This window comes from Tursiops truncatus, chromosome 3 (assembly GCF_011762595.2).
Source record: "Tursiops truncatus isolate mTurTru1 chromosome 3, mTurTru1.mat.Y, whole genome shotgun sequence".
Taxonomy (NCBI): Eukaryota; Metazoa; Chordata; class Mammalia; order Artiodactyla; family Delphinidae; genus Tursiops; species Tursiops truncatus.
This window is the reverse complement of record NC_047036.1, coordinates 1610102-1754280: the sequence shown is the minus strand read 5'-3', so window position 1 is coordinate 1754280 and position 144179 is coordinate 1610102.

Below are 144179 nucleotides of genomic sequence, written 5' to 3'. Positions count from 1 at the left end.
CTGCCCGAGTGGACATGTTCGCACTAAAACAGACTCTCGTGTTTTTAACCCCTATGGAGCTCAACACGTTTAGGCCTGCATTCACGGAACAAGGAAATGCACGAGGCAAAGCCTTCGGTCTATTCAGAGAACCACCTGCCTCCGCGTGAAGAGTCGACCGTACTCCATGTGCACGGCGAGCTCCACGTGCCACATCTCCACGTTTTCCCGTCTTCTGTGGTCCTTTCCCCCTCCCTCCCCCTCAGGGGACCACAGTCCCCACCAGGGCAGCCTCCATTAGGAGCAAAAAGCAAACGTTGTCTTCCTTCTCTTGTGTGAGTTTTCAGTTCTGCTTTCGGGCTCTCGTTCTCATCTTAACACAGAGGAACCTTTAACAGTGAGCCCGTGCCACACTCACATCTCCCCACCTTGACTCTTCCTCATGCCTTCAGGAGTCTTGGCGCTCTGTATCCCGAAGTGCTCAGGCTGCTCTGAAGCGTAAGGCTGTTCTAGATGACCCTCGTCTCTGCGTGGCCAGGAGCTGCCAAGGAGGTGGAGGTGCTGGCCATTGTCCAAGGCGTTGGAGCTGAGCTGACTGTGGGTCCGAGAGCCTCAGGCATCGCTGCCTTTATGCGAGCTGAGACTTCGATCTTCACTTGGTTAAAGTTCCTGGACGCAGCACAGGAGCAGAAGCATGCCTGACCTTTGCTTTCGCAGACAACTGCAAAGCAAAAGCAACGTTTTAATTGACTTAGCCTTCCAAGGCAGCATTAAAGCTGGTCAACCTTTCTTAATCAGAGAGCTCTCATCTTGCCCGAGCACGGGGCCCTATGTGACTTCCTTCTTCTGCTGAAATGTCGTTCCATTCTCAGATATGTATAACAGTTTGCTGCTTACACTCTGTGCTGCTACAAGCGAGGGGATTGGGACAGATGCCCTTCTAAAGGACACAGAGTCGAACGACGTGGACTGGTGGTGTGGGCAGGGGGCCAGGGATGCATCAGTCAGGGCTCCAGAGAAGCAGAACCAACAGGAGATAGATAGACACAGATAGATGATGGATAGATAGATATATGATGGAGGATAGATGGATGAATAGACAGATAGATGATAGATAGATAATAGATAGATAAATGATAGATAATGGATAGAAACATAGACAGACAGATTTATTACCAGGAATTGGCTTCTGTGATTATGAAGGCTGAGAAGTCCCAAGATCTTCCATCTTCAAACTGGAGCCCCAGGAGAGCTAGTGGGGTAAGTTCCAGTCCAGTCTGAAGGCCTGAGAACCAGGGGAACTGATCGAGTAAGTCCCAGCCTGAAGGTAGGAGAAATCTGATGCCCCAGCCGAGCAGCCAGGCAGAGAGCAAGGCTCTGCCCTTTCTCTGCCTTAGTTCTGTTCAGACCCTCCAAGCACTGGATGAGGTCCACCCATACTGGGGAGAACTATCTCCTTTATTCAGCCCACTGATTCAAATGCTAATCACACCCAGAAACCCCTCACAGACACACCCAGAGTCATGTTTGACCCAATATCCGGGACACCCGTGGCCTCTCAAATTGACAGGTATCATTGGTCATCACGAGTGGACGGGTGCTGGTGGGTGTGCTTGGCCCTCCTTCTCCCTGGTTGGGAGAAGAGTGATGTGATCCTTGCAGAGCTCTGGAAAATGGGGCATGATCCCTCTGGTGTGAGGCCATGAACATGGTCTTCTCTGATGGAGGAATAAGGGCAAGAAGAGACTGCATCTTCTTGGTCCTTGGTGAGAATAGAAGTGGCCCTATCCTAGGAGGACAGGGTGATGGAGGGGAAAGTGACATCACCATCCTGAAAACATCCTGAGCTGGTTTGTACATTCTCAGATAGAGAACATCATTCTACTGAACACAGCCCACTACGGCCTCACTTAATAAAATGCAAACTGGCTTTTGAATAAATAGTAACTGACCCTACAGTTTCATGAGGAATTTTGCTAGCCCGAGTTGACTTACTGTCTGCATTGAATTCAATTCTAAGTTGATCCATTTCAGCACATTTTCATGGAATGTCTACCCTTTGGCAGGGTTTGCCGGAGAATTTAAAGTTGAAAGAACCTGCTTCCCAACTTCTGGGAGGCTTCCTGAAAAGAAGAGAGAGCTACGAATTAGGCACAATGCTCAACACCAACCATAACCTGTATTTCATGATCTTCTAAAGAACTTTTTATAGTCAAACCTTTCCCCTGCTTCAGTTAACTTGACATTTTGTTGATTCTATCTTGGGTTTTAGCTGAGATGTCTCCCAGGGGACAGGGGACAGCACGGCCCATTAGAGACTCTAATGAGTTTGGTGTGGAATGACAGTCTTTGAGATGCTCTAACATTTCAGATTCCAGCCCTAAGTAAGGTTTGCTCCCTTCCTGGAGAGGTGACATGAATAAACGTTTTAAACTAGGAAGGCATCTCAGTCCAGTGTCTGGGGGCCTACGTCACCACGGGTGACACACACGGGGTGGCTCAGGGAGCCTGCAATAGCTGCTCATCACCAGGTACGGCCTGAGTCCAGCCAAACCCTGGACCCTTTTTTTCCTGTGAGACTCGCCGGACCATGTGTCGGCCTCTGGACACAATGACCGCATCTCCTGTTTGCCCTGAGATGGTGTTTCACACGTTTTAGATTTCGGAGCTTAAATTAGCATGTCTGATAAGAGAGACGCATCTGCTCTTGTCAGAGGGGCAGCGGGTGCTGCCCGCTGCAGCCAGGACCGTGACCTCTGCGAGGTAAGGCGAGTCGTCGCTGGAAATTATTTATCACCCGAGTGAGTCATTCCGTTTCAGCAGCCGAACCTCGCGCATCTCATTGACACAGCAATAATGTCCTGTGAACTTCTGATCCAATTAATCATTAATGAGAGGTTTGATGAGCAGAGAAAGGGCCTATTAGGTTAGCTGACTGTCTTTCTATCACGGTAGCAGGGGGTCAACATTCTGCGAAGGGAAAAAATAAAAGTACCGGTGTTGATCCACTCTTTTAAATGAGCCACATCAGTTTTGATGTTAAGTAAAGTTAAATAAAATGTTTGGCCACCCCTGAAAACTTGCATGTAAACACACAGACATGCTGTATTTTCTAAAATGTGTGCTTATGGATGCTTTTTTAAAAATCATAATAATTCTGGTGATTTTTATGGGGTTTGCCCTCTGTGAATGGAGTTTAGAATTTTACTGGCCCAGGATAAACTGCCGAAGAAATCATAGTTTTATCTCATGTGATTGGTTCCCTTATTTTTTTTCAAAATGAAACTGAATTTATATTTTTCTGATTATAAAAGTAATGTGTGCTCATTGCAACAGATCAAGAAAATCAAGGAGCGTATTTTTAAAAAGTGGGTACCACCCATAATTCTGACCCTCAGAGGTAATAATTGTTCAGTGTTGGAGTCAAATGCAGTTTGTGCCCTGGGCACCTCTGGGGGCGCTCTTCCTGCCTTGATCTACATGCGTGGCTCTAGAGTTAGGCTGTGCACAGCCCACACTGGACGTTTTGGTATACATGCTTATGTGAATATGTGTTTCTGTGTAATTCTGAAAATGTGTTTATGTTGTTTGAATCCTTTGTTTTCAGTATAGTAAATATTTAATTTGCCTTCCCCAAAGAGACACTTTGGTCATGCTCTGAATCCTTGACAAAGAATATAAAGTCTTGAAGCTCCTAAGCTACTGCCTTTAATTGGTACCTAGAAACGGCTTCTGTAACAGTTGAATATGTTTGTGGTGTTGTAGAGGACTAGACCCACACAACACAGGGCTGTCTTTCTGCTCTGCCTGAAACAGATGAGCAGGCAAAAGGCAGGGGTACTGGATCCTCACAAGGATCACTCTTGACTCAGGATGTCACTTGTTATGTGGCATGATTGCAGCACACCCGGAGAAGCTTCTGCTGATGTTTCACCCTTGGAGCTTTGCATATGCGATGCTAATATATTTTTGAGAGTTAAGGCATCAAGCTGTCAATCAATCCAGCTCTACATCTTGCTGCATTCCGGCTGCATGACTTATTAAGTGTGCGACCTTCTCCAGGGAGCTCAGCTCCTTGGAGACTTATGACTGTTCTCCAAGGGAAAGATGGGTGATCAGAAGTAAGCCTCACGACCAACCAGTTCCGTGGGACTGGAACCCAGAAAACACTTCAGCAAACAATAGTCATCAGTGCTGTTCTTATTTATAATGCTATTCCAGTCACAGAAATCAGTATCCACAAGCGTGTGTGGTTTAGTTTAATCAAGTGGTAGACAGGATAGATGCACGCCTGATATAGACAGTAGTACGGAGGGTGAAGAGTTAGTGCAGGGAAGCTGCTAGGTGTGGGCCACCTGACTGGATATTGGTCTATAGAGAGCCACCAGCCATTGGCAGCCCACAGGTGACGGTGGTTAATCATGCTCTTATACTAGGTCAGGCTTGTCCTCAGCATCGTGGTGATATATTTTGCATATTTAAACCATGTGATTTTATCCTGGATTAACCCTGACAAAGCCAGGCCAGGATGGCCCAGCTCAGAGCCTTCTTCCACCATGGAGAGAAGAGGTCCCGTATGTTTCCAGAGCTCAACCCAGGAAGAGAGGACATTGAAGTAGTGGAAATATCTCCAGAGAAGAAGTGGAATGGGGTTATCTGGAAGAATATGTGAAGGAGAGTGTTGAGGGGAGAGATGCAAAGACATTCAGATCAGGACAGGTAGCCCAGGTACAGTTCAGTGGGTAACTCGCTCCTTGGAGAAGCCCAGAACAGGCCCATGATAACATTGGGGCAGAGAGAAGCAGTGGCTGATGGTGAGTCTGTGGCAGGGTTCTTGGCTGCCTGTGATGCTCTTGCATGATCTGATGACCCTGTGCATGGGTGTGGAGGTATGGAGAGCTTATGAATGGGCACCTGTACAAAAGGCCACAGAGTTTGGGGCAGTAATGTGAATGGTCAGGAGGTTGACTCTGGAGAAGAATGCCAACATCTTGCTCCAAATGCTTTTGTGTCTTAGTGGTCATCAGTCTGTTCTCTGGATCAGACACTTCACCACAAGGACCCAACATGGAACCAGGTTCCTGCACATTCCCACCACCAGGAAATCATTTGACCACTCCTACACCACTCCTACACCCAAGTGCCATGTTGGACCAGAGGCAGAGGAAGGGAGGGAAGCCTGAAAGAATGACCGGTTACTCCAGAGAGACTATGTTTAATTTTGTAAGAAGCTACTATCTGTCTTTCCAAGTGGCTACACCATTTTGCATTTCCATCAGTATAAGAGTTCCTATCGCTCCACATCCCAAGAGAATCTAGTGTTGTCAGTGTTCTGGGTGTTGGCCATTCTAATAGGTATTTGTAGTACCTCACTATTGTTTTAGTTTGCATTTCCTGATGACATGGAGTGTCTTTTCATATGCTTATTTACCATCTGCATATCTTCTTTGGTGAGGTGTCTGTTAAAATCATTGGCCATTTTTTTAAAAAAAATGAGTCATTTTCTTATCGTTGAGTTTTAAGAGTTCTTTGTGTATTTTGGGTAACAGTCCTTTATCAGATGTGTCTTTGGCAAATATTTTCTCCCACTCTGGGGCTTATCTTCTCCTTCTCTTGACATTGTCTTTTGAGGAGCAGAATTGTTTAATTTTAGTCAAGTCCAGCCAATCAGTTCTTTCTTTCAGGAATTGTGCCTGTGGTGTTGTATCTAAAGACTCATCTTCATACCCAAGGTCATCTAGGTTTTCTCCTATGTTATATTCTAGGAGTTTATAGTTTCAGGTTTTACATTTAGGTCCATGAACCACTTTGAATTAATTTTTGTGAAGGGTTTAGAGTCTGTGTCTGGATTCATCTTTTTGTATGTGGATGTCCACGTGTTCCAGTGCCAGTTGTTGAAAAGACTGTCTTTGCTCCATTATATTGCCTTTTCTCCTTTGTCGAAGATCAGTTGATTATATTTATGTGGGTCTTTTGGGGGTTGTCTGTGATGTCCCATTGATCTATATGTCTATTGTTTCACCAATACCACTTTGTTTTGATTACTATAGCTTTATAGGTCTTGAAATCAAGTAGGATAAGCCCTACAACTTTATTCTTCTCCTTCAATATTGTGTTGGCTATTCTGTTTTTTGTTGTTGTTGTTGTTACTTTGCAGGGTTTTTTTCCTCTCTGAGTAATCTATAGAATCAAGATAACTTGCTGGGATTTTGATTGGAATTGAATTGAATCTTTTGATCAAATTGGGAAGAATTGACATCTTGACAATACTGTGTCTTCCTGTCTATGAGTAGAAATATCTCTGCATTTATGTGGTTCTTTGGTATCATTCATCAGGGTTTTGCAATTTTTCTCATATAGATCTCATACATATTTTGTTTGGTTTATACAAAGCTATTTCATTTTTTGGGGGGGTGCTAATGTAATGTTTTGTATTTTTAATTTCAAATTCCACTTCTTTATTGGTGGCAAAATGAAATACCATTAAATTTTGCATATTAACCTTGTATCCTGAACCTTGCTGTAATGGATTATTGGTTCCAGGATGTTTGGGTGGATTCTTCCATATTATCTATGTAGACAATCATATCATCTGTGATCAAGGTCAATCTTATTTTTCTTCTTACCAGGCTGTATGCTTTTTCTTTTTTCCTTTTCTTATCTTATTGCATTAGCAGGTACTTCCATAATGTTGAAAGAAGTGGTGAGAGAGGACATCCTTGCCTTGTTCCTGATCTTATTGGAAATGCCTCAAGTTTCTCACACTTAAGTATAATGCTAATTGTAAGGTTTTTTGTAAATACTCTTTATCAAGTTGAGGAAGCCCCTCTTCTATTTCTAGTTTACTGAAAGTGTTTATCATGAATTGATGTTGGATTTTGTCAAATGTTTTTTGTCCTTCTATTGATATAATCATGATCTTTTTTTGGCCTGTTGATGTGATGAATTACAGTAACTGATTTTTGAGTGTTGAAGCAGCCTTGCATAACTGAGATAAATTTTACTTAATTGTGTTGTTAATTTTTTTATACATTGTTGGATTTACTTTGGTACTATTTTGTTGAGAATTTTTGCATCTATGCTCATGAGAGATATTGGTCTGTCATTTTCTTTTCTTATAATGTGTTTGTCTGCTTTGATATTAGTGTAATGGTGTCCTCATAGAATTAGTTAGGAAGTATTTCCTCTGCTCTATCATCTGAAAGAGATTATAGAGAATTGGTAAATTTTTTTCCTTAAATGTTTGATAGAATTCATCGATGAATCCATCTGGGTCTGGCACTTTCTGTTTTGGAAGGTTGTTAATTATTTATTCATTTTTAAGAAATTACAGGCCTATTCATATTTCTTCTTGTGTGAGTTTTGGCAGATGATGTCTTTGAAGAAATTGGTTCATTTCATCTGGGTTATCAACTTTGTGGGCATAGAGTTGTTCATAGTATTTATTTATCATCTTTTTAATATCCATTCATCTGTAACTATGTTTTCTCTTTTCTTTCTGATATTAGCAATTTTTGTCCTCCCTCTTTTTTTCTTTGTAAGCCTGGCTAGAAATTTATTGCTTTTATTTACCTTTTCAAAGAACTAGTTTTTGGTTTTATTGATTGGTTTCATAGAATTGGTTTCATGATTTTATCTATTGACTTCTTATTTTCATTGGCTTCTGCTCTAATTCTTATTATTAATTTTCTTTGGCTTACTTTGGGTTTAATTTGCTCTCCTTTTTCTTTCCTAAGATGGAAATTTGGATTATTGATTTTGGATCCTTTTTCTCTCTAATATGAATTCAACGTTATAAATTACCCTCTAAGCACGTTCCACAAATTTTGATAAGTTGTATTTTCATTTTTATTTAATGAAAAATGCTTTTTTTACTCTTCAGATTGTTTCTTCAACTCATATGTTATTTAGAAGTGTGTTTTTAAATATTCGTGTATTTGGGAATTTTCCAGTTATGTTTCTGTAATTTATTTCTAGTTCAATTCTGATGTGATCTTTCAAATTTTAAAGGCATGTTTTATGGCCCAATGTGGTCTATCTGGTGAATGTTCCATGTGAGCTTGAGAAGAATGTGCTGTTATTGGATGAAGTAGTCTATAGATGCCAATTATATCCACTTGATTGATGGTGTTGTTGAGTTCAGCTATGTCCTTACAGATTTTCTGCCTGCTAAATCTGTCCATTTGTGATAGAAGACTGCTGAAGTTTCCAACTATGGTAGTGGATTCATCTTTTTCTCCTTGCAATTCTGTTAGCTTTTGTCTCGTGTAGTTTGATGCTCTGTTTTAGGTACATATATGTTAAGGATTTTTATGTCTTCTTGAAGAATTGGCCTCTTTACCATTATGTAATGCTCTTCTTTATCCCTGATAAGCTTTTTGCTTTGAAATCTCTTCTGTTTTAAATTAATATAGCCACTCCTACTTTCTTTTGATTAGTGTTAAAATGGTATATTTTTCTCCCTCTATTTACAGGCATACCTCAGAGATATTTCCGGTTTGGTTTCAGACCACTGAAGTAAAGCAAATATCACAATAAAGCAAGTCACACAAATGTTTTGGTTTCCCAGTGCATATAAAAGTTGTGTTTATACTACACTGTAGTCTATTAAGTGTACCATAGCATTATGTCTAAAAAACAATGTACATACCTTAACTAAAAATACTTTATCACCAAAAACTTCTAACCATCTTCTGAGCCTTCAGCAAGTCGTAATTTTTTGCTGGTGGACAGTTTTGTCTCAATGTTGATGGCTGCTTGCTGATCAAGGTGGTGGTTGCTAAAGACTGGGATGGCTGTGGCAATTTCTTAAAATAAGAGAAGAATAAAGTTTGCCCTAGCAATTGGCTCTTCCTTTCACAGATGATTTCTCTGTAGCTTGCAATGTTGTTCAATAGCATTTTACCCACAGTAGATCTTCTTGCAAAATTGAAGTCAGTCCTCTCATACACTGCTGCTGCTTTATCAACCAAGTTTATGTAATATTCTGAATCCTTTGTTATCACTTCAACAATTTTTATAGCATCTTCACCGGTAGATGTTGTCTCAAGGAACCACTTTCTTTGTTCATCCATAAGAAGCAACTCCACATGTGTTAACATTTTCTCATGAGATTGCAGCAATTCAGTCACATCTTCAGGCTCCACTTCTAATTCTATTTCTGTTGCTATTTCCAGCACATCTGTACTTACTTCCTCCACTGAAGTCTTGACCCCTTCAAAGTCATCCATAGGAGTTGGAATCAACTTCTTCCAAACTCCTATTAATGCTGATATTTTGACCTCTTCCCATGAATCACAAATTTTCTTAACGGCATCTAGAATGGTGAATCTTTTCCAGAATGTTTTCAATGTACTTTTACTCACATCCATCAGAGGAATCACTATGTATGGAAGCTATGGCCTTATGAAATGCATTTCTTAAATAATAAGACTTGAAGATGGAAATTATTCCTTGATCTATGGACTGCAGATGGATGCTGTGTTAGCAGGCATGAAAAAACATTAATCTCATTGTACATCTCTATCAGAGCTCTTGGGTGACAAGGTGCATTGTCAGTGAGCAGTAATATTTTGAAAGAAACCTTTTTTTTTAATTTTCTGAGCAGTAGGTCTCAACAGTGGGCTTAAAATATTTAGTAAACAATGCTGTCGGGCTTTGTTGTTCCATTCATAGAGTGTAGGCAGAGTAGATTTAGCATAATTCTTAAGAGCCCTAGGATTTTCAGAATTGTAAGTGAGTACTGGCTTCAACTTAAAGTCACCAGCTGCATTAGCCCCTAACAAGAGAGTCTGCCTGATCTTTGAGGCTTTGATGACAGGTACTGACCTCCTCTCTAGCTATGAAAGTCTTAGATGTCATCTTCTAATGGAGGGATGTTTTGTCTGCATTGAAAATCTGTTGTTTAGTACAGCCACCTTCATGAGTTATCTCAACTAGATCTTCTGGAGAACTTGCTGCAGCTCCTACACCAGCACTTGCAGCTTCATCTTGTGCTACTGTGTTATAGAGACGGCTTCTTTCCTTCAACCTCATGAACCAGACTCTGCCAGCTTCAAACTTTCCTTCTGCAGCTTCCTCACTGCCCTCAGCCTTCACAGGATTAAAGAGTTAGGGCTTTGCTCTGATTAGTCTTTGGCTTAAGGGAATGTTGTGGTTGGCTTGATCTTCTCTCCAGACCACTCAGACTTTCCATATCAGCAGTAAGGCTATATTGCTTTCCTACCATTCATGTGTTCACTGAAGTATCACTTTTAATTTCCTTCCAGAACTTTCCTTTGCCTTCAGAGCTTGGCTAACTGTTTGGCACAAGAGGCCCAGCTTTCAGCTTATCTCAGCTTTCAACAGGCCTTCCTCACTCAGCTTAATCATTTCTAGCTTTTGATTTAAAGTGAGAGATGTGCGACTCTTCCTTTCACTTGACCACTTAGAAGCCATTGTAGGGTTATTAATTGGCCTAATTTCAGTATTCTTGTGTCTCGGAATAGGGAGGCCTGAGGAGAGGGAGAGAGCATGGGGAGCAGTGAAGACACACACCACATTTATCAACTATGTTTGCCATCTTATATAAGCACGATTCTTGGTGCCCCAAAACAATTACAACAGTAACATCAAAGATCACTGATCATGGATCACCATAACACTTATAATCATAGTGAAGAGTTTGAAATATTGAAAGAATAACCAAAATGTGACAGAGGCATGAATGAACAAATGCTGTTGAAAAAATGATACCCATAGACTTATTCCATGCAGGCTTGTAACAAAGCCTTCTATTTGTGAAAAACACAAGATCTGTGAAGCACAATAAAATAAGCACAATAAAACAAGGTATGCCTTTGTGTCTTTATAATCAAAGTGGGTTTCATGTAGACAAAACATACTTGAGTCTTGTTTTTTTATCCACTCTGATAATCTCTGTCATTTAATTGGGTGCCTTTAGTCATTGATGCACAAAGTGATTATTGATATAATTGGATTATTAATATATTCTTTACTGTTTTGTTGCTCTTGTTTTTATTCCTATTTTTGTCTTCCATACTTTTTCTACTTTTTGTGGTTTTGAGTACTTTATATGATTCCATTTTCTCTCCTTTCTTAACATGTCAGTTATACTTCTTTATTTTTTAGTGATTGTGACTAAAAAAATGACTAAAAAAGTGACTTTAATTTTTTTAATGATTTTAGAGTTTGTAGTGTATATTTACAACTAATCCAATTCCACTTTCTCATTTCAAATATATTATACCAGTTCATAAGCAATACAAGTACCTTAAAACAAAAAAAAAGATCTTAATTGCTCCCTCTAATATCTTGTATCAATGTCATCATTCATTTTACTTATATATAAGTATATATAAGTTACATTTTACTTACTTATACTTTATATATGAGCATATGTAAGCATATGTATATACTTATAAGTGTACATATATATGTATAAATATATATACATAAGATATATATATAAACATAAACAATCAGGTACATTGTTACTATTATTTTAAACAAACAGTTATCTGTTAGATCAACTAAGAGTAAAAAATAAAAGTTTTTATTTTATCTTCACTTATTCCTTCTTCAGTGCTCCCTTTCTTTATGTAGATATGAGTTTCTCACCTATGCCACCCTCTCTTTCTCTAAAAACTTCCCTCAACATTTCTTGCAACACAGGTCTACTGGCAACAAGTTTCCTTAATTTTTGTTTGTTTGAGAAAGTCTTATTTTTTCTTCACTTTTGAAGGATAATTTTGCAGGTACAGATTTCTGGGTTGTTGTTGTTTTTCTCTGATCATTTAAAACGTTTCACTGCCCTCTCTTCTTGTTTATAAGCAGAGAAGAATTTGGATGAAATTCTTATCATTGTTCTTCTATAAGCAATAAACTTTTTCTTCTGGTAGCTTTCAGCATTTTTTTTTTAAACTTCAATTTTCTGTAGTTTGGAGATGATATGCAGAGGTGTACATTTTTTTTTTATCATTTATCATTAGTGTTCTCTAAGTTGCCTGTATATGTGGTTTGGTGAATGACATTAATTTGAGGACATTCTCAGTCATTATTGTTTCTTCTTTTTTTTGGGGGGGGGGTGGTTCTTTCTTTTTTCTCTTTCTGGTATTTCCATTACAGGCATGTTATATCTTTTGTAGATGTCTTGCTGTTCTTGGATATTCTGCTCTATTTTGTTTCTTCTCTTTGTTTTTCAGTTTTTGTTTTCATATTTTTTTGGCTGTGCTGGAAGCTTGCAGGATCTCAGTTCTATGACCAGAGATTGAACCCAGGCCACAGCAGTGAAAGCCCAGAATCCTAACCACCAGGTTATCAGGGAACTCCCTGTTTTCCAGTTTTTGATGTTTCTACTGAGTTATCTTCAAGTACAGAGAGCCTTTCTTCCACCATGTCCAGTCTACTAAGAGGTCCCTCAAAGGTGTTCTTCATTTCTGTTATGGAGTTTTTGATCTCTAGTATTTCTTGTTGATTCTTTCTTTGTACTTCCATCTTTCTGCTTCTGTTGCCCATCTATTCTTTCCTGCTGTCTACTTTATCCAGTGGAGCCCTCAAAATATTAGTCGTAGTTGTTTTAAATCCTCAGGCTGATCATTCCAACATCCTTGTCATGTTGAGCATCCCTGGTTCTGATGCTCCATCTCTTCAAATTGTGTTTTTTTTTTGCCCTTTAGTGTGTCTTGTAATATTTTCTCTTGATAGACTTCATGTACTGGATGAAAGGAACTGCTGTGTTTCTAATGTGGTGGAAAGAGTGGGTGGAGGGGAAAGTTCTCTGATCCTCTGATTAGGTCCTAGTGCTGTAGTGAGCTTGCACCTCTGGTCTGTGAGTTCCACACACATTGCTCAGTGTTTCTCCCTCCTTAGGTCAGACAGGATGGCTGGAGTGGGTTGTATTTGGATGTTTCCCTTCTTTCACTTGGAAAGTTAAAGGTTGCTGGAGGGGAGCATTTCTCTTCACAGACATCATGAGGCTCTGGTCCTCCTCCAGCAGGTGAGGCTCAGCTTGACTGGTTTCTCTTCTTCAGGTCTTGCTAAGGGAAATGGAGGGCTCTGGCTCCTTTTCTACTTCCCCTGCTGGAAGCATGAGGGCACTTTCCTCCAACACTTGCTGTGGGGGCTCCTGGTAATTCCCACAATATTGTGAAGATCCCCCTGTGATTGGGTCCCTTTGGACATTTTAGCTCTCAGAATTGTCCATACCAAACCCCCAGCAATTCTTCAATTACAGTCCAGGTTTTCCTGCCTCGTCATTTGTTCCTGGGACGGTCTTGTGAGTCTCCTCCAGTAAAGCCATGACTCTGTTTCATGTGTCTGTCTTGCCAACCTTTCAGGTAGCATTTTCTCCTGTGTCCTCATCTCTCATAACATGGATCTATAAAGATCCAAGAAGAATTTGTGATTGTTCAGTCTGTTCAGCGTTTTAATTGTTGTTATGTTGGATTGGCAACCTCCAAGCTCCTTACCAAGAGGTTCTTAAATCAACAAAAATAATTTGCCTAACAACACATATAAATGTGGGACTGATAATATATTAATGAAATAAGAGGAGAAAATAATGTTGAAACTGTAATTATTTTCTCATACAGAGATTATATCTCAAACTGTGTCTACTTGACAGTAAGTAAAGTGGAGATTCAGTAAACATCTTGTTATTCAGTCAAGAAGAGTCAACTCGATTTTATCAAGCCAAGCAATTTAACTCTAAGAACATAATGACCTGAATCAGTTATCTACCAGGAATAAATTAACCAGCTAATCATTAAATTTTTACTTAATTTCCTCTTGTTGCAGCCTTAGATTAGATAATACAAACCTGTTACTTCCTGAAACTCACATAACATTTATGTTTATTCCAAAGGTTCATTTGTCACAAGAAAATTATTAGATTAGATTTTAACATTGAGCCACAATTGAGTAATTGATATTAGAGCAATCTCTCCACCATGACCAGCCATAAAACTTGACAAAATACAGGAGACAGTGGTTTTCAGTCCATGTACAAAAAGCCAGGCAAGAGGAGCAGGTAAGCCCCATGATCCAGGTCTCACCTGGGGACAATCCACTTCCCACCTCAAAAATGTAACAAGTTTGATGCATGTAGTGGAAAACATTAGGCACAAAGTGAGAAGTCAGGAGTGTGAAGATGTACAATATTGAATCTAAATAGCCTTTGAGTAAACACTAAAAAACAATAATAAAGAGTTGTAAGTAAGAAGGTAATAGATGAAATAAAAAGAAAACTAAAACTTTTAACCCAAACAAAATAGCAATAGAATAACAAAAGAACAAAAAGCAGGATGGATACATGAGAAATGAAATGATAGTAAAATGATAGACTTTACGCAAATGTAATATAAGTACATTAAATCTAAGTGAACTAAACATGTACATTATAAGGCAGAGATTTTAGGCTGGCCAGACCCAAGTAAATTTTATCTGTAAGAAGTGTGTTTTACATATAGAGATAAATACTGAAAGTAAAAGGATAGCTTTTACTGAAAGTAAAAACAAACATAAGAAAGCTCATGTGCTTGTACCAACATCAGACAGAATGATAAACTGGACTCCATCACCTTAAAATGTTATTTATGCTCCTCAAAACACAATGCCAAAAGCATGAAGAAGCAAGCCAAAGCCTGGGAGAAAAGAGTTACAACACATACATATGACAAAAGACTTGTACCCAGAATTTTTAAACATGGATAAAATCTGGGTACATATATGAATACATATATCTATATATGCATATATTTCACAAGTATATGTGTACCTATATATATGTATACATACACATACATATGTATGTATATATTTGTGAAATATATAGACATACATACTGACATATATGTATACAAACAAAAACAATGATGAAAAATAATTTCTCAAAGACAAATACCATATTATCTTATATGTGGAATCTAAAGAAACAAACAAAAAAACAAACTTGTAGACACAGAGAATAGATTGGTGACTGCCAGAGGCAGGAGGGGGGTGGGCAAAAATGGGTAAGGGAGTCAAAAGGTACAAAATTCTAGTTATAAAACAAATGAGTCCTGGGGACTATAGTTAATAATACTGTATTGTGTAAAAATCTCCTTTTAACAGTACCAATGTTCTCATTAAAGAATGGGCAAACTATTTGCATAGATATTTCTCAAAAGAAGATAATAAATGCTGATCAGTGTATAAAAGATGCTCCCCATCATTACTTGTCAGGTATAAGCATATTAAATTTGTAATGATCCCACATCTCACTAAAATTTAAAAGATTAAATGTGTGAAATGTTGAAGAGGGCAGAGCAAATGGAACTCTTATACTCTACTTGTGGGCATGTAAAATAGTACATTCATTTTGTAAAGCAAAGTTTTTTAAAGTTAACTTTATAAAGTTAAACATACATTCAGTACATGACCCACTCCTAACTATTTACTTCAGATAAATGAAAAGTTTTGTCCATAAATCTAGCGTGTACAAGAATGTTCACAGCAGCTTTATTCAGAATAGCCCCAGCCTAGAAACAGCCCACTTGTCTATCAGTAGATGGATGGATAAACACCTGGCAGTATTCATACAATGGAAGAATATTCAGCTATAAAACAAATGAGTTACTGATCACACACAGGTGTACACCTCACGGCCATGATGTTGAGCAAACCAGCCCAGACACAAGGGAGTAAATACTGTATAATTCCATTCATGAGAAATTTTATGGCAGGAAAAATGATTCTGAATGGAGAGAAATCAGACCAACATTGGCCTGAGGAGGGGTCTATTGGTGGGAGGAGTCACAAGACAACTTCCTGGAGATATTAAAATGTTCTACATTTTGATGGAAGTAATTTCTCAGGAGTCTATCAAAACCCATCAAATCGTATACTTCAAATGTGTGAATTTTATTGTAGGTAAATCACACTTCAAGAAAGTTGATTTAAAAATCAGTAGGCCAAGTGAGAGTTCCCCAAACCACCTAGCTTCTCTCTGCCATGATTTCTGCAAATGTGGGCGCTGTCCTGCGTAAAATACAACCAGGTAGAGCAACAAAACTGAGGGCAGGTGATCACCTGCCTTGACTGTGTTTGGTCAGATCTGAAGACCTGTGGTCGTACGTCTCAGAAAGGTGGCAACCAAGGGCTAATCAGATTCTAACAGATTCAAAACTTCCACCAGGCTCTCCCTACCACCAAGCTGGGAAGTACATTGAGAGTAGAACTATTGTTTGGAAGATCCAAAAAGTAAAATTCTTTCATCCAAGACTGACTTATCTACAGGATGTGACTGTACTAATATATTCTAACATTCTGTGAATCTTCGCTTATGGTCACACATGACCGGGCACCGTGGACTCCCTATTTGGAAATTTCTAAATTTTCCTTAGGGATGTAATTGTCTTGTAGTTACCTGAAACATCAGTTATTAAGGCTCAATGACATTTTGCCCAATTATGCTTTTGATTTACTGCTTAAAGCAGCCTGCATTATCTAGAATATATTTGTTAACGTCACTGACAATTTATGTGGTCTATAGTTTACTGGCTTCATAAATTCAGAGGTGTTACTAATTTTACTTCTTTATTTTTTTCCAAAGCCCACAGAGCTTAATGTTTCTACCTGGCTTAGATTATTGTTTTGTCATTAAAATTTGTTCTGGCTCCTTCCCAGCTCCTCCATCAGTATGTTATAATCTCACAATTAAAATGTCTAATTTATTTCCTCATGTTCCGGATGTTATTGAAATTAGCCAGCGCTCTCTAGAAAGGATGCCAAAGTCTTATAGGCACTAAGGTAACAAAACATTTTGTCTCCTTTTATTTTTCTGTTTTCATCATACTAACAAAATAAAATATTTAACCTAGAGTCAGATGGAAATCCATTTACCTTTATTTATTTTAGAGAGAAATTACATTGAGACTTTAAATAAAATTGCTTTTATGATTTTCCATTGAGGAAGGAAGTGTTGCTCTAAAATGCAATGCTAAGATGTTAATTTTAATAAAGCAGTAACTTTAAAAGATAGTTCATGGCTATCGATGATGCTTGAAAGGAAGGGAGCAGTTTATCTTCATTGTATCTTTTGGTTGATATGTCTATCAATCATTAACCTGTTTAGCAGAATAACAGTTTTGAAATTTTAAAAATGGAACCTGAAATTGAATTGTGTTGCTTTGCCACTTAAGGGTGACTTAGTGAAGTTTTATTCATTCCTGATGTAAACTTTTAAAATTAATTGAAATAATGGTTAAATTCCTCCCAAGAAAAGCTGGGTCTAAACACGCGGGACAGAGCAGAGCCACTGGTGGATGTGGAGGCTCTGTGTCTTGCGTGGCTGGTGAGGATGGCAGCTGGTGAGGTTCCCAGAATCAGTCCTCAAGCTTCCTACATACCACGGCTCACAGATACCATCCTGCGGGTCAGGAGGGGAGGTGGTGTCATAGAAAACTAGAACCAAGCATTTTTACATTCATTTATTCTGCAAACATTTACTGAGATCCTGCCAGGCTCTGGGCTACATCCAGTGCTGAGAGCAAAGCAACTGGCCCTGCCTTTGGGGAGACTCTAGTCTAGAGGGGACATAACTGGGCAGTGCTGGAGGAGACAGTGGGGACGGGAGAAGGCCATCTCATCAACCACTAAGTTTGGGTTGACTTGTTACACAGAAGTCACGGGCATCTGTTCTGGCTGCCATGTAACAAGTCAACCCAAAATTAGTGTCTTCAGACTTCAGTGCCATTGAAGCACTCGGGTTCTGTGGGCTCCTGGGGCTCAGCCAGGCGGTCAGGGCTTGCTGAGGTCAGAAGTTGCTGGGGCTGGAGCCGCCTGAAGACTCCCGGCCAGGTGTCCAAGACGGCGGCCTCACACGTCTGCGTTGATTCTGGCCGTGGATTGGGTGCTCAGCTGTCAATGAGAGCCTGCAGGATGGCCACTCCCTATGCTGGGTCTTCTCATACCATAGACATTGCCAGAGGGAACATCCCAAGAGTAAACATTCCAAGAGGAAGCTGCCAGGCTAGCAAAGGCGATATCCAGGCTGTTAGTGTTACCTAGGCTGAGCTGGGTTGGTCAAGCGGTCATGGGACACTCCCCATGCAATGGGGTTAAAAAAAAAACAAAAACCCTCATCTCATGTTGGGAGAGGGGTAAGGTCCCATTGCAGAAGGAGATAGTGGGGCTGTCCACTCTGGAAAATAAAATTATCACTGGATCTAAGAAAGCTCCTGTGAATGAGTGAGGTTTATTCTGAGACCATCAAGTTAATGAGGTAAATTAAACACTACCATGTTAGTCTGCAAAAGATGCACACATCTTTACATATATTAGCTCATCTATAGTCCTTATAATCTCCCTGAGGGATGGCTAACGCTATTATTTTCATGTTACAGAAAAGGAAACTGACACAAGACATGAAGCAACTGCTAAGTTCACGTGAGTATTAAGAGTCCAGAACTTCCTACGTGGTGATGGGTTACACTGCTAGGTTTATCTTCACTGTGTGGCTAAGTGGTCACCGCTGAGCAGGGGTGAACCAGAGGAGCAGGAGGATGAGGGCTCCAGGACTGTAAACAGTCAACGAGGATCTCAGCACAGAACTGGTTAGATGAGGAGGAAGCAGGGAAAGAAGCCTTGAGTAACTGAAGGATGGTGGGGAGCACAGAGGAATCATAGGGGCGGGCATGTCCTGGGAGGCTCTGGAAGCATCTCTGGGAGTTTAGATGTTCTTCTTGATGAGAAGGAAACGGAAATATTTTATGCAGGGAAATTCTGTGACCAGACGCGTGGTTTCCAAAGATCAGCCTGGCTGCCGTGTGGAGGGTGGATTGAAGGGGGAATGGGTATCAAGAAAGAGGAAGACCAAGGGTGAGACTAGGGTGGCATCAGGAAAGATAAGGGCAAGTGGATGTGTTTAGTGTCTGTATCTGCAGGACATGTGGATGGATGCTGGAGGGGGATGTCCTGTGTTCTGTGGTCTCAGGCTTCTATAATGAAACTCGGGTTGATGGTTGTTTCTAAGATGGGGAACACTGTATAAGAGGCAGATTTGGAGAGAAAACCAAGAGGCTTTTGGTCTACTTTCTCACTTTACTCCACAGAAAGTCTGTGCTAAAGGCAGGAGGACATTATTAGCTTTTCCATGGTACATTAGACTACATGCTTTGAGCTCCCGTGCTCAGGCGCACCTCCCTCTCTAGGGGCTGAAGTCTCCAGTCTTGGACAACATGGCCAAAACTCAATCACACTTTGGCTTGGGCAGGAGTCGGGTTTGCAGGTAACATGGGGCTGAAGACGCGGTCATCACACAATTCTTGACACTGGCCTTGAAGACCTGGAGCACCCTTTTGCAGGTGTCACATGATCCAGCCAGCTGGAAGCTGGGTCTCAGCAGAGAAGGTCGGGTGGGGTGGAGGAAGGGAGGGAAACTTGTGTGGTTAGAACGCTGTGAGAGAGTGCGGGGTCGGGGGTGGGGTACGGGAAAGGAGCAGGGGTAGGGTTCATTACTGTCCTTCCTATGTTGAGATTCTCTTCAACAGTGTGTCTTTCTGACGATTAAAAAAAAAGGCTAAAGAAAACACTGACCCTGTCATTAAGTTGTGGTTGAAGCCAACTCCGCGTAAATACAAGCGGTGCTCTTCAGCTGTCCCGAGAGAGGTGCCAGGGCTGTCAGTGAGGTGGGTTGCAGAGGGATTTTGCTGGGTTGCTAGTTAAAGAAAAGATGTCTCATCCTTATGAATTCACCAGTTTCCTGGAGGTAACAACTCTATAACTGTGGGCAGAACAATACTTTGTGTTCCAAGATCTTGGAAAAAAAAAATCTAGCATCCTTTAAATTGGGTTTGTAGATTGTCATTTCCTCTTTGAGGCTGACATTCTAGACGGCTTCAAAGTAGCTCTTTCAGTTTTGAAACAGGCCAGATAGGTGCATTTTGTTGACTTTCTTTCAGATCTCGATGCTGGGAGAATAATTTCGTATTGGTGTTTATTTTGCTCTAAATTAGCTATTTGCTTATTGACCCAAAATAGTTATCATCTCAGCTGGAGATATATTGGAACTCTGGTTGCCAAACAAATATTCAGCAAAAGATGAATAAAAGCATATGGGGAGGAAAACCCTACCAAGTCTGGCCTGCCGGTGCTCTCAAGGCGTTCTGGCCGACAGCCATGAGCCCCGCTGAACACAGGCATCAGGATGACAGTGATCGATTCGACAGCAGGGAGGTGTTAATGACGCTCAGCGCTGATGGCTGAGCCACTTCACGGTCATTTGCATTTCCATTTATCATCTCTGCATTTATCATTGTGAAGAGGACGCCAGAGCTAATTAAAGTCTGGGCTAACAGGGTGACCTGGGAATCTGGTGGCCACCAACACCCAGGAAGGCCTGGGAAAGTTTCTGGCAGGAAGGACACCAACCTTACACCAAATCCAATTAACTTAATTTTTCAGGAAGACATCCGAGGCTCTTCCACTGGAGTAAACTGGAGGATTTAAAGCACATCTCAGAGTTTACGCTTAAGACGAGGGCTTGGTGACACACAGGACAGCTGTGCTCCTGGGGCTCACCTGCACCCAACACCACTTTTGAAAATCCTTACGTTTAAAAAAACCCCGAAGCATAGAAGCCTCATGGTTTTGGTTGTGTGGCATCGCACACTTCTCTATTGCAGTTACAGAATTTTTTTTTTAATTTGCTACAAGTTTAATTCAAAAGATAAATTCTGGACCATTTATTCCCTGTTTCCAAGCAAAATCGCTGGTGCCCATATTCAGAATAAAATGGGACTCTTCTAAGTCAGTTGTGGTGTAAATACTGCACAAGTTGTGACTTCCGAAGTCTATTTTCACCGTGTGTGTAAAGTTTCCTCCATACATTTTCATTAGTATGTCTATTCCCCCTTAGTATCCATGACAACAAATGGCATCATTAAAGGATGGGATTTAATTTTTCCTTGATGAGTTTTAATTAGAGACTGACATTCCGATTCCTTTCCCCACTGCATACCAGATCTGCAATAGGTCATTCTGCAGGGTTCATCTCAAGTCTTCATCCCGAGATTGATCTGGGAAATTTGAAGATGGCCTTGGAGAAAGCTCTCTGTGGAGGAAATAGAGGGGCTTGATGGGAGAAGGCTGCTCTTGACCTTTGGTAGAACTGGGGGGACTCTCTGAGGGCCCCCCTCACCTTCTGAGTGGAACAGGGTGGCCCCACCCTGCCCTGACTTGATAATGTGTGTAACACAAAGAGGGAGATCATTAGTGCCACATTTAATGATATTGATCCCAAAGGATGATTTTGTCCCAATTTAAGGCAAAGCTTAAAAGAGGCTTTTCTCCCTGTGGAATGAGGAAGGGGTGTATTTCTTGGAGGAAGGGGTGTATTTCTTGGAGGAAAGTGGGAAATGACATTTGTGCCCATCCTGTACCAGTCATGGCACTAGACCCTTGATGGGGAGCACATAGTTCTCTCTACACCATACACTTGGGAGTGACACCTCGTTGGTCATGGGGATGAGGAAACCATGGGTCAGAGAAGGACCGTCAGCTCTCCAGGCAGCTTAGTGGTGTTCAAGACCAGGTCTTCTGTCCCGGACACCAGGGCTATGCCTTCATCCCCACTGTGCCCCTCAAGCCGAGGGCTTCCATCCCAGGTTATCTCACCAATGTCCCCATGGGGTGGATGGGTACAGGGGGAAGGTCCCATTCCTGCTTGTAGTCAGAGAAGTGGTCATGCAGTGGCCAGGGCACATGGACCATGGTTCCACGTCACCACAGTGAGGTTGAGTACAGAATCCTCCAATTCAGTTGTGATGGAGCTGGGGGCTGCACAGGAGAGCTGCACCAAGCAGGGAGCTGTAGGTACTAGCATCCATTATTTTTCCATTCTCAGTGGTGTGAAGCCATCCAAAGGACTGGATCCAAGAAAGGGAAAGAGTGAGAAATAATGAAGGCATAAATAATAATTTTCAGAAATGACAGTCTGCTTCTTCCTCCCATATTTTAAGCTGGCAGTGTAATCAAGGGGCTAGACATGGTCTGCTTTGCTTGGTTCTTCCCCCTCTGAACACTGGACACCCGAAATTCATAGCAAGTAGAGCCCAGAGCTTTCCCAGCTCCTTCACTCTGGGGCTGGGTCTTTCCCTCTGATGTGAGTCCCAGGAGCCAAGGGGCCACAGAGCTGTGGCTGGCTGTGTCTGGCTGTGTCTCCAAGTCCTGCACAGGGTTAGGCTGTGGCTGGCTGTGTCTCCAAGCCCTGCACAGGGTTAGGTACATAGTAAATGTGCAGCCAGTATTTGTGGAATGAATGGTGGGTGGATGGATGGATGGATGGACAAACTTGGGGCCCTCAACCCAACTTTTACCTGATATACTCAGAACGTGCAGTGGGATTGCTACCCTAAGCCAGCCTGTACCTAACTCCTGCTCTGAGTCCTCTCCTGGTTAAACAGTGCCCTGGCTCCCATGTGGTTCAAGTACCTGCTTGAGGGTGAGGGTGGTCACCTGCTGTTAGCACCCCCTAGAATTAGTATAACCTTCAGACAGGGCATCTGGAATTCAGATGTGGTCCCCACCTCTGCCTCTCTCCCTATTTCGCAGCCAGGGCCCAACTGGTGCCAACTGATCACGAGCCTCTAGTACTTGTGCTCTGTCACAAAGGCAGATTCCCCAATGCAGACAAGGAAAGGCTGTGTGATACAATAATCAGAAACAGATATTTCACGAAGAAGGATAAAGGTCAACAGTGGTGAAATTAGCTTCCTTTATTAGCAACTGAATCAATGTTAATCTAAGTCTGCTATTTTGAACATTGTGTTTTCTTACTAATTTATCTTACAAAGGAGCTATTATTTGGGATTTACAATTAGGGGCACATAGAACTGAAGTGGTCTGGGCAGAACTAAACCCTTCTGAACTAGATGTGAACACTTAGCAGGAGGAACACAGAACTTCACCAGGCTCACCATTAATTATCTTCCTCTTCATTAAACCACTAGCCTTGCAGTTCACCAAAGATATAAAGAGACTGATTTTCCATTTCATAATTTGATTCCAGAAAGCCCAGTCCTCAAAGTACATGAACTTCTCCCGGGAGGAAGTTAAGCACCATTGTTATTGACGTGGCCATCAGCATCATCAAGATACATTTATTAAGGATGTAATTGTGCAGAACGCTGAGTTAGATGGTGAACAGAGAATTAGGTAAACTGAATTCTTTGTCTTCTATGACCATATTGGCTGTGCAAGAGGGTGAATAAAATGGGAAACCAAGAGGAGAAATAAGAGAATGAAACAAACCACTGCGGACGTCATTTTACATAGGATGAGCCATAAGAAAGGGGAAAATCCCAACCTGGTGGGCAGAGGGGAGTTGGAAGGGTAACTAAGCACGGTTACCTCTCACCTGAGTGGGAGCAGGGCTACCAGGCAACCTCCAAAGTTTCTGGCAGGTGCTGTACTGGGAAAGAGATCTCAGGTGCCACCAAAGTGCTGAGGAGAAGAAATCGCCCTGTAGGGGTGTGGAGGAAGAGCAGGGAGGGCGGGGGACCTGCATCACTCTAGAAAGCTCCAACAGCTTTGGGAACAGGTGGCCTGTGTGGACCTTCGGAGGTACAAGTGCTACTGGGGAAGTCGCAGCATGCCTGCATTCAGATGGGCCAGTGGTGCAAAGTAATGAAGACTTTACATAAAAACGACCTTTCAAATGACTTTTAGAGGTCAGGATTTTGCACTTATTTTCCACTCTAATGTAACAAGTGTTAGAGGGGCTTTATAAACAAAATGAATATCAGAGAGGCATCAGCACCTGGAGGGAACGTGGGCCCAGGGTCAGACAATGGGCGCTCCTCTTTGACCCGAACGGTCGCCATCAGGGAGGCTCTTTGCCTGGATGGAAACGGGCTGCTATCCACCCATCTCTTCTCACCTCCAGAGCCCCACCTGGGCAATGGATCAGCCAGGGGATGGTGCAGCTCCCCAAGACGTTCACTAGTTGCAGAAGCATCAGGTTTGAGGGCTTTGGATTCCCAGGGGTTCTTGCTGTGGGTGCTTCTCTCCACGTGAGGTGTTCTGATCTTAGTTCCAGACATGTGCAGACGCCCTGTCTGATGGCTGGATCCCCTCTGTACATTCCTGCAAGAAAACTGGAGAGGGCTAGTTCTCCTCAGGATGGCCACTCCTCCTGCTGTCCCGCCTCTGTACCCAGGGGCAGTCAATTGCGGTGTCCTGGGGGCCTCTCCCAGAGGATTTGCCACAGACATTGTCAGGATCCTAGGGGTTTGGAAACCATGAACTCAGAGGAGGTTCTAATCAAATTAACCGCCGTAGAAGCAGCATTTCAATCAGGTGACAACACAGACTGTTTTGCCTCCGAGACTTCTTTTTCAGTTTTACTTACTTTTTTTTTTACTTATTTTAGTCATGCTGAATTATACTGTGTCATCATTATTTGGCTATTAATTAAATACAGTTGCATGAGTGTTCGTAATTGCATTTAGTTTGCACACAGAACGTTTCCATCACCGCCAAACGCTTCCTCCTGCCCTTTGTGGTTGACCCCCCCAACCTGGCCTGAAGGAACATTGATCTGCTTTCTGTACTATACTTTGCATTTCTAGATTTTTATATCCATGGAATTATTCTGTGGGTCTTTTGGTCTCTTTTCATTTAGCAAAATGCTTTTGAGACCCTGCGAGGTTCCACGTGCACCAGTGCTCATCCCTTCCCACTACCCAGGTATGCTGCCCAGCAAGGCTGGACCACAGTGGGCTTATCCACTCTTGGCAGGTGACATTTGCATCCTTTCTCCTTTGGGGCTCTCGTGGACAGCGCTGTTATGAGCATCCACATAGCAGCATGCTTGTTGTGTGGGCTTTCACTTCTCCTAGGCAGATCCTAAGCTGGAATTGCTGGGTGGGAGTGGTACTAATTTTATAACACGCTGCCAGTGTCTCTGCTGTTCTGTGTTCCCACCAGCAATGTGTGTGTTTTGATGGCCCCACCTCATCACCACACGTGGCGTTTTCCATTGCTTTCACTTGACCTTTCCAGTCAGTGATGCTGACGAGACATTTGATTAACACTCTTGGGTTTTCATGATGCTCTGTTTTTAATTTTGTGCCAACACCTTCAATTGGGCTCACTGTTTGTGCAGTTTGGTGCTTGGTGTGTAGCAACCATGAAACAAGCACTCCATTTGCTATGTCATCAGTGCCATGGTTAGTGGCCTGACCAGTGTCCACAGCAGAGGAGCAGTGAGAGTCATTTAGAAGCATGTGGCACTGCCCCATGGACCTTAAAACATGTTACACAGTGTTTAGAACCATGCTCACCACGTGTGTCCATTTGATAAAGGTAGACGCCCTGCCCTTTGTTCTCTCTGCTTTTGTCATCACTCCTCCAATGTTCTCGTTACTCGGCATCATGGCTGTCACTTAAACTATTAGGTTTCATTTCTCTTGTTAGGTCCAACTGAGATCACAACATGATTACACTCTCCCAGCTGAGTCAGAGCAGTCCTAGAAATTTATATTTATTAAATGAACAGTCTGTGGCTTGGGCAGAGAAACTGCATGATCCTCAACTCCATTTCATTGTAGCTATTTGTATCTGTCTGTTATGGACTGAATGTGTCCCTCAAAATCCATATGTTGAAGCCCTAAACCTCAATGTATTTGGTATTTGAAAATGGGGTATTTGGGAGATAACTGGATTAGATGAAGTCATGAGGGTGGGCAGCCCATGATGAGATTAGTGCCCTTTGTAGTAGAGAGAGCAGAGGGCTCTTTCTTTTTCTGTCCTCCATGTGAAGACATGGTAAGAGGGTGGGCATCTGCAAGTCCCAAAGAGAGCTCTCATGCGGGCACCCTGACCTTGGACTTCCAGACTCTAGAACTGTGAGCAAGTACATGTCTGTGGCTTAAGGCTCCCAGGCCATGGTATTTTGTTATGACAGCACAGGAAGACTAAGACACTCTCTAAGTTACACCTGGTACTTGAACCATGTTTGTCTGCTGCCTCTGTACTCTATTCTCAAAGACTAATCTCACACATGAGTCTGCTCTTTCTGCTGTCTTTTAAAACTAAGCAACATTAAGGATTAGAAAGATTAGTGGCTACTATGGAAAAGAGTATGGAGGTTCCTTACAAAACTAAAAACAGAACTACCATATGACACAGCAATCCCACTACTGGGCATATATCCTGAGAAAACCATAATTCAAAAAGACATATGCACCCTAATGTTCATTGCAGCTCTATTATTTACAATAGCCAGGACATGGAAGCAAAGTAAATGTCCATCAACAGAGGAATGGATAAAGAAGATGTGACACATATATACAATGGAATATTACTCAGCCATAAAAAGGAACGAAATTGGGTCATTTGTAGAGATATGGATGGACCTAGAGACTCTCATACAGAGTGAAGTAAGTCAGAAAGAGAAAAATAAATATCGTATATAAACACATATATGTGGAATCTAGAAAAATGGTATAGATGGTCTTATTTGCAAAGCAGAAATAGAGACACAGACATAAAGAACAAAAGTATTGATACCAATGGAGGAAGAGGGGAATGGGAGGAATTGGGAGACGGGGATTGACACATATACATTATTGATTCTATGTATAAAATAGACAACTGATGGGAATCTACTGTATAGCACAAGGAACTTAATGCACTGTGGTGACCTAAATGGGAAGGAAATCCAAAAAAGAGGGGATATATGTATGTATAGCTGATTCATTTTACTGTACAGTAGAAACTAACACAACATTGTAAACCAATTATATTCCCATAAAAATTAATAAAAAAAATAAAGAAGATTAGTGGTGGTCAGGGACAGAAGGAAAAAAGAATGAGGTACAGAGTGTTTTTGGGGGGTGATGAAAATGTTCTAAAATTAGTTGTGATTATTGCACAACTCTGTAAATATACTAAAAACTACAATTGTATACATTAAAAGAGTGAATTTTTGGCTTCCCTGATTGGCGCAGTGGTTGAGAGTCCGCCTGCCAATGCAGGGGACATGGGTTCGTGCCCCGGTCCGGGAAGATCCCACATGCCGTGGAGCGGCTGGGCCCGTGAGCCATGGCCGCTGAGCCTGCGCATCTGGAACCTGTGCTCCACAATGGGAGAGGCCACAACAGTGAGAGGCCCGCATACCACAAAAAAAAAAAAAAGGGTGAATTTTATAGTATGTAAATTGTATTGTAATTAATTTGTTAAAAAAAAACACACAGAAGACCAGTCTATGAGATCCCTAGTTCTGCTATAAATGCCGATCTTTTGACTAATGTTTTGATTCATATGCCTGCACACTGGGGTGAATTTTGGTAAATGGGACAGACTTAAGGTTGTTTGCCCTTGAGATGGAGCTGGAAGGTGTCTTCAGAAACACACAGGGATTGCTGACTACAGCTGTTTAAAAAATGTAGGAAAGACTGCGTCCAGGAATATGTGGATATACAGGAACCCTTGCTTCCAATTATTATTTTATAATAGAATAATGTATAAGGAATACCTTATATTTAATGCCTTCTCTTCAGAAACTTCCAAAGGACCAGACAAGTGAAAGGATAAGCAGACTTTGAAGATGCTTTAGGCCTCTTGCTGAATTTTCTAATGCACTGATTATATATCCTGCTTTTGTTGATCCATTTCTAATAACTCTTCAGTTAAACCCTGATAGTGTATGATTATTAAGTGATTAGAGCAAGTTAATTCACCAACCAATTTTAGCTGCTTTTGGAAAATCCAGGTGTGTGTAGTTAGCCTGTAAGACCACCATGGACCACCCTAGTGGAGTTTCCCTGGACTTTACACTGCTCGTGTCTCGTCCTGGGCACCCCTGCCTTATAGAGAGGGCTGTGGCAACTGTCACTGCCCACCGGGGGAGCGGGAGAATGAAGACAAACGAATGATGGAAAAAATGCATTTTCCCAAACATGTTTGAGATGATTTCAGGGGTCTTCACTCTGCCAGTTCATAGCTGAGCAGCCCTGGAGTCGAGAGAGTGGGAAAAGTCGTCAGTCTATAGTAGATCACGTATCTACCGGGCGGGGAGAATCTATCAGTCCCCACCCAGTCTGAGTTTATTGCATGTTTGTTTATGTGTTGTTTATCTTCAGATCCAGATGCCTTCCTGTGGATCAGAATTGTCCAATAGAACATAATGTGAGCCACAGGGATCATTTTAAGTTGTTTAGTATCCATTTTTTTTTTTTTTTTTTGGCGGTACGCGGGCCTCTTACTGTTGTGGCCTCTCCCGCTGTGGAGCACAGGCTCCGGACACGCAGGCGCAGCGGCCATGGCTCACGGGCATGTGGGATCCCCCCGGACCGGGGCACGAACCCATGTCCCCCGCATCAGCACAGGCGGACTCTCAACCACTGCACCACCAGGGAAGCCCTAGTATCCATTTTTAAGAGAAGTAAAGAAACAGGTGAAATTGAAAAAAAAAAAAAAGCTCAGTTTACCCAAAATATTATCATGCCAATGTGTAATTAATATAAACATTTATCATAAGGTATTTTGCATTCATTTTTTATTGGACTAAGTCTAAACTCTGTTATTGTTTTACGTTTATGTCCCATCTGGAATCAGGCACCACATTTTCAGTGGTTCAAGTGAAATGTTTAATCCTAGAAAAACATCACCTTGTGCTTCATGGGAAAATAGTTTACCTTGCTTCAGCCTTAAGATCTGAATATTAACCTGTATATTATTTTCATATCAATATGTAAATTAAGATTAGAATGTCAAGTTCGTTTCCTCAGTCGCACCAGCCACGTTTCTGGTGTCCGGTGGGCCCCGTGGCTGGAAGCCCCGGCACTGGACAGCGCAGGTCTAGGTCATGCAGGGGCTGAGCTGGGCAATGGGGACAGAGCAGTAATAGTCACATGGGTAATGCCATCAAGTGCCCTGGGCTTCAGGTTACAGGGTGTGCATAGCCATCCTCTAGGCGTGACTTATCGGAACGCGGAAACACAGCTTGTAACAAGGATTTGAACTTGACTTGTCACTTTGCAGGCTGTACAATTCATTCCACGCCCGGGAAGGTCAATGCGTCAAGTATTTGAAGCAGATCAAGGGGGCTCACAGGAGAAACATCCGTTTCTGCATAGACAGCAAAGTTCTGCACAGCTGTGCTGGGGTCCTGGCCGGCGGGTCACTGTGCCTGAGGCTGGGGTGCAGGGGAGACACGGCCCCGTGGGGTTCTCAAGGGGTCCCTGCTGTGTGGGGAGAATGGAGCCTGGGACCCTTTTCCGCCTGCCCTGGGGGAGCATGCTGGCTCCTCTCCTGGGACACCAACTCCCCAGGCTCTGCACCCCTTCACTGTAGCTTTGCTCCAGCGACAGGTGGGGCTGCTCCTCAGGATGGGGACCCTCACCATGATGGTCTTACTGGCAGCTGCCCCGACCTCAGGGAGGGGAGCCGCCCGGCCCCTCGGCTTGCAGAGTGGGGGAGTGGATGACCTGATGCCGTCGTGGCACCAGGGTGAGTGGGGGCTGTGGTGGGATCCAGCACCCCTGGTTGCCATTATTCCTGGAGCTTACATTTGAAGGGAACAGAAGTAGAAGGTACCTTATAAATAGGTCTTTCTTCTCTGAGAACACATCTGGAGGGCTGACACTGAGGGGCCCACAACTGCTTTTGTGTTATGCTAAAGTCCGCGGGGGAACGGAAGGGGCTCGGGCCGGGGGGAGTCAAACCAATCATTTTAAATTGGGCTGAAAAAAGCCATTCAGTTCCACTCCATCTGAACTTACAAAACACGTGGTTCAAACCTCCTAGGACACCCCGGCCCCGCCCTCCTCTGGGCCAGGACCCCATAGCCAAGCTGACGAGCCTCCAGGAAAACATCTTGAAGCTTCTGGCTGGAAACAGGAATGGATCCAGGGCTGGGAGGATCCAGGGCTCCTGTCAGGTTTGCTAGTGGAGCTTCCTCCCCACACAGACAGACACGCACAGCAGAAATGAAGGGGAAAGACTCAGGTATTTGAACAAAGTAAGGAAGAAATGCATACGCTTTGAAGAAGTAAAAATAAAAAAAAAATGTTCAGGCCAAAGTTCAACACGTCTAATGCTGGTCACAGTTGGCCGGAGTCAGCCCCGGGCGCATGGGAACAAGGGAAGAGAAGGCAGAGGGGAGATGTCCCCAGGCACACGCACACAGGTGGCCTTTGTGTTGGGGTTGAGTCTGGGGGCAGGTGTGGCACAGTCAGGCCAGACGAGACACACGCGGGACCATGTGGGTAAGACTGAACTCCGGCGTCCCGGCCGCAGCCTTGTGCACCCCAGACCCGGGGCCCAGGCAGACCCGATCCCCCAGGAGAAGTGTGACAGGCAGTCCGGGGGCGGCGGGCAGAGGCTTGGGGACAACAGGTGACAGGACGGAGGTCTCAGAGCCTTCGGGGTGTGGTGGCCTTGGACTGGACATGGACCATGGTGGTTGGGACAGGACACTGGGCTTTGCAACAGGAAATGCTCTGAGGCCAGACCATGTGGTGTGTCCAGGGAGCAGTGCAGATCTCGTTCTAGTGTTTTCAGAGCATCACTGAGGTGTGCAGCAGGAAAGGAAGGCACCATTCCATCTGCATCCGGAATTCTTAGTTACCGTTATCTCACCCGCCAGCCAGTCTTTGGGAAACTGGTCAAAGCTAACAACTTGGTCGCTAGCTGGGGGGCGGTCAGACGGTAGCTGGTCTCTTGCCCTGGCTGCATGGGAGCAGACCCTGCGGACACCCTTCTCAGAACCTAGCAAATCTCCTAAAGCTTTTGCTCCTGAAAGAGGACAGAGCATTTGCCATGGACGATATGAATTCCATAATTGAAAGGGAAATAAGGAGCTAAAAGCTATCTGGGGTAACAGTAGTGCCCCCGTAGTTAGTTTATTGGAAAGCAGTGACTTATGTATATGTTGGAAGAAAAATGGCAATTGCCAGTGGGAAGAATTGTGATAGATAGATGATAGATGAAAACTAGGTGATAGATAGATGATAGATAGATAGATATAGAAAGATAGACAGATAGATGCTAAATAGATGATAGAGATAGGTAGATGATAGACAGGCAGGTAGATGGATACGAGGATGGTGTGGTCTGAGGAAAACAAAAGCACTGACCACACACATGGTTCATAGGACTTATTATGAGACCTAACTTCCAGCATCTTCATGGGATGATGTGAGGAGCATGAACCCCACTCCAGGAATGAACTCGTTTGGCTTGGAGATGCTCGCAGCCTAGGTTTTGAAACAGAAACTCAGAAGGGGCTCTGAGTTTCTCTTGTGTTCCCCGTGCCACCCCCAACCCCCACCCCGCCAGTTTCTCTTGAGTTCCGTGGGTCTGAGCTGTGAGTCCAGGGTGAGGGGTACTGACCTTCCACGCCAGGGCACGTCCCCCTAGCAGATGAGTGTGAGTGTGCGTATTTCTGAGTGGTTCCTCCCAAGGGGCTCAGCCCAGTTCAAAGACAGTCGCCCCAACTCTGGTGCCAGCGGGGGGAGCTCCTGGAGGCTGCAGAGGAAAAGCCTACCTGAGAAGAGAAATGTTTGCAAGGTAGTTTCTCAGATGTGATCGTGTCACATCATCCAAGCAGGCAAGGGGCCCCGAGGAGCCAGGTGTCCCTTGAGAGGCTTGGGGACCCCGGCTCCACCTCTCAGGAGGCACCGAGGCCCACCTTCCCCAGGTCAGCGCTCTACCTGGCCTTTGGCACCTCTGGTCATCCTCGGGTCTGAGTTCCAGAAGTTGAGGGAAGGTTTGGTGCAGGTTTACTTTTCTTTGTAGGGACAGCTGTGCAGAGCTGATGGGAAGCCACGCAAACACTCAGCAATGGTGGCAGGTCCCTGACCTTTGCCTTACAAGTCACCTGGAGGTACGAGTCGGAGGGGCTACAGTTATAGGGGCACGCCCTCCAGCTTGTGGTTGTCCAGGTGATGTGCTTGGCCTCAGGCACCTGAACACGCACCCACCAGCACCACCTCCACTTTTAGTCACAAAGGGGGTCTGAGGGGATCTGCATCCTCGGTCAAGGGATTTCGGTGTGGGAGGTGATATTGCTTTTATTCTCTATCTTCATCTCCAAACGAGCTATGCACACTCCACCGAATCAGCAGCCACAGTCCCCTAGGGACTAAGCCAGGCAAAGGGCAGGGGCCAGGAGAGGCGGGAGGAAAAGGAAGACAGGTAAGGATGCGGAGAGGTGGGGCGGGAGGTGAGCCTGTGCAGAGGCGGGCTCCTCCCCTTTTCTCTCCTGAATTCTCTGGTTAATAGTTTTCTTTTCTCATCTCTTGCTTCCAACCTCATTCTCATTTTCTTCATCTTCGCTTAAAATTTTAAAGCCATTTCCTGTCCCATCATTGTCTCTTTCCAGTTTAAAAATAATGTTTTGGTTCCCTCTCCATCCCCCCCTGCTTTTGTCCTCCTGGCTTCTTGCCGCAGAATGCTTTAAACCTTTCCCTTCTCCCTGCTGTTTCTTTTTTCATGATTTTTAAAAGTCACCGGAGAACCCCTGGTGGTGGCTCTCCCGCTGGGCTGGTGACAATGGGTGACAATGGCAGGCCCAGGCTTCTCAGAACCTTTCCCCGCATGAACTCGAGGGGGTGGAGCAGGGCCTGGCCGTCTGGGAGGTGACAAAGGTCCCTTGTCCTGCCCTTTCCTTATTGGAGGGGTGGGGGCTGTGCCCTGGGCTTGGGCAACCTCCAGAACCCTCTGTGGCTGCCTTTTGTAGGGAAGGTTTCTCAGAAATTCGTCCCCTGCCTGGCTCCCGGAAGCTGCACCCCACCTCCCCTCTGGGCCAGGCCCGACAGGCCACTGCCCGCCCACCCCTGCCCCCTGGCCGCCTCCCCATCAATAGGCAGCATCCTTTCGCTGCATTTCCGACAGAAGAGGGGTCGACACCACTGCCCTCTAGAAGGTTAACATAAAAGATTCTTTCCAATAAAAATGACCTACAATAAACACTGCAGGATAATTTGTGAAAGGATGGTTATTTTGTATTTCATCATCTTATTGAAAGGCCATAGACACAAACACACAGAACTGGATTGAAACAGACCTTAAAACAACAACAGTGAGAGCACATCTTAAAATAGCTCCAGGTTTCAAATTCATCCTGCCAGGAGTCGGCTGCGGGTATAATGTTCAGATTTGCAGGGTGATTTGCAGGATGCACGTGTGCGCCTGGGGAGGCACAGGGGGTCTGGGTCACAGCTGCGTGCCCACAGACCCGGGGTGGAAGCGCCCCTCCCCTGCGAGGTGCAATTCAGGGACGAAACAAGAACAAGGAACACAAAACGGATGAGAGGGCTGCTGTTTCTGCTGCTTCATTCTGTGCGCCCAACCCCCCAGGGGCTGCCCCCGGTTCCCGGGCAGCGCGGCCGTCACTAAGCGCAGCGGCCGAGCGGGATGCGCCCGACGCCACACACAGCTACACTCGTCCACGTCCGAGGGGAAGGACGAGAAACAACTGCACACGAGCTGTCTCCGCGGCTGCTCTTTGCGATAAGGGACGCCTGCTCGGTGCCATATGCTGCAGGAAACCAGGGGCCCTTGAAGAAGAGCAACTCCTGAATTATTGATCAATGATTAGCAAATGCAATCGAAATTGTAGACTTGATGTTGTGCGGAGATCCATAATTCATGAGTGGACAAAATAGGAGGTAGTCGAGGTAGCAGTAGGTGATTTCAGCCCCGTATTGATTACGTAAAACAACAGGAGGGAAGTGTACTGTGACAGATGGAACAAAGGCTGACGGCTCCCTGGCCGGCCGTCAGTGCAGCCCGGTGCTGGGGGACCGGCGGCTGCAGAAGCAAATGCATTTCTATTGTGTCTCTTTGATCATCGTGCTGTTCTACGAGGACCAAAGGACATATTTGTTTATAATTTATGTATTCTCTCGCTATAAAAGATTGATGTGCCCTATTAGATACTCGAGTATCTAAATTTCCAGATAGTTTGTACCGTGACAGCCGGCGGTGAAAGCGGCCTCCGCCATCCACAGCGGAGGGACCCCGCCCAGAGGGCTACGCAGAGCAGAGGCCGAGCATCAGGCCCAGCGCCGCCGCGACCTGCCGGGACTCGCTCGCTGGAAACTCGGCCTGGACGCAGGGCGAGGTGACCTGATCTTGACCCACGGTCGGTTCTGCTCGGGACGGGCATCCGTTGTAGGTGGACGCTCTCTCCTCCTGAGAGCTTGAGAAGAAGGTGACTTAGATCCCCCACATTGATGACAACTGTAGAGTGAAAACGACATCCTTCTCATCACACATCTAATAAAAGGCCGTCTGGTCATTTAGAGCAGTGATACTCTCTAAAGAGGGTGGGGTGATTTTGCCCCCAGGGGGTCCGGAGAGGTCTGGGGGCCTTGGGGTTGTCACGGCCGTGACCAGTGCTGCTGGGGAGCAGATGCCAGGGACACTGCTCACGCCCAGGACACACAGGGGCCCACCCAACAGAGTCACCCCGCCCCAAGTGCCCACGGACACCCCGACTGAGAGGGTAGGGAGGCAGAGGGGAGCAGAGCATGGTCCCCCTTTCATGGAGACGTGGGACGTCACAGCTCAGCGGATCGGCTCTCCAGCCTCAGGGCCACCAGGCAGCCCCAGACTCGGTCCGATCCCAGCTGCTCCACGTACTGGCCGAGTGAGGGCAGTCTCAGAACCTCGGAGTCCCAGTGTCCTCTCCTGTAACGTGGGGAGGTCCTCCGTGTCTCCCCGCAGTGTCGGGGGAGGGAGCTCAGACGGGCGCAGGGCCTGGCACCCAGGATGCGCTTACATACGTAATTCTTTATTCAATTCATTATGTAAACTGTACAAACCCCACATCCTTCACGTTAAGAATTTTGCTGTGCAGGACCTCAGCTCTGCTTACTTTTCCATCCATCTGTCATCTATCTGTCACCATCTATTTATCATCTATATCTATCTATCCATCTATTTATCTATCTATCTATCTATAAAGATGGATGAAAATAGCTCAGACACCTTTCCTAAATCCAAGCCAAAAAAAAACCTAAAATGCGTTGAGAATTGAGACTAAGAAGGATGTGTTTAAATAACTCGCTTGTTAAGATTTACAAAATACTGTAAAATAGTGCATCCTGATGTTATAAATGACAAAGGGGCTGCCCCTGCTAACTGTGCTTCTGAAAGTCACCGCAAAAAGTATGCCTGATGGCAAAATATTTCTAGACTGGGGGGAAAATGAACACAGAGGGTTTTGAAATCAGTTTGAAACTCCTGCCCTCTATTGTTTTAAAAATGTAAAGCAAAACAAAATGGAATTTGCTCATGAGAGCTTTCAGGGCTCTGCTTCATCTTTTTTACTTTCTAACGTAAGTGGGTTTTGGAGAGGTTGCTTACAAAAAGCTGTTGTCATTCCAGTTTTTCTAATTAATTCATAGTTAAGATCTAGGAAATCATCAAACCATCCACATAGCCAATGGCTCTTAATCTTTGAAGGAATGTTCACTGTTTTGAAAAATGGAAGTGAGTCCCACACCCAGGTCTGGCACCATGCGCAGCGCTTCAGAGCCCCTGGACTCTCTGGAGCCCAGACCTGGACCCCTGTGATTTAGAGCACCTGCTGAAACCAAGATGCAGGATCAGGGTGCGGCCAGACATTGCGCTTCCTCCACAAAGTTCTGCTTGGTGATTTGAGATGCATGACTCATGACACTTGTCTCATAAATTCATCAACTAGTGCACTTATCGGTTCAGAAACAGGCTTTTTCTCGTCACTGAAAATAATTCAAGTCAGTGTTCTCTGAATTTGCCACTAAAAATTCAGAACTGAAAAGCTGTCTGCTCTGCCCAGAAAACTTTGAGCATCAGCTCTCAGCTACAGCTCACCCACGCAGGTGCCGGCAATAGAATAGCCCATGTCACCAGGAGTTTTGGTGACCCCAAGAAGTTGCACAATGATGGCCAGGTGTGGCCGCTCTGAAACACGGCTGCAAATTCCAGGAAGCTCCCTCCTGGAGACGGGGTCCATGCAGGCCCACCCCTTGAATCTGGGTGGGCTTTTTTTTTTTTTTTTCTTGACCGCTTCGACCAACAGAGAAAGGCAGATGTGATGCTATGGGACTTCTGAGGTTGTGGTCCCTGGCAGGAAGTTGGTTACCTTGAGTCCACCGTGCCTGAAGGCCACCATGGATTCTCAAGTCAAGAGTCCCAGCTGAGCCCTGGCTTCCAGCCAGACCAGAGGTGAAAGGCGCTTCCCTGAGAGCCCCGGCCCAGCCATCTGCCGGCTGAACACTCAGAGCTTCGATGCCACAGGGAACAGAGCTCAGCCCCCCACCTCCCGAACCTCAAACCATGCAGCGTGGTGGGAGGATTGTTGCTTCACACCACCAAGCTTTGGGGTAGCTTGTCACACAGCAAGAGACCACTGGCGTACCAGCCAACCCGAAACATCAGTGGGAAGGATTCTGCGATCGAAGAAAGCATGGAGAGGATGTATTTCAAAGACAGCATTTTATCATTTTGGTGGCTTCCAGACCCGAGGAGACAGCACACAATCAGACATGGTGCACACACGCAACACAAGCAAGTGTCCCACATACTTAGCTTTGCCACCTCCAGTAAAGCCGGTGTTTTCTGTTCTCTTCAGTTTTATTTTGATTTCATCATTCAAATGCTGGCAGAGGCCAGCACTGCTTTCGTGCCCATAGTAGGGAAAACCAGCCTTGTGCAATCCCTGTTCCACAGGTGCAGCTGTGAACCACTTTATTATTTTGTTTGGGTATAAATACTTTATTTCTCCAATACCTGTTTGGCAAATTTAATTTCTTTAAACGCTAGTTTTATTTGCTCCTGGAAATGTTGAAAATGATTGCAAGGTTTCCAAACTGCTGTGAGTCTGGCCCTTCTCAGAGCCCTGGGGGGAGACCTGTGCCTGGGGGCAGGGGTGACTGGGAAAGGCTCTGTAGCAGGGGCCCCAGCCTCGCAGACAGGCCAGCCTCGGCGACAGAGCTTTCCATGTTTGTCATTCATTGACCCGGCGTTTTCTGACGTCTATTTCTGCTTAGTGGGAGAAAAAGTGGCCTAATTTCTACTTTACAGGTAAATTCATCAAATCCAGGGATTTCTCAGTCAGACCCCGTCCTCCCCAAAGCTGCAGTAGCATCCTGTCCCCTGGGAGCTGTCATCTCCACAGCTTCCCTCGGCACAGCCCTGAGCCCATGGTCACTGTCAAAAGCCCTTCCCTAGGTCACCTTCCATCCAAGTCCCCAGCCCTGCCGGGGCCCCAGCCACACCATGGGGTGCCCTCGTCTCAATAGGCGGCTCCCCTGGGTCTGACTGCATCCCTCTGAGGGCAGGAAGCTTTGCAGGGCTCCCTCCCACACAGACAGACAGACAGACAGACGACCCTTCTCGGGCCCCACGCGGAAGGGGCTTTTTCCGTAGAGGAGGCATGTAGGGACACAGCACCCTGGCTCTCGTAGCTCTGCTCTGATTCCTGTGGTGTTACTTTCCGCGGAGCCCAGAAGGGTGGTGTCTAATCCCGTCTCACTGGCTAGGCAGGTTCTTTCCTCCTCTTCTGTTCTTGGACTAACTCTGTGTTCAAGACCCAGGGTCTGTGTAGCCACCTAATGTGAAAAACAACACACGTATCTGCTCCTCTCCCAAAACATCCTCCTGTGGAAAAAACCTGGTTCTTAGAGACCAAGAAAGCCTTATCTTTCAAGAGGACAGAGATTCTGTTTTGCTTTTAAAGAAAAAACAAAGCAAATAGGCCCACAACGAACCCAACCGTGAAACACCTGTTTACAAACCCAGTGGACCTCTTCTTCCTCCTTAGATTCTGGTGTATTCTTTCCTTGGGGCATGGGTAAGAACGTGAGTGTGTGTGCGTGCGTGTGAGTGAGTGGGTGGGAGGGAGACATTAATTGTAGACATTTATGAAATACAATACCGTCTCTTTCCTCAAAATCCTGGGAGTATAAAACAAAATTAAAAAAATTGTCATAGAGATAAATGTGCTAATTTTATATTAGAACCTTAGGTAAGTTGACCTGAAACAAAGTCAAGCATATTATACTTTACAGGACATCACCAGGTCCACGAACTTGGGGGAAGAGTTAGGAGGGGCTGGCGTGGTCCCCAGTCCCTTCCGCCCTGACCTGAGGAAACGCTGAGTTGTGCGACCTTGCATCTCGCCTTGGCAGAGAGAGGATGGACACGGCCACTCCCCAGAACTCGTCCTTTCCCTGAAGTTGGTGCCCCATCGTTGTCTGCAAATTGTCCACGTGTCCATGCATGGTCTCTCTCTGAGATGAGCAGATCCCTGAGGCCTGAGCTGGTTTGGGGGGAACACACCGGTCCCCAGTGCATGGACAGGCTGGTGGTGGACCTTCGGGTCCCCTGGCTGAATGACAACAGGGAGCATTTTGGTTGGAAGAGGGTCTGAGTGATGGAGCTGTGGTTCCTTTCGCACCATTTTGTTTCTCTCCAGGTGGCATGGCTGCAATGTCGCCAGTTGCCCGGGTCCTGGAGCTGAGGCTGCCCTGCCTCCCCCACTTGTTTCCCTGGCGCTGCTCATGGCAGTTTATTAGGTAAACGCTGCCTTTTAAAGATTAATTGATGCTTAAACTTAAATAGAGTGCAGTGCTTGTTAGAGGACTTTTCCCTTTGTAATGCTATTTAATGATTAAAAGGGTCTCATCATGTCAGCATGGCCACGCCGCTCTCCACCTGCCACCACCATATGCCGCGCCCGCCTGTGGACCATGGCGCATGGCACCAGACCCCTTCCCGAGGAAGGGACTGCAGCCACAACTCAGGGCTTCTCTCCCTGGGACACTGGTTTGGCCACAGCTATTCGACACCTGAGGAGTGAATTCATTTCTACGTGCAAGTAAATGAACTAAAGACACATTGTAAGAGGAAACCAATCACAGGGCTTTAAATCGTGTTGTGTTTTATGTTGGAATCTTGCTAGGATGCTTCCACGGCGTGAGGCTGCTTCAAGTCCAGCTATTTTAAACCGAGCTCCCTTTGGTAAATCAGGAGCTAAACTCCTTGCATGAGAACTTGGGTGAACACATTTGACGATACATTTGGTTTCGTAGCAAATATTATCATGGCCAACATTTGTATCAGCTTCAGCTCAGCACGCTGCTGAGGGCGGTCCTTCTAGAGCTGTAGAGGTGAGAAGCCTCCCTTGGCAAGAGGGGCTTGGGAGGCCGCCAGCCCCGGGACTGGGAATGCTGCATGTCTAGGGTGTAGAGGCTGTGACGGGAGGCCACCGAGCATCTCCCTGAGCCTTCAGGAAGTTGGGTGCCTGGGAGATCGGGGTCCTTCAGGAACTGCGTTCTTCCTGGGCAGACGCCTACTGAGACACCCCTCCCCTCCCGGGCCTCAGCCACCTCTCCACCCGAGACTAAGCAGAAGAAAACTCTGGAGAAAATAAATTTAACATATACTGTATAGACTTCCATACTTCCCTGGGAATGTTATCATTTTTTTTTGGCATTTTTTTATAAGAACACCTTTATATAGCATTTGGTTCCCGATATCTAGGTTGGGCAGGAATAATAGACATAACTTGGGGTGGAAAATAGACTAGGAGCTATTTCTATCTTGACCCAGCAAGGTCAAGGATCTACTTGGCCAAGGTGTAGGTCCTGTCCGTTCCCAACTCTGGATGGAGCAGCAGTGGCCCTCTCATTCTGGGGTCACACAGAGAAGCCCGTGGTCACAGCCTGCCTCGCCCACACCCTTCTTATCATCTGTGCCAGCCAAGCTGGATATTTCAGTCTCCACTTGTCTACCCTCCTCTTTCTCCATGGCTCCAAACTTGGGCAAAGAGAACAGGGTACCAATATTCTCAGCTCCTAAAAATACAGTAAAGACATGCCAGGCCGGGACTCACCAGGTCCTGTGCTGTTGCTTTTTAACTCAACAGGATTTTATGGAGGGTGAACTATTACCACCTCCGGGCTCTAGGTGAGAGACCTGAGGCTCAGGGACGCTGACCTGGTCTCCTACGATCATACCACCTGTAAGAGGTTCTGATGGTTAAGTTTATGTGTCTGCCTGATTGCATCACGAGGTGCCCAGACGTTAGGTTAGCATTATCTCTGGGTGTGCCTGTGAGGGTGTTTCTGGATGAGGTCAGCATTTGACTCAGCGAGCTGAGGAAAGCAGACGGGCCTCCCCAGGGTAGGTGGGCTGTGTCCACTCCGTCGAGGGTGCCAGTAAACCATAATGTGGAGGGAGGTTGAGTTACTCCTGCCCAAGGGCTGAGCTGGGACACTGCTCCTGGGCTTTGCATGCTGCTGGCTCTCAGGCCTTCAGACCCAGGTCAGAATCTACAACATCCTGGGTCTCCAGTTTATAGAAGGTGGACTGTGGGGCCTCTCGGCCTCCATGATCACGGGAGTCAACACCCTCTACTAAATCTCATCATATATGTAAATATTTATGCTATTGGTAGGTTTCTCTGGAGAACGCTGATTCATGGTTTGAATCCGCAGGGGGGGCTCGAATCTCCAATGCCAGGCCCAGACGCCAAGCTGTGACCACAGCACCACACTGCAGGACTGCTGCGTGAAATCACGGCAAGGGTGGCACCTTCCATAAAGGGTTTTTTATTTTATTTATTTTTTATACAGCAGGTTCTTATTAGTCATCCATTTGATACATGTTAGTATATTTATGTCAATCCCCTATATAACCCATAAAGGGTTATGGATTGCAATCCATGAAGGATTTTGAAAGCAACCTGGACGTATACAGCGTGCGGAGAAAGCCCACCAGCACCTGTGAGCTTCTGTGACTGAAGTGGGGCCTTTTGTCCACTTTTAGGGCCACTGGTTTTGGTTGTATTTGTTTCTGGGAAAATATCCCACCTGGTCTCTCGGATACACTAGAGATTTCCAACTCTGGCTACATGTTAGAATCATCGGGGTCTCTGAAAAATACCTATGTCCAGGCCCCTGACCAATCTGATTAAAACAGGATCTCCAAGTGGGAGGGGGGTTTATCCCAGCGGGTGTGCATGTTTTGTTTTGTTTTTTAAGATTCACAGATGATTTAATGTGCAACCAAGTTTGAGAACAGATGTACCTCATGTAATCATTCATCACAAATCTGGGGGACTCTGCTGTCCCCAAGAGACCAGGTGCAGGTGATAATTACAGCTGATTCTCGATGTTCGTGGAGGTTGTGTCCTGCAAAGTCACTGAGAAACTGAGCTAGTGGACAGGAGCATGGCTCCTGGAGGGAACACGGGGTGAGGTGCTCGTGGGCCTCTGGTCACGACATTTCCTGGTCAGCCCATCAGGGCAGAACCTTGTTCTATGTGCGTTTCCGTTTACAGACACCTCGTTGAATATATGCTGTTGATCCATTAGCATTGACTCCTTGGCCAACAGCCCTATAACGCAGGTCTGAATGAGGCTCACGCAGCAGAGGCGTCTTCTGTGTGAAGCATGGCAGCGCCACATTGGAGGCCCTTTAAATAGCAAAATCATCAAGAGTAAGCACAACATTTAAGAACACCTGGCCGTGAACAGGCTGCAGGAAAGACTGAACACAGAAGGCAGAGGTCTCCTCCGTCGGGGAAGGTTCGCCCAGAGACCCGAACTCTGCACCGCTCTGAGCGGGTCCGTGAATGATCCAGGAAGCTCTGCGGGCCTTGATCTGGGGATTTTGGTCACACGTAGGTCTTAGCAAATAGAAGAGTTAGCACATATGGAATCTGCGAAGGAGGAGGATGGACTGTTTCTGGATTTGGAATGTGGGTGAGTTGTCAGTGTGTTTGAGCTTCGTGTCTCAGGGGGAGAGGGGTGGGGGAGAGGTCTTACTGGTCAGTCTGTAGGTGACTGTGGGAGACCAGGCCCGAGCTAGCTCGTTCGGACCAGGCGGCTTGATGAGTTGTTTTCCCAGGAAGCAGGCTTGCACACCACCACGGCTCACGGTTGTACAAACCTGGCTTGATTTGCTCTCGGAGCTTGTCTGGGGCCTCTCGGGGCCTCCCGAGGGCTGAGGCGGGGATGGATGCCGAGGTCCATCCTTCATGACAAAAGAGTGCTCAGAGCCACTGTGACCTGGGGCTGTCACATCTGTACTTGAGTGAGGGAAAGCCAGTGTGTGTGTGTGTGTGTGTGTGTGTGTGTGTGTGTGTGTGTGTGTGTGTGTGTTTTTATGAGAGAGAGAGAGGGAAAGAGGGTGGTTAATGTTCATTTTCACAAGGTGTCTCTTTGGGAGTTTGAGGCAGGTTTACACTCTTGTTTTCAGAAGGGCTGGTGTGGCACGTGGAGACTGGCCGTGACTTTGGGGCACAGGCTGCCTCACGAAGCCTGGAATCAAGTGCTCGTGGGAGCCGGGCTGTCTCCAGCAGAATGTAGTTCTCTTAAGGCAGCCCCGCCCTCAGCCCCATGGTGAGCCAAGCAACCTTGGAGGTGAGAACCTGTGGCCCAGAGGTGACTGTCACGTGCCAAGTCCCTGGGCCCACCTGCCCTCCCTCCTAAGTCTGCAAGGTGGGAGGGAGACTGAGGCACCGCCTGGAGCTTGTCTGCCCCCCAGCCCTCTGCTACCTGGGAGCGGGGCCTCTCTTGTGGGTCCTGAAGATTCAGCCGCACCTCCGAGCTTGTGTCCCCTGCCGGCACACGGCCCGTCCCTGAGATGGAAAGCAGACACGAGGGCCCCTCGCTGCTTGATATCAAGCAGGCAACACGGAGATGAACTTTATTTGCAGATGGAAGGATGTGGAAGGCTGGGATAACACACAGTGTCATCAGCAACAGTCCTGACAGCCTGAGGACCAGTCAGCGCGAATCAGTTGTCTTCAAAAAACGGTCTATTTGGGGCTTCCCTGGTGGCGCAGTGGTTGAGAGTCAGCCTGCCGATGCAGGGGACATGGGTTCGTGCCCCGCTCCGGGAGGATCCCACATGCCGCGGAGTGGCTGGGCCCGTGAGCCGTGGCCACTGGGCCTGCGCGTCTGGAGCCTGGGCTCCGCAACTGTAGAGGCCACAACAGTGAGAGGCCCGCATACCAAAAAAAAAAAAAACAAACAAAAAATAAACGGTCTATTTGATGAACTAGAATCTAGTGTAGAGATGGTTCATGTTCTCTCCCTCCCTCTCCCTCTCTCCACACACACGTGGGCACACACACAGACCTCCTTGGCGACCCCTCCCACGTCCCTGGCTGGCCGCATGTGCTGACACCCAGGCCAGTTCTAATGGCAGACTCCCTGAACAAAGCTATCAACATCACACAGTAATTTTCTATAAAGCCTCTAGGCTCATCTCCAGAGCGAACCTCACATTTTCCCCTCATGTTTCAAGAAGTGAAACGAGATTGATTTCAACATCTTCACATACGTGTTCCCGATCCAGTGTAACATTCCTGCGGGCACCCGTTCACCAGCGCGGCACCACCAAGGGCCTCTGCGCACCCGGCTCTGCACGAGTCATGCGGCGGGTGATTTAGCAGCGGCTGAAGAGAGGGATGAACAGGCTGGCTTCTGTCCCTGAGCAGACTCCTTCCTTCTTTCATTCTTAGCCGTATTTTGAACACCCTAAATATTGTTAGAGATAAAAGATGAACCAGAGGGAATTCCTGTTTCTCAGGAACTTAGACGGAGTGACCTGTCAGGGCTCCCCCGTGTCAGGTGTTTGAAGCAAAATCGGCTTTGAGGACACCTCTCCACACCGAGGGCGCTCGATGCCCAGGAACACGTTCAAGGCTCTCGTCTGCAGCAAATCAGCTTATTTCATTGGAACTTAGCATCCCCAGCCCTATTATGCAATTAACTCTGGGAACACCTATGGCACCTGCGGGACCCGAGTCCGAGAGGCAGACTGGACTGCCTCGACCGCGTCTTGGCGGCTAAGGCCGTCTTGCAGTGCGTGACCGAAAGTGGGGTCTGGCTGCTGTGCTCAAAAGCCAATACAGAGGCAAGGCTGGTGGAAAAGAAAGTTGGCTTCATTCTGGGTGCCGGCAGCCAGGGGAAGGGCAGCCTCCTGTCCAAAAGCAGACTCCCAACTCCCCCCACCACCCCCGACAACCAACGGGCAAGGGCTGTCATAGGTAGAGGGAGGGGGCTTCACGTAGAAACAGCACAGCCAGCTCTGACCGTCATCTTGAAATCGGTCCTGCGGTGTCTGATCAGCGTCTTCTTGATTGTTTTAAGTACTGTTAATTTTCGGTTCCAGGGTTGGATTCCCCATTTGCTTGAGGCCAGTTCTCGGAATCGTGGCAGCTTATGTCATGGCTACAGTCTGGTCATCACGTAGTTCAATTCTTCTACCTGGTGGAGGTTTCAGTATTTGTAACACAGCTCACAGGATAGGGCTCAGGATATTCTCTCTAGCTCGTGAGGAGGAACTAAAAGTCCTTGACTTTGTTTACTGACTAAACTGCTATTGTTTTTGTTTTCCTGTGCTTCTTATTCTCTCACTTCTCTGATTAAACTTATTCTTCGGCTGAAGTCTTTTCAAGGACAAAAGGCAGGCTGAGGACATGGTGGGCAAGGACCACAGGGCCCTGCTCCATTTCAACAGGTAGGACCCAGTGTGGGTCAAGTTCAGGGGTCTGGCATGATGGGTGGGTGAGAGGACGCCTCCAGACAGAGATGTACTGGCTGGGTTGGGCTCAGGCGGGGTAGTCAGGAGGCCAGAGGAGCTGACTAGGAACTGAAAATGTCACGGCAAGATTGCGTGGCCCACCCAGGACCACCGAGCTTCCCAGAAAACTTGCACAGAAGGTGGAGGTGGGTCGTGCGTGGAGCACAGCCCCGAGACCCAGCAGGGCCTCCTGTGGCCCCTCTGGTGCTCAGTAAACAGGGGTGGAATGTTGTGAGATGAACAGTCAGAGAAGCAGCAGCGAGGCAGCTGAAGAGCTGGCCTGGGTCTTCCCTCCCAGGACGCACCTGGCAACCCCCGATCGATGGCTGGTCCCAGACCACCTGCAGGGCAGGGAGCTTGGGAGCTGCACGTCACAGGGCATCTGCATCGGGGCCGGAGCCCAGTAGCCAGGCTTGAAAATGGTCAGGGGGCCAGGTACCTGCTGCTCCAGAAGGGTCATAGGACGTCTTCCTCCTGTGGGACATCATGCAGAATGGTCTCATTTCTCTGTGCCAGGCTCTGTGGAATCCACGGTCTGAGACTCCAGGGCCTCCAGGGATGGCTGGCTGCACACCTGGCCCCCACGTCTGGGATGCAGAAGGGCCGCTGTCATCTTAGGCACTGTATGGTCAACCGCTGGGGCAGGTGTGTGGCCCTCTTGGTCATTTGGTTAATTTCTAAAGAAATAGGCATAATTAACCAGGAAATTAATGTTATCAATACTATTTCAAAACTACAACCATATATTGATTTTTATAATAGATGTGTTTAAGGAAAATGAGTCTTCTTTATTACTGATTACTTCGTAAACCTGAAGGTATATGACTCTTCGTATTTCCCGCTCATTTATACAATGTCTAAAATATCTGGGCAACAGTATTTTTAACAATTGTTATCACCTCCTAACCTAAGACATAGAATTTTTAAGCACAAAGGGATCCTGAATATGGCTGACCCAGCATTTCCTGAGCAGGGCTTCCATGGCATCTTCCATGGCATCTTCCACGGCACTCTGTCGGGTGTTCACAGGTGCTTTGGGAAAGAAGTAGAAAAGACAGATCCCCTCCAATGCCACCAGCTCTGGACACACCACCGCATCACAACTTGTGCTTTAACTGAATGTTTTGCAGAAGAATTTGACCATGGAAAGACCCTTCTTTTCTTTCTTTCTTATGTTTCTCTATTTATCATTTTTATCTAATCAATCTATCTATCCAGTCTGCCAAGCTTGAGGAACCCCAGCCTAACTTCAGAATTTCATTTTCCAGAGTAGGATCTACAGTGCAAAGGCCCAGATTCTTAAAGCAGTATTGGGTCGCCTTGAGACACCCCTTGGATTTTGGCAATGCCTATTTCATTCATTGTGTTAGAAATTCCACAAGTGAGGTTGAATAGTGAATAACCATATTCTGTTGGACAGTCTTTATTTCTACAGATAAACGCTCACCTTCTAATGGTAATGCGCTGTGTTTTTATAGGGAGCATGTACACACACTTCGGATAGAATTTTAAACAGCAAGAGCACCTTGACATCTGTTAAAGCCTGTGTTGGGTGCCCTTCTGCATGCATCCATGCTTCTTCTGGTTTGTAAGTAGATCTGAACACACACAAATACCTCAGAGTGGTAGGGACAGAGATGGGGAACGGGGTGGGGGAGAGGTGGGCAGAGGGAGGCAGAGCGGAGCCCCTGCCAGGACAGCGCCATCCTGGTGTCACAGAGCCTTCGGGGATTCCTAGATGGGGGTTCCAGAGGGTGTGTGCCGCCTGGTGTCTCTGTGACTCATTCCCAGGGACATTCACACCCGCTCTGGGGTCACGTCAACAGGCCTCGCTTTACAGTTTGCTTATAATCTCACTCGCCAAGTCTTCCACGCAACCCTGGTCACCTGAGATGAGCATTTCATCCACAATTGTTTCTCTTTTCCCGAAAAATGGTATAAATAGGGTTATAACACAAATGCACCCTTTCATCAGGTATTCCGAAGGGACAATTCTACGTTCCCAGCCTTTTTGGAAGATATATTGGACTTTAATAAAATTTGATCAATGCATTTAAGTCAAATTGAATTATATGTAAGTGGATAGGGTTGACATATGTTTCAATATCTGCGAGTGATACATTATTCTCCAGTGAGCATAAAATTTAATGAAATATAAATACCCATTAATCCTCATGTTTCAACCAATCAGTCACTGTTGCTCCTGCCTGCTGTGAGCAGAAGCGGGCCCAGAAAGTCATCTGTTTCATCTAAGCAGGAGCTCCAACCTGGAAAGACATCAGAAGGCGAGAGGAGAGGGAGCCCGGGATGGGAAGCCTGCCAGCACCTTCACGGGGCGCACGCCGCAAGACGGAGCAGCGGCTGGCGCTCCCTTCCAGCCCGAGTCTGCAGAGGAGTTTGCTGCCTTTGAAACCATCAGGAGAAAGGAGAATGAGAGTAAAAGGACGACTCCTTTGTTCCACAAACATATTCTTTCCTTCTCGTTTCATGGTGACTCTGCCGTCAGCATGGTGCACAGGGCTGGGCGAAGATGCTCCAGCCGCAGAGAGGACACCAAGGCCTCAGGCTACAGGACAGAGGATGGGGGTCCCACTGTCCTGGGGGGTGGGAGGGAGAGGGGGCAGTCGCCAACACATTTCCCTTAAAATATACACACCGGGGCTTCCCTGGTGGCGCAGTGGTTGAGAGTCTGCCTGCCGATGCAGGGGATACGGGTTCGTGCCCCGGTTCGGGAAGATCCCACATGCCGCGGAGCGGCTGGGCCCGTGAGCCATGGCCGCTGAGCCTGCGCGTCCGGAGCCTGTGCTCCGCAACGGGAGAGGCCACAACAGTGAGAGGCCCGCGTACCGTAAAAAAAAAAAAAAAAAATATACACACGGAAATATAAGCATATGAATATAGACGTGGTAAAGCAGTCAGCTTAATTCACCATCAACCGAGCATCTGAGTACATTGATAAATATAGCTTTTTTCCTTTGCTTCTAAGAAAGTCTCAAAATCACCTTCTATGACACTAGGGCACCAGCAGCTGGGCACTCAACCTCCGGACCCACCTCCTGTCCAAGGAGGCTTCCTTCCCCACTCTCGGCCTGCTGTCCACCCACCGGCCACAGGGATTGAGGCTGTCCTGGGATGAGTTCCAACCCTTCTGGAGGACGGCTGTCCTCAGTGAGCAGAGAGACAAACATGCACCCAGAAGAGAGGCTGAGCCATCCGAGGCCCTGCCGACCTCACCTCCGCACAGGGGGCCGGTGTCATCGCCGCAGAAACTGGGATTGGTGGGCGATGAATCATCTGTTACATGACAGACCTTGTTTCTAAGGGGTCACTGTGTCCCCAGCCGGGAGTCTCAGCCAGTCTAGCAGGGTTAGACAGTTCAAGATGAGACCCACGGGCCAGTCCCCTGGTGGGTTAGATCGAAACGTGCCGCTGCCCGATGCCCCGGGAGCGCTGGGCTTGGTGCTGGGATCCCCGGGGAAGAGCAAGGCCTGCCCAGCTCTGTGGCCCATGCTGCTCCTTAAGGAGACGGGCTGGACGCTAGGAAAGCCCATTAAATTCCGAGGGTGTAAAGGCAACACAGGCAAAGGATTTCAGGGGACGAGAGGGCAGGTCCTTGGGAGGGGGCAGGCCATGCTGAGGGGAGGAGGCGGTCTTGCGTCCCCAGAGGAACAGGAGCCCTGCTGGCAGAGGGGACGGGTGAGCAGGGCGTGGACTGGAGCAGAGCCAGGCCTGCAGACACTGCAAGGCGCAGAGGAGAGGAAGGGGGAGCTGGGAGCTCTTTGAGCCCCGTTTTCCTGAAGGCATGAGAGCCGCACTGCCCAGAGCTGAGGCTGGGAACCAGCTGGAGGTGACTCCCCCGTCCAGGCTGATGCTGTCCCAAGCTGCACGAATGCACATAACACTTTTCCCACGAACATCTAGCAGCCACTGTTGCAGCTGAACAGGGAAAAGGGGTGGCAGCCATTTCAGGAGGGAGACCGAGGGGAGCCTGCAGAAAGTATGTGCTCTCTGGGGGCAGAGGCTCCGCTCTGGGGGCCTGGCGGGGGCTCAGTGAGGATGGGGCCAAGACGCCTGTGGGTGGGAAACAGACCTGAGGACCAGAAATCCTGCCGCCCTCCTCTGCTTACGGCTGGTAGGTAGCTGGATTCACTACAGAGTTTTCATTTTAAACCCAGGGAAAAAACACTCACTTACAAGAAACATTCGTGAACTGGTGAGGGAGGGTAGACCCCCAAAGTCTAACTAAGTCTCTCTGGAGATGGACTTTTTGTTAATTGGATGGGAATTTATGATACCACTAATGTATTTATTGACATTTTTATTTTTCCCTATGCACAACTCCTAGTTAATTAATTTACATAGCAATACACTGAAGAAGGATGCTCTTCCCGTTTTTATTTCGCAGATGAGAGCCATAAAATTAGCTAAATTTAAATGGCCCACATCACAGGAGGCTCACATATCTGCCTGCCATCCAGAGCACAACAACTAAATGCTGTCTCCATCTACGAACCAGGAACCTTACAGCGAATTTTACTTAGTGACACATTCCATGCACATCTTGGAATCTAAACTGTGTGTAGTCACAAAGCCAGTGTACTTTTAAAAAGCTGTTCCCTGGTCAGGAAGGTGAGTGGGAAACTGATTCCAGGAACCTGGTAGGAGGTGCCTGGGGACCCTCTGCTCCTCCAGGACCCGGCAGACCCAGTATTCTCGTCGGGAGGATTTGGAGTCACAGCTGAATATGAGACTCCCTGTTGAATGTGCATTTAAACCGTAGCTGTTTTCACTCCACTCTGGATTTTAAGGCTACAGCAGGGAACCTGCGTTTGACCTTATTTAGCTTGAAGCAGAATTCAAATCACTTGAGGTAAGATTTACACCTGTCCTTTGACTTTCTGGTGGAAGGTTCCCCAGTCCAGACTGCTCAGCAGCACGCCCATCGGGCACCCCCAAGACCTCAATCTTGATCGTCACCGTCACGCTTGGAAGGCAACCGACACCGGTTTCTGTGCGGACACAAGTTTGTGAGAAATTGCGACAAGTAATTGGAGGCCGTCTGTGGCCACCGTGATGGGGAGACTTTCAGTGGAGGTTGTCCATGGCAGTGAGCTTGCCCTCAGGCAACACTGTGTCCTTCGTCCTTCGGGGTGTGACACCCTCCCATAGAGCCCCTCCTCCAACCAGAGAAAGATGCGCTGAAGCTCTCAGGCCATGGCTTTGCTTCCGAGGCGCTGGCCCTAGAGGAGGGTGAGTCTGTGGGGCACCCACGGCTCAGAGGTCCGCACTTCACCTTCCTTTCAGGGCAGGACATCAGTCCGGTGGCTCTTGCTTTCACAGTACAAAGGATGACGATCAAAACGAGTTATAACAAATTTAGAACATAATTCATAATTTTTAAAGTTATTATTGTCACAGAAATTAAGATCTATACACAACGTTAAGGAGAAACTTAAAAAGTGACCGACATGCAATGTGCCGCAGAACGTCTGAACTGAAAGCCACATCGTGAAGTTCACCTTCTAATAATATGAAAATCTGGATTCAAAACCAGGAAAATTAAGTGATTTTGCCACTTTAAAAAATTTTTAACTTTTAAAAAGTTTTTAACTGATACTGACCTGATCAGTATTCGAATAACACATAACTACCAGTGCACTGAAAATATAATTCAATTTACAAAAAAAAAACAAAACATAGAGTTATAACAGAAAGGGAAATAACAGCAGACCCTCAATTTTCTTCCGCTATCTGCGTAACTGAGGGATGGGCGAGGAGTTCCTGTCCTTAGAAGGGGGGCTTTTTAGGAGATACACTCGGCCCCTCTCGGTCCACTTGCAGATCAGTGACAGGTCTGCACATGGGGCCCCTGGTGAAGGACAGCCTGGGGCAGGTGGCCCATGGGGGAGGCGGGTGGGGTCCACGTCCAGGACAGCATCGTTCCTGGGCTTCTCGTCTCCTGGAGAGGTGGGGAGACAAAAGGAGGGCTGGAGTTTTCTCAGTTTTCTGTCGCTTTTGTGATGATGTGTGAATACGTCCATTCTCTGTCCTCCAGTTTCCATATCTCCAAAATGAATTTACTCTTCTCTTTCTGGCTTCCCGTCCCAAGTGAGGTCGCAGAGCAGGAGAGCGGGGCGCCAGCAGGGGAAGACCAGATGAATGAAACATCATCAAAGAGGGCAGGTCCCCCTGTATGCACATCCTGGGATAGAGCCCACACAGAGCAATTCCACATAGAGGGTCTGTTCTAATAGAAACGTCACTGCTACAAAATATATAAAATCACAAGGATCGACCTGCAGGGATGTGGCCCCCTCCTCAGCAGGACACAGGGCACTCCAGACCACCGTGTTTGCTGGGGGACTCTGCTTCCCACTTTGCTGGGCTGGTGGCAGAAGGTGGGTCTCAGATAAAGACCTTGAGCTGTAGTTGGTCGTGTCTAGTGCGTTTCATAGTTACCTTTTCCATTCAGGACATTTCAGGAAAACTCAGTGTGGCTTTAAGCTGCTTGGGACTAAAGAGGAAATAATATACTAGGAATTATCTGGACTTCGGACCACCCTGTCCTTAAATCTTCCTGAAAACTGATGGGGAAAGGGTGATGTAGGCATCAGTAGCCATGGCAACCAGGGCCAGCAGCTTCCATGACCCACCAGCACCATCACCCGCTACCCCTGAGTCACACCTGGAATCTTCCAGTAAGTTGCCCTGAGCACAGGGTTTCAGACGGTCTTGTGAGGATTCTCAACAGGGATGGAAGAGCGAGACCAGCAGGAGCATCATTAAACCAAAGTGGGCTTTGACTTTAACTTTTAAGAATCTCTGTTTTCAGATGATTTACTTCTCTCCATCTCCCACTGGTAGGAAAGAAAATCAGATTCCGGTGCCCATTTGCTCAGGGGCAATCCATCTTTGGGGTCAACGTGACGTGTGTGTCAAGGAAACCCTCTCAGTCTCCAGCAAGACATGCAGAAAAGCTGCGGAGGATTTATTGGCTGGAGTTTGGAGTTACATCATCCAACCAGACACCTACAGTTCAGGAATCGAATGGCCCAGCGTGGCCAGCGGGAATGTCCTCAAGCCACCACACGATGTATTTTGGTGTTTGGATGCTACAGACTGGGAGGCCACTTTAAGCCACCAATTCCAGCTCTCCGTGCTGAAGAGAGCAGCGCAATTCGCGTGACCTCAATCTCACTGCAGTCAAGCCTTCGTGTCCTTTACTAGTTAGGGTGTCTCAACTCCAAACTCGCCCTCTGGTACTGAGGTCGCTGGCTGAGCGGCCTGACTCTGCAGGTGGCACCTCTCCTCTGCCAGCTGCATCCCGCCAGGCCCCTCCAGCAGGGGCGCCACAGAGGCTGCGGCGCCGGGGAGGACAAAGAGCCTCGGTCCTCCCACGTGGCTGCTGCCCAGCAGTGTCCTGCTTCTGGAGTCCCCGCACTCCCAGGGGCAGCCTCCCCTGCAGACACCAGCGGGCACAGGCACCACCCTTCCTGCTGAAGGTCTGGGTCCAGCTCCGGGGATCGTGCTCCAAGCCCTTAGCCTCGACGCCCTGGCTTCTCTGTTCCTCCCCCAGCTCAAGACTGGGAGCCACAACCGCAGTTCCGAAGGTTCTGTCGCCTCAGGGATCCTCTATGTCATTTCCAGCGCTCCAGTGTCTGTTTAAGCCATTTCCTATATTAAATTCTTTCTCTTAAAATAGTGCATGGCATCTCTGAGTTCCAGACTGGACGTTGGACTAAACACTCACAAATCCAGAACAGGAAGAGAAGCTAGAATGTGAGAAAAAATAGTATTCTGAACAAAATTGATGTCACCCGGTCTGTGTGTCCCCAGGTGTATCTGTCTGTGGGTTGTCAGTGCAAAGCAGTGTGGTGGGTGCCGTAGCACCAAAACCGAGTGAATCCTGCCTCCCAGGGAGGCCGGCCCCCGAGGGCCACGCTCAGCCCCAGCCCCAGGTCAGGACCCGAGTGGGGAGAGGCAAGGCCACTCCGTGGGGATCAGCAGAGAGAGCAATTCATTGCAGGGCTGCTGGTTTCACAGGGGAGGCAAGAGCTACCTCGGACATTGAGAGGTGAGGAGTTTGGCCGGCCCAGTGGGGACAGGATATTCTGTAGTGAGAACACAGCACGGAGCAGAAAAATCCCACTCCTCGAGGGAGACTTCTGACCTCATCCAGAGCCTTCAGACTCACTCAGTAAAAATAAACCCAGCGTAATTGGAAGCAGAAACTTGGAAAAGTGTAGGGGTCCCCACCTGTAGTCCAGAGGAGGTATTCCTACTGAAAGGAGTAGGTCAGAGAGTCTATTAACAAGGGAGACACAGACCATATAACACAGGTATAAACCTTCCTAAAAAGAGTTCGGGGCCGTCCTCTCTAAACCCCTCATTGGATCTTGAAGCCTCGCAGGGCAAGACCGGATGGCAAAGTGACGACTGAATCGTCCAGAGCTAATTAAATTGCACTAAGCAGAGTCTGAGAAGAATCAGAGTGCGTAACAATGTTGGGTCTCTTTCACTTCTAAAATAATTTGAACACACACAGGCACACACGGTTTTGTGTTTCAAGGGGAATTTGGCTGAGAAACAGGATTCAGCATCCCCCCAGCAACCTGGCTAAAATGGGAATTCGCTGGGCCTCCTCCTGCCCTCAGCCTGCCTGGGGCTCTGTGCTTGGGGAGCGTCAAAGCATCTCTGTCCAATCAGTGCTCACCTCTCAGTGGGGACAGCGGGGCATCGGTGGAGACTCGGCTCAGACACTCCCAGCAGCAGAAGGCCAGCCACACCTGACACACAGAGGTGCCAGGGGGCAGGTGCAGACTGACAGCAGTGCCCGAGGCCCATGGCAGGGATTTTCAAGCGAAGTGCCCATCTCCCCTTGCTCATCTTCCCGTTCCCTCTTTTCCCACAAGGCCCCCGCCTCCCTCCCTCCATCTCGCGACTTGAAGACGGGCCTTTCATTCTGGGGCTGCCGTGGGTCCACCCTCCTGGCTCGGCCACTGCGCTGCACAGCCTCTGCAGTTCTGCCCGGGATCCTGGTCTTTATGTTCTGTCGAAGGCTTCTCCATTCTCCTGAATTCTCCCAGAAAGGCGCCTGCAGTGAGGCCAATGCCAGGTCTCGCTGGGGACTATCTTTCGCTTAACCTCTGGGAGGCACGAAAGCCGCCTCCAGCAGCGAGGGGAGGCCGCCGCGGAGTGGTTCCTCGAACTCATGAGCTCTTCCGTGTCCCCAGGGCTTCGGCGAGCCCACCGTCCAGCCGCTCGGGAAGAACACGGGGAGGGGGCTGCCAAGGCAGGGGACACGGGTTCGAGCCCTGGTCTGGGAAGATCCCACATGCCGTGGAGCAACTGGGCCCATGAGCCACAATTACTGAGCCTGCGCGTCTGGAGCCTATGCTTCTGCAACAAGAGAGGCTGCGATAGTGAGAGGCCCACACAGTGCGATGAAGAGTGGCCCCAACACAGCCATAAATAAATAAATAAATAAAATTTAAACTGTCAAAAAAAAAAAAGAACACGAGGAGGCTCTGGGCAAAGAGCAAATCTGAAAGACGGTGTGGCACACGTATACAATGGAATATTACTCAGCCATAAAAAGGAATGATATTGAGTTATTTGTAGTGAGGTGGATGGACCTAGAGTCTGTCATACAGAGTGAAGTAAGTCAGAAAGAGAAAACCAAATACCGCATGCTAACACATATGTATGGAATCTAAGAAAAAAAAAAAAAGGTCATGAAGAACCTAGGGGCGGGACGGGAATAAAGACACAGACCTACTAGAGAATGGACTTGAGGACATGGGGAGGGGGAAGGGTAAGCTGTGACAAAGCGAGAGAGTGGCATGGACATATATACACTACCAAGCGTAAAATAGATAGCTAGTGGGAAGCAGCCGCATGGCACAGGGAGATCAGCTCGGTGCTTTGTGACCACCTAGAGGGGTGGGATAGGGAGGGTGGGAGGGAGGGAGATGCAAGAGGGAAGAGATATGGGAACATATGTATATGTATAACTGATTCACTTTGTTATAAAGCAGAAACTAACACACCATTGTAAAGCAATTATACTCCAATAAAGAGGTTAAAAAAACCCCCAAGAATATAGGATTTTTGAAAGCTAGATATTCTCGATTTCAATTCCAGCTCATTATTATTTAACTGTCTGGCCTCAGTTTCTCCATCTCCAATGAGGATAATGTTACAAGGATTGATATACGTAAAGGGCTAGTGAGAGTGTATGGCATTTAAATAAATATTACTTCTATCAGTGACACTGAGCTCCAGGGACGTTAAATGGCATCTCCAATTCCACAAAACTGAGGTTCACATCCAAGTTTTCTAATGGTGGTGCAGTAAGTGTGGAACCACTTTCTCAAACACGTATTTAAAGATATGCTTTCTACTTTAGAAGTCTAATATCACTGCCGAACGTTGTCTAATTCAGGGTCTTAAAAATCAGTTTAATACGATAATTATTAACTGAAGACACATTTCTTTAGGAGATGGCTCTTCTCCTGAAAAAGAATTCCAGTTAATCTAATAAAAATATTTTACAATGCATCCTAACTTTTGACACTTCACTTATAGTTGGTGTAAGTTCATTAAAAATGTTCAATGATATTATCTATCATTGAAACTTCATTCCTCTTTCATTTATGTTGTAGTATACACTGTAATACCTTTGACTTTCTTTTTTCCTACTGAGGTTTTAGTTCCAGATATCTGAGAAGCCCAAGAGGGATTAGCAAGTAACATTTTTACAGTGTTACTTAGACTGCAAGCTTCTAGACTGATTATAGCTGTAGCTGCCTTAATTATCAGTACATTGCCCAGCAAACTTAACAGTGCTGACTAATTGCTCGTGTTCAAAAATAATGTGGATAAATTAATGCATTAAAAATGACTATGTTATCAAAAAAAAAAAAAAAGAAGAAGAGCAAATCTGGACGGAATCAGTGATGTGATGCTTTGAAGAGGAGATTTCGGCCCAGGGGTCACGCAGTTCCGGCAGCCCATTCCTGGAGGTGGACGAGTGACATCTGGGCAGGCGCCCTCCGGGAGCTCAAAGACCTGACGTCAGGTGCCCTGGAGGCTCTGACCTGTCCTCGGCTTGACTAGTTTCTAGAAATCTTGAAAGTAGCCTGAGCCACATGTTTTATTTTTTTTTTAATTTTTATTTTATACTCGAGTAGAGTTGATTAACAATGTTGTGTTGGTTTCTGGTGTACAGCAAAGTCATTCAGTTATACATATACATGTATCTGTTCTTTTTCAGATTCTTTTCCCATTTAGGTCATTACAGATCATGGAGCAGAGTTCCCTGTGCTATACAGTAGGTCCTTGCTGGTTATCCATCTTACATACAGCGGTGTGTACATGTCAATCCCAAACACGTTCTAAAAACAACCAAACCGAATGCACACTTTGAGGAGGGCAGCCACCGTCCTTTCTCTGGGGCTCAGTCCACGACCAGGGATGCCTGAGGAATTGCCAGATGAATAGTCCCCTGCTGGGTGCGGGTTTCCCCACTTGGTCCCCTCAAACTCCCAAATGGGTGCTGTATGATTCCCTTTAACCAAGAAGGAAACTAAGCTCTTTAGGGGACAGGTGAGTCAAGCAAGGTAACAAATCAGCAAACTCTCGAGCTGGGCTTCCCGCCCAGGCGGCTAACTCCAGAGGCTGCCCCAGGACCCACTCCCGCCCCCAGGACCCACTCCTGCCCCGAGACCCAATCCTGCCCCCGGGACCCACTCCCGCCCCTGGGACCCACTCCCGCCCCGAGACCCAATCCCGCCCCCAGGACCCACTCCCGCCCCCGGAACCCACTCCCGCCCCCGGAACCCACTCCCACCCCGAGACCCACTCCCGCCCCCGATACCCACTCACGGCCCCGAGACCCACTCCCGCCCCCGGAACCCACTCCCGCCCCGAGACCCACTCCCGCCCCCGGAACCCACTCCCGCCCCGAGACCCACTCCCGTCCCCAAGACCCACTCCTGCCCCCGGGACCCAGGCCCTGTGAGCTGGCCAGGCTGGGGGCCCACGTCCTGCGCCACGCACGTCCTGTCAAGGGAGCTGCTTGACAACGTGCAGGAAGGCCTGAGCAGCAATGCACAAGCCTGCCCTGGCCTTCCGGGATTTCTCACATCGGAAAGGAGAGGTGCACTTCGAATGTGCTGTGTGTGCGAGGAACGGAGGGGTTCAAGAGAGCTCTTCTCCGGGAATTATTTTAGTTCAATATATTTAAATGTTTAAATATAAACATTTATGTCATATTATATACCTATATCTAGATGGACCTAGATATAATATTTTTGGTGTTTTCTTTGTCAGTCTTCAATCGTACTCAGAACGTCTGCTGTAAGTAAAAAACAAATCCTGTTTCCTGCCTGGAAGAACAGAGCAAGACAAAGGTGGGCAAGGCTTTGCAGGTACGGCTGAAATCTAAACAAGACCCTGTATTGCTTAAGCAGAGATACTGGTTTTTAAACTGCCAATAAGAATTTTTGCTGCTGTTTCGAACACCCTTAAAAAAGGGTAAATCAGAACCACATTTTCTGTTTAGCCAGTCTCCCTAAATTGGAAGTTAATTTGAAGCTCCCTGTAACTTCTGACTGGGCATGGGAGGCAGTTTTTTTTTTTTTTTTTTTTTTTTTTTCAGTTTTGAGTAATTCAGCTGGATCCTATCAGAAGCTATACAAATAAGAAAATAACATTTAAAGTTGCTCAGTGCCATGTGGCTGAAAGGCAGTGTCCCCCTACTAGATTCTCCTTCATAGAATAAAACGTGTCTCGCCGTTGTCCATAGTACAGGTTTCAGTAACATTTGTGGTCGCACCCTGAAGTGGCAGAGGGTGCAGAGACACAGGGCGTGTGACCCTTGGGACGCATCTGAGGGCTCCATCCCCCCAGCTTCTCAGTAAAATGAAATGGAAAACATGTAAACAGATTCTCTGAATTTGTGCTCTAACGTTCAAGCCATAGCAACCACGAAGCTATGTGCCAGCTGCGACTTAAAGATTCCCTTCGAGTCTTTTCTTACTAAATAGGAAAAAAATCTTCACAGACAGAGACCTCAGTGCCAGGAACTACAGACATATAAGCTGGGGGAATTTTCTCCGTTTTGGACGAGAAGCTGAGCTGTGTTTGCAGGTCGGGCTTACATCTCTGTCCTGTCCCTCTGCCACCTCTCTGGCTGCTCTGGATGCGGCCCAAAGCCAGCAGCCCATTTATCTGGACAGAAGCTTAGGGACATTTCTGCCCCCTAAGCAAATACAGCTCCCCGAATGCACGAGGCAACAGGGCATCCGCACACACCTGGCAATCCCCCACCGCGCTCACCGGCTGGTATGGGCTGGGCTGAGGCACCACGCTTTCCCAAGCTCCCTGAGAGGTCTCTTGTGGTCCAGAGGTCAAGATTGAGAAGGGCCTTTTCAGGAGCTGGAAAACTGCCCCTCAGGAGGCCTGCCTGAGTTCTGGTCTCCACCTGTGCTGGCCCCCAGCCTCTCACCTCCACTTGCTTTCTAATAAATCCTGCAGGTGTGGCCACGGTTCCAGGGACCCATGTCTATGTCCATGAAGACTTTTTCTCATTTTAATAAGAAAAGACGGGAAGGATTTTGAATGCTGCTTCTTCTGGAGCATCATGGTCTGTACAAGTAATTGTACAGGTGATCCATGTTCACCTGTGGCAGAGTGAGAAATCCAGATGAGCGAAGAGAAGAAACCACATGCTTGGGAGGTACACGCCTCTCGTCTGCCTCCTTCCTCCCCTGGGACCGCCCACAGAAGGCCGCCAGCTACCCCTGACCACTTGCCCTTCCCTGACCATGCAGACCTGGATGTGCATTTGAATTGCCCTGTTGCAACCCAACCCACACATCCATGCCCTGGAAATCCCAGCTGCACACCTACCTGCTAACCAGGTGCAAAACTAGCTGGACGTGCTTCCTTGTGCTAAGAAGTGGGGAAATGAAGATGCACGTTCTAGGAGCCACCCCCCTCCCCAGGGCTGAGCTCAGCCTCGTGCAGACCTGTGTTTCTGCAGGGACGGCGCAGGGCTTGGAATATCGTTGAGGGGAACAGGAGAGAGTTACCCTATGCACACAGGACTCCAGAGGCAGTGGGGCTGGAGCACGTGTCCTTCGAGGCTTCCGTGTGGCCTCGCCTCCTCCAGGAAGCCCCCCGTTCCATCTCTTTGACTGGGATACACGGTGCTGTGAGTGCTCACCTGTGGCCGGTGCAGGGGAGCGAGATGTCCGTGTCTGACCTTCCAGTGGGGTGTGCCTGCCTCCAAGAGGGGCTGTGTGTTGTCTCTGCACCAAGCACAAGGCTGCCCACACTCGTCCCTTGTAGGTGGGTCACATTCCCGTTAGGGGCTCAGCGATTAATGCGTCACCGCCAGCGTCTGCTTGGGATGGTGGGGCTGTTCTACCCCTGCCTGGATCTTTGGCCTGAATATGAACAGTGGTCCTTTCACACTGTGATGGTTGAAGGTGATGTCAGCAGACATTAGAGCAGCGTCCTCATCAGCAGACGTTCCCCAAGCTGCATTCTGTGGGACGTCAGGCTTTACGGGATGCTGACAGCTCTCCTCAAAGAAAGGATTGCATGGCCCCATTTAAGACTCCAGGGAAAGACTGAGGAAAACAAGGTAACAGGTTTGTTTTTGTTTCGACAAAGGGCTTTACAGGACCCCTCCTGTGCTCCTATCAGTTAAAGAGCCACAGTACACCTGGTCTTACTTGACCAAGTGTCCTTTTATCAGGGAGGCACCTGTTGTACCTCCACGGGGCCGTTTTTCATCTCCACGAGGGCACTAGAATTCCGTCGGACAAATATGAAATTGCCGGGGCTGAGGGTCAGTCGCACAGGAGAAGGAGCTGGGAAGACACGGCTGGGAGCTTGAGTACTTTCCAGAATGTCTGGCCTCAGCGCATCAGCTAGGGACACCGGAGAGGAAAGGCAGAGACCACTGCTTTTGATCCACTGACTTCCTGACACTTTGTCACGGGTTCGTTCAATCTGCACTCCTAAAGAACCTCCAAAATGTCAGATTAAGCATTTTTCTACGAGGTCTTCCCTTTACCAATACTTTAATCAAGATCAAAGTGCTTTACTCGCTGTCACTTAATATCCGCCAACACTCTCAAAGGTGCAAGATTCCTCCCTCGAAGGTACTGCCTTGTGCACGTTCATCCTTTCTTTCCGTAGCCGTGACTCAATACGGCAGTGAAATAAGATGTTAAAATGGAAGTTGCCCTGAGAGGCCGACATGTAATGGCTGTGAAGATGCCAAAGGACATCACCACCTGCAGAATCTGCAAAGACGATGTGGGAAGGCTAACCTTCACCAGAGCACGGACGGGGAGGGGGTCGCGGGGAGGAGCTGGAGAGGCCCCCCCAGGACACCCGGCTCCCACACAGACCGGACAGGCAGCTGTTGAGACGATGGAACTGAGAGCGACTCCATCAGAGTCGAGTCGTGTGAAGACTGCTCTGGCTCCTCTTGAGGGGATGCCCCCCGAGCAAGGAAGGGGGATGTGAGCCCTTCAGGGTTTGCTGCAGCATCCTGCAGGAGACACAGGTGCTTGATCCAGGTCAGGGCAAGGATGCCAGGAAAAGAGAAGGGGTGGGTGCAGGACACAATTCGGAGATGGAACCAACAGAACGTACTGCTGGGTTGAAATTTTAAGGGGATCCTGAGAATCTTCTACCGAGCAGATGAGTTGTCCTACTGTGAACGTGGAGAGAGCAGGTTTAGGGGAGATGAGGAAGTAGGTTGTGGAAGTGTGAAGTCTGGGTTTCCTGTTAGACATCCATGCGTTGTTTTTATCTCCATATTGGGCTACAGGAGCCCAGAGTTCCTGGGGAGTTTCTAGGCTGACATATGAACTGTGGAGTCGTCAGCAAACAGACAGGACCTGAAGCCAAGACTGAGATCGAGTGAATGGGGGTAAATGGAGAAAGGAGTCCAAGCAGTGGGGTCTGGGGCATCCATGCAACCTGCTGGAAGAGAGAAGAGCAGCAGGAAAGGGGGCAGTGATGGTGGTGAGGTGGTGATGGAGGGTGGGGGCGCCCGAATGGAAGGGTCCTTGACTCCAAAGGAGCAACGTGTTCACAGTGCAGAAAGCTGGGCCTTGGCCCTCCAACCTGCGTCACATGTGCCCTTGGTAAGAGCAGTGTTGGGGGTGGCTCTGTTGGCACCCTGAATAGAGGGGGGTCAAGAGGGAATTGGTAAGAGATACAGACACACAACTGCACCTGGGAGGCACCTCTTTTGCAGTGAGTGTGAGAGGATGACCTGAGTCTGCATTACTAGAGGGAGCTCTCTTAAGACCACACACACGCGCACACACACACACACACACACACACACACACACTGCAAAACAAACTGAAATCCCACCCACCGAGCTCTTTTTTAATAACTGTATCTTCAATGGTAAGATTGGCATCATTATTCAATATTGTTTTGCACATGGTGCCGGATAAAGCAAATGAGCATTTATATTGGTGTCAAACCCACTGGGTTTATCAACATGAAAGGAGAGAAAACGAATATGATGCCAATGAGGTTGGAGTGCTGTGGACCTGGGTTAGGCTGGAAATATGAGCGTGAACTCAGGATGATATTATGTGATGATTAAAATCCACAAATGTTCTGGCTCTGGAAAGGTGCCCCCTGGCACCTGCACCCTGATCTCCAGAGTCACGGGCACCGAGAAGAGCGGGTAGAGGTCAACTCCCCGGGGAACTTCAGGAGGGCTCATCTGAGGAAAGGGGGTGACGGCCCAGAGGACCCACTCAGAAGCAGGCGGGTGCACGTGGCTGAGAGCGCGGACCAGTCTCTCAAGTGAGCAAGGCCACTTGCTGAGAGCCAGGAGGGTGAACAGGTGTGCAGGTGTGAGAGCTAGTCCTCCAGGGCCTGGTTCTGGGAGGGGTGGGGAGGATACGGGTCAGGTCAGCAGAGGGGGCTGACCTGGCTGCCCTGTGCTCAGAGAGCCCCAGCTGTGCGGTCTTCAGTGACCCGCGGGAGCCAGTCAGCACTGCTGCACTGCCAGCCCAGTTGCTGAAATCATCACGAGGACTGGCATGGAGAGAGGGCAGTGGTCCTTGAAGGGACAGAGGGGAGTTCTGGGATGTGGATTATGCAAATCAGCAGGGCTAGCCTGACCGCAGCAGCTTCCAAGGAGGGTATTTTTAGGCACGGGCAGAGAGAACGATCTGGAAGCAGCAGTGAGGAGCGCCAGCCCCCAGGCTCAGTAATGGGTGGACAGGAAAGAGTAAATCCGCCATCCCTGGAGGGGACAAGGGGGAAGGGGACACCAGAGGGCCAGATTCCAGTTACAGGGAAGGGGGAGACCATTGAGAGAAGATGTGAAGACAGAGGCTTGCTCGAGGCTGGCCTGGCATTCCAGAGGGAAGGGGGGAGCTGTCCAGAGTTGGGAAGCGGGGAATGTGGGCTTAGAAAATGAGATGTACAGCACGATATGGACAGCAGCACCCCGAGACGGGGCGTCTGGAAGGGAACACTGACGTGAGCTCTGACTCGGCAATGCCGGGAGTCCAGCAAGATGGGGTGAGATGGATGGGAATCAACTTATATGACTGGAAGCCTAAGAGGAAGAGAAAGGATGTGAACAACCAGGGACTCGCAAATTCCTGGTCGTGTGCCAGCCTGCACCCCAGTGATCAGAAGCAGAGCCATCAGCAGAAGGAGGTTAGTTGAGGAAGAGACAGTGCCGGGTCAACAATTATATAATGGTAGGAAATAACGAGAGTCACTTTCATGAAGGTACGGAGACCCTGAGTTGTGCTAGAATGAGGACATTGATGTAAACGTGGGCAGGTGGGGATGAGACTCAATGATGAGATTTACTCGAAGCTCAAGGCTGGCTCTGTTCTTGCCCCGAGTGACAGGTGGGGACACACCCAGGTGCCCGATGACTGGGAGGGCAGAAAGGGTCTGGTAAACCAGAGTGGAGGGGGCTGCAGGAGTGACCAGGGCTCGGCAATCAGGGGACCAAGCCCTGGGGGACGCTACCGAGCCCACCCTCAGGAAGGGGCCCCAACGTCTGAGCATCCAAAGGTCTGAGCCAGACGAGGACAGGACCCCAAGTGCAACAAGCGCTGAACGTCGGGGATGTATTTGGATTGCACCAACAACAGGTTTCTTGGTATCGAGGTGCTTAAAGGAGCTCAGAAGAAGCAGCGAAACAGCAATTTCTAATTAACTGGCCCCCTCTGTTAAATACCCATAGAATGCACTCTGAGTTTGACTTCTATCAAAATAAACTGAATTATAAAAAATACAAAAACCTGGTCTTCATTTACAGAGTCATACTGACTTGCATGTGACAGTGGTTAATACACTGTAATTCTTTGTCTCTTGGGCAAAGATTATACATTTTTCATATGTCATTCTTATTCTTTTCCTGATCGAAAACCCAAGTTTTTCTACAAATCTGTTAAAATGCATACTGTTAGACAATGATTATTGCTGATTTTGAAAAATTCTCTATTTCCTCATTATTTCATTCCATTTATTAATTTATTCCTCATCAAGTCATTTATTAAACCTGTTGGATTTTCTGTTCTACCAGGAGAAAAATCACAGAGCTATGTGGTTTCTTTCACAAAGCTGTGGAGCAGAAGCTGGGTCCTGAGTGGATCCCCGTGATGTCACGTCATCTGGACCAAAGTCCCTGGGATCAGCCCACAAGCAGGAGTCAGGTTGGTCCTTGTAAGCGTTTTGTCGTCAGCTACTGTATCAGTTCACCACTTCCCTCTAGAACACTCTGGGAGGAGGGTTGTAGCAGGAGGTAAGGACCAGGGAAGGTCCCCTCTGAAAGCACAATTTCCCGGGCGTGTCCAGGGGTCCCAGAACCCGACTGCATTCAGACTTTGTAGGGTCCAAATAAGCTGCAGAGGAGAGAACCTGTTCCAGCGTGTTAGAGCAGAATGGGGTTGGTAAAGGTTGTCGGCAGCCCTGGTGTCTTCAGGACAAGTAAAGAACAGAGGTAGGTCTGAGAACAGCATAGCTGGAGGCAATGCCAACCAGTGGGCAACGTTCTTCCAGTGTAAAATCCCTCCTGCTGCCTCACCACCCCTGAGTGGGGGCAGGGAGCTCCATGGGCTGCTCCAGGAGAACCAGATGTGGAGCAATCAACGCCCGTCACCTGCTTGCCTGCAGTCGGGCACCAGCACGTGAGACCCCCTGTAGCTGTCTGGGAGTCTAAAATAAGGGTCTCTCCCCTCTATGAAATGCTGGTCTAACACTCATAATGGGGAAAGCTGTCAAAATGTGGAAAGAACGTTCAGATGATTTGGGGACAGCCACCAGGACCATGTATCCAAGATGAGCCTCACTTCTTTCATGGGCTGAGTTATTTGGTTCAACCATTCTTATCCAGAATTTACACTCAAAAAGAAGAGAGACACAATCTTTTGAATGTTCTCAAGGTATATTATGCATTATTTAAGAAACTAATGCATAGACTGGGTCTTTAAAAATGTTAACCTGTGAATTACCGGCCGCACAAATGGGCACTGGCTATCTGTAGGGAAGCACCATAAAATGTGGACTCCCCCCAAATATAATTCTTCATTTTTCTCAAAAATAGTCAATGACTGCAAGTACATGCAGGAACCACAGAGCAGAGCAGGGAAGGACATATGTCCAGGATGCAATTATTTTTACCAGACATAGAGATAACTGTTATCACCTTGAAAACCTGATGTGTGAAATGTAATTATTTTAACTTTCTCAGAGCTTGAAAGATATTCAACCCCAACTCACCACCCCATGCTTTCCAAATACATCTTTTTTTTTTCCTCCCCTTCAGTATCTTGGTAGAGATTTTAAGGATTCTAAAGCTAGTCCAAGATATTCAAACTGGGCACGGGAAATCCACATGAATCCCTGAGCGAACGTCGAGGCTACAGACCAAGGAGGCAGCATCGTGCACTCCGGCGGGGCGGGCCCCCTGTCTCCACTCCCCCAGCTCTTCTGTAGAAGAAGCTCATAGTAGCACCAAGCAGCCCAGACAACTCTGGCTCGTGTGACATGCTGCCCAAGACCTCAGATCACGGGAGGAGGCTTCAATAATCACAACACAAAACCCGGGGCTCCATGAATTTCATTTCTCACTGGTTATGGTTAGACAATGTTCACCTTGCTTTTAAAATGCCCACATCATTAGATAAAGTATCCAGAAAGAGGGCAATGATAATTGAAGGAATAGAGTGACATGGAATTTACGATTAATAAAGCTCTCCCATTACTTTCCCAGACTTGGTGTTAACGTACTTGAGATGTGAGGTAAGTCCTAAAGGGAATCATAGCTGATGTCTTTTTCCCCTTTTTTACGTTTTAACAGTTTTTAAAAATTTTAATTTAATTTTAGTTGAAGTATAGTTTATTTACAATGTTGTATCAGTTTCAGGTGTACAGCAAAGTGATTCAGTTATATATATATAACTTTTTTGAGGCTTTTGTCTTTTCATGCACCTTATCATGAGTGATTTGTGTTTAATCATGGGCTCTTTTAAAACACAACCGTGTATTACTGCCCGTTTGTTATTATTCTCCTTAATTCAATCTTCTTTGCTCCTTGAAGAAGTTGGTCTTTCACCAAAAGGGCTAAACCTTGAGTAAAGGGACCCCCAACTCTGACAAGGGGATATAAATGTGTAAGTGAGTGTGTAATTGTAGCTAAATAGAATTTATTTCCAAATAAACACATATAATTTCTTTCAATATTTCAAGATAATCCCATTACCCCGTTTCCTATCAGAAATAAACTGGAATTCGTTAGATGACTAAAAAGAGAAACACTTAGAAGGGCTGGATCTGAGCATTTTCATGAAATGCTTGTATTTGGCAGCCCAAGCTGACCCCTGCAGTGATTTGCATGAGAATAGTTACACTATAAGTACACATTTTTCTGTCACTATGATACGGAGGGTTCATACCGCAGCGAGCCTGAGGTGTCTGAGACTGTAAAAGGAGAGTTTGAAAACAGAGTCGTTTCTGAAGGTTTCATAAATGACTTATTTACATACCGTCCATATAAAACCAGAAGCTAATTTGGCAAGCCTTGCCTTTACAGCCTCCTTTTCCTTTCACCATTTTTCATCCTAAAGTAAGTTGTGGCTGGTCTTTTCGAGGGGTGGGAGCATTGCTCGCTGCTCAGCCCGCTCTCCCGCATTCACAGCAAGCAGGCTGAGCACAGTCGGGCCCCACAAACATCCCGCTACCTGGAAGTGAGAAGGGAGAGTGACAGGACTCCGCCAGCGGAGCGCTCGCACACCTGCACCCCTGAGAGGCCGCCAGCTACTGCTACTCTCTGATTGGCTGACAGTGACGTCATGGAGCCAACATGCCAGCGTTCCGGGCGAGCTCCGCTGCCGCACAGTGTCTGCTGTGATATGCGCCTCATCAGTCTTCCAGAATCTACCCGGTACCAAGCTGACGTTAAGAATAGATGAAAGGGTTGTACACATAATGAGCAGCTATTAATCCCTTTGTTCTAGGACGCTCACCTGCAGGATGGTGGAGAAGCCCCATAGGTAACTTAGCAGAGAGTACTTCCTCTGATTTGAAGGGACGTCTTTCACTCAGGTTTATCTGTCCCCATGGAAATCAGAGGTGCCAGTGACCTCCTTCAGGGGTATTTAGCTGGTGTTTCCACCTTGTTTACATGGAGCTTGGCCGCGTTGGTTCCATTAATAAGGGTTCAGAAATTTAGGGCTCTAGAACATTCAATGGAGAGAATACTTGATTTTCTACTAGGAATTCATACAGCAATCACCAATACTCTAGCATCATCATTGAAACAGGGTTTAATTTCTTCCACATATAGTTTGAATTCGTGTTATCTAAATATGTCAAAGAAACCTATGAGGCTGTTTTCCTAACTTTTCCAGCACACATTTATCAACCACCTACTATACAGCAGACACTCTACCAGGTTATCAAAATATAAAAATGATTATGATAACAAGCTTAGGAATTAGACATCTGACAAAGGAACGTTTATGTCCTGAAACAAGACAGTCAGGGGCCAGAATCCATGTAGCACTGAAAATTTGTGAAGCAGTTTCTCCCAGCTTTATATATGTTACCTGTTTTCATACTCATGCAATCCTACATGATGATGTATCAGTCAGAACTGGCTAGGTTTTGCTGCAGTAACAAATATCTAATCATCAGAGGTTTACACAGCTGTTATTTATTTCCTGTTGGTGCAATGTTTTTGGTGTCCTCAGGGCTTCTGAGGACAGCTCCCTCCATGCATTGGCCCAGCTGCAGGGTGATTAGTCTTTGGGCATCCTTCTGTTCACACATCCCTCCACGAAGTCAAGGGGAGGGGAAGATCAGGATGGAAAATAGAGCACAGGCTATTCAATGCTTCTCTCTGGAAGTGATCCAAGTCACTTTCATCCACATTTTATTGACCAAAGAAGTCACATAATCATGACTCCCTTCCAAGGGTTTGGGAAATGTGTCCTCCCTCTCCATGCCTGCAAGGATAGGAGAACTGCCTCTAGGGCCCTGCAGCCATGCAGACCCCAGGGGTGAACTACTCACAATGCAGTTTTATCGAGGAATAAAATGCAGTACAGGCAGGTTACATGATCAGCAATGACTGTGCTGAGCTTGACCCAGGTAGCCCCTCTGTGGAACTGACCCTCTAACCACCATCATAGTTGTTCCATTATAATGTGGCATTGTACCCAGAACCCAAGTGGTGGAGTAAAACACAGAGTGGTCACCTCAGAGAGTGGTGCCTAGAGTTTCCTCGGACTCCAGCCAGGTCTGGGAGCTGGAAAAGTGTGCCCTGCCAGGCAGCAGTGGCCATGGTCCTTCAGAGCCAGAGGAGGCAATGAGGGGATTCAGGAAGGCTGTGTCCAGCATGGGCAGTAAGGATAAGCATACGGGATGGAGATTGAATGTGAAGTGTTTGCATGGCCAGGTCCAAACGAGCCCTAGGCCACAACTGTGGTTCCTCTGCAGGAGGCCCTCATCTGGCCACTGGCCTCTGATTTACTGTTGAAGCTGCCTTGATGAACTGAAACAGGTGGATGCTTTTTATTCCTGGTTACAGCCATTTACTCCACAGCAAGGTGCGAGGCATGGCTGTGACCCATGGAAGGGGGTCACTTGTCAGGCTTGTTGATACTATCCCTGAGAGACCAGACAGCGTGCATAATTTTTTGATTGAAATATATTTGATAGATAATATTATGTAAGTTTCAGGCGTACTATGTAGTGATTTGACTTTTGCACATATTATGAAATGATCACCACAATTGTCTAGTAACCATCTGTCCCCATACAAGTTATGACGATCTTATTGCCTATGTCTCTTATGTTGTTTATTACATCCCCTTGGCTTATTTATTTTATAACTGGAGGTTTGTATCTCTTAATTCCCTTCACCTGTTTCGCCCCCACCCCATGCCCCTCCCCTCTGGCAACCACCATTTTGTTCTCTGTTTCCATGAGTTTGTTTTTGTTTTGTTTCATTTATTTGTTTGTTTGTTTTTTGTGATTTCACATATAAGTGAGATAGATAATACTATATTTGTCTTTTGATATTTGTCTTTGTCTGTCTGACTTATTACACTTAACATAATATCCTCTAGGTCCATCCACGTTGTTATAAATGGCAAGATTTCATTTTTATTATGGATAATATTCTATTATTTATAGATCTATATCTATATCTATATCACATCTTTATCCATTCATCTATTGATGGGCACTTAGGTTGCTTCCATATCTTGGCTATTGAAAATAATTCCACACTGAACATTGGTGCGCATATAGTTTTTTGAATTAGTGTTGTTTTTTTTTTTCCTTCAGGTAAATACCCAGAAGTGGAATTGCTTGATGGTAGCTCTAGTTTTAGTTTTTTGAGGAACCTCCATACTGTTTTCCATAGTGGCTGCACCAATTTACATTCCTACCAACAGTGTATGAGGATTCCCTTTTTTCCTCATCTTTGCCAACATTTGATATTTCTTGTCTTTTTGATGATGGTTATTCTGATAGGTGTGAGGTGATTGTCTCATTGTGGTTTTGATTTGTGTTTCCCTGATGATTAGTGATGTTGAGCATCCTTTGATGTGCCTGTTGACCATTTGTATGTCTTCTTTGGAAAAATGTAAGTGTCAAGAATGGACATCTTTTTTTTTTTTTACATGGATCATCATAGCATCTTTTTTTTTCTTTTACATCTTTATTGGAGTATAATTGCTTTACAATGGTGTGTTAGTTTCTGCATTATAACAAAGTGAATCAGTTATACATATACATATGTTCCCATATCTCTTCCCTCTTGCGTCTCTGTCTTAATACTGACTTTAAAGGAAATGCTTTCTACTTTCCACTGTTGAGTATGATGTTGACTGTAGGTTTGTCATATATGGCCTGAATATGTTGAGATATGTTTCCTCTATACCCACTTTGTTGAGAGTTTTTATCATAAATATTTGTTGAATTTTGTCAAAATATTTTTCTACAACTATTGAGATGATCATATGGTTTTTATTCTTCAATTTGTTCATGTGGTGTGTCATATCAACTGATTTGTTGATATTGCACCGTCTTTGGATCCCTGAGATAAATCCCATTTGACCATGATTCATGATCCTTTTATAGTACTGTTGAATTTGGTATGCTAACATTCTGTTGAGGATTTTTGCATCTATGTTATCAGTAATACTGTCCTGAAATTTTCTTTTATTTGTGGTGTCTTAGTTTGATTTTGCTATTAGCTCAATGATAGCTACATAGAATGAGTTTGGAAGCATTCCTTCTTCTTCAGTTTTTTTGTAGTTTGGGAAGGATAGAGCTTAACTTTTGGTTTGGTAGAATTCACCTGTGAAGCCATCTGGTCCGGAACAATTTTGTTTGATGAGAGGTTTTTTATTTGTTTGTTTTTCCACTTATTCAATTTCATTACCTGTAATCAGTCTTCATATTTTCTGTTTCTTCCTGATTCAGTCTTGGGATACTGTATATTTCCAGGAATTTTTCCATTTCTTCTAGGTTATCCATTTTATTGGTGTATAATTGTTCATAGTTTTCTCTTATGATCCTTTGTATTTCTGTGAGGTTGGTTAAAACTTCTCTTCTTTCAGTTTTGATTTTATTTGGGGTGGGTGGTCCTCTTTCTCTTTTCTTGATGAGTCTGGCTAAAGTTTTTATCAATTTCATTTATCTTTTCAAAAAAACAGATCTTAGTTTCCCTGATAAATTTTTTAGGCTCTATTTTATTTATTTCTACTTTGATCTTTATTATTTCCTTCCTCCTACTAACTTTGGGTTTTGTTTATTCTTTTTTCTACGTCCCTTAGGTGTAAGGTTAGATTGTTTATTTGTGATTTTTCTTGTTTCCTGAGGTAAGCTTGTATTGCTATAAACTTGCATCTTAGAACTTCTTTTGCTGTGTCCCATAGATTTTGGAATACTGCATTTCCATTTTCATTTGTCCTTAGGTATTGTTTTATTTCCTCTGATTTTCTTCAGTGACTCATTGATGGTTTAGCAGCATCTTGTTTGCACTCCAAGCATTTGTGTTTTTTGCAGTTTTTGCTTCTTATTGTTCATTTCTAGTCTCATATCATTGTATGGGAAAAGATGCTAGGTAGGAAAAGATGCTTGATATGATTTCAGTCTTCTTAAATTTATCGGGATGTGCTTTGTAGATTTGTTGTGATCTATCCTGGAGAATGTTCCATGTGCACGTGAAAAGAATATATATTCTGCTGCTATTGGATGGAATGCTTTCCATATATCTATTAAATCCATCTGATCTAATGTGGCATTTAAGGCCTGTGTTTCCTTGTTGATTTTCTGTCTGAAAGATCCATCCATTGAGGTAAGTGGGGAGTTAAACTCCCCCACTATTATCGTGTTACTGTCAATTTCTATCATTATGTGTGTTAATATTTGCTTTATGTATTTAGGTGTTCCTATGTTGGGTGCATATATATTTACAGTTGTTATATCTTCTTGTTGGACTGATCCCTTTTTCATTATGTAATGTCCTTCTTTGTATCTTGTAACAATCTTTGCTTTAAAGTCTATCTTGTCTCATATGAGTATTGTGTATAATTTTTGTTAAGTAGAATTTTTTAACTCGACTAATATAATTTGCTTAGTTCCAATGATTATCTACAAATTTTTCTTTATTTGTTGCAGGGTTAAAAATAATAAAAATGCTTGAAATTGCAACATAAATGTGTTATCCATGTTTCTTGAATCTGAATAATTCTTAAACTCCTTCAAAATTCTTGCATGCTCCCATTGTTCACTTAATTTGACTTTTGTTATACTATTTCTTAAATATGTATAATTTGAAAGGTGGGTATAAGTGTCTATTCTTACATCAGCCATACAACTATAAAACTAAAACATATTTTAAATTAAATACAAAGAAAATTTCAAATCCAATATAATTCCAATTGCAATATAAATTTAATGTGACAGATAAGATTGTTTTGTTGAAACACAATTGGAGAAGGACAGAAGGTCAGCCCGCCTCATGATCTTGTATTACTTGTCCATAGTGCCTGTAATCACATATTAGAGAGTAATTCAACTAACATTCAAATATCCCAGGAGGGGTGATATGTTAACTCATGTTCATCAATCAACATCTCTGCTCTGGAGTTCTGAGAAAATTCAGCGTTCTCTGGTTCCACAAATGTTTGATCCTGATTTCACCATAAGAAGAATGCTTTTAAACTCTAAGTTTAAAATAATACACAAGTCAATGCATTGTAAACCAAATGGAACCACTGGAGGTCCTGACATGTGATAAGTAGCTCTGGTCACAAGGCAGTTTCAGAATACAGCCTTTCCTTCAATCTGCGCCTACATCTAGACATGGCTGTTGGATGAGGAATGCTGTGGCTCTGTATGGTCATTTAAGAACAAAGCCTGTGTGTGTCTGCTGATGTAAAAGCACATGGAATCTTGGCATCCTGCATAGTGGTGCAAAAACAAATTAACATATGGCACATCCCACATAGTAGAGCATATACTTATTACATTTTGGAAGTTTTAATAACTCTTAGCTGACCTTTAAAAAGGTGAATAACCTAACTGGACAACTCAGGGTCAAAATATTATAATGCTTAGATCTGGGCATCAGGTCAGGGAAGAGATGGAAATTTTAAGAAACAGACATAACTTCTGGTTGTTTTGAAACTTTGAGTAGATACCTGACTGAAGTCAACACTGAGGTGTGAGGTATTAAAGTTATGATACCATTTAAGTTACAGTTGAAAAATACTTTATATGGAAGAATGAAGATTCAAACTGATTGTGGAAACATCCATCAGTTTTATGAACTCCCTTTGATCACATGCTTAGAAAACACAAGATGTGGTTTGGTGCTATTATGCATCCTCAGTGATTTAACTTCACAACTGCAATTTTCTTTTTTCTGTTCAAGCTGCTATATTGGTTCAATTGAAACACGACTTTGCAATTAGAAAGGTTGATTTTTCAATTTAAAAAGTTGCCACTAGCTGCAGTTTCTTATCTTTGTAAGTTGGAGGATACGTGATGCTGTATAAGTTGAATAAATTATCATAAAAATGAGAGATAAGGCAAATATGAGTATAGTTAAGAACCCTAATTAAAATTTTGTATTCGTGAAAACATCTCAATTTTCTGATTGATGTTTGCTAAATGTTCATATAAACTTGAACATATCCAATTAATTTATATATGACTCAAATACTACTTTCCTCTTTTTTATATCCCAAGGCTTTAAAGAAAAAAAAATAATTTTAAGAAATAGCTATGTTGTAAAACAAAAAGTTATCAATGTGTTGAAAACACTTTTCCTTGAAAAGTAGAGACAGAAATATTGGAAATAAGGATTAATTTTTTTTAAATGAAGTCATTTTGATTAAAGAAAGGAAAAATAGGCATAGAGTATTATAAAGAGAGAGTCTAGGGATAGGACACTGAGAACTTCCTTGGAACAATGTGTAAGCACTGGAGCCCTAGGTGGGAGTGAGGAAGGGAAACACAGTATCATTTAAATCTCACTCAACCCATTGTCCTGAGTACGTTGAGATGCCAATATCAACACATAGGCTACCACATATAAAGCTAGTTTGATACTGAAGTTTTTAAATTTTTCTATTACTTTTTCAATTCAAAGTTGATGAAATATAAATTTACTTATGCAGTTCTGGTGTTGACAATGCATTATTGAGAGTATATTAGATATACAATACATCATGATTAAATTGAGTTGATTTTACATATTCAGTAATGTTCAATGATAAGAAAACTATTAAAATAAGTCTTCACATCAACCAGTCAATAGGCAAAAACAGATAATTAGATGATAAAAATATTTTTAAAATATTAATTACTAACCAAAACTTCTCTTAGCGATCAAGAAATAGAAATTAAAATTTCTTAATATATTTTATAAAGATATCTACCTCAAACAATTAGCTAAGGTCAGATTTAGTGTTAAATCAAGAGAAGTTTATATTAAATTTAAGAACCAGAAATAATCTCATAGTCAATACTATCATTTCTTTCCCTATCAGTTCAAACCAATGCAATAAGGAAAGAAAAATATATGATTTATGAATAATGGAGAGGAGACAATATTGTCATATTTACATAAGATAAAAATGTCTTCCTGGAAATTTAAGATACTTAACTGAAGCACTCTTAGAACTGATAAGAGAGGTGGCTTGTTAGGATAAACACATACAAAATTTACTTGCTGATCAAATATCAGCAGATGCATAAACTATATGGAAAAATATATACAATTTATAGTGATGTGTAGAGGAAAAATACAGAGATATGTAAATATAATAATACAGCTTTAGTAAGGTGCATAGAAGGAGGATTTGAATAAGGGAAAAGACACAAATAGGTTTATGAATGGAACTCTCAGTGCTATAAATATGTCAAATTTTGTAAATTAACTTGTAAATTTAGTCCAGCATATATTTTTTTCTAAATTTACTTAGAATATTACTAATTCTTCTAAAGGTTATTTGGAAGAATAAATACATAGCAAATTGTCACTTTATGATGCCAAGCAGTAAAGCATCTTACAAAAGCTTGATAATTAATACACTGTGAGTGGGCCAATGAGATATGCTGGGAAGCCCAGACACAGGCCCAACTATGAGTAAGAACTTAATATAAGTCAGTATTTCCGATCATCAGAAAGGAGTCATTATTAAAAAAAAAATGGTTTTGAGCTATTGCCTATTCATTTCTTAAAAAAATCACATAACACCAAAACAAATTTATGATGGCATATATATAATTATACATATATATTTATATAGGTGTAATGTAAATATACATTATACACAAATAATATGTATGTGAAGGTATATGTGTATGTACATGATATATATAACATGTGCATAGGTACACATATAGATAATATGCGTATATAATTATAAATGTAAAGTAAAATACACCAGGAGAGTGCTGTACAATGGAAATATAATGTGAGTTACAGATACAATTTTAAATGTCCTAGTAGCCACATAGAAACAAAAGTATGGGAAATAGGTGGAATTAATTTTAATATATTTTATTTAATCTAATATATCATAATTATGCCATTTCAACATGTACTCAATATGAAAAATATTTTTAAGTACTTTTAGTTTTTTTTCATGCTCAGACCTTGTAATCCAGTGTGCATTTTATATTTTAAGCACACCTCATTTACACTAGCCATGTTTTAGCTGCACTGGGCTATAGGGCCCCAGAAGATAAAACAAGTGAGCATTTACCATTATAATCTCCTATGAGAAAAGTCCTCCTAAGCATAACGCCAAAGGCAAAAAACACAAAGTAAAAGATTAACGTTGTGTCCATATTTGTTTAAAATATTGCCTATGTAAAAATAATTATTAAAATATCAAGGTAAAACTTGAAAATAAACATGAGCAAAGATCATTCATCAGTTCATAAAAGTAAAACACAAGAAGGCAGTAAGTAAATAAAATGGAAAAGAACTTTAAAAGTCATGCAAATTCAAAGAGCGGACCCTTTAAAACAATTTCCCTCTGATCCTCTGTTGCTTCATTTGTAAAACTAGAACAAGAATGAGGTCTCCACCATATGGCTATAGTGAGGATTAAATAAGAGAGTGAACGTAGGACCTGCAACGCAGCAGACAAGCAATAAATCTTACCTCATTACCAGAGACAATTTTTTGGATGATAAACATACATTGAGAAAACCAATTTGCACATTAGAATTATTTATACAATTATTTAGCCAATTAAAACAATCTTATTTTTACAGCACACTGATCATTTTCTGTAAGTAAGAGAAACATAATTTAATTTGACAGATAAATGTGCATTGCATCTTCTTATCTCTCTCTGGGTTCTTTTCAGTCATTACTTGTGAATAAATATAGTTTAGAGAAGGCCTAGAGGGTTCAACTTAACAATCATTAACTCTTGCATTACAGGGCTGGGTTTCATCAAATCCACCAGCACCTGGGGACCCTTGGTACCTACAAGCCCATCTATTGCCTAAAGACCAGTTATAGGGGGCTAACCCTGGGATGGAAGGACGATCAATATGAAGACCTCTTAAAGCTTGTTTACATTTGTATTTATATCCATTTCTGTGTTGTTTTCATTCCTATCTTCAGTTCTCCGTGAATGATGATGCACTCAAATTTTGAATTTCAGACACTGCGCAATTAACTGTAAAAAATGCCATTTAATTATTATTGTATCATCATATATTTTTAGCACTGGAAGACATTTAGAAAATATTTAGTCTAAAAGTATTTTAAGTAAATTTGGAAATGAAAGTTGGAAAATAAAATTGGTGCAAGCCACGAGCCTAAAATCCAGAACCTCAGGCACCCAAGTTGTGATTTTTTCATGGTGTCTCCTTGGGTGGAATTTTTTTAAGTTAAAAGACGTCTAACCTTCAGAATGGAGTTTAATTTTAATGTCTGTTTAATAACTTGTGCTATTCTGATGGAAACAGTTGCCACGGGGGTGTTTGGTCTAAACACACAGGCACTAGCTAGCACACGCATGCACACATACCCTCGTACACATTCCACACCGGCAGGGGCAGCCAAGCTTTTGAACCTTCAATGTCACAGAACTGCTAGATCCTGACAACAGCCAGAAACTGAAATCACTACCTTGCAGGTGTCCACATTTGGTTGAGTCTCCAAATTAACTGCTTCGAATAAAGACTTAATTTAGACTTAATAGGACAGCTAGTGCATGCTAATTAAAGACAAAACGATTCTTTAAAAGGCATTTACTGAGGTTTAACAACTATGTGACAGAAGCAGACCAGTCATATACTGCGCTTGCTAAACCTCCATAACTGGGTTTTTATTAATCAATTGAGGTTTAATCATCAGGAAGGACCTTTCTCGATAACCTCAATCACTCTATAGGGTGGAATTCGCTACTGCAGCTCAATGTCTGGGGCTTAACTGTTTGGAAGCACACCACCGGCATTCACAAGACACCTCTGCCGTCATTCACTGAGTCCTTTTACTTTGTTGTCCTTTTCCCTCGATGTAATATTGTTATGTTTTCTTATTTTAATTGATACCATGCAGACATTCTTATACTTCATATTGTTTTATATATTTGTATAGTTTATAATGAAATATTAAAATTAAAATGAGATTTCAGTACTTTTCTATTTTTAGGGTAGAGATATTTTTATGCACTGTGCAAAAATCCATGTTAAAAAAAACAGAGGCATCATTAGAAATACATTCAAATGATTAAACTTTTTTGATCCAGTAAAAATTATTGAGTCAATAAATCAGAACCCACTTATCTTAGTCAGCTCGGGCTCCAAAACAAATACCACAGATAGGGCAGCTTAAACAACAGATGTTTATTGCTCACAGTTTGAGAAGTTGGGAGCAGGGTCCAGCAGTGTTGGTTCCTGGTGAGAAGTCTCTGCCCGGTTTGCAGATGGCCACCATCTCATTGTGACCTCCCATGGCCTTTGCACAGAGAGCATGTGTGGAGAGAGAGCTCTGGTGCTTCTTCCTCTTCTTATAAGGACACCAGTCCTATTGGATCAGAGGCAACTCCTTAACTACCTCCTTAGAGGTCCCATCTCCAAATACAGTCATGGGTGTTAGGGGCTCAGCATAGGGATGGGGGTTCAGGTCACTGTGGAAAGACTAAAGGTATGTTTCCCATTGAAAATAAGGGATCAAGGAAAGGATGTAAATATAGCACCATGATTTCCTAATCTTTACCAAATTGTTTTCTTGTAGCTAGTTTCCTAGAACATCAATAGACTGACCCTCCTCCCCGGTCCTGGGAATATAGGAAATACTGGACCAGCTCCAAGTCTGCAAAGGTATTTTAAGTAACAACCAATACATAGTTCATAATAGTTGTATCTGATATTCAGTTTTGTAAGGACAGAGCAATGACCAGCAAATACACCTGTTTCACTGCTTGGATCCTCCCCAGCTTGGAGATTCCCAGGAACCAGGTCCATCCTTCCAATGGCTGCCTTGGACCAAGGAATCCACTTCCTTCGGTTCTGCCTTCCAGGTAGCTGCAGGCAACTCTGGCTGCTCACCTGTGTAGCCTGGCTACACTGGGTGCTCAGCAAATAGCTAGAGAGTAAATGGCTTATCATAAACACTAGGGGATGCCTGAGACCCCAACACACTCTTCTCTCTACATGGAGCATGAACACACTTGGACAGAATAGGTGAGCACCACGTGCTGGATGGGAACCACGGCAAGGCTCCTTCAACCTCATTTAGAACCAGAGGAGACTTTTTCTTCGTTTTCAACTTCCCAGAAGTTTGTGTTATCTGAGAGGTTCCTCTGTGTTGGGCTCACCCAGACACCGGGAGCTGAGCCCTGTCCTGAGACCACACTGCTCTGTACCTGGTATCACACATGACCTTGATTCTCTCTTCTTTATAAGTGATGAGCTTCTTACTGTGGATGAGCTTTCAAATCCAGTGGCATGCCTTTTCCTCAACAGTAACAACAATATCAGAAAACCACCCTCTGGGACAGCTAACTCTGATCATAAAATTATTAAATTCTAATTATAACAGCATATTTAGACTGGATGGTTTTCAAAAAGAAAATCTTCGGAAGAAGCCTAATTGTTCATTTTTCTGAATGGCACGTGCATCTGGGCAAACCTGTGTAAATGCAATTCTATACATATAATTTTAAAAGTAATTTTTCAAATGGCATTTAAATATTTTTTTAATAATTAAATAGGAATGTTAGTGGAGATTTGTTCTTTAGAAAGAATTACATCATTCTTCATCTTTTTGTTCATTACTAATTTCATCTAACGAATCATGATAGGATGAGGGTGGAATTTTAATTTTAACTGTACATATCTCTGAGTGATGTATACTCTGCTGAATGCTCCAAACTTCATCATAATTATGTCATGTATCATTGGGATTTTAATAATACAATGAGTTTGATGGCTGCTGGTAAAAGCAGATGTGGGTGCCAGGCACAGCCAAAGAGGTGAGCATTTAGTCTCTCTCAAATTCAATAAAGGGACATGAGAATTTATAATAAAGCAATGATTTCAAAATCTTTCTACCTAAATAGTGAAAACATATGATTTATTATCCACACTGAAGTGAACCTGACATTATTACATGTACCAGGACAGCAGGCAGAAAACAGATAGCCCCAGGTAAGTTCAGCCACAGGGTCAGAATAATAATAATGAAGTTAGCAACAATAACCACAACCAAGAAGACAGCACAGCCTCTGCGCCCGGTCTTGCCTAATCAGCTCACACAAGGTCACTCGTTTGCTTCTCACAGTGAACCCAAGTGGAAGGTTCTGTGAGGAGGACCCCAGTTCACAGATGAGGTTGTGGGGGCTCAGTGGGTCTGAGTAACTCACACAGGACTCAGAGCCAGGACGTGGTGGCCCTAGGTCCAGACTCAGCTGCCAAGAACAGTCGTCTCACTGCTTCACACAGGACTGCTTCTTCCACGCCCGTGTGAGCACACACGCACACACAGAATCCCAGACACCACATGCACTCGTGGACCTTCACACACACGTCTGTGCACATGTACCCATTCACACAGGCGTGTTTATGCACCCATAGCCATGTGTGTCTGCATGTGCACACAGACACACTTGTGCACACACTCACACACCTCCCACTCAGGTGTGCACACGTGTATGTGAACACACCAGGCAGGCACTGACACAGAGACACAAAGGCACACATGTGTAAAATGCATGCACACAAGTAAACATATATGAACACATATACAAAGCACGTGTGCACACATGAACACAAAAGAACAGGTACTCACACAGGTGCAGGCACACACATACAAGTGCAGCCTCACAAGGCTACCCACAAACATACACACAAACACACATGCATGCTCACAGTGGCACTCACACACTCGTGCACGTGTGCACATGAAAGCACATTTGGCACACCACCACACTTGCACACACACCTAAATATCATGTGCAGATTCATTTTTGCACATGTGTATGTGTGCACACATGAACCTCCATGTGTATGCTCACACACAGGTGCACACAGATGTGTACATGAACACGTACACTCACAGGCATGTGATACCACGTACCTACGTGTAGTGTATGCACACCCAAGCACTCGTGCACACAGGGGTGCACATCCATGCAGGTATTTGCACACACACACTCGCATGCATTCACTTGTGGCTTACACACAAGTGTACACACAAACATGCATGCACATAGGCACTCATCCATACACGTGTGCACACACACTACCCCCACGTGTGTGCACCCACCAACACACACAAATGTGCACACACACTTTTGCACATAAACACACGTGCACACATGTGCCCATACTCAGAGGCACATGCAAACATTCACACTCATGCACACATAAGTACACACACATGCCCACACCTGCAAGGCACTCGCACAGCTGCATGCACACACATGTGGCCACTTGCACCCATGCACCAGTGCACACAGCCAGGCACCCCCACCCCACATACACAGGTCCACTGCCAGAATGAAGGTCAGCTCGGCTGGTGTGGTCGAGAGGGCTGGACGTGCAGTCTGGGAAGACCTGCGGTGTGACATCGCTTCATCTCTACCTGAACTCTTGGGGGCCAGTCACCAAGGAAGGCTTGAGCTCTCAGGCCAATCAGCTTATCACTGCCATCACTTACACGAGACACACATGTATAACAGACAACCGACGGTCCATACCAGCAGCTGCTGACCTCTCGTCTCCCACAGCTGGCAAAGCACATCAGCTTGGAACAAATGCACTGACAGAGACGTCTTTGGGTGGGATCTTCCACTTTTGGCTGCTCTATCCCCCAGCTGCTCCTGTGGCAGCTGAGCCTGCGATCCTGGGCACACCTGCTCCTCAGGACCCAAATCCCACCCAGAAATGCCCTGGCTGGATGGGCTTGCCTTGGGCACCTACTGTCGAATCACATGTGTGCTCACCGCCCATGGTCCCTCCTGACACAAACATGTGTCCAGACCCCTGTCTGCACACCTGGACCATGTGAGACAAGATCGCCCAACACTGACTGAGTACCCACTTTGCAGCAACACGAGGCAGAGCTCTTATGAGCTGAGTCACAAGGCAAAGACCCACTGTCTTACCTGCATCTCACCTGCCTGCAGTGTGGCCTGGGGGCTGTCGCCCTGTGTGCAGGAGAGCCCTGCGACCGGCTACCACACTGCTGCTTGCCTGGTCACTGCCCTCTTTCCAGGAGGTGTCTGGGTCTGGGCTTGGCATCCAGACTCTTCTCAGCCCTTCGGGGGCTGGAGCATCACACCATCATCATGCTGGGACAACTCACGGTCGGCACACGCAGCTCCCACAGGACTGGGACAGCAGCCCCCTCCCCCTCTCCCAGTTCAGGCTTTGAGGGGAGGGCTCTTTCCAAGAGCTGAACTCTCTCTTCCTGGGGCTCTCACTGCCCCACTGGGGTCTCCTTGTTTGCCACGATGCTGCTTCACCCCAAGCCGTGGACACACTCGCATCTTCCCAGAAGACGTGCATCTTTCCCCAAAGGCCCAGGCACAAATGTTTCTGGGAGTGGCCGGCTTCTCCACAGCTGTCCATTGGGTACCGGTGTGTGTGCAGGGTAGGCAGCCTTGGCCACAGGACAGGAGCAAGAGTGACACCCAGCAAAACCCCGTTGAGGCTCTCGGCCAGGACAGCCCTAGACCTCGTGCACCAGCCTCTCCCTGTGCCCATGAGGCCTCTCCTTCCAGCCCCCGTCCTGCTCCAATTCAGTCCCCAGGCAGGGAGGCCCCTCGCTGTTCTGGTGTCAAGGAGGCAGCTCTCCTTGGGGCAGGATTTGCTCGCCTGTCTCAGCATCTGCTTCTGATGCGTCCTCTGGGCTGAAGCAGTTCTCCTGACCCCAGAGACTGGTGTCCCTGGCTCCACACCCCCAGGCACATGCTCCAAGCACAACCAGGCGTGTAAGCCATGCTTCTTGGAAACACCTCATTTTCGACTTAATTGGGTGGTTTTTTGAGTAGTTGATTGAGAATGTGTGTGCCTACTTCTCAGCATCCTTGCCCCTCGCCTCCCAGATCAGGTCAGGACCTCACAGTTGACAATTTTTCCCACCCTGGTAACTACCCCCTTAATAACGAGCAAACTGTCCCCAAACTTTAACCAGCCCATAACCAGTTCACAGGGGTTTGTTAACTCACTTGTCTCAGAATCTTTTGTAGCTTAATCCAATTATTTAAAAACCAAGTTGCATCCTATTTTGAGTCATGTAGTAAGCTTTCCTGCCTTCTTACAACTGTAATGTGCCAATTTGTAATAGACGTTTGAGGAGCTTAATACACGCACAGACAGCATGTAGTGATGCTTCCTGCTCTCCTCGTGGCAGCATCCTCCCCTCAGTCCCCCAGGCCCCAGGCCCCTACCCCCGGGGGCACACAGGGAGAGACTCTCAACATGAAAACATGCCGTACCCGTTCATCCAAACCTGAGCGCTCCTGGAAGACTGAGACCTCTCGTCCTGTCCGAAAGATCCAACTTACTTCATTCTTAATTTCTGTTTAATGATCCCATGCTCTATCTTCATCCAATAGTGAGTACCTTTTAAACAGAGGGAATTACATTTCATTGAGGAACAGCCTTCAGAACTCAAAAATGTCATCTTTCTCCCTGTGCCTTATTACCTACGGGGCTGGGAAATGCTTTTCTGAGCATCATTCAGTGAGAAATGTGTAGCAGTATGGACGATTTAAGAAGAAACATTTGCCTTTGGGGAAGCCAGAACATCTGTTTCATTTGGGGCTGGGGAGGGAATTGCTGCTGACCGTGGACATTCAGTGCTGGCAGCCAGCTCATCGCCCTGTGAATGGACAAGACAGCGTCTAAACAGGAGAATTTGTCTTCAGAGCCAGACCCACCAAATCGTTTAAAAGAAAGGTTCCCCTGACAATTGCCGAAGTTAGAGCTAACTAGCAGGGATCTTCCTTGTTCCTTATTAATAATCTACCCTGAGGATTTACAGCCCATGCCTGTCTTTGTCTTCAGCATGGGTTTTCAGTTCTGTTTCCTTTTTATGCTTCAGAAGCTGAAGCTGTGAGAGGTGGTGGAGTGGCTTCCTGCTCCCATACTTGGGCTCTTGTGAAGGGAACTGGGGCGCGCAGCTGGAGCTCAGCATTAATTCCTCAATAATTAATAACTCGCCAATGAAACTTTAATGCAAGCTGATAAGTAATGGTGCGGCTGCCATGTCACTTGATTGTTCACAGAGCAAGTTGCCTGGAAATGTGCTGGATGTTCTGTCTGAGCCCAACATAATGGAGCTAAAGGAATAAAGCAGGAAGGGAGAGTTGAAGGAAATGCTGTGCCATCTTGTAGCCACTTAGAAGTGAGCAGAATATCATTTGGGAAAGTGAAAATTCATTAACACATTGGGTGAATGGCCACAGAAACTCAGCTTGGTGTCCACCATCCCAGCCCACCTTAGAAATAAGCATCGTAGTATATTTAGACTAGTCACATATTTGGATAGTATTGAAAAAGAAGGAAAAAAATGTATATATATAAATATATACATCTCAGTAGTTTCAAAGGGAACCAGGGCCAATGAGTGGGTGCTACGGGAAGGCAATGTGGTCTCATTATAAGGAAGACCTTACAGTAGAGTCATCATGAAAGTATGAGAGGCCTCATGGGGGGGCGGGGGGCGGGTGAATACTCAGATAGAAAATGGAAAAATTAAATGCTGAGGGCGTGAAATCAAATGATGCTGTTACTATGGAAACTGGCGAGGACCCTTTCCAAGCCACCCCGCTTGGTGTCTCCAGCAGATGAGAGGCTGGGCCACTTGTTCCATGGCCACCATTGCCACTGACTGCTGCATGTGCCCTTCCAGCTGTGAAGCCTGGGATGCTTTCCTGAGAAGGTGCCAAGGCTGGACGCAGCAGGAGACACTGACATGGTCTTGCAGAGCCAACTTTCATCAGGTGTGACCTCTGGATCTTTGACATCGCCCCATTACCCAAGTAAGCACAATGGCAAGAAGAAGAAAAGGCAAGAAAGTTGGAGACTTTTAGGGCCAGCACTGACCTCCCCACTGAGCACAGTAGGCCCTGCCTGGGCAGACAGCACTTTTGGAGGCCCATGGAAATATTTTAATTCCCTTTAAAATCAGAAGGAAAATAATGTTCAGGTCAAAGAAAACATTTTAATATGTAATGTGGATGTAGTTGTCTTTACACCAACACTGCTGCATGATATAACTTTTCTTTATGTGCTGAATATTTGTTCTAAGCAGGAAAGGACCCCTGCAGGGGCAGAAGGGTTGGAGCCCATGGAGTTCCCAGCATCGTTCCACTCAGGGGACCTGAGGACATTCAGTAGCAGGGCCCAGGGAGGACCCTTGTGATAAACTTGTGCAAGATCTGAGCCCTGCAAACAGATGCAGGGTGTGGTGCACACAGGCCTAAGGGTCAGAGTGGAGTGGGGTCAGCCTGGAGGAAACGAGGAGCACAAGGGAGTGGTGAGTCTTACAAACAAATGCTGGGCATCTATTTGTTTATTTTTTCACCACATCACACTGTCTTCATTACTGTAGCTTGACGGTAAGTCTGGGAGTAGGGTAGTGTTTGTCCTCCAACTTCGTTTTTGTCCTTCAATATTATGTGGGCTACTCTGGATCTTTTGAGTCTCTACATAAGCTCTAGAATCAGTTTGTCAGTACCAAGAAACAACTCACTAGGATTCTCATTGGAATTTCACTGAATCTATAGATCGAGTTGGGAAGAACTGACATCTTGACAATATTAAATCTTCCTATCCATGAACATGGAATGTCTCTGCATTTATTTTGTGCTTTGATTTTATTCATCAGAGTTTTGTAGTTTTTCTTACATAGATACTGTATATATTTTATTAGATTTATACTTAAGCATTTCGTTTTTGGTGGTGTAATGCAGTGTTACTGAGTTTTTAATTTCAAGTCAAATTGTTTGCTGCTGGTATATAGGAAAGCAATTGAATTTTGTACATTAATTTTGTATTCTGCAAACTTTCTTTAATTGCTTATTAGTTCCCAGAGGTTTTCATCAATTAGTTAGGATTTTCTATGGAGATAATCATAATATCTGTGAACAAAGACAGTTTTTTCTCTTGTTGCCAGCTAGCTAGAATCTCCAGTATGATGTTGAAAAGGAGTAGTGAGAGGGGACATTCTTGTCTTGTACCTGATATTAAAGCTTTGAGTTTCTCACCATTAAGTATTTTGTTAGCTACAGTTTTCTTTTGGTTATTGAATGAAAGATTCTTTAAATTCTATAGTGCTTTACAATTTTCAAAAGTTCACACTCATGATTACATATAATCGAATAATAACCCTGCCTTTCCCCCACCCTTTTGTTGCCCCTCTCCCCTTCCCTCTGCCCACTAGTAACCACTAGTTTGTTCTTTATATCTGAGAGTATACTTCTTTTTTGTTTTATTCACTAGTTTGTTTTTTATATTTTAGATTTCACATATAAGAGATATCATACAGTATTTGTCTTTCTCTCTCTGACTTATTTCACTAAGCATAATGCCATCCAAATCCACCTGTGTTGCTGCAAATGGCAAAATATCATTTTTTTTAATGGCTGAGTAATATATATATTCTTTATCCATTCATCTGTTGATGGATACTTAGGTTGCTTCCATACCTTGGCAATTGTAAATAATGCTGCTAAGAACATTGGGGTGCATGTATCTTTTCGAATTAGTGGTTTTGTTTTTTGATATATACCCAGGAGTGGAATTGCTGGGTCATGTGGTTTTTTGAGAAAAACCACATGACCCAGCAATTTTTTGAGAAACCTGCATGCTCTTTTCCACAGTGGCTGAACCAATTTACATTTCCACCAATAGTGTAGGAGGGTTCCCTTTTCTCCACATCCTCACCAACCTTTGTTATTTGTGTTCTTTTTCATGATAGTCATTCTGACAGGTGTGAGGTGATATCTCACTGTGGTTTTGATTTGCATTTCCCTGATGATTAACAATGTTGAGCATATTTTCATGTGCCTATTGGTCACCTGCATTTCCTCTTTGGAAAAATGTCTATTCATTTCTTCTGCCCATTTTTTAAATCAGTTTTTCTTCCTATGATGTTGAGTTGTATGAGCTATTTATACATGTTGGATATTAACCCCTTATCATTCATATCATTTGCAAATATCTTCTACCATTCTTTTCGTTTTGTTAATTGTTTCCTTTTCCATGTAAAAACTTTTAAGTTTAATTAGGTCCCAGTTGCTTATTTTTGCTTCTGTTTCCTTTGCTTTAGAAGAAGGATCCAAAATAACTATTTCTGCGATTTATGTCAAAGAGTGTTGTACCTATGTTTTCCTCTAGGTGTTTTACAGTATCCAGTCTTACATTTAGGTCTTTAATTCATTTTGAGTTTAATTTTGTATATGGTGGTAGAGAATGTTCTAATTTTATTCTGTTACATGGAGCTGTCCAGTTTTCCATACACCATTTATTGAAGAGGCTGTCTTTTCTTCATTGTATATTCTTGCCTCTTTTGTTGTAGATTATTTCTTGTAGTTTATTTCTGGGTTCTCTACCCTGTTCCATTGATCTATGTGTCTGTTTTTGTGCCAGTACCATACTGTTTTGATTACTGTAGCTTTGTAGTACAGTCTGAAGTCAGGGAGCCTGATTCCTCCAGCTCTGTTCTTCAGTCAGTTGCCTCGTGACCAGCAGCCAGCAGCATCCACATAAGGCAGGGCCCAGCAACCAACTAGGCCAGAGGCCAACCAAGCCTACCAGAGCACCCACATAATCAGCCCACCACAACAGAAGGACCAACACAGACCTCTTAGGGGGCATATAGCTTGGGTGATGAGAGGGGAGTGCACAGTAGAGACACATAGGACTTTTGGGGGTTTTTTGTTTGTTTCTGTTTTGTTTTGTTTTTTACAGATATTCTTTGTCAAGTTGAGGAAGTTCCCCTCTATTCTTAGTTTATTGAGATTTCTTATCATGAATGGAAGTTGAATTTTGTCAAAATCTTTTTCTACATCTATTGATAAGATCATGTGATTTTCCTTCTTTAGCCTGTTGATGTGTTGGTCCAGTGCTTAGGACTTTGCCTTTCAGTGCAGGGGGTGTGGGTTTGATCCCTGGTCAGGGAGCTGAGATCCCACATGCCTCATGGTCAAAAAACCAAAATGTAAAGCAGAAGCAATATTGTAATAAATTCAATAAAGACTTTAAAAATGGTCCACAACAAAAACCTGATGTGTTAGATTACATTGATTTTTGAATGTTGAACAAGGCTTGCATTCCTGAAATAAACCTGCTTCATCATGATGTATAATTTTCTTCCCATCAGTAGCTTCAATTTACTAAGGAATTTTACATCTATATTCATAAGAGATATTGGTCTGTAGTTTTCTTTTATTTTTTGTTTGTTTTCTTTTTGTTTGTATTTGTAATGTCTCTGTGTGGGGTTGCTATTAGGATAGTGCTAGCTCCCTGGCCACTTTCTGCAGGTTTTCTGTCTCACCCCTTCCTGAAGGGCCAATGCTGGAGTTTGGTTCTGTCTCTCCAAGGTTACCCTCTCAGAACTCACGTGGGGTCATCTCTCCTACTTGTTCCAGTTACAGCCTTGAACAGGCACCTTCACCACACTCTGCCTCACTCACAACCTGAGCTCTTGGCTTTCTGTGAACATGAAACTACAAATCCAAAATGGACCTCTTTCCTCCCATAAACCCTTATCTCTGTGAAGACTCTACCGTACTCCCAGTTCCTGTGACCAGACACCTGTGTCACCTCTGAAGACCTTTTCACATTTCCTTCATGCATATCCTCAGACTCAGTTCCCATGTTCTGGCTGAGTCCAGGTCTCCCCTTGGGCTGGACTACACCAATGTTTTCTCTGTCAGTCTCCCCCTTTCCAACATCCAGCTCCTATCCCAGTGTTGGTCTCCTATTCATATTGCAAAGGGCTTTGCTGACATGGAAATCTGACCCTGCCACAACAGTGGTTAAAATTCTCAGCACAGGGCAGAACCCACATCCACAGCAAGCCTAGTCTCCCTCACTCTGCTCTGGGCCTCAAATCTACCTTTTTGTGCACACCTGGCATCTAAGGGATTTGTGTGTCCTGGTTTGCTCTGATGAGAATGGCTTCTACCACTGGCAGAGGAGGCCTGTCAGCTAAGGGAGGGAGAGCCTGCAAACTCACAGGCTGGGCCCAGAGTTTGGCTAAGCATGAACTCTTATTTTTAAGAATTTCCTTTATCTTCTGGATAGCAGCTTTTTGTTGGAAAAAAAGATATTTCAGACATCTTACCTCATTCTACTCTTTATTATTCCACTTTCTTAAACTCACACACACATATACATATGCTGTTGACTCTTGAACAACAGGGTGGGGGATTTAGGGAGGCACCTACCTCTGTGCAGTCATAAGTCTGTGTATAACTTCACAGTCTGCCCTCCGTTTCTGCACCCATGGCTTCAGCCAACTGCATTTGGTAGTTCTGTAGTACATATTTATTGAAAAGGTTTATGCGGACCCACACAGTTTAAACCCACGTTGTTCATTGTCAGTTTTCTCCTTTATTTTGTGGAAGTAGTGAAATGCATTGACTGACTTTCAAATGTTAAATTCAATCTGTTATTCTTGAAGTAAACTAAATATTATCATGGCATTTTATTATCTTTTATATATTAATGAATTTATAGGTATGGCTATTTGAGCTTAAAGTTTTTTTAAATTTTAATCATGTATTTAATTTCATAGTAACTTCAGGGCTATTTCAATATTCTACTTCTTCTTGTGTCAGTTTTAGAAAGTTGTGTTTTTCTAGTAACTTTACCATTTCATTTAAGTTTTCAAATTCATTATCATAAATTATTCATAGTTCTTTTCTTTCCATGTCTGTGAAATCTCTAGTGATATCACCTTTTTCACTAGCATATTGATTTTGTGCCTTCTGCCTCTCTTCCTTGCAACCCTCCCACCCCCGTCCTGGTGATCTCTTTTGCCAAGTCTTTATTAATTGTATTAGTTTATCCGAACCAACCTTTTAGCTTTGATAATTATCTTCACTATAGTTTTCATGTCCACTTCATTAATTTTAGCTCATATTTTATTATGCTCAACTATTTTTGCTAATTTCTTGATGCATAAATTATGAAAAATACATTTAATACCATAATGTTTCTCAGACAAAATTTTGGAGGCATTATTCAAGTTTTTATATATTATTAAAAGTTTTGATTTATATATTTTATAAGTATATATTATATATAAATATATATATAATATATAAATATATATATTATCAAGTTTTATATATTTATATATATATAATACATTTCAATTTTTCTTTAGTTGGAACTATTTTCTAATTGGCATTGTGATTTATTCCTTATATATTAGTCATTCAGAAGTGTATTGCTTCATTTTGAAAAATATGGATATTTTCTAGTTCCTTTCTCTTCTTTTTGATTTATGGCTTGCTTCCACTGTTGTCAGGGTGTGTACTGTGGATGATATCAGGTGTCTGAAATGTTTTGAACCTTATTTTATGCCTCAGCATATGGCCATCTTTCATAAATGTTCTATGAGTCTTCAAAAAATTTCATATTTTGTAGTAATTAGCTCCAATGTCTTGAGTATGTTAATTAGAACATACTTATTAGCATGTTGTTCAAATCTATATCTCTACTGGCATTTGCCTTTATACACTATAGCTACAAATCCCTTATCAGGTATATGATTTATAAATATTTTCTCCTATTCTGTGTGTTAGCTTTTTATTTTCTAGATATTGTCCTTTGAAGCACAGTATTCTGTTTTGTTTTTAAATTTGATGAAGCCCAATGAAGTTTTTTTTTTCTTTGTTTTTTGCTTTATTTTTATTTTGGGGATTTTGTTTTGTTTTGTTTTATTTTGTTTTGTTTTTTCTTTTGCTTGTGCTTTTGGTGTTATGACTAAGAAACCATTGCCTAATCTAAGGTCAGAAAGATTCACACTTATGTTTTATTCTAAGAATCTTATGGATTTAGTGCTTATATTTAGGTCTTTAGTCCATTTTGAGTAAAGTTTTTTATATGGTGTGAGGTAGAGGTCAAATTTCATTGTGTTCCATGTAGATATACTGTTGTCCCAGCATCTTTAGTTAAAAAGATTATTTTTCCCCCACAGAATGGTCATGACCCCTTGTTAAAAATCAACTGACCATGGATATATGAGTTTATTTCTAGACTCTCAATTCTATTCCATTGATCTCTATCTTTATGTCATTTTCACACAGTATTGATTACCACATATGTATAGTAAAATTGAAATTACAAAGTATGAGTCTTCTAAATTTGTTCTTCTTTTTCAAGTTTGTTTAAATTACTTTGGATCACTTGCATTTTCATATGAATTTTAGCATCAACTTTACAATTTCTGCACACACACACACACACACATACACACACACAACTCCAGTTGGGAAATTGACAGATATTGTTTTAAATCTACAGATTAATTTGGGGAGTATTGTCATCTTGACAACATTAAGTCTTCCAATCCAGACACAGATGTATTTCCATTAATTTAAGTTTTATTTAACTTCTTTCAATTTAACTTCTTTTTGAAGTGGTAAGTATACAAGTCTTATACTTCCTTCGTAAAATTTATTTCTATATGTATTAGATACTATTCTAAATGGATTGTTTTCTTAAAATCATTTTCAGATTGTTCATTCCTAGAGTAAAGAAATACAACTGATATTTATGTATTCATCTTTTATTCTGAAACTTTGCTGAACTCAATTTATTAGTTTTAATATGTTGTTTTTTCTTCTGTGTGCGTGTACAAGCAAATGTGTGAATTCCTTTGGATTTTCTATGTATAAGAACATGTCATTTACAAACCAAAGTAGTCTCATTTTTATTTTGAAGACTGGATGCCCACCCCCCTTTTTTTTCTTGTCTAATGGTCCTGGCTAGAATGCCCAGAACTATTTTGCATAGAAATGATAAACAGATTCCTTTGTCTTGTTCCTGATCTTAGAGGAAAAGTTTTCAGTCATTCACCATTGAGTATGATGTTAACTATGTGTTTTATTTTTTTTAAATAAATTTCCTTTACTAGGTTGAGAACATCCCCTCCTATTCCTAGTTTTTTGTGTGTTTTTATTGCACAAAAGTGTTAAATTTAGACAAATGATTTTTCCACATCAATTGAGATTGTCAAGTGCTTTTTGTCCTTTATTCTACTAATACAGTATATTCATCCATTGATTTTCATATATGGAACATTTTTGCATTACTGGGATAAATTCTACTTGGTCATGGTATATAATCCTTTTTATATATTGCTGGATTAGGTTTACTAGTATTTTATTGAAAATTTTTGTGTCTGTATCTATTGTTTTGTATTTTTTCTTTCTTTTTTTTCTTTAGTGATGTTTTTGTCTCATTTTGGTATCAGGGTAATGCTGGCATCGTAACATGAGTTTTAAAATGTTACCTCATATTCTGTTTTCTGGAAGTGTTTGTGAGGGGTTGGTATCAATTTTTCTTTAAATGTTTGGTGGAATTCACCAATAAGGTCATCTTCTCCTGAGTGTTTCTTTGTGGAAAATTTTTGATTACTAATTCAATCTTTTTATTTGTTATAGGTTTATTCAATTTTTATCTTTTAGTCAGTTTCAGTAGTTTGTGTCTTTCTGGGAATTTTTTCATTTCATCAAGTTTATCTAATTGTTGGCATAGTTTTCCACAGTATTCTATCATGGTTGTTATTTCTTTAAGGACAGAAGTTATATCTCCTCTTTCATTCCCTTTTCATAATTTGAGTCTTCTTTTTCCCGTTAATTATTCTAGCTAATAGCTTGTCATTTTTTGTTGATCTTTACAAAGAACTAACTTTTCAATTCATTGATTTTTCTCTATTTTTTAAATCTATTCAATTTACTATGCTCAATACTTATGATTCCCTTTCTTCCATTTGTTTTGGTTCTGTATGTTTTTCTTTTCTCTAGTTATTCAGATGGGCAATGGGGTTGAGATCTTTCTTCTTCTTTTTTTTTTTTTTTTTTTTGCCATACGTGGGCCTCTCACTGTTGGGGCCTCTCCCGTTGCGGAGCACAGACTCCAGACACGCAGGCTCAGTGGCCATGGCTCACAGGCCCAGCCACTCTGTGGCATGTGGGATCTTCCGAGACCGGGGCATGAACCCACGCCCCCTGCCTCGGCAGGTGGACTCTCAACCACTGCACCACCAGGGGAGCCCCTTTCTTCTTTAATACAGGCAATGTAGCTATGAATTTCCCTCTAAGCACTGCTTCACCTGAATGCCAAAACATTGTGTATACTGTTTTTGTTTTCATTTATTTGAAAGTATTCCTATTTTACCTTGTGATTTCCTTTTGACCCAATTATTATTTTAAATTGTGTGGTTCAAATTGCCTATGTTTGTGAATTTCCCAAATTACTTCAGATATGATTTCCGATTTTATTCTATTTTTGTCAGAGAACATACTTTGTGAGATTTCAGTCTTTTTAAAGGTATTGAGACTTTTTTTTTACTGTCCTAACATATGATCTATTCTGCTAGTAACACATTTGTCCAGTTTTGTTTGCTGTGGAATATCTTATTTTCTCCTTCATTTGTAAAGAATAGTTTTTCAGGATATACTTGCTTGGTTGACAGACTTTTGTCCTCTGGCCTCCCTGGTGTCTGATAAGAACACATTATTAATCTTACTGAGAAACCCGTGCGGCTGCACTGTCTGGCCATCACTTCTTTAGGAACCTCCTGTGCTCCTTTGTGTTTCTCCTCTGCTCTCAATCCCACGATGTGTATGTTTGCACACTTGATGGTTTCCACAGGCCTCTGTCCACTTCTCTTCATTCTTTATTCTTCCTGTTCTTCCAACTGGATAATTTCAGTTGACCTTCTTTCAAATCCATGGAATTCTGCTCAAACCAGCTGTCAAGACTCTTTAGTAAAATTTTCATTTCAGTCATTATACTTTTCAGATTCACAGTTTGTATTTAGTTCTTTTTTTCCCCTAATTTATATATATATATATATATATATATATATATATATATATATATATATATATATATATATTCTGTTTGGTCATACTTTGTTATTTTGACATGGCTCCCTTTAGTTCTTTGAAAATACTTAAAATAGATTATTTAAATGTGTTGACTATTATGTCCAATGTCTGGGTTCCTAAAGGATAGTTTCTATTTACTGCTCTTTTTCCCCCTGTGTTTGGGCCATACATTCTTGTCCCTTTGCATGTTTCATACTTGCTTTTATTGTTGAAAATTGCATTTTCAATCACATAACATGACAGTTCTGGAGGTCAGACCCTCCCCACCTGCACTGTTTTGTGTTGTTGCTCTTTCCTGTTGTCTGGATTTGTTTATTCACTTTTTAAACTAATTCTGTAAGTCCGTATTCTCTGTCATGTGTGGCCACTGATATCTCTGCTTAGGTAGTTTAGTAGCCAGCTAATGTCTGAACAGAGATGTCCACAAGCTTCTCAGTCTTTGCTGAGGGTCTGTGTGTGTGGTGGGGAACACCTTCAACAGACAGCAGGCAGGTTGTAACTCTGCCTCTTCCTTCCTGCTTGTGCAGAGCCTTGAGAGTAGGAAAGGTGAGAGTTTACGGCGTCCTCAGCTCTTTCTGGCACACAAGCATAGCTCCGGACACATGTCTGTCCATATTCCAGGAACTATCTTGGAGTTTCTAAAGCTTCCATGGACATCTCATTCCCTAGCTTTCTGGGTTGGTCTAACAGTTTCACCAACTGTGATCTACTGCCTCAAACAAGCTCAGTGTTCAGCAATTGTCTGTAATTGTTTTCAGAATTCTCCACTGGGAAAAAGCCTGTTCTGCTGGGTGAGCTCCAAATCGAGTCAAACAAAGACAACCTCATGAGTGAGTCTCCCAGGGAACTACCAGACAAGTCAAACGAGGCCAGTTCTTGGGAAAGGAGTTTGAAGAATCTTCCACATTCTTCCTGCTCCAGTCACCGCCAGGCTGCTGTTTACCACCATGAATATGAGCTATTTGTTTTAAAGCCAACTGTAGAACTTGGGGGTGGGGCGGGAAGAGGATGGAAATAGGGTAAATTAAAATGCCCACAGCTCACTCTTCCTAATGAGATTCAGATGTGTTTTGTTTTCTGCTTTTTCTTGAATAAACACTCTCTGGTTTGCTACAAGCCTTTGCTTAATTTCCAGAGTTTTGAAAAAGTTGATGGTTGTAAATTTTGTACAGTGCTTGCCTTGGTTTTATGGGTGAGACAATTTTCAGAGGTCCTTTCTCTGCTGCTTTCATTGACATTCTCTTTCCTGCCATGGCTTTTGAAGGTTTGTGTCACGTAGCATAGAGTTCTATTTTGGCAGTAGTTTTCCTTCTACATTGAAAATATGTCGTATATTATATTCTAGTTTCCATCACTTCCATTGAGAAGTCAGCCATCAGTCTTATTGCCTTAGTTTTGAAATTGGTATGACCTTTCTTTCTGACCCCCTTCAAGATTTATTTATTGTTTGTTTGTTTTTGGTGGTTCACTCTTCTGCTAGATATTTGAGGTGTGTGGGAGCACTTTTATTGTCACAATGACTGGGATCATTACTGGCATTTTTTGGCAAAAGTCAGGGATTATATTGATAAAATGTCTGTACTGCATAGGAGAGCTCCACAATGCCATAAAGAATTCCTGGCTAAAGTTCCAATGATTCCTCACTGAAAAATTATGGCAGATGCGAGTTCAATGACTGGAGAGAAATCTGTCCCACATTTGGACCTCCAGCCTGTGGCATTTGAAACCTCTGGATGCTCCACTGGTGGGACTGAGGTTCTTAATTCAAATTTCCAAGGGTAACATGAGCTCAGGATCTGGGCAAATCCGGTCTCCAGAAGAAAGTCCTCAGAGGTTCCTACTGCTGTGTATCTTGGGAAACCACTTAGAGACAAACAGAGCAGGAATTAAAATATACTTTCCCTCAGAAATTGGCAGTCAGATGGAGGGAGGGATAGAATCCTTGTCCCAGAGGAGACAAAAGATCATATTAAATCCCACAAGGCACTTCTGTTTTGAAATGCCTTGATGAACCTCACAGTGGAGATGTTGAGTGGTGGGACCCAGAATTCAGGAGAACACCTGACTTGGCCAGAGTAGATGGAGAACGATGTAATGATTCCACCTCTCACTACCAAGTAAAGGATAAAACTTAAAAAGCCCATCCATAGTTTTCCAACAACCAACTCGCTCAGTTTTATCTCCATGGAGGTGAAGATGTACATTCTTCACGTACAATACATCCTTCAGTTTGAGGAATTTGTAAGGGACAACGTTCTAAAAGGGAAAGAGCTCTCTAAAACCACCTCATGCCCCCTACAATTCCTAACTATTAACCTGAGGTCAATTCACTTCTCCCTTGTGAATTCTGAACTCAAGCTAAGGAGGACTATGAACGATGAGATACTTTCTGTGTGTCATGTTAGTGAGATGCTCATTTTCCTATGAACATTGTCCTTTCATTAAGGAAGTAGGGAACAGATGAGATGCTCAAAATTTTCTCACTGATGTAATTCTTCAAGGGAAAAAAGCAAATAAAAGTATTTCTTATGTGGTCAATAGTCAGTTTTCATGTTACCACATCCTTGCTGAATGGATTTCTGTAGATAAATTCCTGGGGTTGTAAAAGTGTCTAGTGAATCATTTTAGACAGATACGTGTATCGTTTTATACACTTTTATGCAGTGTATAAAGTGTATCGTTTTATACACTTTTATGCAGTCTCAGTGGCCACCCACGAACCTGGTGTCATCTCCAGAGAATTGTGTTCTCTGGTCTGTTCACCTTCTCAGCCCAGAGAGATGTATTATCCGTGTTACACAAAGTCAGCCTGTTCCAGTGTCCTATGACCCTGCTCCCGAATACATGTATTTACTTCCGGCTGTCTGAACCAGTCACCTGAAATCCCTCCCCCACATGCATGCTCACTGTCACCCCTGTGGCCTCAGTGTCTGGAGACTTGTATTCTTGCTGCTTTCTTAGGAGAATAAGTGCCATATTCCACGTCCTGCAAGCCAGCCCACTAGGGGAAAGGGCAGCTTTTGTAACTCAGGAGCGCTCCCAAAATTTGCATAGGTAATTAGATTTCATCGTGGCAAGAACAACAAGACCATTTAATGGGGAAGAAGAGGGTTTTGAATAATAGAAACTCCTATTAGGTGAATTTATGAAGAAACTGTGAAAAGTCATAACAATAATGTGTACCCTTCAGTACATCCTACTCAGTGAATAGATAAGTGGTCCTGAATCATTTATGCCAACATGCAGGAACCTGATAAATTTTGAACAAATTTAATTGAAATCCCCCCTGGAGTGAGTGTGAAAGGAGGATTAAATTTAATGGTCTCATGAGCGTTGCAGCACTAGATGGCTCCCTTCTGAAGACTCTCTTTTTTCCCCCCGAAATAAAAGATTCCAAACCTCAATCAGAACAGATGTGAGTTTAATCACATCTCAGAAATGAAAAGCATGAGACTTTGAAACGTAATGAGACTTAAAGAATATGTCTAACCAGACAAACCATACATTTAGCTTCATTTTAATATTGGGATACGCGAGAGGTGAGCCCTGGTAGGAAGATCACATCCCCTCTTGGGGGGGCTGTGCCCCCCACCCCCCCTGCATCCTGTGAGCCTCACACACGTCCTGAGCAGGTTAGGGGTGTCTGGGCTCCATGGTAGGATGCCCACAGCATCACCTGGCCCCACTGCGTGGCTTACTCAGAATTCACCATTTTTCAAACTTACTGGTTACAAATTCTTGATTGGCAGGTTAGCAGACTGCCCATCTCCATGGTCTGCAAAGGCAGCTGGCTCCTCCACACCTTGGGAAGGTTGGGTGGCACGGATTCCCTGAAATCCAAACCACTCCGTCTGGTAGGGAGCCTCGTGTGATCTTCCAGAAGGACCCAGAATCCATGTCAGTGGCAGAGAGGGGGCATCCACTTCTGCAATGGTGGTCTGTACTCTGAATGACCAGCAGACTCAGGGTCTTCTGTCTCCCACACGGGGAAGTTTGCACATCCTGGGAGAGCGCAGTTCCAGCCTCCCCCCACCACCTCTGAGTGTGGTCGTGGGTGGCAAGCCATCCTCTGTCTCACAGAGGTCCCTGGTGGTTGGGGGGTCTACCCCTCACTGACTTAGAGCTGATGGCCCAGGGGCTGCTGGTTTCTTTTCTGAGCCTCAGTGGATGCTGACACGAGCAGGAAGGGGCTGGAGCTCGTTCTTTCAATCAGGCTGGTGCCCGAGTCCAGTGGGACCTCCTGAGGGGGTGCTTACTCAGGGGTCCTTTGACCCTCGGTCAGGAGCTGGTCTGTGGGTGCTGGATTGCAACCCTGAGAAAACTATGTCTGTTAATGGAATGAGGGGTGTCGTGACCAGTGTCTTAGCCGGTTGGGGCTCCTACAAAGGAAAGCCACGACAGGGCGTCTTAAACAACAGACATTTCTTTCTCCCAGGTCTGGAGGCTGGACATCCACGATCAAGGCACCTGCAGATTCCGTGTCTGGTGAGGGCCTCCTGCTGGTTCACATATGCATCTCCTCACCGTGTCCTCACGTGGAGGAGGGGCAGGGAGCTCTCTGTCATCAGGATACTAATCCCATCATGAGGGCTCCTCCCTCGTGACCTCGTCACCTCCCAAAGACCCCACCTCCTGACATCCGCTCATTGGGGGTTAGGATTCAACTATGCAAATTCTGGGGGGGCTCAGATATTCAGTCTCTAGCAACCAGGAAAAGGAAATGAGGTGATTAGAGCCCCAACCTTCATTTCAGCTGAGGTTTCCGTAAACAAAATGAATCATTTCTACAGGGAGCAGAATTTAAGACAAAAACAAAAAATAGTTGCCGCTGGCGTCAGGGAGAGACCGGGAGCTGCAGCTCTGGGAAGGAGTCCACGACGGCCTGGGCGCCTGTGGCGGGGTGGCGGGTGCTGGGGCCACGGTCAGGGGGCTGGGGCGGCGTCCTGCTTGGCCCCCCAGGAGAGGTGGGAGGGAGGGGCTCTCCCCAAGGGACAGTGCCGACAGCACCACGCGTGGGCTGCCTGTGGCTGCGTGGACCACACAGGGCCGGCCTCACCCGCCTTCACAAATAGGCGGTGGTGGCGTTAGACATGAAGTAACACCCCTGAGGAAGAGAAATCGAATCACCACGAAGGAGCTGCGGACTCTCTCATTTCAAGTCTGGGTTTCCATGTGAATTCCAGTTCAACAGAAAACGAGACAGTTTTTTTAAAAGAATCCTTTCCACAGCCTCTGCAGTTTTTATTTTCCATTTTAATTTCCTTTTTGCAGATACTGCCCAATAAAGTCTCTCTCCCTCTCCCTCTCTCTTCTCTCTGTCTCCCCCTCTCTCTCTCTTTTGTCTCCCCACCCCACCTCCCCATAAATATGTATTTGTCTCCCTTTGTGGAGTCCCTCCTATGATATTCTGAAGCCAGCAGGGTCCAGCACCTCCACACAGCAGAGTATTTTCCATCATGAGGTGGCTTCTCCAGCCCTGCAACAGCACAGCCGTGTAGGAAACATGAGGTGTGAACAGCTTCCAGAATGTTCGCTGAAACGCCTGAGGGCAAATTAAAGAGGACAGTCCTGGGTCCTCTTCTCCATAACCAAGCTGGGCTCAGCCCAGCCGAATTCACCCGTGTTCGTCCCAACTCCTGCATTTCAACTTCACTTCCAAATATAAAGCCTTCAGCTGCGTCAGGCACTTTGATTTCTCTGGATGTCAGGCTTGGTTTTCAAATGTAGATGTGCCCCCAGGTTAGTCTCAGTAAGTTACCTGGCGTGGGACCAGGGGCACACCTGTCAGGTGCGGCCCCGTCCTGCTCCCTCCGTGTAATCCTTCATGTCTCGTATCAAAGACACCCTCCTGCCTGGAGATGAAAGCAGAATTATTCTCAAAGGAATTTATGACAAATACAATAATTCCTTTTAATGCAGGGATGTTTTATCCACCAGCACATTAAGTACATATGCTACCAGGAAATAACCATTATGTCTATGATTCCCATATTATATTTAGAGAACACAATTAATCCATTAATTGGAGCGAGAAATATATGGTTTCCTCTGCACAGCTCCTCTGATGCTCCTCGGTGGAAAAACGTTGGTACCAGACCTTCATCTCAACCTACGACCCCTTTGACAATGCTGCAGTGGCATCTTTGGGGCAAGTCCATCTCCAGGGGGAAACTCCATGGTTGTTAACATCTTTAAGGGGCCTTGTGGATGGAAATGGCTTCACCAAGCCCTGGCCGAGGTCTCCTTCCTTCCTAACTTTCAGGTCATGAGAGTTTGCTTTTCCCCATGGGAAGTTAGAAATCGCTCAGATTCAGTCTTTTCCTAACAGAATGGCGGGGGGCTCGTGTCAACCTCCCCTTCCCCAGGCATCTTAAGACCTCCTAGGGATTTCTATTCTCACCTGAAGCTTCACTCGCTGTATTTAAAGTCCCCAAACCAGCCTGGGAACTCACAGTTACTCATTCTTTTAAAGAAGAGACAGTAAGGCAGGCACAGCTTGACGGCAGACAGGCATTGTGCAACTCCCTTCTTCTCCCAAAAATGTGTTACAGTGTCTTTCCACATCACAGGCCTTCCCCAGAACATCTCTGAGAGTCTGTGCTGTAGTCCCTGCACAATTCCCGCTTGCCTATCAGACTTTCAGATGGTTCCATTTTTCCTCATTATTATGAGAAATGGTCCAATGGGCGTGTGACCTTCCTTTTCAGTTCATAATATATGGGGAACATTTTTCCCGGCCATAAATTTTACATGAATATATGATTTTAAATGTTCTGATTATGAAATCAGCAATTTAGAAAATAATAAAGAATATATATATATATTTTTAAAAAAGGTCTTCCCTGATGACGCAGTGGTTGAGAGTCTGCCTGCTGATGCAGGGGACACAGGTTCGTGCCCCAGTCCGGGGGTCCCACATGCTGTGGAGCGGCTGGGCCCGTGAGCCATGGCCGCTGAGCCTGCGCGTCCGGAGCCTGTGCTCCGCAACGGGAGAGGCCACAACAGTGAGAGGCCCGCGTACCACAAAAACAAAAAAATCTGTAATCTTACTTCCTAAGTCTATTTTAAACTCATCAGGGTAGCTTCATCCCCAGACCTTTTTATTCCACCAACCTGCCACCCCCCAAAAAAGAATTATTTTAACATCCTGTTCCTCCACGGGGTACTTTCCAGTTGGGTGTCATGTGGCCACATTCTGTAACATCCTAGAGTGTGTATATGTCTCCCCAGACGTTTTTATTTTTTCAACAGAAGGCTCTGCATATTATATTTATTCAATTGATTTTTTAAAATTTAATTGAAATATAGTTGATTTACAATGTTATGTTAGTTTCAGGTGTACAGCAAAGTGACAGGGAACTATCCCCAGACCTTTCTTAATGTATATATAGATATTCAAGCTTTCCTCTTTTAAGTTTGTAACAATTACGTGGTTGCCTTTTTAAAAACATTCTACTGTTTGAATGTTCATAGTCTGAGACACTTTGCGTGCCATCGCGTGGGGTTTTGCTACGTGGACACACTGTACCATATCAATCCTTGCCCAACGGGTGGACTTCTAAGCTATTTCACGTTGCTGTTATGAATTGCATTGCAATGTACATGCATGTGCGTAACTCCACTTGGCATTTCTAATTATTTTCATAGGCTGTAAGTCACAGGAGGTGATCCCTCAGTGTAACCAAACAACCTGGTATGAAGACACATTAGACAGGGGGGTCATGTTCTGTCCTCCGAGGAGAATGGGCTTCGGAGGGGCTGGCGCTCTGCTGGGACGAGGCTCCAGGGAGACTTCCTGCGGCTGAAGGGCCAATGCCTCTCATCCTCTCGCCCGGATGCTTTAAAACCAAAGTAAAATAAGCGGAATCTGATTATTCAGTAAAATAACCCGACCCAGGTAGACATTTCATCCTCCTCAGGAGGGCTGTGGGTCAAGCCAAACCAAACCAACCAACAAAAATGAAGACATCCCTGTAGAACCCTCAGTTTAGGACTCTGTGGACTTTGTATATGAGGAGTGGTGGCCGATGGACACTAGGAGGACAGAGAATCAGAAGTAAACCCAGAAGGGGTGCACGTGGTGCTTTGTCTGGGTCTTTATAAGAAAGCATCTGAATCGGGGTCACACTTTTTAGACAATTTCTGCTGTGACTTATGTATTTCCACATGGCCCTTCTAGATATTTTATGTTCAAGGCTGTGTCCTTTGGGACAGTTACGATGACGAGAACTGTTGTAAATACACGTGACTCCACCCTCATTTTCATCTGCTGTTGGTGAAGAGAAATCAAGGATTAAGTGATAACTGGGACAGCCGTTTGTTTGCTCAACATTTTTAAAGATGACTTTCTTCAGAGCAGAACGAACTGGAGCTAGCCATTGGCCGCTGGCTTTGGACAAAGAGAAGCTTTGCATGATGCAGGTGAGTGGGAAAAGTGTGCTTCTGCTCCTGGGAAAAAGTCCTGGGCGGTGGGGCGGGGGGTAGTTTCGCCTAGAAGCTACTTCCGGGGACTTAAAATAGTTGCAGGGGACACAAGGAGCTGTGATCCACAGATAAAAATCTACACTGTGAAAGGTTTGATAAATGTCTGTTGATCTTTTTGTGCAACTGCAAATTCAAGTCTGCATGAAAATAGAGTGTCTCTTTGAAGATGTTCAAAGGCGTCCCTTCCATTTTCTGAAGCTGTTTATGAAAAGATGGCTATTAATGTGCTCTTATGGGAGTGGCATTTTACCGGGGCCTTTGTGTTAAAGAGTTCAAGTACATAGGAGACAGATCGTCTGAGAGTGCATTAGTTATTACACGAGCTTGAACTCTTCAAGGACCCTGCCCTGGAGTGAGAGTCTAAGCTTCGTGGCACAGCACAGTCTAGAGGGTTAGGAAGAGAAATATTAAGGGCTTTCATGATTTTTAGCACCATCTGTGCTGTGTTCTTGACTGTAGCAGAATTGCTTCCACCCGTGAGTGTGTGTGGTGCTAATTCTTGCCTGTGATTTTGCTTAAGGATGCTGTGGATATGATGCCACGTGAAGGCAAGGCTGACAAGTCTGTGCTATAGCAAAGTATGAGATTCCATGTGATTCCAGGATTCCGATCTTTTTCATTAACTGAGCTACGGCCAGATTAAAATAATGTTGCAAAAATAGGTTGTGTGGGTGGTACTTGCCCTGGCAAAGTAACAGGTCCCGAGGCGGAGCCATGACCAGGAAAGAAAGAAGCACGTAACTGAAAACTAAAACAGAATGGTGCGTTGTTTTGCAGAAGAGAAATGGAAGTCCTTTAGGGCTGGCTTTCTCTGCAAGTGTGTTTGCATGCCCGGTGTGTGACTTTGCCCGGAGTCGTTAGGAATGTGAACACAGTCTGATGTGGGGGCTTGTTCTCCTGGTCTCGTCGCTTTTGACCTCAGAGTCCCAGCCAGCCCATGGATCACTCTGGGTCCACCTGACAAAGCACCCCGCCGTTTCTCCCCAAGTACCGAGCGCACACCTCCTATGTTTTATCCGAAAGCCACATTTGTCACAGAAGAAGAAAGTTCCTGTGCAAACATACTAACCACCTCTGTCCTGAGTTTGCTTTGCTTGCTTTTGTTAACAGGAACCCACTGTTGGCGGGAGAAGGCCCTTGGGGGGGATGTTTGTTTGTTATTTGGTGTATTTGTTTGCTTATTTATTTAGTTTTATACCACATTACAGACACACCTGAAAGATCTTTCGAAAGTATTTTTTTTGTAGTTGCTAACCAAGGAGATCAGCAGGCTTGGGACGTTTCCTGTGTGTGTTTGTGAAAGTAGCGTTCAGCTGATGCTGACGGCGCCTCAGGTTCACTGCACCCGGCACGGGCTGCGGCTTCACCTCTGTCATCACATTTGCTCAGCCCAACAGCTCTCGCAGGTGGGAGCTCTGATCACGGCTCTATTTTATGGGGGAGGAAATGGACGCTTCTGGAGTTTGGGCGATTCTTTCGGGGTCCCACGAACCAGGGAAAAGTAAGACCCAGATCTTGGTGGGGTCCAGCTGTGGCACAGCCTGCAGGTCCAGCTGAGGTTCCCCACCTCCCCTGAAACGTTGGGCCGGGCTGTTCCTGGAGGTGGGCTGGCCCTTGGCCCCTGTCAGGACGCTCGGTGGCACCACCGGCCTTGACTCACCAGTCCTGACACCAAGAGTGTGTCCAGTGCCAGATGCCCTCTGGTTGAGCGCCGGTGTCCTCCTCCCTCCCCTGATGCGTCCACCTCTCTCTTCCTTCCAGCCCTGGGCTCCAGGCCCTGGACCGGCCGGCCCTGTGGCTGTGGCCCTTTGGCCTGTGTCTGTCCCTCGGTGCTGTGATGTCCTTCACCCCTCGGCTGTCCGGGAGCTGTACCCACGACAGCCGGGGTTGGGGAGCTCACGCATGTGGGGAGAGACCACACAACGCCTGCCCCCTCAGGGGAGCTCCGGCCACCTGGTGATTCCCAGGTCTCTGTGTTCCATGGGCGAGTGCAGCCAGGACAACGTGGACCCGAATCTCAGCAGAAATGCAACAGATCCAGGATGGCTAGTGCTTCCACAAGACGGGCCTGAGCAGCTCAACCCAGGGACCCCTCCCAGGAGGCAGCCTCCCCTGGACGACAGTAGAGGCCCTGCCCTCGGCCTGGCACCCACCCCAGGCGTGTCCACACCTCCTGCCCGGTCCCCCTTGGGGAGATGCAGGAGCCTGGCCTCCTGGACTCTTCATGAAGATTCCACACAAAAGCCCAGGGACCCACAGTCTTCTGTTCAGGTACACGGAGCCTGGGATTCCTGCAGCAGCCCCATCCCAGCAGAGCAGTTCATGTGCCACGGCTGCCAAGGATGTCTGCGGTGGGAGACGGTGGACCAGCAGAAAGAGCAAGGCACTCACACGTGGGCCAAGCAGTGGTCAATGCTCTCGAGGATAAGAATAAAGAAAAAACATAATACAATTGTGCAATGGTTGTTCACGAATTTACTTTTTCCTGTTTTATCCCCATACACCATGTTGAGAGGCCCAGCGGCCTTTGTTTTCACTTGCTGGTTCTGGCTTTTGCTGCCCCTTCACCATTTACCAGTTACAGAGCAATGCATACACAGTGACCGCCATCAGGGAGGGCAGCCCCAGCCTTCCCTGCTGGGCCCTTTCCCGTGCGGGGACCGGCAGGTGGGCTTACGCAGGGCTGGTGCCGAGCCTGGGACTCAGCCGCTGCTCTTCCCACGATGTGCTCTTCTCACAACACCCACCTGAATCAGTTATTTTTAAAACATACATTTCCATTTAGTGATTCACGCTGGGTCTAAGTCACTCGCCATTTAATATTGCTTAGAATCATCCAGGGACTAAAACAGGCCCACAGAGAACAGATTTTAAAAGTAGATTTTAAAGATAAAAATGGGCCTTTAATATTCTACAGGATTTCAAATCCCTGGGCAAACAGTGTCCGCTCAAATTTAAAAGAAGCCCTCTCATACCTGTCTTTGATAAAAGAAACAGGCAGCCTGGGCCTTCGCTAAGGCAGAGGGCTCACCTTTTTCAAATTACAGTTTTCAGGTCTGATACAGCCAGATACTCAGCAGCAGCTCAAGTAAAATCACTGTTTGGTCAGAGAGAGAAAAAGCATGTTCAAGGGGGAAATTAATGACGGCAGAGAAAGAATGCCGCGGAGCGCTAATCCAGACGGCAGAGAAAGAATGCCGCGGAGCGCTAATCCAGACGGCAGAGAAAGAATGCCGCGGAGCGCTAATCCAGACGGCAGAGAAAGAATGCCGCGGAGCGCTAATCCAGACGGTTGCCAGGATGAAAGGAGCGCAGGTGCTTCACTCTGCTTCAGGCGCTACTCTAGACTCTTCTGAAAGGCGGCACCAGAGTCTTGCCTTGGAAGCAGGGATTGGAAAAGGCTTTCTGCAGAAATGAGAAACTTAACTCCCACCCACATCACAACGTTCAGGGAAATCTGTTTTCCACAGGCTCTTCCCTCTTCTCATCCTAAATATCACAACATCGTTTTAGCTTAGGGGCCAAAGCAGGAGTAGAAATGATGGTGACCCCACACCAGCATGCCCTCCTGTGGAAAAAGAGAAGAAAGTTCATTCTTGGTGATTCAGAAGGACATTTAAAGGGACATCTAAACCTTCTGGATCTAAACTCAAAGTGCAAACTCTTGGAAGTCATGTGGCCATATCCTGGCCACCAGCTCTTCCCCTTAACATCACCAGATTTCAAGTGGGGGACTGAGGTTTGGGAGGGAGGGGTGAGTCGTTCTTTTCCCGAAGTGCTGCATCCCTGGTGTCTTCCTATGGGACCCGAGAGCAGGATGGGTCTGTCCAGGGCTGGGAGGCCAGGGGCTCACTGCCCGGAGTGGCTTCTGAAGGACCAGAACCCTCCCCTTCCCAAAGGTGCCTCCTGCTGGGGTCTGGACACAGGTCTCGTCCCTGCAGCCACACTGGTCCCGTCGTGACCCTCGGGCTCCCATACAGGTGGTGGAGCTGCAGTGATGGGACCGGCCACTGCCTGGAAGCCTGGGGCAGGTCGAGGGCTTTGAGGTCAGCACAGGAGGGCAGGAAGGACGAGGTTGGGAGCCACGGGCAAAGGGGGCCCCTGAGCGTCCGTGTCACTCAGAGACCCTAGGATGCCGTCCCGTCCTTCCGCAGGCTGACTCAGAAGCTCATGGGGGGACTGTCCTCAGTCAGCTACTGGGCACCTCCTCTTCCTTTGTTTTCAGTTCTCTGGCAGGTATAAGGTGCTCAGAGGTGCAGAGCAGGGAAGGCAGGGACCTGGCCCAGTCACAGCTGACCTGTTCCCAACCCCCACTCCTTCCCTGTTTCAAGAAACCCCTGGTCCGGTTGGGAACTCCTATAAGAGGATAATTTCATGCCTTGCTAGTTACTGGGATCTGGGAGAAGGAGGGCTATCTGATATTAGGATCTGTTAGCGCACTTCGCTTGGATGGAATCCTAATAAAAATAGCAAGTTTAACAGCCTTGGCATGGCTGCCAGAACACGTGTGAACTGTGCCCCGGTTTTTCCTGATGCTGGCTGAGTTCACCTACATGAACTGCACCCAGGTCTCCCGAAGCTGGGTTGTTTGCACAGCCTACATTTCCAAACTTTTGACTTTGAACAATGTGGAAATATTTATCATAAGCCATTTCTAGAGAGTTCTGGGTCTACGGGACTGAATTAGAATATGAGGAGTTCTGTTTCTTCAGCCCTCGAAAGCCTGGTCATTCCATACACCAAGCCTCCACCAGCTGATGAGGCAACAAGATGCAGTCAGGGCAGGAATTCGGAGAAGATGAAAGCGTCAAAACAGCACAGTCCTGGGCACAATGTGTGCTTCGGCTGAGGGTCAGTTAGTGTCTCTGCTGGGGAAGCCGATTTACACAATCCCACTAGAGAAACTTACCTCTGGTTCTCTTATGAAGGTTAATGTTTACGTTCAGAGTCTCACAGTAGCAACCAGTGTCTGAGGGCAATGGACCCAGCACCGGGCACGGCACTGTTGTACGGGCCACACAGGCAGGAGGGCACAGGCAGGAGGAGAAGCCAGCGTTTCCCGGCCATGAGATGCCCGACGCTCAAGGAGCCGGGGAGGCCCGCGCCTGCATGTGGGGATCTGTTGCGGGTGCTGAGGAAGCCAGGGCCGCCCTGACGCCCCTACTGTTTCCCTTGTCCATAAGAACTAACACAGTTACAGGTATTTCACATCTTTTCAATTTCTTCTCAAAGAAAAAAAAAAGAAGCCTCAAGTTCAAAACCTGCCTGGAGTCTAGCCCCCGCAACGTGGGCTTCATTCAAGTGCGAACAGAATAGCTGGACTCGGGCATCTGTCCAGGGACAGAGCACAGGCTTGCTCTTGGGAAATTTTACTTCCCGTGAAAGATACTGCCTTTCTAAAGAGCAGAGAGAGAGAGAGAGCGCACACACATCTTGCAAACAAGTAAGGAGCTTGAAATGGAGAGATCAAGGTATCCAAACCAGAGCCAGCCATCCCGCCTGGACTCTGGGGCTGCCCTGCCTGGGACCTGGGGTGCTCACCTGGGACCCACACTTCTCATATCTCTGGTCGTGGAGACAGCTTTTCTGACCTGCTGAGTCTGAAACTGGGAGTGCAGAGGCGTCGCTGGTTAATCACTCTCTCTGCTCTCGGAATTCCAAGTGAACGGAGTGAGTGGGGGGTGGGGGGTGGGCAGATGTGAATCCAGCAACACAGAAGTTGCCCCAAAGGGAAGAAGTGTCTGGTGAAGACGGCGCCCGTACCGGAAAGCGTCTGCTACATGTTTCCGCACCACCGGGAAGGGGCTGCAGCTGAAGTGGCTGAGAACCAGCCAGAACACGACCCAGCGTCAGGAGGGTATATGTGTCCAACAAGGAATGGCCCGGGCTCTGCAGGACCTGACGGACAGATTTATGCCTGATGTGTGTGGCGTTCTATCTACAGACGCACATTGATATATATAAAATGGATAACCATCAAGGACGTCCTCTGTAGCACAGGGAACTCTGCTCAATATTACGTAACAACCTAAATGGGAAAAGGATTTGAAAAAGAATAGATGCATGTATACGTACAGCTAAATCACTTTGCTGTACACCTGAAACTAACACAACATTGTTAATCAATCCTACTCCAATATAAAATAAAAAGTTAAAAAAAGGATGGACCTCAGCACAGGAGCCTCAGTTTTCCTTGGATCTTAGAAACATACACTGCTTAATTCTAAGCAGTCAACTTGGTACCAGGGAGCCTGTGAAGAGATGTTAGTTCAGGACGGTGTTGACCACATCACTGCGTGCACCCGTGCTGTTAGGGGATGATTACGGGTGCTCAGGACACATGTTAGGGCTCATTCAATGAGGTTCTCTCAGCCTCCTGTGGGATATTTTTCTTGGAGCTCCTGTATAACTGAACCCTAGGAGTGGTGTGGGTAGAACTCCCCTCTGCTTATGCAAAGAAGCCATGCTTGTCACCAGTTCCGACTGGATGATAGATATGCTTAAGGCTCTTAGGCAGGCTTTGGCAGTGATGTTTACTCTTGGGGTGAGGGCAAACAGTACAATACCGTCAGGACTATGAATGGAGCTTTTGTTAGGGTATTATGGGAATTACAGTATTTAAAGAGGACATCTCACTCAAAGATAACTTTGAATGTACTTAAAGTGCATTTCTTGACAGACTGTTATTGTAAGTTGATCTGGTTAAATCACCCATACTTTTAGGAATTCTGTATCACAAGAGGTGGCCCTGCCTTGTGACCCTACAGTAGGAGCACAGGAGACAGCGAGAAACACAGATGGGGAAGACTTACCCATCATCTGCCCAGCATTTTCCCATCCAAGACCAAGTTTTAAAATCAAGGCAGTTGCTTCAGAGCAACTGACTTTCTGACTTGCGAGTAGACCCATAACCAGGCACAACCAGAAAGAAGGTGCCGTCCTCCGGGTGACGCAGCCCCTTGGGGGTTTATATTTATCCTATATGGTTATGGAAACTTGATACTGGTGTAAAACATTTGATCTTTTTCCTTAAAAAAAGTCAAAGGATGAGAGAGGAATGGAATTGCATCTCGGCGATCAGGCCTTCCTCTAGGAGAGGCATGTGGAAGGTCATTTCCGCCGTCACGATCAGAGACTCCCTCCCGCCGCCCAGCTCCTGCAGCATGGATCAAGTTAATGAGGAAAGCTACAAGGTTTAAGTCTGAAATTAATGTACTGGCAGCCAAATGTCAAAGGAAAAAAGTCCTTATTCAAAGCAAAGAACTTAAGACGAGAGCTCTTGGGTGCGGACAGGTGAAAACGACCAAATTAACAATTTGCCGTAAAATGTACAAAATTCAGTTCGATTCCTAAGTAGAAAGGGTACTATAACCCCAGCCGTGCAACAAGATAGTAGTTAAGCATGTGCAAGGGCCAGCACAGGTGTACCAAACACACAGGAAACAAAGCACGCGTCTGTGCAGCGACTTCGAGCTTGATGGGGACTAAAGCCTCGGTGGGCTGCCTGGCCTGGCCTGCTCCGGACCCTACTTTAGGGCAGTAAGCTGGGTCCTACCGCGATCGTGACACCCTGAACAAAGCCCTGCACCCTACTCTAACCATCGGGTGGGAAAGCAAATCACAACGAGATGAAAAAGTACGTTTAGCCCCTTCTGACTGTGGGCATCCTTAACTAGCCAACCAAACAGCTGGAATCTGGTAGCCAGGACGAGAAATTCAAATTTTATATATAACCTGGAGGCTGTCAGGGCCACTTCTGCGGGGGAGACAAGTCAAGGGAGACCTCAGTAAGCACAGGTTTACACGCTCTTCTGTAAAGCACAGTCAGGACAGGGGTCTTGATCCCCCCATGGAGACAGAGGCCAGGGCCGCTCCTGAGCAGCGGAGAAGGCAGCTGAGGACAGCAGTCTGGCCAAGGGGCAAACACAGAGCCCGTGGAGGCGTGAGCTCAGTCCGGCCTGGACGAGGACCACATCCGGAAGCCACCTCTGGAAAAGGTCGCGCGGCCCCAGCCCTCTGCGCGCAGCGAAGGTTTTCCCACATCTGGACTGCGGGACCCACCGGGTGGGGATGAATCTAAGTAAACTCTCAGGTAAGAGATGGAGACGCAGACCCCTCAGGGCCTGAGAGGATGAAGCACAGAACGATTGGCTGAGAGCAGGGGGTGAAAACCGTTTTGCTTCTTCACTTTTCCCCTTTGTGACCCAGAAGAGCCTGGCAAAGGGAGGCTGGGTGGGAACGCTGTCCGAGCAGATGGGGCAGGGCTCTCTGGGGCCTGGACCAGCCGGGGCGGCCCTCAGCCCTCGTCCCTCCGCAGGGTCCAGCCTTTTTCCACGGCGCGGTCCAAGCCCTAGGGGCGTGCATTGTGCTCTGGGCGTGGACCTGTGGGCCCGGTCCGGCTGTGCTTTCGCCCCGGCAGTGATCACGGGCGGCCCTGGGCTGCAGACGCGGCCAGAGCGTCGCCTGCGCAGCGTTCCGGGTGTGGCGGCCCGCCCGTCTCCAGGGCCCCTCCTCCCAGCGCTGCTTCCTCTGCGTCAGGGAGCTCTCCGCTCACCACACCTCCTCCCATCTGACGGCCTCCGTGCGCCACGGCGGAGTCTCACGTCCTGTGTAGCTACAGACACCTGCACCCCACACGCAGGGAGGGGCCTTCCCACGGGAGGAGGAGAAACACCGCCCGGACCTGGATCCCATCTTGACTCCTCCGGGCCCAGCATCCTTTGTTCCCCCACAGCGACGGCGCCAGCGTTCACCTGGGGACACAGGTGTCCACTGCCTCAGCCGCTCCAGTGAACTGATGCTGACACAGGATGGCTGCCTTCTCTGACGGAGTCCCCCTCCCCACGAGAGACCCGAGCAGTAACCCTTGCAAGACTGGGGGTGGGTCATATCCTCGTCACTGCGTACAGAGGGCAGGGCTGGGCGCATGGAGGCCAAGGAACTGCCGGGGACCCAGCCAGAGCGCAGCAGATCTGGAGTGCCCACTGGGTGTTACCCCAGCATCCATGTCCTTCACCCTGGCGGCCACTGTCAGGGTGCTCGGGTTCCCTCTGGAGCCGTGGGAAAGCAGACGATGCGGCGGGACTGGGACAGCCAGAGGGAGGCGCACCCTCGGTGGACCACCTCCTGGGGCTGTGCTGACAAAGTAGCCAAGACCAGGCAGCTTGAGACGACGGAAACGGATTCTCTCACAGTTCTGCAGGTTAGAAGCCCAACATCTAGGTGTCTAGGAGGCCGTGAATCCGTCCCAGGCCGCTCTCCATCTTCTGGGGGTGTGCTGGCCACCACCTGTGCTCCTTGGCTTCTTCCTTGTTCTTTGATCCTTGGCGATGGTTCCTTCAAAGCATCGCCCCATCTCTGCCTTCACGTTCACAGGTATCTCCCTGTGTGTGTCTGTGCCCACACTTCCTCTCCTTTCCAAACCCCAGTCCTGTGGGGTTAGGGGTCCACTAATCCAACTTGACCTCATCTTAACTAATTACATCTGCTGTGACCCTATTTCCATAGAAGGTCACATAGAAGTGGAGGTGGGGATACGATTCACATCTCAGGCACAACATTTAGTGGTGCCGGAAACTCAGCCGTCAAGATACGTAGTATTGTATTGAAGAATATCAAACTGAAGGTTTGAAGAACTGAAGAATATGCAAATTCATGCAGCGAATCCACGGTGGACAAAATGCAGGCAGTTTGCACACACACAGGATCAGTACTGCTGACTCGTCCTTCTCCCTTGGGCTCAGAGCTGGCTCAGCTCAGCTCAGCCTTTATTTAAAAATGTGCTCTTGGGCTTCCCTGGTGGCGCAGTGGTTGAGAGTCCGCCTGCCGATGCAGGGGACACGGGTTCATGCCCCGGTCTGGGAGGATCCTGCGTGCCGCGGAGTGGCTGGGCCCGTTAGTCATGGCCACTGAGCCTGCGCGTCTGGAGCCTGTGCTCCACAGCGGGAGAGGCCACAGCAGTGAGAGGCCCGCGTACCACAAAAAAAAAAAAAAAAAAAAGTGCTCTTTTCTTAACATGGACTTTTGTTAGCATTCATGTTAATTTTCTGAAATAGCCCATTAAATAGTATTTATCTTGATGACTGAGGCCGTTGGTGCCCCTCAAGCATCATCCGCCCAAGGCAGGCGCCTCCCCTTCCCCAGGCTTCCGTAGGGCTCAGTCCCAGAGGCCAAACCATTGGCCCGGCCAGTGAGGAAGAGGCACCCTGGGGCTATCAGTGCCCATGGATGGCGACGGTCCTCCCACGTGTGCCCTGAGATCCGAGTGTCAGGGGGGCCTCGCCCTTGTGTCAGGGCTGCCCCCACTGAGACCCCGATAGAGGCCAGGGAGGGAAGACCACTGGATTTCCTGAGACAGACCGGACCCCCGCCCATTGACTCCCCAGCCCCAGACTGTCTTTCCTGCGGTAGAGAGCAGGGCGGGTGTGCGTGCAGCAGGCATGGGCTCCGTGCGTCATGGGGAAGCAGGAGGCCCACCGCCCCGAGTCTCCCTGAGGAGGGTATTCTTCAACCTTCCAAGATGGGGGGCACTTGAAAGAGAAGGGGGAGCTGACTGGCGGTCGAGTGATGGTGGCCTGCCCCTGACCCCAGCCCTCCCCGGCCTCTGGGGAGTAACAGTAGCCTTCTCGCAGCACTGAGCTGACCCTCTGGTCAGTATCACTGCATCCCAGTGACCCCGGGTCACCGATTTCCCCAGAACCACATGAGACCTGGCCTGGGAGAAAGTCTACCTGCCCCTTTTGTTTAACGGGACTCCTGGTAATAAAACTTGTACAATGATTAGAAGAACGATCGCATCTTCGGGGACCAGCCAGGCCCTCTTCATGCATTAGTAATGTGGCTTTTTAGTAAAGCCTCATCTGCTTTCTGCTGACGATTGTTTAACTTTTCCTAACATCGCACAGCTCCTGCTCCTTTAGCAGCAAGACAGAGCTGAGCGCCAGGGCTGGGAAACGCTTCCATTGGCACGTGTTTTAATTATGGGTGTCCCGCCCAGGACATCTGTCCACAGGCTTCCTCCCTCCAAGGGAAGACTCGGAGGGTGTCCAGCATCAGTCAGCGATCACAGACAGGTGGGGAGAGGAGCCGTGTATTCACAGACCCAGCCCGAGCTGGCCTCATCCTATATCAATGATTTGCTGTCCTCCTGTCTCCTCATCAAACTCACTCAAAGATTCCATCACTGGCAACCCCACGGCCTGTGCTGAGCATCTCAGCAGATCTTTTCCCCCTAAGCGGCTGCAGTCCAGAGGCTAGAGCTGCACTCTGCTCTCTGAGCCCATCGAGCAAGGTTAGGGCCTCAGACAGGCTGGTAATGAGCTGCGGAGAGTTCCTCCCGGCCTTTGCCCATCCTCCACGGGTCTTCAAGAGGCTAGAGCTTCTGGAAAGCAGTGATGTGTTCTGGACTTTCTGAGATCTTTTCTACCTGCTTTAATCACGTGTTTCACTGATGCTAATCCAATGAGTTGCCCAGCACCAAGGATGCCAAATGGAGCGAGGACACAGCCAGCCTAAACTCTGCCATCGTTGGGAAGACATGGTTGGGTAGTTATTCCAAAGTCCTCAAGAGACGCCTGGCTAGACTGTCCTGCCCTCTGAGCCCAGCTTTGGCTTTCTGACAAAGACCGTGGCTTCAGTCTGATCCCTGAGATCGGCTGATGGCTGATTAGATTATGTACTTGGATCTTGATTTGGAATACTCCAGGTAAAACAGGCAAAATAGGTTAGAGCCCATCATATTGGCCGTTTCTCTATTTTCTCTCACCTTGTGTTGCAGAGTTACCCACCCTCCTCGTTGGCATCGAAAGGCCCCTGAGTCTCCAGGGTCAGGGCTGGACCCGGGACGTCTACCCCTCACACCAGGTGAAGAAAGCTGTAGAGATGAAGCAAGTGCGCGTTTATCCAATGGAATGAAGGTGTCACCTTCTTTTCCTAAGCCGTGCCTGTCTCCCATCCTGGAAGAGGCTCCCTATGACATGGTGCCTGAAGGGGCCCCGAGGGTCGGTCCAGTGCCAGCCCTGTTGCCCCAGCACGCACGCGCACGTTCGCTCGCCCCCACACAAGCCTCTCGCTCCGCGGGGTCCTGGCCTGCGCTCATTGCCGCTGCGCCCCCAGGAGAGCCTGCATCTAGTCCATCGCTGCTTAGATATTTGTTTCTCTGAAGAAGTGCTGCTGCATGCTGCTGTGTAAGACAAACACACGACTCTACATTTATATGTGTCTGAAGTTTTCAAACGAAAATACTCTTGCTAGTTCGAGATGCAAAACGATTCCCACACCTCTTCCTTGATGTGTATTTTTTTTAAGCGCTCAGAGGGATTTCTGGCCGGCCGAGCGAGTCCCCTTTGTTTCTAGAGTGTTTGGTTGATGTGTTTCAAAGTAGTGGTGAGAGCAACCGCGGGCAGACTTCGGGTTTTTTTACGGTGGACTCTGAGACCCTAGGGCCACACGCCTGCTCCCGGAGCAGCAATTCGGCCCCTAACGCCGTGCCCTCCGCGTCGAAAACATATCCCCCGCACAGCTGTACTAGCGCAAACAGTAAGCAGCTGGCTTTGCGTTTTTATCATTTCCAGGTGCATTTGAGGGAGAGGAGAGTTCTAACGGATCTCAGTGGGCTGTATGATCCAAACCCCAAAATTATACCAACGTATTTCAATGAGATATTGCTTTGGAGACTTGAAGAAGAGAAAGTGTCCCCAAATCGTGCCTCCAGAACGGCATCACCATTCAACACATGTACAATAAAAGCTTAAACACCGTCTTCTCTCCCAGCTAGTCTTCTTTCGGGTACTATTTTCTGATTCCAAATTCTGGGAAGGGATGGCCCTGCTGCCGGCCAGGGGAACCTGTGGTACTAGGCTGTGTCTGTGCTCAAAGAGCTGAGGACTCAACATCCAATTTAAGAACAGAGGCCGGATGCCCGCTGTCACCTCCAGACCCTGGGGCTCTCCAGCCGGCTGGGCAGCACCACAACTCAGACTCTCGGAGGGCAATTCCGCCTCCTACTCGGGCAAACAGGTCCTCTCCCTGTTTCAGAGAGAACGCTGTGTCCTAACTATGCTTTACAAGGTTGAAATCTGACAAGAGATTTCTTTCTCATGAAAATGTTCACCAATTCAGGTCTGTCGAAGCCAAAGTGTGATTCATGTTTTGTTTTATTTCTTAGTTTGATTTTATTTTTTTGAGTAGGATTAATCTAGTACATCCAGGTGGGGAGCTTTAATTTTGGACCCGGGGTAGATTTCAGCCACCACTCAAAGTTGTACATTTCACCTTGGGTTCTTCGGAGCATGACTTTAGGACAAAAGGCTAATTGAAGAGACCCAGGAAGCAGCCACCCGTCTGGTGACAAAGAGGGTATCCTCGCTGTATGCAGCCCCTGACCTGGACCCCCCAGGACCACCCGAGTCCCCTCATCCCGAGGAGCCCTGACCGGTCATCACCTCCCCCTCGAAGTGCTTTCTAAAGCCCTGATCATTGAAAGTGCATATATTCCGGCCTCTAGAGCCCCCCTCCCTCCCTCCATTTACCAAGCGTGTTTCCCACTAGCCCCCGTCACCGAGCCCCATTTCCTTAGGCCGTTATGGCGCCCTGTGTCCCCGTGTGTCGCCCCCACCCTGCCTCCTGATCTGGGACATCTGGCTCGGTGACTGCATCCGGTCCAGACTCAGAGGCATGAGATCACACCCTGCCTTCACGAGTCTCCAGATAACAAGGTGCTCCCCACCCCACCCTTCCCTGCACCCCCTTCTGTGTCCCGTATGGGCGCAGAGACTATCAGAGACCATTCGTACCTTGTTGGTGTCCCGGCACCCAGTCAAGGTCTGGGATCACGCTCCTGCCTGGGCACGCTTCTGCTTCAAATCCTCCTCTGGAACTGAGGACACCCCTGGGCCCAGCCCTCTGCGTCCAGTCCCCGGCCCCTCCCCAGCTCAGGGCCCCTGTCGCTTTCCACGTGGCAAGGTCCCGGCAGTGAGGAGCAGGTGGCAGAGCTCTCAGGGCACTGGGGTGACGCCCAGTGTTTCCCTGACAGAGGGTGAGATGCCAGGACACCTGTTCACTGCCCGGGATGATGTGAGAACACTGGCTGGGGGGCAAGGCCTGGGCAGAGGGGGCTGACCCGGAAGGGGGGCCGGAGGGGCCTGGTTCCTCTGCACGTTTCCTGCCAATGCGTCCTTGGTAGCCATTTTAATAAGTGCCTGCTATTGAAATCTGCCACTGTCCTCTGTTTACCAGAATCAGGGCCTCATGTCGATTGGGTCTCCCTTGCACACCTTCTCTGATGGTCAAGCATTCTCCCGAACACGCCAAGGGCTTCTTGGTGGGGTTTTGCATCTGTATCCAGGTCTAGCTGAGAATTCACGCTGACACTCACGGGAAGCCTGGCCCAGTCCCCTTAGGTCACAGGCCAACAGCACTTGCACCCGGTCTTTATTGCAGCTCTTGGGGCCTTTACTCCTTTTGATACACATTTTAAAAAAATGTATTACAAGAATATTTACTAAGTGTAAGCAACCTGCTGATGACTTTCATTAAAGAACCTGGTAAATGAACAAGCCTCTCTGGTTGGATAGTCATCCACGAGTTGCTTCTTAGAGTTCAAGACACGTCATTAGAGGCACAAATCCTTTTTCTTCTAAATTTCACCTTGTTGAAAGGAGCAATCATTGCCTCTAAGGTACTTGAAAAGGACTGTGAGTGAAGAGGGGTGGAGGTGAATGTGCCCATTTTAATGCCTCCCACCGTTTCTGGCTGCAGAATTACTGATTTAATTTGTGAAATTGGATGAATTTAATGCAAGATAAATATTTATGTACAGACCCCTGAGATAGATGAGCTGTCTGTGAAAGAATAGAGGTAAAGGCCATTATTTTCAGAGAGCAGATCGCTAGTGGACTGTGGCAGACAGGATGAATTCTCTGTGTAGAAACCCCATGGTGGTCTGTCCGCGCCGTGGCCCCCAGAGCCAGCCCCATCTGGATGGCAAGATGTCCTCAGGACTCAGCACAGGCCAAGCCCTGCTCTCCTTTCTCTGAAACGCAGTGTATCTCACACCCGCGAGAGCGTACACTCACGCACACAAATGCACGTGCACACACGTGGAGATATCCCCTCATCTGTACAAGAGTGTAGATGACACCTGACAACGTCTAGTACAGTGTCTTAAAGGGAGTGGCCGAGAGGGCCCAGGTTGGAGGAGGGAGGCCTCACCCAGCGGCCCTGGCAGTGGGGCTTGGGAGGCCCGGGTGGTCTGCGAGCAGTGGGGGGTGTTCTTTGATGCTGCATATTTGCCACCCTTACTCTGGAATGTGAGGCATCCTTGTGCAGGATGAATGCTCCCACCATTGAAAAGAAGCAGCTGCTTCAGAGACCTTCTGGATTTCCATGCATTCTTCCCAACACACCAACGGCACCTTGGTGGAGTTTTGCAGCTGTGTCCATGCCTAGCTGAGAATTAGCCTTGACACTCATGAGAAGCCTGGCTCTGTCCCTTTAGGTCACAGGTCGATAGCACTTTGCACCTGGTCTTTATTGTAGCTCTTGGGGCCTTGTATTCCTTTGGACACACACTTTCTTTTGTTTTTGTTAAATCACAGAATGAGAACACAACAGCAATATCATGATCAAGTGTTAATTTATTCTATAGAACAATGTTTTAATCAATACTGTAAGCAAACACCTCATTTTTCTGCACTGAGCTGGGAGAATGATGTGCAGTGGAGGAAGATAGCCCCTCCAAACTCCTGGTGAAGGAACCAGGATGCTGTCTGGGGGTCAGAAGATCTGTACTTTGAACCTTGCATGACCACCTGCCCAGCAAGTTGGTCTTTTTCTGCTCCCACCTGAGAGATGGGGAGCTCAGAGGCCACTAGGACAATAGCTCCCAGGCCTGTCAGAGCTCCTGGAAGGAGCCTCTGCTTCTGAGAAACACCCTGGACACTGCAGCAGTCAGCTTGACCTGCAACTGTGGAGGTAAGCACTGCCCTTGGAACTTTTCACGTAAAAGGTAAACGGCAGGCGAGGGATATCGAACCCTGTTGCCGTGGGGTCCCTCTGTCAGCCACTTGAGTGCTGTTGTTAGCCTAGACCTTATCAGGCCAATTGCAGAAGGACAGTCCCCATTATATCGTAACTCTTCCTTCCGGCCCCATAATTTGGGGGATGGAGGCCCAGCAGGTTCTTCTGGGTGGACTCAGAATGTGATGAAGGGTTTGGGCACCCATGTAAGTACCTACAGTCTGATTGCTGGTGTTCAAAAAGTCATGACAGACAGGCAGAATACAGCCTGCCTTGGAAAAAGACAATGATCATATGTCTTTTCATGGAGAGAGCAAAGTACTTTACGAATATAATGTCAAAAGGAAATTTTAAACCTGATTGATGAAGGCATTTGCCAAAAGAAAGGATATTTGGAGAATGGTGCTGAGAAAATAATGCTGCTTGTGTTTCCAAGAGATCGTATTATCCATGAGTTCAGTTCAGAGTGGAGCCCTGGGAAAACAAATGCTGAAGGTGTTCATGTGTAGGAGGATGTGTGTGTGGTTTTTGTGTGATGTGCATGTGTGTGCGTGTGTGCGTGATGCGTGTGTGTGTGTGTGTTTTTTCAGCCAGTCGTGAACTTCCCTGCTTTCACTGCTCTGGTTCAGAGTCGTGTCTAAAATAAGCAGGTGCACGATCTCTAGAAGGGCCCTCAGGTTTGCCTGAGTGTCTGCATCTACCCAGTGAGGTGGGAGGTGAGCCACGTGACTTGGGTCTCCACTGAAGGCATCCACAGCCTTGCGATCTCCATCACTAGAGAGGGGGATCTGCCCAGAGGGGACCCCACTGTGACCCGTTCAGTGCAGCCCAGAGACAGACAAGTGACCTGCTTGCCAGCTGGGCCGCACCTCAGAATTCCATCTGGATACTGCACATCTGTTTTACTTCTTATCTGAATTTCTTATCAGATTAAAAAGAAAGAGATTCTATTTGACTGTATCTCTTGTCAATATGGAGGTGGCAAGTTGACCTCTTGCTGTCCTCACCTGTGAGTGAGAAAGTGTCTATTTGTGGAAAGACACTTTTTGATTCTGGGAAAGAACTCAAGGCTTTCCTCTAGTGGGTGCCCGTCCACCAGAGGGGTGTCCACAGGAACCCCTCAGCCTCTCTTCTGCCCTCTATTCTATGGCTTCATCCACCTGGTAAATACTGTTGAGTGTACCCAGAAAATAATGGAAACCTGGCACAGCAGGTCGGGTTGTAAGGGAAATTCCACATTAGTCAGTTGAAGCTGGACTGGATCCCATGAAAATCAAATACTCAGTTGACACAGTGATCTCGTTAGGGGGTAGGTGGAGCTACTCGATGGTCCCTCATGGGGATTCCTAAAGAGATTATTCAAAAGTAGTTAGAGTGTATTTTCTTTCTTGGAAAATTGAGTTAATCAAGTAGTGATAATATGTTTATTAGAAATGAGTATCAGTTATTACAAATATTCAACAAGAGTCTATTGAGCACGGATCATATGCCAGCCTGTCTGGGTCCCAGGACACAGCTGTGACGATCATAGCCCCAGGCCTCATCATCCTCATCTACCACACTTTATTTCCCATTTAGAATAATTTATCTCCATAACTCCTTTATTACTAGCTCTTTATTGTGTTCCTATGGTTATTATATTTTAACTTACAAAAAACAATAAGATGTAACCGTACTCATTTGGAGTTGCTGCCTGATTGATGGTTTCTAGAGCCAATCTGTGTATTGGCAATAATTACAGAAGTTTATCCTGCTCCTTAGCATATCCAGCGCTCTAAGAAAATCTCACTTAAATTTATAAAACTGTTAAGGAGTAAGATTTTTCTTGTTTTATCAACACATGGCATGTAGAATTTCTTTAAGCAGCAATGCCATAGTCAGGATCAAATTATGATTCCATTTATATAAATCACTCCTCCAAATTCCACAGCAGAGACTATGTCAGGGCCTGTGCCTTGTCTGATTGGGGTCACAGTCTGGGTCTGTGCCACCACGGGAGAGCTCAGGAAATGGAAATACCTCGTCGGCACCAGATTTACCAATGTCCGTGGCCTGGACTGACCACACAACTTATCACCGAAGGCCTCTTGTGGCCTGGTCTCAGAAGCCCTGGGATGATCAACCATCTCTGGATGCTGGGGACAGAGTGGTTTCCTGGGATGCTGGTTTCAGTGCTAAACCTTGAAGAGTCCAGGCAATTGGGACAGGCTGGTCACTCTACTCCCAGCACAGCCCACTGGTCAAGGAAGTCACTAAAGCAGCTCAGAGTCCAGAGGAAAGGGATCGAGAGGGAGGAGAAGCAAAGATGCTGTGTCCATCTTTCCTCCGCCACACGTCACACAAGGGACAAACCGGCCAAGTGGAAAAGACACTTCCTGGAGGAAGACTCGTTATCGCAAAGATAACGTTCTCCCCAAATCCCAGGGGTGCTGCCCCTGCGTCCATCATTTTTCTATTTCTTTTAGAAGGATGGCTAATAGGAGCAAACTACAGGATTTCAGATGGAAGTGTGTTGGGTATAACCTGTTTTCTAGATTTTTCTCCAGACTTTTCATGAGCAGATGGGCCAGAGGAGGTTGTCCGGAGATGTGTCCCAGGAGCAAACAGTGGCGCCACATCCTGTCCGCTCAAAGGAAGATGACCTGCCACCTGTCACTGGGGGAAACGGCCCCCAAAGTCTCCACCAGGCTTGATTTTGTTTGTTTATTTTAGCAGAGTGATGTTCAAAGGTCTTTCAGAGACAAGAAATGTACAGAAATAGGTAACTAAGTAAAAGTGAGAATAACCTGGATTAAATAAATCAACTTCTAAAGTCCCTGGTGTGCTCCATTGGGAAGGGCAGTGAGTGCTTTAAAGGTGAACAAATCCACTTAGATTTTCCATCTACTTGCTGGTCGTCTCCATCCTAAGTGGACTCACGTTGGTAGGAAGTGACTTGTCTTTCATCCACATCATAATGTAAATTTCACTTCTGGAAACATCCTTGCAATGGTAAGTGAGTAGGTCTCAGGTGACATGACAAATTTAGAGCAAAAGAACTTGGACGTCTTGGTTCTTACTTGTTGCAGGTTGGGTTTCCCAAATAATTGCAGGCTGAGACAGAGATTGGGGTTCTGGCTGTCCTTAGGGAGTGCCCTTGGATTGGCAGCCTTGGAAGTGGAGGAGAATGCAGGGTCAAGCTGTCTCCATGGAGGTCGAGGCTGAGCCCTTGAAAAGCTCTGAAGGGAGATGATTGGGGTGGTGACAGTTGCCACTGGAAGGAGCTGTGACTTGGGAAGGGACAGTTCTACGTCTGAGGGGATCCCTACAGACAGCTGACTGCTGAAGGCTGCCTGCTGGCCTCTTCCCAACAGCTGAGGAAATCATTTCTGCATCTGTCCACCCCTGAAGGGACATCTGGGTGACATCTCCAGTGTCACCCACACCAGACTCATTATATAAGGAAGGGAGCTCTGGGTTCATATAAAATCCTAGAGCACTTTACACTTTAAAACATGAGATTAATGACTCTCGGTGAAGCTAGAGTTACACAAAACCAGCCCTCTTATAGTTCAGTCTATCTTCTAGACATTTTATTAGGGGTTCAATTTTGTTTTATTGAGTTTTATTGGGTAAGTTGTTGTTGGGAAGTAATTTCAATTATTGGAGAAGTTGTATGGAGTTCATATCTTCCTTCCTTGAGGGTCCATGTGATTCAATTGCACTCAGACCCGTCCAGCTCCAGCGCCGTGTTCCGTGCATCACTGTGGCTGGGTGAGCTCCTCCAGCCTCACTCTCAACCCCCTTCCATCACTGAGCCCAAATCTGGAGCAGTGATGTTCTCCCAAGTGCATATTCTCCTCTCTGGGCACCCAAAGCTCTAATCAGCACTGTGAAAAGATCTCTGGCTGGGAAAGGAGCAGCCTGGACTCAACTCTGTTCCTCCCTCTGAACTTGGCAGACTGGAGACCTTCTTAGCCTCTGAAGTGTTGGCTTTCTCACCACATCATCTGGAGTTGACACTACTTTCTGCATAGAGCAGTTTTTAATAACAAAGTAGATTACGTCTATTAACTGTCTGCTTAGATGGAAGTACTGAACTAATGCAGGTTTGTGTTTATCCCCTTCCTTCGATATGCTACTGGATTGTCCCACCTCGTTTGAAATAACCAATCGCCCTCGTATCATTTACTAAATAACTCTTTCCCCAGATAGTTGGATATGTTTTCTTAAAAATTATAAATACTGGGGCTTCCCTGGTGGTGCAGTGGTTGGGGGTCCGCCTGCCGATGCAGGGGACATGGGTTCGTGCCCGGGTCCGGGAGGATCCCACATGCCACGGAGCAGCTGGACCCATGAGCCATGGCCGCTGGGCCTGCGCGTCCGGAGCCTGTGCTCCGCAATGGGAGAGGCCACGGCGGTGAGAAGCCCACGTACAGCAAAAAAAAAAAAAAAAAAAAAAGAAAAGAAAATTATAAATACACGTATGAAAGGCAGATATCTACCCTGCTCTGATAACCTGCTTGCCTACATTGTACCAGCACCACATCCCATCCATCAGCCCTTCTGGGCTCCATCGGGTTCTGAGACAAGTGGGGATCTAGATTTGGGGTTGGCCGATTCCACAGAGCCTTGACCTTGGACTCTGGTGTCCCGCACGCTCCCCTGTCCGCTCTGTGAACACCCAGATCTGCATGGTCCTGGTGTTTGTAGCTTGGTTCCCCTCCGGGCCCAGGGGTGTTTCTGCAGGCACCCCTGGAAGATTCCTGACGCTCCCACAACATGTCTCTCATATTCACAGATGCAGTCGGCTCTCCCAGGATGCTCCCAACCTCTCCTTTCTCTAGACATTCTCCCCAGAATCTCCCTAAAACTTAATCACTTCCATGGAGTTGCCCCCTGCCCAGCCCTTCAGTGTGTGTCCTATATCAGGCAAACCGGGATAGTTAGTCGTCCTCCACCAGGCAGGGTCCCTGCTGTTTCACTCAGGCAGCTCCCATACACCTTCCTGGGCCCCCATCCCTCCTCCTCTCGGGCAGCACCCCCGAGGCGCCCCTGCCTGTTCAGGACACCCTTCAGGGTCCTTCCTGGGATGCTGGAAGCCAAGGTCTCTCCCTACACTCAATTCCATCCTGCGATGCTTCTCCCCCTCAAATCCTGAGTGGCTCTGCTGCCTTTGCCAACCCCCCGGCTTCTCTCTCCTCTCACGGTGAGCTTCTCAACGTGATGGACGATAAAACTGATTCTTCATCAGCTTCTCCTTGATCTGTGGCTCGGCATCCCCTCCCTCCATTACCCTTGTTCTCTCCTCCCAAGGGCCCTCCGCAGCCCGGGTCCACCGTCCTGTCCACAGTCTGCTTTGTGCGTCGGTCCTGAGCGGTGGATATGGTGCTAACCTACCCCTGGAGCAGACCTCTCCCCTGCCTCCTAGACTGACTCCTGCTTCTGGCTCCTTCACCCTGGCTAATAGCGCTCACCTGCCGCCGGCCCTTCCCCTTCCCAGTTCACTTAAATCTGCCATTGCTCCTCATGGGATTCTCGGCCTCACCTCTGCTTGTACCCCAACTCTGAATTATTTAAATGATCCTCTCACCCTCAGATAATACCTTGAAGATGATTATTCTTAGTTCCGTGTCTCCAGGCCCACCCTCGCTCCTGACTCCCAGCCCTTTATTTGCAATAAGCCTTGAGCGTTTCTATTCAGCTGCCTAAGCTTAACCTCGACGTGTCATACACTGAACATATTTCCCCACCCATTTGTCTTCTCTGGGACCAGAATTCCTATTTCCTTTACCAGGAATAGCTCCCAGGGTGTGAACACGTGACCTTAACTTCTAACCCCTTCTTCTGATTTAACTCCCGCGCCCCCCCCACCAACAGAGTACAGATTTCTAGAAACAAGAGATTATACTCCTTTTCCATTTGAAATGTATGTCAAGGGTTTTACACAAAGAAGCATCTTACATGTTTCAAGACATCTGTTGAATTAACCCGGTCACCTAAATTTGTGTCTTCTTCCAATTTCCGTGGCCCCTGGACTAACACAGGAAATGTAGTGAAATGATCCCCTGTTGCTCTCCCCTCTAGCCTGGTCTCTTTCTACTTCACGGTGTCTGCGTGTTGTGTGTGTGTGCACTCACGTGTGTGTGAACTTTCCCATAAGTACTTTGTGTTTCTTTATGTCTATATAATTAATTTTCATCCATCACCCAGCCTGTTGTTAACTGATTAGAACGTTCCTCTTAATAAACGCCCTTCGGCAGTCTGCCATCTGTCTGTGTGGGGTGGTACCTGTCCCCACATTAAGGACACTGATTCAACTGTTGGACAATAAGAACCTAGGACAGGGTCTGAGGACATCACTAGGTGTCCTCTTCCAGGCTGGCGTGGATCCGCTGGACCCATCCTTGATGCTGTCAGATGATGCGCTGAAGTTCATATCCTATAGGAAAAACAGGTGCCTTTTGCTGAAAGCTGATTAGGTGTGGACACTTCCATATATTATGTTATTGAATTCTTACAGTTGATGGAGTGGCTGTTACTGTCCACTGCATATGGAGAAGGACCTCAAGATTGGTCTCTGTGGCTCCATGGGCCACCCATCCCCCTTTGTTAGGCTCCTCTGCTGGAGTCATTCTCACCAATCAAATGTGCTCGTTCACAGTTTCCTAAAACCTCCACACTTGTCCACCCCCTATTTTTTTTTTACTGAAGTATAGTTGATTTACAATGTTGTGTTAGTTTCAGGGGTACAGCAAAGTGAATCAGTTATACATATATAGTTATATATATATATATATATATATATATATATATCTGTTCTTTTTCATATAGTTATATATATATATATCTATATATATATATATCTGTTCTTTTTCAGATTCTTTTCCCTTGTATGTTATTACAAAATGTTGAGTATAATTCCCTGTGCTATACAGTAGGTCCTTGTTGGTTATCTATTTATACACAATAGTGTGTGTATGTTAATCTCAAACTCCTAATTTATCCCTCCACCCTCCGTTCCTCTTTGGTATCTATAAGTTTATTTTCTATGTCTGTGGGTCTATTTCTGTCGTGTAAATAAGTTCACTTGTATGGACAGACAAATGAATCAAGAAGATATGGTACATATATACAATGCAAAATTACTCAGCCATAAAAAGGAATGAAATAATGCCATTTGCAGCAACATGGATGGACCTAGAGATTGTGATTCTAAATGAAGTAAGTCAGACAGAGAAAGATAAATATCATATGATATCGCTTATATGTGGAATCTTAAAAATAAAAAACAACATACTCTCTTTGTTTTTTGGGGTTTTTTTTTTTTACATCTTTATTGGTGTATAACTGCTTTACAATGGTGTGTTAGTTTCTGCTTTGTAACAAAGTGAATCAGTTATACATATACATATGTTCCCATATCTCTTCCCTCTTGCATCTCCCTCCCTCCCACCCTCCTTATCCCACCCCTCTAGGTGGTCACAAAGCACCGAGCTGATCTCCCTGTGCTATGCAGCTGCATCCCACTAGCTATCTATTTTACGTTTGGTAGTGTATATATGCCCATGACGCTCTCTCACTTTGTCACAGCTTACCCTTCCCCCTCCCCATATCCTCAAGTCCATTCTCTAGTAGGTCTGTGTCTTTATTCCTATCTTACCCCTAGGTTCTTCATGACATTTTTTTTCTTAAATTCCATATATATGTGTTAGCATACGGTATTTGTCTTTCTCTTTCTGACTTACTTCACTCTGTATGACAGACTGTAGGTCCATCCACCTCATTATAAATAGCTCAATTTCATTTCTTTTTATGGCTGAGTAATATTCCATTGTATACATGTGCCACATCTTCTTTATCCCTTCATCTGATGATGGACACTTAGGTTGTTTCCATCTCCGAGCTATTGTAAATAGAGCTGCAATGAACATTTTGGTACATGACTCTTTTTGAATTATGGTTTTCTCAGGGTATATGCCCAGTAGTGGGATTGCTGGGTCATATGGTAGTTCTATCTGTAGTTTTTTAAGGAACCTCCATAATGTTCTCCATAGTGGCTGTACCAATTCCCATTCCCACCAGCAGTGCAAGAGTGTTCCTTTTTCTCCACACCCTCTCCAGCATTTATTGTTTCTAGATTTATTGATGATGGCCATTCTGACTGGTGTGAGATGATATCTCATTGTAGTTTTGATTTGCATTTCTCTAATGATTAATGATGTTGAGCATTCTTTCATGTGTTTGTTGGCAGTCTGTATATCTTCTTTGGAGAAATGTCTATTTAGGTCTTCTGCCAATTTTTGGATTGGGCTGTTTTTTTTTTTTTTTTTTTTTTTTGTTATTGAGCTGCATGAGCTGCTTGTAAATTTTGGAGATTAATTCTTTGTCATTTGCTTCATTTGCAAATATTGTCTCCCATTCTGAGGGTTGTCTTTTGGTCTTGTTTATGGTTTCCTTTGCTGTGTAAAAGCTTTGAAGTTTCATTAGGTCCCATTTGTTTATTTTTGTTTTTATTTCCATTTCTCTAAGAAGTGGGTCAAAAAGATCTTGCTGTGATTTATGTCATAGAGTGTTCTGCCTATGTTTTCCTCTAAGAGTTTGATAGTTTCTGGCCTTACATTTAGGTCTTTAATCCATTTTGAGCTTATTTTTGTGTATGGTGTTAGGGAGTGATCTAATCTCATACTTTTACATGTATCTGTCCAGTTTTCCCAGCAACATTTATTTTATTTTATTTATTATTATTATTTTTTGCGGTATGCAGGCCTCTCACTGTTGTGGCCTCTCCCGTTGTGGAGCACAGGCTCTGGACACGCAGGCTCAGCAGCCATGGCTCACGGGCCCAGGCACTCCGCGACATGTGGGATCTTCCCAGATCGGGGCAAGAACCTATGTCCCCTGCATCGGCAGGCACACTCTGAACCACTGTGCCACCAGAGAACCCCCCCCAGCAACACTTATTGAAGAGGTTGTCCTTTCTCCACTGTACATTTCTGCCTCCTTTGTCAAAGACAAGGTGACCATATGTGCGTGGGTTTATCTCTGGGCTTTCTATCCTGTTCCATTGATCTATCTTTCTGTTTTTGTGCCAGTACCATACTGTCTTGATTACTGTAGCTTTGTAGTAAAGTCTGAAGTCAGGGAGCCTGACTCCTCCAGCTCTGTTTTTTGTTCTCAAGATTGCTTTGGCTATTCGGGGTCTTTTGTGTTTCCATACAAATTGTGAAATTCTTTGTTCTAGTTCTGTGAGAAATGCCATTGGTAGTTTGATAGGGATTGCACTGAATCTGTAGATTGCTTTGGGTAGTAGAGTCATTTTCACAATGTTGTTTCTCCAATCCAAGAACATGGTATATCTCTCCATCTATTTGTATCATCTTTAATTTCTTTCACCAGTGTCTTATAATTTTCTGCATACAGGTCTTTTGTCCCTTTAGGTAGGTTTATTCCTAGATATTTTATTCTTTTTGTTGCAATGGTAAATGGGAGTGTTTTCTTGATTTCACTTTCAGATTTTTCATCATTAATGTATAGGAATGCTAGAGGTTTCTGTGCATTAATTTTGTATCCTGCTACTTTACCAAATTCATTGATTAGCTCTTGTAGTTTAATGGTAGCATCTTTAGGATTCTCTATGTATAGTATCATGTTATCTGCAAACAGTGACAGCTTTACTTCTTCTTTTCCGATTTGGATTCCTTTTATTTCCTTTTCTTCTCTGATTGCTGTGGCTAAAACTTCCAAAACTATGTTGAATAAGAGTGGTGAGAGTGGGCAACCTTGTCTTGTTCCTGATCTTAGTGGAAATGCTTTCAGTTTTTCACCATTGAGGACGATGTTGGCTGTGGGTTTGTCATATATGGCCTTTATTATGTTGAGGAAAGTTCCCTCTATGCCTACTTTCTGCAGGGTTTTTATGATAAATCGGTGTTGAATTTTGTCGAAAGCTTTCTCTGCATCTATTGAGATGATCATATGGTTTTTCTCCTTCAGTTTATTAATATGGTGTATCACATTGATTGATTTGCATATATTGAAGACTCCTTGCATTCCTGGAATAAAGCCCACTTGATCATGGTGTATGATCCTTTTAATGTGCTGTTGGATTCTGTTTACTAGTATTTTGTTGAGGATTTTTGCATCTATGTTCATCAGTGATATTGGCCTGTAGTTTTCTGTCATTGTGACATCCTTGTCTGGTTTTGGTATCAGCGTGATGGTGGCCTCGTAGAATAAGTTTGGGAGTGTTCCTCCCTCTGCTATATTTTGGAAGAGTTTGAGAAGGATAGTTGTTAGCTCTTCTCTAAATGTTTGATAGAATTCACCTGTGAAGCCATCTGTCCTGGGCTTTGTTTGTTGGAAGATTTTAAATCACAGTCTCAATTTCAGTGCTTGTGATTGATCTGTTCATATTTTCTATTTCTTCCTGATTCAGTCTTGGCAGGTTGTGCATTTCTACGAATTTGTCCATTTCTTCCAGGTTGTCCATTTTATTGGCATAGAGTTGCTTGTAGTACTCTCATGATCCTTTGTATTTCTGCAGTGTAAGTTGTTACTTCTCCTTTTTCATTTCTAATTCTATTGATTTGAGTCTTCTCCCTGTTTTTCTTGGTGAGTCTGGCTAATGTTTTATCAATTTTGTTTATCTTCTCAAATAACCAGCTTTTAATTTTATTGATCTTTGCTATTGTTTCCTTCATTTCTTTTTCATTTATTTCTGATCTGATCTTTATGATTTCTTTCCTTCTGCTAACTTTGGGGTGTTTTTGTTCTTCTTTCTCTAATTGCTTTAGGTGCAAGGTTAGGTTGTTTATTCGAGACGTTTCCTGTTTCTTAAGGTAGGATTGTATTGCTATAATCTTCCCCTTTAGAACTGCTTTTGCTTCATCCTATAGGTTTTGGGTCGTCAAGGGATCGATCCAAGAAGAAGATATAACAATTGTAAATATTTATGCACCCAACATAGGAGCACCTCAATACATAAGGCAAATAACTAACAGCCATAAAAGGGGAAATCGACAGTAACACAATCATAGTAGGGGACTTTAACACCCCACTTTCACCCATGGACAGATCATCCAAAATGAAAATAAATAAGGAAACACAAGCTTTAAATGATACATTAAACAAGATGGACTTAATTGATATTTATAGGACATTCCATACAAAAACAACAGAATACACATTTTTCTCAAGTGCTCATGGAACATTCTCCAGGATAGATCATATCTTGGGTCACAAATCAAGCCTTGGTAAATTTAAGAAAACTGAAATTGTATCAAGTATCTTTTCTGACCACAATGTTATGAGACTAGATATCAATTACAGGAAAAGATCTGTAAAAAATACAAACACATGGAGGCTAAACAATACACTACTTAATAACAAAGTGATCACTGAAGAAATCAAAGAGGAAATCAAAATATACTGAGAAACAAATGACAATGGAGACACGAGGACCCTCTTTGTTTTTGTTTAATCCATTCAGCCTGCCTGGAACACCCCCTCCCGCCCCTCTGCCCGACCAGTCTGCACGCACTGACTCTCTCCCTCCAGACATCGACCCCTCCCAGCCTTGCTGTGTGACTTCAAGTAAATTCCACGTCTGAACAGTCTCTTCTCTAAGGTCTGTAAAAGAGAGCTGTTAAGGTTGTATTCTAAGGTTGTTATGAGATGAAATGGAATAATGGATAGAAAGGATTTACATCATGCTAAAGCATTTATATCATGCTAAACATTTACAGTGCTGAAGTTAGCATTTAGGCCTTTCCCTACCTTTCTCCAAAGTGATATGACTACTGCCTATAAGGGTCATTGCTGATAAATCATCCATTTACTTGTAGCATTGCTTTTCTATTAATATGAATTCTCCGGAAAGCATTTTATTTCTATGCCTATTTGTTTGTTTTCAAGTGCTTACTGCCTTACTAGATTAGAAGCTCCCTGGAAGCAAGAAGAAGTAAAAATATTTTATGTTCCCTGAGAGCACAGTGCTTTCATGGAGTTTCTCCAGAATTCCAGCCTTTATATACATAATGATACCAGTTTATATCATTACAGATACTAACTACAATAAATGTATAATATAAATTCTGTAACATTTTAAAAATTATGGAAAAGTGTGGATAATAAAATACAAATTACTTATAATTCTATAACTGAGTACTTCAGATCAAGAAAGATATATATAATTTTATATATTTTATATAATATATATTATATATTTATACATCTGTATTATAATTACACCTAAGAGTATATTTATAAAATATGTAAAATTACATATCTATAATTGTTTAAATTTGACAGAAAAAAACTGTTATTTTTATAATTATATGAGAGAATACATCTTATTAAATGGCACAGAAACGCATGAAATTCACTGATTTGATCTTTTAATTTCTTGTGTGTCAATTCTGTGTGTCAGAGCCCAGCTGTGTGATATGAGTGACTCTATCTACTAACAGATGAAAAGATGGAGACACAGGAGAGTAAAATGAAATGCCCCAGACATGGATTTTGATAAATAAATGTTGATTTGCGACAACACACACTGACAATGCCAAAAAGAAAAGAAAACACAGTGGCTTCTCTGCAGTCTGATACCGCGGCTCCCGTATCTGTCAGCGCTGTCGAGGTGTCCGGCAGCACCCGATAGCTGGCCCGGCCCTGATAGGGAGAGAGATGGGTCATTAATCTTGGTTAGGGCTGGCTCTGCTGACACTGGGCCCTTCCCAGAGCACTTTGCCCTGTGGACACAGAGATCCTCCTGATGCCCAAGAGAGGGTCCAGCACGTAGATAATTTAAATCTTTAAAAGCAAACCTAAGGTTACCAAAGGGGAAACTTGGTGGGGAGGGATAAATTAGGAGCTTGGGATTAACATGTACACACTACTATATATGAAATAGATATAACCAACAAGGACCTACCGTACAGCACAGGGAGCTCTAGTCAATATTCTGTAATAACTTATATGGGAAAAGAATCTGTAAAAGAATGGGTACATGTATAGATATAACTACTTTGCTGTACCCCTGAAACTAACACATTCTGTACTACAATAAGATTTTTTAAAAACCCTAAAAAATTCTAAAACAAACGTATTTATTCATTTCCGCAAGGGAACAGGGTGAACGTTGTTTTTAAAGCCTTCATTCCTGAGCTCCAGGCTTCGCTACGACGAAGTTGAAGAGTTGCCCTGTGTCCCGACAAGGAGAGGAGGATGGGGGAGGAGATCAAGTCCACAGGAGCAGCCGGTGGGGTTCCTCTGAGAAAGCCCAGGCTTGGACCTACGGATGGGAAAGGAGGAGGAGTGGGGGGAGGGCGGAGCGAGGGGGCCAAGGCCTGCAGGGGGACGGGACGCTTGTCCATCCCCGGGCAGCCGGAGCTGACCACGGCTGTCCGCATCAACCGTGGGAAAGAGGACCAATCAGTAAATCAGCAGCCTGTTTCAAGAATGACGTCTATGGGCTTCCCTGGTGGCGCAGTGGTTGAGTGTCCACCTGCCGATGCAGGGGACGCGGGTTCGTGCCCCGGTCCGGGAGGATCCCATGAGCCATGGCCGCTGAGCCTGCGCGTCCGGAGCCTGTGCTCCGCAACGGAAGAGGCCCGTGTACAGCAAAAAAAAAAAAAAAAAAAAAAAAAGAATGACGTCAAACAGATGACCATTGATGAACAACAGAGCTTATTGCCTCAGCCATCGGTAGCTGACAAAACCCATCAGCAAAGAGCACAGACGACAAGTAACTTCTCTCGGGAAACATCCGCATGCCTTTAGGGGTTTTGCTTCAGTCATAAGCTGGGAGGTTTATTTTTAACCTTATATATTTCATGAATGAATCTTAATAGAAAGGGAACAAAACGTGTTTTCCTTGCCTTTGTTACCCTTCAACCCATAAACTTTTGGAAGATGGAAGGCAGCCAGGCTCACAGCGATTGCACAAAGTATGAATCAAGTTGGAAATTGTTCCTGCTTCAACCAACAAGCACAAATGCACACGGGCATTATTCTTTACGCTCGGCTCTGTTCAAATGCAGGCGTGGCCTCTTGTTCTAAATTTAGCTCCCTGGTCTCAGGGTAAGTTATCTGGGTTTTCCAAAAGTTGCCCGGTGTTAGTTCTGGTAAAAATGAGGTACTGATACCCACATTCTTGGGCTCCACTGTGAGTGTGCCCAGGGGAAAGAGTGGGAGGGGGCCGAGCTGGGCTAGACCTGGGACAGCCGGACCCCAAGTAGCGGCAAGGAGTCTGTTAGGAGGTGTGGCGTCATCAGTTCTAAATGCCCGCTGAGGGACTTCCTTGGCGGTCCAGTGATGAAGACTCTGAGCTTCCACTGCAGGGGGCGCAGGTTCGATCCCTGGTCCTGGTAGGGGAACTAATATCCCATATGCCTTGAAGTGCAGCCAAAAACAAAAGCCTGCTGTTGCACCGAGGATGGCTTTCTTCTTCCACAAGACAGAGCAGACTGAAGGGTGGCCAGGCAATAATAATGTTACACTCCCTGACTTGCATTCTAGAATGTTCTCTGGAATGCGAGAGAAAAAGCTGGGAGTGTAGCTGCTGGCTGTCCCCCGCCAGAGCAGGGGCTGCTTCCCCAGCTGCTGTGCTGTGCTGGTCTACCCACAGCTCCTATCCTGCTGCTGTCTGCAAAACCCTTGGCCATGAAGACGCGGGTGAGAAAGCCTGTGCTGGGGATGCAGCTGCCTGTGGCCAAAGCCTCCTCACCAGGACAGTGGGGGAAACGAGGCCCGTGTGCGGTGTCCCCGGAGCCGTGTCTCTGTTCTGATCTCTGTTCTCACTGAGAATGAAGCTTTGCAAAGCAGCTCTGGACTTGCCCCGCTGACCAGAGGACAGGAGCTTCGTAGGAACTCCTGGGCATTCATGTTTTTAAAAAATAATTGCCAATTTTAATTGGCAAAAATGTTATTCCATTCCTTGCATATGTACATATCTGATTCTTTGTGAGACTGAACGTATTTTCACACTTAAATATTCATGTGTTTGCCTGTTTGTGAATTTCCATCTATTTCCTTCTCTGACTTTTCAGTTGAAGCGTTCATGGTTTGCATATGGATCCCAGCCCTGCATCTCTCGACCTCCCCAGGGTCATCCGCCCCGCCGTCCCCGTAACCCCGGTGGCAGCTGTGGTGCCAACTGTGAGCCGGCCACGGAAGCCCTGGGATGTGTACTGCCCACACCACTGCCCTGGCTCGGAAGACCCATGGCCACGCTCTGGGGCCTGGAACCCGCCACGCAGGTCCCCGGGCAGGTGTCAGCAAGGCCAGGTCTCAGGCACGGGGGTTAGTTCCCGCCTTTATGACATTGAAGAGCCTTTGTGTACTTGACTTCAAACAGAGCGTCGTTCTAGCCTGCATGGACTCCAGTGTGGCCTTAGCCCTGTGCACGGCTCTCTTCAAAGCCGTGGGGTCCGGGGTGGGCATTTCTTCATTTGCAGAGACAAGAGCGGGGGCACCAAGGGGCAGGGCGCCCCGGGCCAGCCTCCTTTCTCTCCGCTGACCAGCGGCTCGCGCCTCCTGACCTGTGACACCCTCCAATTGTTATCTAATCAATCCAGCCGAAATTAAAAAGATGTGTTTTTGTTTGCTTGAACACTCACTCCGATGTTCGTGGTGGTGACCTTTCCGTATTGGATTCCACTGCTGAGAGTACGCGGCCTGCCAGATTGCTGGGCTAATAAATAATGAAGCACCTTGTGAGGAAGAAGCCAGCTGCGTGCAGGGCTGGGCGGGGGTCCTGCACCCACCCACCCCCGACTCCTCCCAGAGTCCCAGCTCTGAACCAAATGGCCAGCCTCTAAGGGCTGCTCCGGAACCACGCCGCTTTTGTTTGCTTGTTTTACTTTCAGTGTATTTGCTTGATTTGCAGGGGGATTGATTTTTAACACTTCTTTATTGTAGCAAAATGTGCAGAACATAAAACTGACAAATTGAACCATTTCTAAGTGTACAGTTCAGTGTCATTATAGTCACAGTGTGTAACCATCATCCCTATTTCCAGAACTTTTTCACATCCTGAACAACAACTTAAATAACATCCCATCCCTTCCCTCCCCAATCCCGGAAAGCTCTGCTGCACTTCCGTCTCCATGAACTGCCTATTCTAGATGTTTCATGTAAGTGGAATCATGCCACGTTTGTCCTTTTGTGTCTGGCTTCTTTCACTTAGCATAATGTTTCTGAGGTTCATCCTTGTCTTAGCACGAATCAATACGTCATAAACAGGAGGTCAGTTTTGAGTATTTTCATTTCTTCTGCCACATACAAATAAGTTAGGAATTATCAAAGGAACAATGGAATACATTTTAATATCAAACCAAAGCTCCCATAGAAAATGTACTTCTCTGAAAAGGAAGAGTCTCAGCTGCTTTGGAGTTCACAAAATTAAAAGGTTACTTGAAAGAAATTCCTGAAAACTAAGAGTGGGTTCACGCTAATGAATATTTCAAAGGCTAAAGAATTGACAATCTAGCTTTGGTATAGAACATAGATCAGGAAAATATCATGTGTGTATAATCATTATCATCATTTTTTGTGTGTTTTTCATTGCAGTGATTTCCATGCTAGAGTCATAGCTGTACAAAACTGGTTAACTTTATAAACGTGAGCCAACATTTAATTGAAGGCTGTAAGAAAACGTAAAATAAATTGTGATAATAATGAGGATGGAAAGTAGCCGATTTTTTGAAATATATGTAATTTGGTATTTATTTTTAACTTTGAACTCAAGAATATACAGAAAAAAGTTAAAAGTAACCATGTGAGATTTCTCCTGTTGACCAGATATTCCATATGTTTCTGACGTTTGGTTTTCTGAGTGTCTCTGTCCAAAGCAGCTGTTGCATCTGCAGCATCATAACATTCTAGCCCAATCTCTGACGTCCCAGAGGCTCTGAGAAAGACGTGGGGATGCAGAACAACAGGGACAGAGGCCAGACTGTCCTGCTCTGCCCCTCCTTTGGGCTGTAGGGTCATAAACACAGGACCTGGTGCTTGGCAGTTGAGGTATGAATAGTGAACATATTAAGAAGGAGAGTGACCAAGAGAGGACCGTCTCATGGAGCATTCTGGAATGTGCTCACCTTCCTATCAAAGCACCCAGAAGACACCCTGCAGCACAAGGGACACTTGGGCACAGTGACTCAAGGGCAGGTATCTCATGTGTCCCCTGAGACTGGCCTTCTTCTGGGCCACATCCATCGACTCCTAGAGGCTGAATTTTGTGATCCTTAAGACTCTTTCAGTTCTTAGAGCTCTAGTTTATCTCTATTTGAGGTACTTAAAGGGCAATGATGGTGGTGGTGGTGGTGATGGTCATATTGATGATGACAGTAAGGGTGTGACAATGATGGTGATGGTGGTAATGATGGTGATGGTGATGGTTACTACGGTGATAGGATGGTGATATGATAGTGATGGTGGTTATAATGATGGTGATGGTGATGGTTACTATGGTGATAAGGATGGTGATATGATGGTGGTTATAATGATCATGATGATTATGATGGTAATAAGGATGTTGATAATGATAATGGTGTTGGTGGTGATGGTAATACAAAAAACTTCAATTCCTTGAATTCCTACTACACACTGGGCATAACAGGAGTTCTCTGTATTCCTTACCTCAAAGTAGAAACGTATAACTCTGTCCCTCTGCATGAGGACAGGTCAGCAAGAAGCAGCAGCTAGCTTGTTCAAGGTCACCCAGCTCAGAAGTGGCAGAACTAGTTGACAGGTCTTGCTTGCTGCCTCTGAAGCCCTTAATCTTCAGTGTTTGATGCTGGTTGCTAGAGAGACCTGACTGTGAGCCTTTTTTTTTTTTTTTTTTTTACAATGACAACTAGTGTAAAAGGCACAGGTTTTGCAAACTTGAACTCTGTTTGGTCTGTTATGTAATGGGATTTCCCCCCTTTGCATGTAATTCTTTGGTTCTACAGTCTACTCTTTCCAGGTGCTGTTTAAACATGGATTACTTCCTACTGCCTTAGTCACCTCCCCTAACTTCCTTCTCTTACGTGCCTCCGTGCAACGTGCACCCGCCTTTCTTCCTCTGTGTTCTCACAGAGGGCTGGGGGCTGTCGAATTCAAGGGGAGAGACAGAGTTGCAGGGGGAAGTATAAATATTGTAGGTTATTAATATAGTTTGGAATAAAGGAAATTGTTCTTTCCTCATCTCACATTATTTTAAAGGTACGGATACACAGACTTCTCTATTTTAAAGCAATGCCTTCTGCATTTTTAGAAAATAATTGAAAAAATGGAATGTAAAGAAGCTTTGAAAAGGAGTTTAATGTTCATGTAAAGCTGATCCTTTGCTTTCATACTTAATCAGAAACTCCATTAAAGCAAATGAAATTTTAAAGGATTTTCAACATTTTGATTACATTATGAGAATGCCAATAGCTTAAGACTTTTTTTACTTGAATGTTATATGACACCCTATCACCACTTACATATTCACATCATTCGTATGTAACAGAAAGAGGAAGATTATTATGTCGTTGTGAGATACTGAAATATTTCTTATTACAGCAGAATATTTCATTCAAAATCACACAAAAATGAAGCTCTTTATAATGTTAAATACTTTTTGAGGTGGAATAATGCTTTATTTTTGTTAAAAACCTGACAAATATATTTTTCTATGCATTTACTATATGTATTAAATTGACTCTTTTCACTCTATGCCACTGACTTTTATGATAGCCTTAGATGACTTAAACGGCCCAAGATGAATGTCTGAATTTCAATGGCTTAGCTGATTAGGTATAAGAAGTAAGTGCAAAAAACAAACATAAAAAAATACAGCTTGAGTTGATCCTGTGAGGAAGCAAACATAAAGGACCTGGAGAGTAGCACTGACATATATACACGACCATGTGTAAAAGAGATAGCTAGTGGGAAGTTGCTGTATAGCACAGGAAAATCAGCTTGGTGTTTTGTGATGACCTACAGGGGTGGGGTGGGGAGAGTGGGAGGGAGGGAGGCTGAAGAGGGAGGGGATATAGGGATATATGTATACTTATAGCTGATTCACTTTGTTATACAGCAGAAACTAACACAACATTGTAAAGCAATTATACTCCAATAAAGATTTAAAAGAATAAATAAATAAATAAGAACCTGGAGAGTAACAGGTGTTTTCAAAATATGAAAAGTGAAGATTATTGGAAAACTTTTATCTACTGTGCATGGCTGGCTGAACTGCCAAATCTCCTTGGTCACTGTAGTCAGTAAATTGGGATAATGAGCTAGGAGATAGAAGAGTAGTTATATTTGTACAGCATTTTACAGGTTAAACTACTTTTTAAGTTCTAAGCTCCTTGAACCAGGAGCCTTCTCTTATATTTCCCTACAGAGCTCAAGAAAGTCATGGACATGTAATAGATAATCCGTAAATGATTTCTGATTTTTAATTTGTCTCAAATGATATTTAGAAGTTTATATGTAACATGGTTAGGGCGTTCTCCCTAATCTTGTGCACACTACCACTCTGTGGCACATGATTTGTAGATACAAGACATTACAAGCCTTTCTTTTTCTCTTTTCTGATTTGGTAAGTGGGTCTACAAATGTATGGGTTTTGTACCTTTTACTTGAAATTCTTTAAAATGACTTATAAACATTAATACATTTTTCCCTCAACATTCAGAACTTTTCCATCATAAAAGAGTATTGAATGAGAACAAAGTTTTGACAAATTGAAAGTGTTCATATTTGTTTAGGAATTTGTCAGAAAAATCTTAATTTGCATATTAGAATTCCCTGAGTTTCTACTGGGGACAAGGAGTGGTGGAGAATATTTTTTTGACTAAGAGCAAACTCTGTTTTAAAATAAAATACTAAATTTAACAAAGAATATCACATGGTAATATTATGGTGAAGTATCTTGGTTATTTTTTCACTTACTCCAGGACAATCTATTTATTTCTGGGTATCTCACTTAGCCAATTTTTAATGGGCATTTTTAGACCTTTGGTATTAGATGAGAGTGTAATTACTTCCATGAAATAGTGAGGGGACTGGTTTGTCTGTAATATTAAGGCAGATTTTTGAAGGGGAAGTATTGATAAATAAGGCTGAAAATTATGTTAGAAAGACCTCCACCTTCAGCACAGAGGAGTGAACACTTACCTAATAAGTTTGCAATAAATCACATCTTTAAACGATGAATAAAATATGGAAACAATATTCTGGACGTCTGGACATTGAACAATGTCAAACTAACTTGACGTAAAATGATCCAGAAAAATGTGGCCCGATCTTGAGGGAAAAGGCAAACAACAGATGCCAACCCCAGGTACTGAGATGTTGGGTTTATCAGACAAAGACTTTAAAGTGACTATTATAAGTATGCTCAGTAAAATAAAAGAAAGTATGTTTGTAATGAATGAAAAGATAGGGCACTTGATATAAATATTTTTAAAAATGGAAATTTTACAACCAAAAACCTGAAATAAAAAGAAATCATGGGATAGGCTTAATCTCAAATGGAAAAAATAGATGAAAAATTCAATGACTTTGAAAATAGATCAAGAAAGATCATCTCACATAACTAAGAGGAAAACAGGTGATTGGAATTTCAGTAGAAGAAGAAGGAGAGAATGGGACAGAAAATAAATATTTGGAAATTAACTTAAAATTAAATTGCAGTGACTTGAATGTCTTATGAAGGATCTCAGACCCTTAAGTGGAAGGCCTTCAAAGACTTTTGAACTCTGGAGAAAATATAGAATAAAGGTAAGCACAGACTAAGCCGGGGACATGGCAGAGATGTGGACGCCAGCTGGAAGCTGCTGGAGTTTTCCACATGAGAATGATAAAGGTAGAAGCTAGACATTGGTGCTGGGAATAGGGATGAGGATGCTATTTGAGAGACACTTTTGGAACTGAATGGACAGAACAAGATTCTGTTAAAGGAAAGTAATTAGTTAACATTGCCTTTGAAGTTTCCAGCTTGGGTGGCTGGATAATGTTGAAATAGTGCATTTTCTGGGACCTGGGCAAGGCAGCTCATCTTGCTCCCCTACCTAATTTATCAATCATAGCTCTATATGATTATGTTTTCTGTTTCTACAACATACCTGTGTATGCAAAAGATGAAGATTGACTGTCACCATGGATGTTTCAGATAAGGTGTTGGATACTAGTGTCCATATCCTTGGGTCAGACTCATACATTTCTCCGTATATTTCTCTGTTGTCACTCAAGCATATTGGCTCCCACAACCCCTAATGGAGCCAAGCCAGAGGGTCTACTGCAGTGGGACAGGAAGGGAGTGGACCGTGAGCTGCCTATGACGGGACTTCATATGACCACCTTTTCAGGCAAATGTGCCATCTCATGGTCAGCCCACCCGGGCCAGGAGGCCGATGGTATAGATGCCTCCCCAGAGGTATCAGAAGAAATGCAGTGAGGCATCCAGGGGCCAGAGGATGAATGGTCCTCCCTCGGGCACAGACCAGTCTGAGCAGTATGGGGTCCACTCTGGGTGCAGGAGCTGGAGAGGGAGGTCAGTGGTGGTGCCTCGGAGGCTGGGGTCTAGCTGTGTCAGAGAGACCTGGGTACAGCTGAAGGGGGGAGTTCCCAGTGCTCAAAGCAGGGAGAACAAAGGTTCAATCAAGCCCAGTCTGGGGAGGAGAGGCTTGGCTTTCCGGGGGGTATAGGGTCAAGGAGCAGGGGCTCTGAAAGGCTGGAGGGGTGCATGGTCTGTGCATGGACAGCCCTCCAGCAGGAAAGCCAAATGAATGTAAGGTTCTCTATGGCCTTGACACGCAGGATTTAAATACCACTGATGTCTTGGACGGTTTGATGCAGGAAACCATCCAAGATGGCTTTGGATGCAGGAAACCTCTTGGGGCCCCAGGACATTCCAGGCCCAAACCATGTGCTTTGTTTACCCATTGCTTTTGTTTTGTTTTGATCAGCACTGTGTCCCCTGCCGCAGTTAACATTTTGGAGTGAATAGAGCGCTGGGCATGCTTACCAGGCCACTTCCAACAAGAGTGAGGCCCCTGCCCCTGCAGCTACCTGAGGGAGTGGGGGCTTGCAGATCCCTGGGCAACCTGTGGCCATGCCCCTTAGTGAGTGCTGGCAGGACGGACCAGGGAAGGCCCAGCTCCCTGAGGGCGGGGGGCGGGGGGCAGGTGTAGGCCCAGCACGGGCCCCTCTTCTGTGTGTGTATACCTGTTATCCTGCGTGATCACTGAGACCCCATAGCCCCTTGCTTCCCTTCCTGCCTGAGGACCCTTTCTGTCTTCACGGCAGTGGTGGAGGGGGGTTCTGTCTGTGTGCTCCAAGTCTCCTCACCTAGAAGAGAAAGGCTGGACTTAACTCTCCCCTGAGGAGAGTGAATCCTTGAACTCCAGGTTAGAGCCAGTCCAGGCCGGGGCGAGACCTTCCAGGTTCCCTTTCCCTCTTAAGCTTGGCAGCAGCGGCAGCATCCCCCATGAGGCCATTCCTTCATCCTGGATCCTGAGGGACTGTGATGAGAACTGCCCCCCCACCCCCACCCCTGTCGCCTAAGGAAACCTGGCTGCTATGAAAGCTGCTGAGCTTCCCAGCTTCTTTGTTACTAAGCATGACTCAGCTCAGCTCTCTGACTGATGCAGGTGGTTGTGGTCAACTAAGATCCTCCACGCGGGAAGCGTGCTCTCCTCATGGAATTATGTGAGTGTGGGCTCTGAAATAGCAGTAACACTCATAGCCATGACACCAGAGAGGCCTGGAGGGCCTATCAGGTGGCTTTATATGCAGTGCCTCATTGAACCCCCAGGTAGAGGCCTTTATCATCATTGCTCTTTTTTATGATAGAGGAAGAGGAGGTTCAGGGAGGCTGGGGAGTCTACAGACTCAGCAGCTCCAGGGCTCCTGTCTCTGGATCTCTGTGCTGCCCCATGGAGGTGTTTTCACTCCATGTTTCGCATGCAGTGGTGTTGGAGTATGACTCAGTCCTTACAGAGATCAACATAGTTTCTGCAGCCCTGGGTGCTTGTGTTTAATAGAGGGTGTTTTTCAAAATCAAGTTTTCCAAGCCAGCACAGCTTCCACGTGCATAGTCAGCGAGGCTCTGCTCCTCCAGTCCCATCAGCAGAAGAGGTGACAGAGCCCAAACTCCTATCCGCCATGGTCATGGGGCCTGCCCTGGGCTGGATTCGGGGACAGAAACACCAAGGGGCAGAGAAGACCAGCCCGAAAAAGGTGAGGGTCTGTGAAAAGGCAGGACTTAAGTATCTGACGGAGAGTGCATGACAGCAGAGGAGGGAAAACATCGTGTGTGAGGGACATTCCTGCTGGGCTCATAAGGAGTGGTCTGGACCTAGAAAACCCCTCAACGTGTGGGACGCAGGACAGAGGGCAGGGTGGCACACCCCACCCCCCAGAAATGCTTCCCAATGGGGTGAGTCAAAGCCTCACCAAATGCTGGTCCAAACCTCCCTATTTAAATGTTATATTCATTTATTTAACCTATCTAATTAGCTAAATTTATTTAAATATACATTTATGTATGTGTGTGTAAACACATAAAAATGTGTGCATATATGTATATATATACATATATATGTATAAATTTATAAATAATGGATTATATAAATGCATATATAAATGCATAAATATATATATGAAAGCACGTACACATATATACAGGTGTGTATGCAAATACATATACCCACACTTTTTTTTGCCGTGCAACTCCACATTCTACATAAGACCTTGATTTTGCAAACTGCTGAAGTTACTCTGGGGACCGCAGTCACCACGGCCCAGGTAAGGCTATTCCAAGCCTGTGAGCCTGTGCCTCACCCAGTGCAATAGGGGATGCTCCAGCCGTGAGATGCATGGACCCTTCTGAGGAAGATTGCGCTGGGACTCATTTCCTGCCCCTGGGGTGGGGCTGGATTAGAATTCTTCCAAACTGCTTTGTTTGATGAGCTCCCAGGAACCAGCCACCCACACCTGTCAAACCAATCATCAGAAGCAAAGGCCCTGGCTTGTCCTGGTGACACTGGGTCGTGAGGTCGCATTCCTTCAATCCCACGTTCTGGTCGTCCCTGTATGTGTCTTTTCCCTTGGAAACCACGCAGGTGTAGTCACTGTGATGGAAACAGTTGGAAAATTCAACACATTCATGTTTTCACAGTTATCATTCTATTTACACATGAACACATGCACGTGCAGGTACTGTCTACCTGTGTATGTTCTGATCATTTGAATTTGAAGTTTGATTCTGTTTGACACGAGTTCATTCTATCCACTTTGGGAAAATATATAAACTAATAAGGCAGACACTCTACACAGCCAGGGTGGTGAGTACGGGGGTCTGGGAAGCCAGTGGGAACAGTGATGACGCGTGGCTGGACTCAGAACCTAAGGACCGAAACATCTGAGCCAAGTGCGCCCTTGCCAGCCCGACGCCCAGACACCGACGCCCAGACAGTGGCACCCACTGGGACTCAGGCTCTGTCAACAAGCTGAATTGTTCGTGTCTGGATTTAATTTGTGACTAAGATGCATTTTATTAGAAATAGTTTAATCTTCCGTGGCAGATCCATCAAATGAAAGTTAATTGGCAAAAAAACACTTATGATCGGTTGTTCCCAATTGTTATTTTGCATAATAAGAGCTCGGTATGTTGAGAAATGATGGAAGAGGCATTATTATTAATGAGGAAACACTTAATAGTAAAATATGGCCACTGTGACTCGCAATACGTACCAGCTCACCGTGGTATCCACAAAGACTCATTAAGGGCTCAAAAGAACACACTCGCCTTCGAATAATGCATAAAAAAATGCACTGTTCCCCAAACAAAGGTGAAGCAGAGAGACATAAAAATTTCCCATGAGCGCTCAGGGGAGTGAGAGTATTGGGTTTAATGATGGAGAATTAGAAGCAGGTCTGTCTGGAGGAGAAAAAGTGCGAGCATAAAAATTGCCTTGTGCTGGGAAGAAATTTGTTATTGCCCTGACGAGATTAACCACGGTAATTGGCACTGTTTTTTTTTTTTGTTTTTTTTTTTTTAACATATTGTGCAGCCCTGTAGAGGTGGTGGTAATAAATAACGTGCACTTAGCCGCACCATTGGTCATTGGAAGCCCTATCACAGCCACCTCCCCCATCCAGGGAAGATAAATGTGATTTAAATTAATAGCCAGTCCTAAATAACTCCTCAGCTGGTAAACGGCGCATTCATCAGGCCCAGACAGGCAGTGTCCTTTGATTCATGGTCCCCCCCTACAATGTGAAGGGTGCGTACAAAAATTGTTATTACTTTTTAATAAAGTGTAGCAGTCCGTCTGCAGTCATTTATCAGAAACGGTGGCATTCTGACAAACAGAAATATCTTAGCCCAGGATGAATGAGAGGGATAAAAGGACACATTTCTCAACAAAAATAATCACTGCCTAAATTATCTCATAAAAGTCAATTTTTAAGTACCTTGAAATAAATGTCTGCAGAAAGATACAGGCCTTGCGGATTGTTGAACTAAAAACTAAACAAAGTATTTTCATATTCACCTTTGCAGGAGGCAAATTCTCGTTATGGCCGTCAACGCTGTGTGGTATGGATTCAGATGGATGTCGAACCAGTTTAAGGAGAGGCGCCTACACCCTTCTACCAACAGGACGTGCCAGAGCGAATCAGACACACAGAACCGACGGCAGGAATTAATAACGTGCAACGATTCTTACTACATTTTTAAAGTCGAGACTCCATGGCTGTTGCTTCTAATTCCCCTCCTTGACACGTTTTTTTTCAGAACAGCAGCCCACTTGGTTGGATCTTGATTTATTTTGTGACTGATTCTCCCTGCTTTGAGAAACACGCTTACAATTACCCACATAATTGGATTGGTCAGCGAAAATTACAAAGGAGCCCAAAGCCTGCTCTCCACCGAAACCCTTTCTCCCTTAATTAAATAACGAGCAAAGCCTCCCTGGTGTCAGAAGGTCATCCTTTCAGAGATATTGGGCAGGTTCAGAGCCCGCTGAAGGCCGACCCCATCCTCGGTGATTTTCTTTGTGCTTCAGGGGATCAGGCAGCCCTGCAGGCCCCCCCCCCGCAACCGCTGCCTTTGGTCACACATAACCGTGTTGGTGGAACCGTTGGCCCAGTCGACCTTTGTGGGCACACTGCCACCATAACCAAAGAGTTAGCAACATCAGAAAGGCTTAAGAGCGGAATGTGCTTTGCGATTTGTGGCGCTGCAGCTTGATGCAATTTTCAAGCCTCCCCAAAGTGTGCCTTTCTGATGAATTGACACATCTTAAAGGAGGGACGCCTGGAAATCGATGTAGGTCTTCAGAAGTCTCCCTCTGGCCTGTGGTGTTTCTCCTTCTCTGACAAGCCTAGTTAGGAAGGAGCATTTTACCTCTTTGCATTAGTTCAAACCTTTGTATTTTCATTGATTAGGAAGATTGATATGCATTTTAAATGAATTGACAGGTGTTGAGCACTCAGAACAACGTCCAGCTTACATCCAAGTCCCCGACGAGTGGTGCCAATTGTCATTACTTCACCCTAATAGCACCCATGCCCCCCTACTAGATGGACGGCATGCAAAGGTGATGCAGATGAACCAGCAAAAGTAAAAATAATTAGAGAAGTGCATGCATGTCCTTCAGAGCGCTTGGGGTTTAAAAATAACCTCGTCCCCCATCACAGCCATGCAGACTTCCCCACTCGACTGCCATTTTCATTTCCTAGATATTTATTTCCCTGAAGAGTAGAGTTGATTCTGGGTAAAAGGCTCAGCGAATCTGATCCGTGCGGTATTTGACTATCCTGGGAATTTTCAGGTCTGCAAATTTAAGCTCACAACACGAAAGATGTTCCAGGGTGGGTACTGCAGCTCAATGTCACCCATATGCAAATAGGCATTTTTTGGGAAATGTGCAAAGAATTAATTTGTTTTAGTGTGGCTGTCTCGCCAGTCCGTTCTCCCATAGTGTGGCTGTCTCGCCAGTCCGTTCTCCCATAGTGTGGCTGTCTCGCCAGTCCGTTCTCCCATAGTGTGGCTGTATCGCCAGTCCGTTCTCCCATAGTGTGGCTGTCTCGCCAGTCCGTTCTCCCATAGTGTGGCTGTATCGCCAGTCCGTTCTCCCATAGTGTGGCTGTATCGCCAGTCCGTTCTCCCATAGTGTGGCTGTATCGCCAGTCCGTTCTCCCATAGTGTGGCTGTATCGCCAGTCCGTTCTCCCATAGTGTGGCTGTATCGCCAGTCCGTTCTCCCATAGTGTGGCTGTCTCGCCAGTCCGTTCTCCCATAGTGTGGCTGTATCGCCAGTCCGTTCTCCCATAGTGTGGCTGTATCGCCAGTCCGTTCTCCCATAGTGTGGCTGTATCGCCAGTCCGTTCTCCCATAGTGTGGCTGTATCGCCAGTCCGTTCTCCCATAGTGTGGCTGTATCGCCAGTCCGTTCTCCCATAGTGTGGCTTGTCTCGCCAGTCCGTTTTCCCATAGTGTGGCT